This window comes from Sphaeramia orbicularis, chromosome 17, assembly GCF_902148855.1.
Source record: "Sphaeramia orbicularis chromosome 17, fSphaOr1.1, whole genome shotgun sequence".
In the NCBI taxonomy this organism is placed as follows: Eukaryota; Metazoa; Chordata; class Actinopteri; order Kurtiformes; family Apogonidae; genus Sphaeramia; species Sphaeramia orbicularis.
The window spans coordinates 41,921,788-42,065,966 of NC_043973.1; the positions used below are offsets into that span (position 1 = coordinate 41,921,788).

The 144,179-nt window shown below is 37.0% G+C and overlaps 8 protein-coding genes across 8 annotated transcripts; 3 read left to right on the forward strand and 5 right to left on the reverse strand.

Moving 5' to 3' along the window:
- Positions 1–1,805: 1,805 nt before the first annotated feature.
- LOC115437695 (uncharacterized) lies at positions 1,806–9,038 on the reverse strand. The gene is made up of 9 exons (XM_030161003.1): positions 8,968–9,038; positions 8,720–8,886; positions 8,536–8,639; positions 8,368–8,456; positions 4,372–4,552; positions 3,261–3,366; positions 3,089–3,174; positions 2,588–2,679; positions 1,806–1,870 (listed from the first exon to the last, which is right to left on the reverse strand). Exons 1-9 carry the CDS (start codon positions 9,032–9,034, stop codon positions 1,806–1,808), a joined length of 957 nt encoding a protein of 318 aa, XP_030016863.1. The 5' UTR covers positions 9,035–9,038.
- Positions 9,039–11,046: 2,008 nt separating this feature from the next.
- Positions 11,047–15,435, reverse strand: zp3f.2 (zona pellucida glycoprotein 3f, tandem duplicate 2). Its single transcript, XM_030160639.1, has 9 exons — positions 15,369–15,435; positions 15,070–15,254; positions 14,880–14,983; positions 14,468–14,559; positions 13,973–14,153; positions 12,278–12,383; positions 12,123–12,211; positions 11,253–11,344; positions 11,047–11,168 (listed from the first exon to the last, which is right to left on the reverse strand). The coding sequence occupies exons 1-9, from the start codon at positions 15,433–15,435 to the stop codon at positions 11,047–11,049; spliced, it is 1,038 nt and encodes a 345-aa protein (XP_030016499.1).
- Positions 15,436–16,370: 935 nt separating this feature from the next.
- nedd8l (NEDD8 ubiquitin like modifier, like) lies at positions 16,371–19,196 on the forward strand. Its single transcript, XM_030160270.1, has 4 exons — positions 16,371–16,507; positions 18,471–18,518; positions 18,616–18,698; positions 18,792–19,196. The coding sequence occupies exons 1-4, from the start codon at positions 16,490–16,492 to the stop codon at positions 18,916–18,918; spliced, it is 276 nt and encodes a 91-aa protein (XP_030016130.1). The 5' UTR covers positions 16,371–16,489; the 3' UTR covers positions 18,919–19,196.
- A 1,368-nt stretch (positions 19,197–20,564) lies between these two features.
- ap1g2 (adaptor related protein complex 1 subunit gamma 2) lies at positions 20,565–50,684 on the reverse strand. The gene is made up of 22 exons (XM_030160268.1): positions 50,552–50,684; positions 48,551–48,753; positions 46,708–46,832; positions 45,704–45,845; positions 43,988–44,084; positions 43,825–43,901; positions 43,646–43,741; positions 42,147–42,227; positions 40,529–40,627; positions 40,363–40,418; positions 39,540–39,653; positions 35,774–35,914; positions 35,350–35,404; positions 32,328–32,450; positions 30,545–30,634; positions 28,869–28,996; positions 27,358–27,462; positions 27,130–27,277; positions 23,826–23,988; positions 23,588–23,739; positions 23,342–23,440; positions 20,565–21,449 (listed from the first exon to the last, which is right to left on the reverse strand). Exons 2-22 carry the CDS (start codon positions 48,749–48,751, stop codon positions 21,354–21,356), a joined length of 2,388 nt encoding a protein of 795 aa, XP_030016128.1. The 5' UTR covers positions 48,752–48,753; positions 50,552–50,684; the 3' UTR covers positions 20,565–21,353.
- Positions 50,685–54,750: 4,066 nt separating this feature from the next.
- Positions 54,751–80,067, reverse strand: slc7a8b (solute carrier family 7 member 8b). Its single transcript, XM_030160269.1, has 12 exons — positions 80,005–80,067; positions 79,381–79,583; positions 73,265–73,469; positions 70,456–70,607; positions 67,591–67,716; positions 63,617–63,770; positions 61,190–61,313; positions 60,473–60,576; positions 58,152–58,248; positions 57,907–58,056; positions 57,577–57,754; positions 54,751–55,603 (listed from the first exon to the last, which is right to left on the reverse strand). The coding sequence occupies exons 2-12, from the start codon at positions 79,526–79,528 to the stop codon at positions 55,479–55,481; spliced, it is 1,563 nt and encodes a 520-aa protein (XP_030016129.1). The 5' UTR covers positions 79,529–79,583; positions 80,005–80,067; the 3' UTR covers positions 54,751–55,478.
- Positions 80,068–82,074: 2,007 nt separating this feature from the next.
- On the reverse strand, positions 82,075–93,919 carry prmt5 (protein arginine methyltransferase 5). The gene is made up of 16 exons (XM_030160468.1): positions 93,799–93,919; positions 93,392–93,510; positions 92,542–92,627; positions 92,208–92,342; positions 90,901–91,013; positions 90,731–90,780; positions 90,464–90,627; positions 90,221–90,382; positions 89,862–89,939; positions 89,098–89,156; positions 88,864–88,986; positions 87,426–87,601; positions 86,989–87,192; positions 86,792–86,902; positions 86,044–86,108; positions 82,075–82,807 (listed from the first exon to the last, which is right to left on the reverse strand). Exons 1-16 carry the CDS (start codon positions 93,894–93,896, stop codon positions 82,655–82,657), a joined length of 1,896 nt encoding a protein of 631 aa, XP_030016328.1. The 5' UTR covers positions 93,897–93,919; the 3' UTR covers positions 82,075–82,654.
- Positions 93,920–94,672: 753 nt separating this feature from the next.
- psmb11a (proteasome 20S subunit beta 11a) lies at positions 94,673–95,886 on the forward strand. The gene is made up of 2 exons (XM_030160640.1): positions 94,673–94,683; positions 95,034–95,886. Exons 1-2 carry the CDS (start codon positions 94,673–94,675, stop codon positions 95,884–95,886), a joined length of 864 nt encoding a protein of 287 aa, XP_030016500.1.
- Positions 95,887–96,761: 875 nt separating this feature from the next.
- On the forward strand, positions 96,762–104,088 carry psmb5 (proteasome 20S subunit beta 5). The gene is made up of 3 exons (XM_030160469.1): positions 96,762–97,015; positions 98,478–98,784; positions 103,366–104,088. The coding sequence occupies exons 1-3, from the start codon at positions 96,791–96,793 to the stop codon at positions 103,647–103,649; spliced, it is 816 nt and encodes a 271-aa protein (XP_030016329.1). The 5' UTR covers positions 96,762–96,790; the 3' UTR covers positions 103,650–104,088.
- The last annotated feature ends 40,091 nt before the right edge of the window (positions 104,089–144,179 follow it).

Genomic DNA, 144,179 nt, shown 5'->3' on the forward strand with positions numbered 1-144,179 from the left:
TAAGGATTTTAATAAAGAAAATGCATAAAAAAAAAACATGAAACTAGACTACTAGTACTTGCCTTTCTGTTGCAAATGCTGACACATTACTAAAGGTGAACAAAGGAATTTTACATTTTATACAAATATACATCTATCCACTCCTGTCAAACATTCCAAAAATAAATGAGGCTAGTAATAATTATTTCTTTGAATACTGTGATTTTAATCCACTGATGACTGCTAACTTGTTCATTGTTAAGCTAGAAGGTGTTCGCTAACTGCTAGCTAAACAATGAAAGTCAGGCTGAGTAAGAAATAAACTTTTATGTAATTAAAAACTATATCATAAACTATATGTGCCCTGCTAATTATATTAAACGGTATCCCACCTGTCGATCTGTTTAACATGAAATGGTATTTTATCAGAACAGTGAAGTTTCACTCTTCAGATTAGCGCCATCGTCTCTGCACGTCCTGTTGTCTGATTGGCGGATCTGAGTCAAGACCCGCCTTTTCTTGTAATATGATTCGCTGCCTCAACTGACCGTCACAAGAGCATCTAAAGGTCTAAAAGTCTGACCAGTGTTGAAAACAAACATTACATGGCAGAAAAAAAAAAATCCTGTTCAATAATACAAAAAAAAAAAAAAAAAAAAAAAAATCACTACACAAGACATAGTTCAGTTGTTAATATTTTAGTCAATATTTTAATTGAAACAACCATTTATGAATTTTTAAAGGCAATTTCAACTGTATATCCTCGGTAAAGAAACACATCAACCACTTCGGATGTTTCACACAAGATAAGTGAACATGGATGGATGTGAAAGTGGGAAATAAAAACATTTGCTGTCTCCATGACCTTGACCTTTTTGTTCCAGTAAATGTTTATTTGTCCATGTGAATCCTCTCGAAGGCCTTTCACTGTTTGAAGTACAAAAAAACAAACTGCAAAACACCCCACAACTTGCTGGGTCTTCATTTTCTAGATTAGTCATCCACTGCCCTTTTGACCTTTTTATTCAGTTATAAGTGGTATCAGTGCATTTAGATATGGCAAAGAATAGACTACATAATCAGCTAGCAAGCACAGGTGCTATAGATTACTACAGGACTAGATGCAGATTAATATAATTCATCGGCTATATTGTATGCAATATGCAGACAGTGGCATTTTTGTAAATGTGTGCATGCACACCAATTGCACTATTCATCCTAGAAGAGGGATCCCTCCTCTGTGGGTCTTGCTACAGACTTGTTTGCTTGCCAAAGTTTTTTTTTTGTTTCTTTTTTAAAGGATTTTTCCTGACTCATACTGGGTGTTGAATGGCAGACATTACTGTACACATACAGGTGCAAGAACTCCAACCTGATTTGTGGTTTTCCCAATTGAGTTAAAGATAAAATGCAGGTTACAAGACACTGAGACCCACAGAAGTCACCAAACTCAACCTAGAGGGATACGAGTTGAGTTGTTGAGCTTCATGACAAATACATTTAATATGGTTGCCCATTCCACAGGAGTCCCGGACAGTTACTCAATATCCATCCAGACAGACAAGTGTAATAACTTGAGCTTTCTTAAAGTCTTTTGGATACATCTTTAATGCCTACATGACATCTCTAATGCAAGCAACTGAGCAAGCGCTGAGCTCCAGAGTTATTTCAACTTCAATATAAAACCACTGTAGACTGAAATGGTGAGGTCCAAAGATGAATCCATATCTGTTGGGAGAATAAAAGAGGTTAAGTATAAAGCCAACAACTGAGGATACATTTATATTATATTAGAAATTATGATTTATACAACCTTAAAAGGCGTTTCAGGAATTTTCATCAGTAATGGTAAGGGGACCAAGAACTGCCTTGTGTGCTATTCTATGTTCATCTGTCGAAAACACTTTAAGACAGCAAAAGGAGGAGAAAACTTTAGTGATTCATTCTTTTACTCCTGCCTTTACTACTGAGCAACAACACTATACCTCTGTTTAATTTACTTAGTCTGATAATATGCTGTTCAACATACTAAAACAGTATCTGCCTCCTTCACACCATCCTGAGCTGATTTTTCTGGCATTAATTGCAATAATATTTAGTTCAGAATTGATTGTTATGATACCAACATATTTCATTGATAATTCACTCTCCCCCATCAGTGCAAAGAAAGCCAAAACAGAACAGAATTAACAATCAGTCTAAGATGCCCTAGATTCTGATGCTAGAAAGCATAAAGGATCTAACATTCATGATGTTTAATTTGAGAAACCACAGTGAGCTGTTTCAGGATTTCATATCCACTTTAGGTGTGAATGGAGTGAGAGAACCAACAGCCACTTTAGCTTGGCAGAAACATTTACCTGAAGGCAAGAATGAACAGAAAAGATTTGAGGCTCAAGGTCGATGTCAACTACTTGAAACTGAAAGTGCATGAACTCATGGAGCAATAGTTGAACCATATGAAGTTCTACAGGGTTTAGGGATGTTTTTCAGTCTGAATTAAAGACTGAAAAACAACTTAACAGCCTACTTTCAGAGTTCTGACAGTTTTTCTAACAATGCATTCAGAGGCAAGTCTTGGATTTTGTTTGACATTGACTGTAAATACCTGGCACCGCGCTCCTCGTCTTCCTTGATAAGCAGCTGGAGTCACAGCAGTAACATAAATGACTAAATGCAGGGTTGTCCAGCAGTTCCCAACTGAGAATAGAATCCAGAATGATGTGTGGATCACATTTCACCATATGAGTGGGAGTAGTTTGATATTGTCCCAAGTCCACCATAAAAATGCTGTTACTAATGATGGCATCCTGACAGTATAATTAAATTCTAAATGATTAATGTAGATTTAAGTATAATCTTTGAACATTTGTTTTTTCTGCACACAGTTAAATTTACTACATATTTCACACATTGCAGCTACTGTTCTAGTTTCCAATTCAGTTGTTTTACAGTTTAGACTTTTTAAAAATTACATTTATTGCCATTATTTACCCATTTTTCTCCCTTTTATGGCTCTTCTCACTGTTCGTTTACATCAATATATTCTGAGACTAAACGAAAGTTTAAAAATTGCTGTATAACTTCAGAACCTCATTAAATACAGTACCCTTGCTCTTTGTTATAGTTGCAGGCCTTCTTCGTGTTGTCAAGACCGTTCAGATCCCAAGCTACAAGTTTGCAGTGAAGGAATACCTACGAAGTAAGATGAAAAGTGAAAACATTCTATGGATTACAGATAAATAAGCATGGGCTACTCATGTGAAACATTGTAAAATTACCTCTTCTCCTTGAGCAAACCTAAAAGCTTGAAGGGACATCTGGATTTCTGATGACTTTTGCCTTGGTTCAAACTTTGAACGAGAAATTTTCCCATCGACAAAACACCTGCAAGTTACACAAGTTTGTGATTATAGATTGTCACTGTCAAACCTGTGCACTGAAGCAAATTTTAACCCTACAACGTCAAATGTATCATATTTGATACATGAGTTTTGAAGCCCTCTATATGATCAGTGTGATATTTTTTTCTTAAAATCTGATGTATACAATTAGATACATGCAATACACAGATAATCCACCGGGTGGACAAATTTGTTCAGAGGCCTTTCCAGTGACACTACAAGACTGTCATTAATGAGGAAGGAGGTAGAACTTTGCCAATTTTGAAAAGAAATTATCAATTAGTTAGACAAGTTTGTGTTATATTTTTGTTTGTTCAAAAATAATATCTGAGCATTGAGACCTGATGTATCAAATATGATACAAAATTTAAACTCATACATGAAAATTGATATTTGAAATTTTTTTTTGGGTTGTTCAGAAGGACCAATAAAGGCTCCAGTTTCAAAGCACTGGAATTTTCTGTCTGATTTAATGGTTCAGGCTTTACAGGGTTAAAGCTGCGTATGACTTTCGTCACCAATTTTTCATCAAAACTGTAAAAACCCGAGTGAAAGCCGAAGTATCACGAATCAATCTTTCTGAGATTATGCACCTGAATCACTTCCTTCATGGTGAACAACTTTGAAGTGTACTCCATCACAAACAGTCCATTTGTTTACATACCAAACCGAAAGTCACTTGGGTTTTTCCGGAATTCCACACAGCCGCAGTCAGGCCGTAGATGCAACAAACACAGAAATGGCTTCATTGTTTCTTACTACTGCGGCTGCGTGGAATTCCAAAAAAACCCAAGTGACAGTTTCATTTAAGTTTGGTATGTAAACAAATGGAGTGTTTGTGGTGGAGTACATTGAAGTTGTTCACTGTGAGGGAAGTGATTCAGGTGCCTAATCACGGACAGACTAACAGATTCATGATTCTTAGGCTATCACTCAGGTTTTTACAGTTTTGAGAAAAAAAAATTGGCGATGAAGTGTAACATCCTACCCTTTATTGGTGATTATTGTGTGTACGCTGCTTTCAGGTGACAGCTCTGGTGTGTTTGTAGCATCACATTCCTCCAGAAGCAGAAGCAGTGGCTGATGGGATCTCTGCTCCACACTGGCCATGATTGGAATAATGGAGCCCAGAGGAAAAGCTGTCGATTCAGCCGGACCCGAGAAATCCTCTAGAGCAACAAAGATGACCAGGGTTATAGTGGTCAGTGACAGACTACAAGAGCAGGATGTTCTCTACTATTATACATTTGATTAGTACGAATCAAATCCATATGAAGATCATCAAAACCTGACGAAACCTTTTTTTTTTTTTTTCAAATCCAGTTTACAGCAAATAATTTTTTATTTTTTTTTTAAAGATAATTGGGGCTTGTCATCGTCATCACTTGCAGAGGTATAATGAAGATGGTCCAAAGTAATCTGAAATTCCATATTTGTTTGAAAAACTTTATAACACTATGAGCTCTAACATGTTGTCCTGTGTGGCCATGTTTTCCCACAAATGCTTATATTCTTCAGTATCTTCCCCCCTTTCTTTCCTATGGATGATATGGAATAAATAACATGAAACAAATAACTTCTTATGATAAATGCAAGAGTTAGACAGAACCTAAGACCTTTGAAAATCTAGGGAAAAAGTTTTGTGTCTGTATTAATGAACCTTTACTGATGTGACCATTAAACTATAAATAATAAATTAAATAGACCTACTTTATTTTATTTTGGCAGCAAGTGCCAAATGGATTTCCATGTTGGGATAAATGAAGTGCATCTTTACTCCCATCACAGCCTTAATTTATTCCAACTGCTCTAAATTTCAGTCCATTCTAATGCCAGACTAGAGCAATGTAATCACAATGCCATTCATTTACTTATTGAAATATTTTTAATTGCCTCGCGTACCTTGTGCTCTCTGAACTTTAACATTTTGATCTTCTGTTTATATGTTTTCTTTATGTTCAGTAGATAGAATTGCTTTCAGTTATCAAATTAGCCATCTAATTTTTAAAGAAATTAAACTTGTTATAAAATTTGGCTTGGAGTAATATAATGCAAATACATACATAAAGAGTGAAACAACCTTTGAAATGAGTACACTTATTTTACACATTCAAACCTACTCTATTATATTCAGATTCTTTACTAAACCTAGTTAAAGTTTAATTAATATACATGATTTTAGCCAACGTCAGCATATAATATCATAATAATGTCGCTTTTATTTAATCACTTTGTGTCAGTTTATTAAGCGTCTCAGATGAACAGCAGTACAAAAATTATGATATTTTGACAATTTAACCCTTTCATGCATACTGGTCACTACAGTGGACAGCTATTCTCTTGTACATTCATGGATTTTGTTGTTCTTTTCGTTTGTTTTTTTTTCACACATATCTTTATTAAAGTTTTAAGACACTACATGTCTTTTCTGACATGAATTGGTAACAATTTGTAGATCTCTCCTGAGCATAAACCGCCAGAATCACAAGCCCTCCCCATAGTTTTCACACAATTTATCACTAAATTCATGTTTCTGTGCATCAAAAATTAAACGTGTGGTATCCAGCTGAGTGGACATTTTTGCAGCTTAATGAAAAATAGGTTCATAAAAATTTTTGTTTTTCATTATTTTTTTTATGCATTTTTAAATTTTTTTAAATTATTTTTTATTTTATTTTATTATTTTTATTTATTTTCAGAAGAAATTTTTCAACGCCATTGTTTTTTTCATACATAAAGAGGAATAAAACACTCAGGAAAAAAATTTGATTAAGGTTCTCATAATTCGTGCATGAAAGGGTTAAGGTTCACACTTTTGGCTTCTAGCTTTTGGTTTTGCTGCTTCTATTTTATGTTTTAAACCTTTTTACTGAATTGTATTTTATTTTTTCCATCATTTGTGAGATTATTTTGTGTCAGATGTTGGTGCTAATCATTCATTTCCAGTTATGTTGCAAATGAGTTCAATTTCTGCTCAGTCTAAATAAACAAACTTGCTGATTTATTTCATCATCACGGTACATAAAACTAACAGTGATACTTTTATTATAAGTAATATTTATGTCATGCTCATTCTACCTCCTTTGGGATGTGTAAATCAAGACTTTTCAGAATATCAGAACTAAACATAATGTGCAGCGCACTTTTAAACCCCCTCGGCCAAATATAAGGCAAGATTCTGCTGAAAGCTACTCCCCTATAATTTACATTAGATTGTCTTTGTGTAAATTTGGTGCGCAAATCTCAATGCATTCTTCAGATAATGCCATTAGGTCGTTGAAGGGACATGTCACCATTTGACCTTGAAAAAGTAGGTCAAGGTCATTTATTTTCAATAGGCTTCTGCTCCATGCCAAGATGCATTCACAGCATAAAATTGGTGCAAATGTGTCAATGCATTCTTCAGATAATGTGATTACGTTGTTGAATGGACAGACAGATGACAAAATCATTACAATTCTCACTGATTTTAACAGACAGCATCACATCATCCCTATTTTGGCTTCACTTCACTGGCTTCCTGTACATTTTAGAATTGATTTTAAGATTTTACTGATCACTTTTAAAGCCCGAATGGACCTGGCCACTAGCTATATAACTGACATGCTAGTCAATTATGAGCCAGTACGCAGCCTTAGATCCTCGGGCAGAGGGCTCCTGGCTGTTTCAAGGTCGAGGTTTAAATTGAAAGGTGACCACACCTTCTCCATCAGGGCCCCTCGACTTTGAAACTGCCTGCCCGAGGAGAAATGGCTTGCGGAATCGGTAATATCTTTTAAATCACTTCTTAAAAACCCATTTTTATAGACTTGCCTTTATGTGATGTCTCTTTTTAATGTTTGAATATTTAACCCTCCGGGATCCTGTCCAGCAAAACCCTTACTAAGCACCAAGTGTGCCTTTTTCGCACACTTGTGGAATAATGTCAAAAATTTTTTTGTAAAGTTTGTTTTTAATTCTTTTATACTTTTTTCTATTTCATCAACTTGAGCCGTAAATAAAAATACCAAATACTCAATAATTGTCAGATGTTTTAACCCTTTAAATGCCGTGTTTGTAATGTAAACAAATCATTTTTTTTGGATGCAATAAACAAAAAAAATATTTTTTTTCAATATACTACATAAAAAGTGGATCACATTATTTGATTTTTGCAGCCTGGCATATGTCAATGTTAACTCCGACAATGGTTTATGTGCATTATTATTTTTGGCGCTAGATCAAATGTTCAAAAATACTACCATCTGTCACCAAGTGTGCATAAAATACACACGTATAAATCAAACTATTAAATACTATATATTGATTTATTTTTCTGCTCTGATTTTATTTTATTTTAGTAAATCAAGGTCAGCCCTAATCATACATATCAAATGGGAGAAATAGTGCGTTTTAGGCACACTTGGGAGACAGATGCTCGTCTTGTAATTTTCTTTTGTTTACAATGTGCAAATTTTAGTTGGTGGCCAGAATTTTAAAGATCATGCAAAAATGAACAACTTTTGAATTCTAACCTTATTTAAATTGAGAAAAATAATATGAAGTTTTTTAAAACGAAGTGTAAAATGTGCTTAAAAGGCACACCCGGATACCGGAGGGTTGATCATGTTATGTCATCATATTATGTTATTTCTGCCCTCCCCACTACAATACATTCAAATTTAGTCATGTTTTCATGTTTGCTGTACATGTTTATTGTGTTGTTTATGATGTTTTTAATTCTGCTGTTGTGCCCTTCTGCTTTGTCTGTCAAAGCACTTTGTGAGCTCAGTTTTGAAAGGTGCTATATAAATGAAGTTGTTGTCATTATTTCTACAATACCCTTTCAGCCCCAAGTTAAGTGAGGGGTAAAAACCCAGTCAGTCATTCAAAACTACATCAAATTAAAAAAAAAAAAAAAAAAAAAAAAAAAAAAACAGACTAGACAAACTATAATAACTCTGTCGTTTTCCATTGAAACTTTTTCTGAAACCTGAACACTCACCGTTCATTAGTCCAATGTGGAAGACCAGTTCTCCCAGACCATGTGTGTTAAAGACAGGATCATACATCTGACGATACCAGTCTTTAGGCCTGGAAAAGTAGAACAGAATAAGAACAGTCCAAGTCTTATTAAATTCACCTGTTTCATAAAAGGAAAAACACCACCCACCTCTCATACTCACAAACCACCGGGATGGTGAAGCCTTGTATGTGAGAATCAGGAGAAGAGACGTAGGTGAGATTATTACTGTACACAATCTGACCTCCAGAAACCTGTAAAAAAGAGAAGTATCACTCAACTGAAGGATGTGAGAGGAAAAAACATCACCATTCCCATGAAGCAGACAACTCACCGCTCTCACAGAATTACAGTCATTGAGCTGCACTTTGAAAACAGCTTCTGTAGCCGATAAACTGGTGGGGAAACAGTTACCGAGACGAAAGAGGGAGGTATCGACCTGATATCTGCGGTCTGTCCACACCAGAGATATGAAGTCACGCTGGCAGTCCAGTTTCATGTCTGTAATGGAAACAACACCAGATAATCAGGCGTGATACTGACAAATACATGACTGATCCCCAGAGTCTGAGTTAATGTTACCTGCATGTACTGAAAAGGCAGCAGTGAGGGTGAAAAGCAGAGCACGAAGCACAAAGAAAGCCATCATGACTGAAAACACACTGCTCACACTCTTCCTACTGATACTGCTGCTACCTGCTTTACTTCATCCTGTTTGGAAGAAACCAATTAAAGACAAACGCTTTCACCTGTTGTGAGTAAAGCACCTCAGCTGCGTTCATTAACCCATGACGTCACATCCACCATGTAGCACTAGAATCATTCAGTTTGTTTAATTTTCTATTCATTAAAATTCTCAGATAACACATTTAGGTAAACTGTCATATTCAATGGTGCTGAGACACAGAAAATAAAAATAAATGGACAGAATTTGAGCCCCTGAGGAGGAGAAATATGAATCAGAATCTCTTTATTGCCATTGTACCAAGCACAACGAAATTGAGGTAGAGCTCTCCGGTTTAGTGCAAGAATTACAAGGCTGCAACAATTAACAGTAAAAAGGCACACTTATTTACATGAAAAAAAAAATTAAAAATATTGCAACCAGAAAAATGAGAAACAAGACATGGCACTAAGAAAGTAAAGGCAAACAGCTCCTGGTGATCAAAAGTATAATGATTGAAAATGTTTAATAACTTTTGAAACACCGATCCTATCAGTACATGTAAATCAGGGGTCTCAAACTCCGGTCCTTGAGGGCCACTATCCTGCATGTTTTAGATGTATCCCTCTTCCAACACACCTGATTCAAATGATAAGTCTACCATCAAGCTCTGCAGAAGCCTGATAACGACTGTCAGGTGTGCTGGAAGGGGGAAACAACTAAAACATGCAGGATACCGGCCCTCGAGGATCTGAGTTTGAGACCCCTGATGTAAATAGTTGGTGTAAAATGCAGTTTGTCATTTTTTCATGGTCATCAGATATGACCCATTTGGATGTTCAGAGCCTCCGTAGTTACCTTGGAAACACCATCATCTATCTTCTGCAACATTGAATCACCAGTAAAAACCATAGTTTGACACTTACAGCGGTTGTAGATGATGTTTTTTTTTTTTTTTTTTCAGTTAATATATTTTGCTTAAGAGGTAACTTTTCCCTCAGTTTTCTCTGTTTTTATATAATTATCCTTGACATTTTTCTAAGCTTTTATGAATATCTCCATGGTAAGTGAATTTAATATTGGAAAATACCTGATATTTAGTAATGAAAGGATGCACTTTGGAATGACCACAAGAGTTCTGGGTCTTCAAGGGTTAAAAAAAAATTGACAGAAGCACAAAAAAAAACAAAAAAAAAAAAACAAAAAAACCAAACCATTCACATGTAAATGTAACTGTTCTGTGAAAAATAATTTTATTCTTTCTGGAACAAATCTATCAATTTTATCTGGAATTGAATTCCATTTTAGTTTATGCTGAATTGTTTTGTTTTTGAAAGATTATGTTCCAATTCTAAGTTTGGTTTAGATCTTAGTTTTAGTTCATTATAACACCATCCACTTTTACATTATTTTCCTCTACATCAGAAACTCTTTACATCCTCTTTTCTACTCCTGATAATTTCAGTTGAGGTGTTCTTAAGGGTCAAGATGCTGTGTAAATAATTAACCTTTACTTGGGTCTACACCTAACTTTAAGGGAAAAGTCTTAACACCCATAATCCATCCATTCAGTTTCTTTAGGGGTATGTCTTTAAGAAAGCAATTCCTGAAACATTCAACTTCTTTATTTTTACTCAGAATGAGAAATAAAAAAATAAATAAAAATAAAGTGTGATGGCACAAGTGTTGTTTTCAAAGTCAAAACCACCAAGATATACATGACTTTAATTGACAACTATACAGCCTGCATGATGTAAATTCAACAGTTTGTGCAAGTCAGACAGCCAAACATAGGCTCACACTGGGTTTATTGTACAGAATGTGTAAGAATGGTGTAAAGACTAGTATAAATGACCAGTGCAGGTTAAGTCTAGATGACGTCCTTGGATATGTCGACTTAAAACCACCTGCTGCTGCCATCCTTGGGCTTTTCCAGTTAAAAATCATGATATGATCTGAAGTCCAGTGTTTCTGAAAAACCTTCCATGACCTCTGACTTATTCCATCTGGGGACCAGCTGCAGGGACAGACCCCACCCATTTGTTCTTTGTCTTCAGGTCAGACCGATCCACTATGAACAGGGGTCCAACAACAGAGTTGTAGCTTAGGCTGTGGGATTCTGACACAGGACAGAAAATAAATGAGTTCAGTGAAGGAAAAAAAAGTTTGAAATATCTGATCTAAAGAGAAAAAAAAAAAGTACCATTTTCAACTTCTCTCCTCTTTCGTCTGTCGCAGGTATTGTCACAGTTACAACAAAGGGAGCTCTGAAGTGGGTCGTCCAGTAGTTCCCAACTAGAAGAAAAACAAGTTTAGTTTTTAGATGCATGAACAGTATCTATTAGAAGGTGCGTTCAGTTCAATGATGCCCGTTACTTTTAAAATGCAACATCAGCAGTTTCACAGAAAGACAACATTTGGAACAAATGTTCACTTGGACAAAAGAAGAAACTGAAAAAAGAAGATTTTGGTGGCCACAGGTCAAAGGTCAAGGCTGTGACCTTATGTGTTTGTTGTAAATCTATTGTCTTAACCTTTTTCGGACACAAACATTTGCTTTGTTCAAGAATGAACTGATTAGCTTTAACCAAAGGTCAACATTACTGTGACACTTTTTTGGCCATAACTGCTTGTAATTTAGAAAATTGAATGAACTGATTATGATAAATGAACAGCAGAGGCATCCAAGTCAAAGAATGAAAGATTTTTTTTAACATTCTAATTTTCTGTGATTACAGTCAAATGTAGAGTGCAAATATCACACGACCTACAAACTGTCAGATACATTTAATAAAGTCATGTCTGTCCAACATTGCATGAAAGTATATTTTTTATTTCAATAAAGTCTTTAATTTTATGAAGTCAGGTAACCATTTCATAAACACATTTGCATTACAGAATGAGAGCCTATAAAAGGCTATTTATGGGAAAGTAGCCACAAAAAACATCAGTAAACTCAGAGTAGATAATGTTTCATGTCAACAGTATATTGCAGATGTACATTTCTAATCACATCTCAATATTATGTTTGTTGTTTAATAAAAAGCATTGCACAGGATAACACATACATCACCTTTCACTTTCCTTCGAATAATGGCAGGCCTTTCTACTGTCACTTAGAGAATTAGGATCCCATGCAACCAGTTTGCAGTGGATGTAGACCTGAGGATCAGAGTAGAGGTTAAGCTGAATTATTTACTCTAATGACATTAAAGTTTCTTCTCTTACCACATCCCCATCGTTCAGTTTGAAGGACTGCAGGTAGACGATGAGTGCAGACGAGTGGTATCGAGGCAGGAACATGGCGTTTCCCTTCACACTTTCCTGAAGACATCTAAAGAAATGCAACACCGCTAGTTCGAGGCCAGAGCGTCTATGGGACACTTCAGTTCAATACATTTAGACTGTTGAGATCATTTTAACCCATAAAGACCTAAACATCCATCACTGACCAAAACCATCTACTGATCTAAACTGTTTACCTGTTGATCCACTAATCCTATCAATACATGTAAATAATTGGTGTAAAATGCAGTTTGTCATCTTTTCACGGTCATCAGATATGACCCATTTGGATGTTCAGAGACTGTAGATACCGTAGAAACAGTCATCTTCTACAACACTGATTCACCAGTAAAACCCATGGAGTTTGATCAATGACAGTGGATGAAAATGCTTGGTTTATGTTCAGTTAATGATAGATTTTATTGAAAGTCACTTTTTCTGCAGGTTTCTCTGTTTTTGATATAATGACCCTCAACTTCAGTCTGAGCTTTTATGAACATCTACATGATCAGTGGATTAGATATAGGAAAATACCTGATTTATACTGACAAAATGCAAAATGCAGAAGACAATATTATAATAAATGGTGATAAATCACTTAAGATTAGATTTAGAGAAAATTTCATTGGGAACTGACACAAAAAACAGCACTTTGGTCCACTGCAGTTGTTTTAAAGTGCTTTACAAATAAAGTTGGATTGGATAAAAGTAGCACTGGGTCTTTATGGGTTAACCATATTCAAGACTGATGCTTTGAATAAGTTTTATTCAAAGAACTGCAAGTAATATAAAATTATGAGAAAAATTATAAGACATCACATTAATCTAGATTGGCCATCACTTTAAGTACAAAAAAGTAAAAAGACTAGAGGTGTTGGTTCAGCTGTTTAGGGCACTTTTACACCCAAGTCATTACATCAGGACTGGGGGGGTGGGGGGGTATAAAACCTGCTAAGAATACTGTTGAGAAAACATGCAAAAAAGAAAACATTATGGAAAAATGGAAGATTTACAAAATTAGTACATTTATAACATGCTGACATCATGCACACTTCCATCTGTAAAGAAAGATTCACACAACAGACACAACACAGTAGTCCGTAACTAAAATTACAATGCGAAAAAAGAAGTGGACCAAAGACACAATGTGACAAAAACATGAACCGTGCAGCAAATTTTTAGGTGTAAAAATATCTTTAAAACTTGCACCATCACAAAAAAAGAGAAAATAAAAGACAGATAAATGAAATTTGATAAAGTGTGCTCAGAAATAAGACTGAGTCAAGGAGTCTTTAATCCAAGAATAATTTAGTGGCGACTTCTAAATACATTTAACTTTTCATAGTAATTTATCATCATTTATTATATTATCAGTCCAGAATAAGGCTTCTTAGTCTAAGGCTATGTTCACACTGCAGAGAGAAAAGGTACAACTCTGGTTTTCTTGTGCAGATCAGACCTGACTTGGATCAGTTTTTATAACACTGAACGGCACAAATCATTTCAGGCTTGGTCCATCGACAATGTTCTTAGTGATGAAAGCAGTCACTCATTATGTAACATTGGAAGCACAATATTAAAGATGTACAGTAGTAAAATACAACAGTGCAGTGTAAAGACTAACCATCTGCATCCTACCCTTGATTGCTGATGATAGGGTATCGTGGGGTGTTTGTGTGCAGCTCAAGGGTCGTAGTCGCCACACATTCTTCCATTAGGAGAAGCAGGGGTTGATGGGACTTCTGCTCCACTGCCGCCCATATCGCAATGAACGAGCCCAGAGGAACGACGTTGGTTTTTGCAATACCTGTTAGATCCTCTGCAGGACAAACACAAAACTTCAAACATGACTCACTAACATAAGTGTAGAAATGCTGAATGTTGTCTAGGTGTATATGATGATGTTTTATGCATTTTTTATACTTACAGTGACACTTTTCTATGCTGCTTTATGCCGTCGGGTTTTTCTTTTATATTTTCAGTTTTATACAGTTTTATATATGTTATTGATAGTTTTATGGCACCTAAAGAGGATTGCACTTTAAATTTTGTTGTACCTGTACAATGACAATAAAGACATTCTAATTCTAATTCTTTAGTAATTCACATTTTTCCTGTGGTGCGTTGACTCACCATTCAGGAGCGCCATGTTGAAAACTAAACTGCTGCGACCTTCAGATAACCCTGATCCAGGGTTCAGGAAGTGAGGAACCCAGGCATTGGATCTGAAATATCATTTTTTTCATATCATATGCATGTTTTTTTCTAACATTTCATAAAACTTAGGCCTTGCATCTAAACCAAAGAAAAATTGTTGGAATTTTTTTTAAGTAGGGGTCATCTAGTTTTAATGAAATTTTAACTTCAGATTTGTTTAGCATTTCTTTGAGCCATCACCTCAATATTGTAATAATACAGCCCCCAAATTAGGCAAAACCAAACAATAAGATAGCCACCATAGACCCAAAGCCCTCCACAGATTAAAAAAATTAAAACTTTGACAATTCATCAGTAAAAAAAAACATCATTGAAAAAGATACCCTACCTCCTGGTAACACACTGGATGGGGAACACATAGACAGGAGGGTTTGGCCTTGGCTTAGGCCTGAAGCTAAGTTCATTTTTGTAAATTAGGTATTTTCCTTTCACCTGTAGGAGAGAAAAAAGATGCAATTAAGATACCATCATATCTGAAGTGTATTAATTTAGATATATATATATTGCATTAACATGACCTGTTTCTTAAATCTGCAGTCAGAAAATGTGTAGTTGAAAACCACGTCTGCTTCTCCAGTGGACGCAACATTCAGATTAGAGGGATAACAGTTTCCGAGGAAGAGACGAGCTGCATCAGGGACTGCCTTCTCAGGGATCCTCCATGTGATCCTCAGTGAGTCTTTTGAACAGACCACTGTTATATCTAAGGACAAAATGTGATTGTTTCAGTGTCTGGAGTTAAAACTATAAAAAGTGGATTTCATGCTGGATTTTTTTTAAGTATGTGTAAAAAATATATATATATTAATAATAATACCTGGATCTGCAATGGCTGGTGAAAACACAGCCAAGAACACCACACCAAGGCATAGATGAAGCACCATGACTAAATGATCCAACCAGACTGGAGGGGTTGCACTTATAGAGTTCCTATCTAATTAGCTAAATGAACCACATGTGTGTGAGAACAAAACAACTGAACTGAAGTCCAACTTATGCTGCTGTGGATTTTTAATATTTTATAGCACATATGGAAAGTTAAAAATGTTCAGTTTGACAGGTTGATTTTAACCCTTACAGACCTAAACAGGCAACTGATTTAGAATATTTAATGACTGTTGTAAAACTAATCATAGTAATACATGTAAATAATTCAGGTAAAATGGAATTTCTCAGCATTTTGTTGTCATCAAAAAACAAAAAACTGACTAATCTGCAAAGTTATTGGTAATATTTTAATCTGTGTAAAATGACTAATTTTGACTTGATCAACTACATAAATTGAACTTAACATCCAAGTATTTTTTGTTGTTGTTGTTGTTGTTGTTTGTTTTATTTATGCATTTTTGTCTGTTTGTTTGCATAATTAAGAAAAAGAAAATCAAGAAAATCATAGCTCAGAATCCAATAAATTGTGTTGGTGAGATAGACAAAAAAAAACAACAAAAAAACAAACCAAACCAAACCAAACCAAAACAAAACAAACCAAAACAAAACAACAAGAAGACAATAGCCAGACAAGATAAGAAGTTACACAGGAGTAACAATGAAATATTAAAAAAAACAACAACAACATTTTGTGTTTTATTTTATTTTATTTTATTTTATTTCCAGCTCAGTTGTGAAGGCTGATATTGGCATTGTCAAATCAGGTTGTGAGGTTTCATATACATTTCACTGCCATTTCGTCACAAATCTAACTTAATAAAATCCATCGTTATTAGTACTATCAGTATTATTAAAATTGGGGATCTGAAATGATATCTGCCTGAGAGCGGAACCTTTATGCTTTGTCTTGTCGCGTCCGGATGGTTTATCGCGTTACCCAGGAAGTAAAGTCTAGTCAGACCGGACCACAGACAGGCAGTTCTCCACTGTTTTGTCTAGAAATCAGCTGAGCTCATTTAGTTTGTGACTGTAGTATATTCTTTTTTCAACATGCTGATTAAAGTGAAGGTAAGGATGTGTTTTATCGAGTTCTGTGTTTCTCCGGCGGCTCGTTCTATGCTGCTGGTGTTTGCTAATTTAGCTCGATGATTTAACTCACCGGTTCGTTCAGTATTTTTTGGGCCGTGGCTGCTTTTTTTTTTTTTTTTTTTTAAACCCTGAGCTATAAACTGTAAACTAGATTTTCGCTTTTGCCCCAGTATTAAATGAACAGACATGTACTAATAAACGTGCTTTACTGACAGGACTTGTAGTTGCTTAGTAACCTGATAGCATGCTTTCTCATACTGTATCCTGTAGTGTTAGCAAAGTGTTTGGCGGGTGTCACACTAACATATACTAAGATATAATACTGTGCACGCAGTTAGCCAAAAGATGTTATGGCAAGCTGTTTTTAACATTAGCTAAATTATAGGTGGTTATATATTGGAGATGTGTCACTGTAAACCTTTTTTTTTTAATATTTTAAAAATCTTCAATGACTTTAACTCACTTCAGTCTCAGATTTGCACAAGTACATATTTATAATCCAGTGGAATTCCTACAGGGAAAAAGTCCTTTATTATAACTATATATATATATTATATATAATTGCTACCGCAATTATTAGATCTTCGCCATTCCAGATAATGTCATTTGAATATCCACAGTACATAGAATTTAGTACAGATGTCATTACTTGCATCTACATGTGGGATTATAACTAGAAATATTATTTCTGATATCTAGAATTCCATTTATAACTAGAAAAAAACGCAAATGCATGTAGTTTGACAATTGCCATTTTTCTTTTATTCTAACCAAGGTAATTCTGTAGGTACTACAAATGGACTGATATGACAGTAATAAACAATAATTCAGAACAAGAAAAAGCAGATCCATGTTTATTAGACCTATGTCATCCCTGCCTGTTGCCCCAAATGTTTCGATACAGTAAATATATTTTTAATGTCTGAAATAAATCATCTTTTGCTTCATTAGAAACTTGATGACTGTGGAACCAAACATATCAGTCAAAGCAATAAATATCTAAATAAATGTATCAGTAAATAATCGTATCCAAATCACTGAATAGATGAACTGTAAATATCTAAGTGGATGTAATTTATTTATTTATTTTTTATCATTCCAGTTATTTTTGCCTTAAAAGGCAGAATTAGTGTCGACTTCTGCTAAAAAAAAACTGGACAAATAGAATATTTTATACTGTCAATCTCTGCTATTTATATCCATAGTTGGCTTCATGACTTATAAAAAGAAAGATTAAGGTATTTACAATTAGAATTATGACCAATAAAATGTAATTACAGATAGAGGACAATACTATAAAACTTAAAATTATTTTTTTCAGTGCTTTGGCTGATTCATTGTTTTAATTTGATTTTTTGGCTCCAGGAACTGGAGATGAAACATAATTCCAGGATACACATTCTTTATTACTACACACTTGGATTGTGTAAAGAGGTTTTTGGCATCAAGTTGCTGCACTAACATGAATGATTTTGTGTATATCTGCTGGATTGTACAAATCTGAAATAGTAAGAATTCTATTACAGATGTTCAGAATGCCCTTTCTACAGAGTAAACATGCAGTTTTGGACATCTGAAGTAGAAATGAAAGCCCAATAAACACGTGTTCTATGAAGAATGCCAATATTATGGAAATCTGAGATGTTCATGAGAAGGAAGAACTCAATTACAGGCTTCTGCAACACATATCCTGTCTGGCTTTTTAAAGATTTTGCAATAAAAGTTACAGATATTTAGAATCAATTCCTAGTGGTAAGGGTGTTATAGTGAATGAATAATTGCCTTTTTAAATAATACACTTTTAACAGGAGTCTTTAAGTGTCTTTATGCTACAGATACCAGTTTTTGGTATCATTGTACTCAAATTTATGTTGTTTGATGCAATAGTGTCACTTCTTTGTTATTTCTGGTTCTGTGCAATAAAATGCATCTTATGTTTCAGACTCTCACTGGAAAGGAAATAGAGATCGACATTGAGCCCACAGACAAGGTGATGGAATGCGATAAATTACTTTAATACCACAGTAAAGAAACACATTTTTCTCAATCTGAAGGCGTGGTTTTAATAAAAATGTCTTAATGTAAAGGTGGAGCGAATTAAAGAAAGGGTGGAGGAGAAGGAAGGAATCCCCCCTCAGCAGCAAAGACTCATCTACAGCGGAAAACAGATGTGAGCTCCTCAAACGGATCTATAGTAGATGGAAAGCATTTCTCCCCATCTATCATGGATTTGTTTTTATTTGCTGTGTCTCGTTTCCCTCAGGAACGATGAGAAGACAGCGGCAGATTATAAGATCCAAGGAGGCTCGGTGCTGCATCTTGTGTTGGCGTTAAGAGGAGGAGCGACGACCCACCGGCCCTGCATACACCCCGCCCCCTCCTCGTCCTGAGTCGCTGTCGTCACGGGCCCAGCCGAGTGCCAACGCTTTAGGTGTCCGTCACCGTCTAACTATGTCACAGCACAGAGATCTGAAAAATCCCAACGCTCCCGACCCGACGCAAAACAAAAATCAAACAACAAAAGGACGTTTTGATTCCTTTCTAGATGTTTTTTGTAACCCTCATTGGCTTTATGAATTCGATCTGTTCATGCAGGCACCCACGCAGTACAAGAGACAGTTTGAGAACACTGTGGTCTTTTTTGCTTGTGAATAAATGCTGAAGCTGATTCATGTGTCGTCGTCCCCCCCCTCCCCGATGCACACACAAAACAAGAACATTTCAGGATTCACAAAACTGATTTTATTAGAAAATGACATGAGACAGAAGATTCAGAGACACAACTGACAGAATACTCCTGGTCTTTTCTTTAGTGTAGCGTAAGTATTGATCTGAAACAGTCTAGTACAGATTGCACTGTCATCTTTAGAGCACCATAGCTGACATCCAGTAAGGGGTGAAAATGAGATGAGTTTTCCAGTTTCTAAGTCTGTATACTTCGGTACGGTACTGTGGAAAAGTCCAAGGCCGACAGGTTTGTTGGTTTAGTACAGTTCTAATGACCACACATATAGGGCTGGGCGATATGGAAAAATATATCATGATAGTTTTTTTCATAGATGATATCGATGTATCACGATATAAATGAAATCACTATTTTTTGTCAAGCTTAAATTTTCCGTTACTCATAAGTTAGTTGTGAAGACATCACAGAGAGAGAGAGAAAAAAATACATACATTGTGGTACTTATGGAGAAGTCTGTCCCTCTCTTAGAATTACCCCCCCCGGTTCTGTGTTATTCCCATGCTTTATTCATCTCCACCCAGCCCCCTCATCTTAAGATTTATTGACCCCATCTTATAAGTGTCTCAAGTTTCACTTATATGGTCATATGGCTTTCATGTATTAGTGTCGCGATACCCATGGACTGCACCCACCCCCAGTAACCCAGTTGCCCAAGTTCTCGGTCATATTTTCTCCTGAGGGAACCCTCATTACCTCCCGCTGTAGCCCAAATATTAGCATGTGTGCTGCGGCTGCTCTTACGCCTGTACTGTGTGCGTCAACCTAACTTGACGTGGCTCTAGTGTGATTGGTTCCGTGTGGCGCTACTTAATTACAATAGGCTGTACTCATGTCTGTCAAAACACAGAAATGAATTCTATCGTTATTGTATCAAGCATGTCTCATATTTCTATTGAGGAAAACTTATATCGCGACATATATCGTTATTGTTTTATCGCCCAGTCCTACACACATATGCATTTGTCAGTCTGTATTAAGATCCAATCTGGATATATATGAAGTATATACAGCAAGAAAAAAACAAATTTCAGTTAAAAACAGCTTCTATAAATGAAAGTGGTTGGATTTAGTGTGACCTTCCTTTATACTTAACATGTCATGGGGTCAGGAGTCACACTAAATAGTGACTTGAACTTTTACAGCCCATTTAGTTCAGTTTTTGTCCATTTTTACAACTGTTCTCATATTTCCTGGATTTTCTTTTTGTATCTGAACAAAAGAGAATGACAAATAAATACGTATGCTCCTTTCAACCCTGAAAAAAACAACAAGGCTAAAGGTGGCCTAAGATTTTTTTTGCACAGTACTGTATGTTTCAAGAAGTTCTCAACAAGCTTCAAATTTGTAGTTGTGCTTGTTTACGTATCTAAAATACACATCATTTACACAGTATGGTGTTCTATCTCTATACATAATCTTCAAAAAAACCCCAACAAAATAACTCCAATAGAGGCCTCTGTAAACAATAAAGGAGATAACCGAGAGGATAAGTAGGTGTCACTTGTATGGAAATGAACCAACTGGTATATATGACATCTGTTTACATGTAAAACAACTCATTGGCCTGTAAAACAGTGTAAAATTACATTTGTTTGACAAAAGGCACGGGGAAATCACAACTGACGGGGGAACGGTGAATGTAAGACAAGGTTGTGTTTAAAACTCATCAATAAAATCAAATGAACTGGATCAGAGCTTTTCATTCTAGTAGTAGTGGCTCATTTGGTAGTGTAATAAAGTGGAACACCACTTTGGAGGAGTGCTGTGAAGGGGCGTTGATCTGGAGGCTTATACTGACAGACAGCAGCCACATTAAACTCATGGACTGAAACATTCAATACAATCAAGCTGTAGTAAAAAACTGGATGGTGCTTAATGTAGAGTTATATTCCTAAAAAAATACTAATTCATTAGTATTTCCATATTGCGCTGGCATACGCTCATTAGATTTGTGAAAGAACAGTGCTCTTTAGTGGAAAAAAAAATTCAGTAAGATCCTGAAACAGCAGCTCGGACTGAAGTGTGAGGAGATTTGACATCAGAGAAATCCATCTGACGGTTTTAGTCCTGAGAGAACGACTACCTGCTGTCAGGGAAGGAGTCGACCTGGACCATGTCCTGAAAAGCAGAGCCTCGACTGGTGTAGGACACCCGGATCCTCATCTTCAGGTTCACCTGAGGGACGCAGTGGGAACATGAGAACAACTGGGTCTGACAGAAACATTCCATTTTATTTGACTATTTATTGATTCAGTCATGTTAATAATTATCTCTCAGCTTCAGTGTGTGATTACACCATATTGTAATTACTCATAATTTAGTCTAACTGTGGATTAATAGATGGCCAATTTAGCAAAGATAATAACATCCCATAATAAGTTTATACCTTCATAATCAAATTCATTCATGTAGAAGAAATGCTGCCATTTCACCATCAGACTCCATTCTTTTTATTTAGATCTGTGTCCGGTGGTGGAAGCAACAACAGCTTCTAGGTTTTTGTCACTTTCTTTGACTCTAAGTTGTTTCTTAATGGTTCTCATCCTATCTGGTCAGTTTCAGACACTTTGGTCAAAGGCCCTGTGGTGTTAGTTTTCCTCACCATGGGAGACCGACAGAGTGACTCACTACTCCTTCTAGTCACATAAATCCACCGGCCCATTGGTGTAAATAAATTCAGTTCATATCTTTATAATTCAGTCCAATTGCATCTTTGGCAGAATTTCACAGCTCTTTATTCTAAACATTACTGATAATTTTAGGTCGTTTTTACCCCACCCCCCGAAGGGGAAGCAAGGATATTGTTTTTGGTTCAGTTTGTTTGTTTGTTAACACTTTAGCAGCAAAACTATTGGTTGAATTCATACCAAATTGGGTTTATAGATTGCCAGTGACCCAGAATAGATGGTATTACATTTTGGGAAAAGCAGGTCAAAGTTCAAATTTTTTTAGGATTTAAAAAAAAAATCTTCCCATTTACTTACAATGGGCGAAATACATGCGAGGGACGGGGTTTGTTTTGCCTGGCACCACTTGTTTAATATTTGAAAGTCTAAATACTACATATAGCCCCTTCAGATACTTTTTCAGTCTTTACGTAACATATTTCTTATAAAACAACACCATACTTGCTGACATATACTCCTGTGTATTGTTTACTCCAAACAGAAGTCAAGATGCAGCACTTTGATAGAAACAGCCACAAACGGTTTTGTGTCTATGAGGTAAAACATAAATCTCCTCCCACCTCAAATAAAAACTATTCTACAATAAACTATATTTATTACTTTCCCTACTTGACTAATTGATTATTCATGGACATCTCAAATAAAATACTAGACTAAACACTGAACATTTGTGCGATTTGTTGTAATTTATAGCTGCAAATCCTGCTTTCTTCTTACTGATAAGGGCTCAATTATGCTCTACGTTACAAACGAAGACGGAGCATTCTGTCTGTCCTCTGGGTAGATTCCGTATGTAATTCTGTCTATTTTCCGGGAGCCTGCAGATGAATAATGGGTCAATAATGTAAAGCGCTTTGGGTGCCTAGAAAAGCGCTATAGAAATCTAATCCATTATTATTATTATTGTTATGAGTACCCAGAGGGAGAATACAAAGCAGTACCACCAGGAACCGTGGAGGTAGAGTTGAGATTTGAAGAGAATAACTTCCAGAAATAGAACTTTTCAAAGAGCGACTGTGTGAGCTGATGAAAAACCACCAACATATTTATGACAACTACCCTTATCAATATCAGCATTAGTATCCACATTGGTAATACCTCCTATTGTTGCCATGTTTTTAATTATTATTATTGACTTTCTTTTTTTTCTCCTCAAAAAACTTTACTCTTCTTCATGGTATTAGGCTAGCATGTTAATTTAGGCAGTGCCCTCTGGTGGACTGATTGAGAAACGCTCATTCTAACGCACTGGACACATGGAAGTATGAAGGCAGAGACACATGACGACGTTAGAAACGGATGTACCTATTTGCGTACATAAAGTGAGTACAAATGAGCCTTAAATGTGAGTGCCAGCTTTACATGCGTGTGCATTCCCACCTTGTTTGGGTTGTTGAGGACCACCGTCTGGGTGACCTTAGCTGTGCCGTGTGCAGGAAGCGAGTCCCCACTGGGGGCCTTCATGTGTAACTGGACACTCTGGAGAGGGATCACATGAGACTTTGGAGTTAAAAACATCAAAATACAAGCAGCGCAGACTGGTCAAATGGAAACAGGCGGTGGGTCTGACTTTACCCACTGACAGACTCGAGCAGCCAACCACAGCAGAAAAGTGCGGATACAAACCTTGGGCACGGCCGCCTGCAGGGTGAAGCTGCTGATGTCAGAGTCGGTGGAGTTGGAGGCTGTGAGTGTGACCGTCATGCTGGAGTCCGACTGTTTCTCACAACTTAGAGTCAAAGTCACGCCGTTCTTCTCGTACACCGTCACTGTGGGCGCTGTGAAAAAGACACACACCATAGAATTATTCCTTCCTGTTTGGAGCTGAATCCTGTGTGTTTCTGTTCATGTGTGAGTGTCTGACCTGGTGTGAAGGCCACGGGCTCTAACCCTCCCAGCAGATCCAGCAGGTCTCCTCCACTACTGTTGGATGTGTTTATGGGTTGGCCCGGAGCTGGACCACTTTGTGCTGAGGTGGGCTTTAGAGGCTCCTCAGATCCACCCAACAGGTCCAAGAGATCACACACCTGAGGAAAAGCATTTCATCAGATGAGCCTCAAATCTCTTAAAACAGTAAAAACTAAATACAACTGAAATGAATCTGTTCTGCACCATTAGAATTATTACACTTAAATATTTCTGCGCCATTTGCTACTGGTCTTGATTTGTGAGAAAATGGAAAGAAAAAGGAAAACAGGGTTCTACAGGTTTCTACAAGTTAAATTTAAGACTTTTTAAGACCTTTTTAAGATGACTTAGAACAGGATTTAATGTCCATTTCACAGACTATTTCATGGTCATACTAGCAAACATTCATGACTCCTAGAATTCAGGAAAATATATTTATTTACTCCAACGCCTTGATTCCCATCGTTCCGAGTTGAACTGAATTCTTGTACAAGTTGCAGCAAACTTCAAACATATTCCCTTCCACTCGTGCCAATAAATATGCACTTCCCCATGCTTACTTTCCGCTTGCGAGCTATCCCTTATATTTCCTGAAGTCTGCTTTCTTGGGCGACTAATGGCTGCACGTGTGTTGGGCTGAATGTTCTGCAAAATTAGTCATAATTGGTTCCTAATTTCAATATAAACTGTCGGGTTGGAACAGGTGGAACTGAGTCGACTAACGTTACTTTCTTTGTAGCTTAGACACATTTAAACACAACACAGTGAAACAAGTTTATGGCAGCATAACATAAGACCTACCATATCAAACTGAATACCTTTCAAAGACTTTTTTTAAAGTATTAAATGCAGATTTGAAAATTTAAGACTTTTAATGGGGTCATATTTGCTAAACCCACTTTTATTAGTCTTTGGTACATTTATTTGTGCATTTGGGGACCGTAATAATTTAAAAAAAAAGTTTGAATTTGAACCCTCCAGGTGCTGAAAAACTATCTTTATATTCATTCTGGCAAAAATCAAGTGGATTTCTACAACCCATTTTAATTCCTTAATTTGTTACGTTACAACATTTGCACATACCGGGCTTTGCAAAAGTTCTGTTACACTCAGTTTCATGATCTTTAGAGACGTTTACATGTCGGAGTGAAAAATTCCATTAAACAAACTGAAAGTTCTACCGTATAGGCAGGTGTCATTAATACAAATTTGTTCGCCGGTGAAGTTGTATCAAAATGGAAGTCAAAAGAGTTGAGATATCTGCTCTCCTTCGTGCTGGCCACAACAAGTCTGACATAGCCAAACAGCTGAACATTGGCCGGATGACCGTCCACAGAGTCGCGGAGAGGCTCAAGAATGGTGAAGACCTGAAAGATCGACCACGATCAGGCAGACCTCGAGTTGTCAAGCGTTCGGTGGTGAGAAAGGCCTTTGAAAGCAATCCGACGCTCAAAATGACTGAGTTTGCAAAGAAAAAGAAGATCTCGGTGGCCACCATGTCTGTCATGGGGCTGTCAAGGAGGAAGGTGGCAAGAGCTTAAGGCGTGTACCAAGGCCTCTGCTAACCAACCGTATGCAAGAACAATGCCAGGAGCGTAGTCGTCGCCATCTTAACGACTTAAAGAGCCATGGCAATCGAGTTCTGATTTTTTCTGATGAAAAGACCTTCACAGTCGATCCAGTCATCAATAAGCAGAACAATCGTGTGGTCAGCTTCGGCCAGGATGTCTCCACAGTCCGATACGTGTCTGTGACCAAGCGCCCAGCCTCTGTGATGATGCTCGGCGTTGTGGCTTCAAATGGTGAGAAAATGCCACCCATCTGGTTCAAGACTGGCTACAGGCTCAACGCAGCCAACTACAGGGACATCTTGGCCACAAAAGTCCTGCCGTGGGTGAAAAAGATCACAAAGAAGGGAGACTATGTCTTCCAGCAGGATGGTGCACCAGCCCACACTGCCAAGGTTGTGCAAGAGTGGTTAGGGTCCAACTTGAGTTTCTGGCCGAAGGACATGTGGCCACCTTGACTGCAGCGTGTGGGCGCACGTTGAGAGTAAGGCCTGCAAGGTCTGGCACAGTAGTGTCGAGGAGCTCAAGACTTCCGTCAACCGTGTGTGGGCAGGAATGAAGAAGGACTATGTCCGCAAGGTGTGCACAGCCTTCAGGTCTCGTCTGGAGCGTGTGATTGCAGCCGAGGGTGGCCACATTTCTGATTAATATTATCATTAACACATATATTGAAATATTTGGAAAATAAAAAATTATCTTATTGCACCAAAAAATCTTTGTGTTCATTTTCGTGAATGTCTCAACAAGTGTAACAGAACTTTTGCAAAGCCCGGGTATAAGGTCAAGACTTCCGAAGAACATTTCTCTGAGTACGACATAATTGTTTATCAACATGTTCAGTTGTTGGTTGTATTAATGAACACAAGTGGCTGAACAGGACAGAAAGTTTGGTCAGCAACATAGAGGGGGTGGGGCGTGAAGTGGCTCATTTACATTTAAAGGGCTGCTGCTCAAAACGACCTGTCTCATGTCATTACTCAGAAATAGGGTTGAAGATGGACCTGTGGAGTTGAATTAATGAAGAATTCAGATCCAAGCATAGCATTTACAGTTTATGTAGACCACTGGGAAATGTTTTAAAATGCATAACCATTTAAAAAAGCAAAATATCACTCCTTTAAGACTTTTTAAGACCCCACAGAAACCCTGGGAAAAGTACAGGTTGACCCATCATAGGTCTTTACAGACCAACATACCAACAATAGATTACAGCAGTGGAAAGCTGATAGCTGAATACTTGGCTCATTGTCAACACAGCTCAAGCCAAAAATGTTAACACTAATGTATTACTCATGTCTAAAATGAGCTTTTACATCATTAGAGCCAGAAAACTGTTGAACTGAACATCTCAGTCAAAGTGACACGTATCTCAATAAATCTATAAACAACAAAAACAAAAAAATTATTAATGAATGAACTGAACATTAAACTAACCATAAGTAACCTAAGTCTTTTTAGATATAATTTTCCCTCTGTTTAGAAGTATTAGACGTTATTTCTGAAAAACATATTCATCTGAATCTGTTAAAGTGTATTGTGACTTAATGACTGGAGAAAATGTGGGTCCCAAAGCGACACAAGCTGGGCACCACTAATTTAGACCGCTGCTATAACTGGATGAAATACAAGAAGTAAAAGCAAAATAATACGATAATCCTTAATAATGTAACAGCTTTTGTGAATAATGAGTACCTGGTTTGCAGGCTGTTGGGTTGGTGCTGCATCTCCCTCCTTTACTTTAACGGGCTGGACCTCCTTGACGAGTTCCCCTGATGACTCTCCATTAGTGTGACCCGGGGAGTTCCTCTCGATCACAGGCATCCTCTCCAGCACTGCCGCCCTGGTCAGAGAAGGAAATGCAACACACACATTACATGATAGCATATGAGGCAAGAAAATTCAGCTATGTCTTCAGCGCACCTCATGTGGTCGTATTTCTTGAACAGCGCGTTGTATTCAACTGCCCTCTGCTGGAGCTCCACATCTATACAGCTGCCGTAGATGCTGACGATGCTTCGGATTCGACTGGCAAGCATCAAGAGAGAAGCCATTAGAAGAACATCCAAGTAGTACAGGGTGTCCATAAAGCCTCTTTACAATTTAACAAATTTTTTGCGAATGCAAATGAATAGACAAATCTGTGGAAAAAGGAAAAGTAGATATTGAAGGGTTTTTTTGCCTCATTTAGCCATTTATCAGGCAAGCGACTATTTTTTGGTAATTTCCACATACATTACAAGACAGTGACAGCATTAGTTACAGTGAGATCAATGAGTCAACAATCTCAGGCCCAATGTGGTCTACAGGGTCTGTAAGGTCCACCTCTGCATGAACAGTGAGTGTACCTGCTTTGTTAGGTACCATGAAGTAATGGTACTAATGTAAGGAATGATGTTCAAAGGGATAATGTGGATGTGGACAGGGGTCTGGATCAGCACTTATGGTCTTCTAATGTTCTAAAATACACGTTTCTCTCCCATTACATGTGTTTTTCTTGCATTTTTATATACATTTCTTGGATTTTTCTTTGCCACTTACAGGCAAGGAACCAAATATGGTAACTTCATTGACTTTGATTTTCTACATGACAATGAAAAATTTTGGAAAATTTCACAAAAGTAGTAAAATCTTGTTAGGTCCTCCAATAACACACTAAGGTTGAAATTTTGAATTTCAGAGTATTTCTATGAGTGCCCTATAAATGGTTAATACACCTCTATATGGACACCATTAGTTGCACAAAGTACATCCAGACAATACTGGATTTCTAGCCATGTTGGCTGTATTATAGCCTCATCAGTTGTGTCAATGGCATCAGTGATCTTTGCTTCAGGTCGTTGATGTCCCGTATCTTTGTTTGGTACAAAATATCTTTAACATAATCCCATAGAAAGAAATCCTGAGAAGTGATATCTGGTGAACCAGGGAAATGGGCCATCTCTTCCAATTCAGCGGTTTGGAAATGTGTGATTTAGAAACCCACCAGCATGCTGCCCCCAATGTGGTGGTGCACCATCCACCTAGAAAATGATGGTTGGTTGAGGGTCATCCAGTTGTGGTGACATATATTCAGTCAAAAGGTCAAGGTCAACATTTGCACTAATTGATCTCTCCTTGAAGAAAAATGGGCCAATGATTCGATTGCACATGATCCCACAATGTGATTAAAACCTTTGATAACCGCTGAATACATAGAACAAATCTGATTAACATCTCATCACTTGCTTTTGTGACACACTTTTAAATTGTAAAAAGACTTTACGGACCCTGTACTTTTAGGAATAAAGTGTGACTAAAAGTTAATATCATTTAATGTGAGTAATGATGCAACATTTTTCATTTTTAATCTTGAGAATGAATCATTTATAGGAGGCGTGTTCTTGCTGCATGTGGTCATTGTGTGTGCTGTGGCTGATCCAAGTGTTTCTTACTCCACATTATCAGTGATACGTGTGCTCAGTTTCATGGTGGCCGTGAGAGCAAAGCCTCTAGTTGCCGGGGACGACATGTGTGACTGTAGCACCGTCTCCAAAGCATCCAGGACATCATTTTCAGTCACCTAATCAACAAAAAGTATCAGAAAAGCTGGTATTATAGAGGGCATGCATGAGACAAAATAAACACAAACTGTTGTTGAATTAGTTATGTGCTTTGTCTATTATTTATGCTGTTCAGTGTTTGCTCTACCACTATAATGTTTTGAAGCAGCACTCAACAACCCCACCTACAACAAATTAATGTAAAATCAATGCGGAGAGCATCCAAACTAAGTAAGTGACTTATTCAAGATCCAATGGTTGTGCTTTACTTCCAGTCTTTAAGCTTTTTGGGTGTTGTTTCGTGAACAGATGTGGTACTAATCATCCCAACTAATGAGAAATAATACAGTTTTATTGAAAAATATAAAATCTTCTTGCAGGAACACCACACACGCAAACACCTAAACCTCCAACTAACTGAGGTTAAATACTGCAAAGGCGTTAAGTCAGTGTTTTTCAACCGTGGGGTCACCTGGAATTCAAATGGGGTTGCCTGAAATTTCTAGTAATTGATTAAAAATATTAAAAATTACTAATAAAAAATATTTTGAATGATTCAATATATATTTCATTATAATTAAAACACCACACACTTTTCCTAATAAAAATCAAGTTCCAATAAAATGAAGGATATAATATCTGAGAGGGCATATCTTAATTGACCCGATCATGTGACCGCGTGTGTCTTTCAAATGCTCATTGTGGCCAGTTTCAGATGCTGCAGCTCTTTCATAATTCATAGTATGAGTTATTGTTTTTTCAGTATTAACTGTCAGCCTTGTAAATCCAAGCTGGACTGACTGTACATGTCCTGACCAAGGAAAATCAAATTCTCACTTTGTGCAGTAATCTACACCTGGCTTTTCTGCCTCGGTCCATAATAATATACAATAAATAGCGTAAATGTCGTCTAAAATTAACCTTTATTTGCAACATGATATAGCAAACTATTACATGATCAAAAACAAATTAATTTTAGCAAAAAAATGTTTCCATTTTGAATGTCTGGGGTCGCCAGAAATTTGTGATGTTAAAATGGGGTCACAAGCTAGAAAAGTTTGGGAACCACTGCATTAAGTGTTCCTGTTCTGTAGGGGAAAAATTACCACCAGGTTTGCCTTCAGGCTATGCTTTCTGCATTTCTATAGTGTTGAAACTGGGTGCATATAAATGTCAAGGAAACTCGACTCCTGATCACATGTCAATATTCATGGACCACCAATTCTTTGGTAACTTGGAAAGAATCCAACTGGGTTTGCATTAGTCTGATAATTGTTTTACTCCTCACACTTTCCTCTAAATGCTTGCATATTGCAACATATTTTGTTCTCTTAGTCCCAGGTGAAGGGTGTTTTCTGGTGGGGAAGTGATACCACTGCATACCAATGAGAATACATACCATAAATACACCTTCACATTAAAACAGTTTATTTAGCATGTTTTCTCATGGTGAATATTAGGAGTCATGCTAACTCCAGGCTCCTGTGATCTATTATTCAACGTTTCCAAGATGAAGCAATATGTTGACTCACTGCTTGTTTATTTATTCATTGTTGTGGTGTGTTTACCTGAACAGGCTCTGTCTCCTGACAGTCTCCTTTCAGCAGCAGGTCTCCATACTCCCCTATGCACCAGCAAGCCACCTGGACCAGGGATTGCTGCATAAAACCACAGAACAAATATTGTACTCATACTGTTGTGTAAAATATTTTAATGTTCTTCCTCTTGGCGCACTGGCTCACAAAGCAGCCTGACACATCAGAGCCCCTTTTCCCTCATTACATGGGAAGTTAATGTGCTGGAAGATGGGCAACTGTGCCATTCTGCAGATGAGTACATGGCTGCCCGTCTGACTAGCATCCAAAAATAAACCAGGTTGCCTTAGGGCTAATTCAAACTGATCATTTGACATTTGCTGTGAACGTCACAGCATTTCGAACAGCTTCGAATCGTGGTTAATGCAGAATCAAACCTTGATGGCTTTTAGGGTTGGTCACTATCACTTCACTTTTCACCCGGTGTCCCTTTTCCCCGCTCCCCTCTGGGGGAGTGGCCACTGTTTCAGATGTAGCTGCCTGGGGCCCAATGACGACAGGATCTGAGGTGACCCATCTGTGCTCTGTCCTGACCTGTGACCCTGGACCTCCTCCCTTACCCTCATCTGACTAGATGGACCCCGTCATGTGCACCCACCCTACTGCATCTTTACAGACTGGAACTACATCGGCAAATGGACGTCCATCAGTCCTGGTTTCATCTATAGCTGTCTGTCCATGGGAGTGGATCTCTCCTTCAGTGTGGTTCTCCCGAGGTTTTTCATTTCCCACTGGGTTTTTGGAGTTTTTCCTTGCTGAGAAGGAGCATCTAAGGACAGGGGATGCCCGGGACATTAACCCATTTCCTTCATCTACTGTTTATTTGACTGTTGTTTATTTTCATATTCAACTAATTCTGTAAAGCCCTGTGAGGTGACCTTGTTGTGATATAGGGCTCTACAAATAAAACTGAATTAAATTGGTGTATGTGATATTTAGTGACATCAAGTGGTGCAGTTGCAGATTGCAGCCAACTGTATAACCACTCTACATCGCCTACGGTGGCTGCAATAAAAGTTAAAAATTAGATGATGAGATGATAAAAATTAGAGCTAATAATTGTTTTATCATTCGTGGGATTTTTAATTAAGCGCATATTAATCTAGTCCACACTCAAACATAGTATTTGATGGTAATGCTCCTTAACACTTAATAATGGATGTCACCTGGTATAAAGTGAAAAAAGAAGAGGAAGTCTGTGTGGACGTACTGTAGTGGTGCAATATGGTGGACTAGGATGATAGAAACAACTCAATCTAAGGTAAATGATTCTACATTTGTGCAATTACATCCTCCTATATCCCCTTAAATAAAATTTACTGCGTCACTGAAGGTTGGAACTTGCATTGTGTATCTTTTACATCCTGCTGTGGTTTTACTTAGCTTTCTATTTATTTTGTTGTTTTACTGTAACCATTTTGTCTCTTAGCTGATGCAAATTATCAATCACTAAAAGCACTATGACGTGTATATCATTGGGGTATTTTCAGTTTATCTTCATGTACTGCATCTGTTCATGCTACTGTAAATAAACCTTACATACATACATCAACTCTGATCCTAGCTCTTCTCACTGTCATTGAACAAACCTCAGTTATTTCTGGTTCAATACTGTTGCTCACTTTTCTCTGAGATACAATGTTCAGATGACTGTGGCAAATTATCCTGTGATCCGAAATGACCTTCAGCTGAATTTAATAAGCTTTTCAACAAAACTCAATGGTTCCTTTGAGAGTGTGAAATGCCAGATACACACCTGGGAGATGTCAGTGAGCAAAGCCCTGTACAGCTTATGGACGGTGTAACAGTGCAGCTCTGAGGCGGTGGTGATGAGCTGGATCAGGTTGGGCACTGTTTCATCCCTCACATCGCCCCCTGCCTGGTGGAGTGAGACACGAAATCACACACAAGTACACACAAAACACACACACACAAAAAGCTGGACAGCTGGCCCCCGTATTTAGGATGCCCTACATTTCCTTCCAGACACAATGCCCTCACTTTCCATAACAGTTCACAGACATACAAAGGGTATTTGTTGTTATGGATTAAGATCTATACATTTTGAGAAAAAAAGACTTACAAGGGTCATATTTTGCTAAACCCACTTTTATTAGTCTTTGGTTCATTTATTTGTGTATTTGGACCCTAATAGTTCAAAAAGTTTGAATTTGAACCCTCCAGGTGCTGAAAAGCTATCTTTATATTCATTAGGGCAAAAATCGAGTGGATTTCTACAACCTGTTTCAATTCCTGCTTAATTTGTTACGTTTTATAAGTAGTTACATCACGACATTTACACACAAGGTCAAGACATCCGACGAACATTTCTCCGAGTACGACATAATTATTTGTCAGCAGCAGCGGCTGTAGTCCATACTGAAAATATGTCCAAACTTCAAGCCGATTACCTAAAATGTTCAGTTGTTGGTTGTATTAACAAACACAAGTGGCTGAACAGGTCAGAAAGCATGGTCAACAACCTGGAGGAGGTGTGGCACGAGGTGGCTCATTTGCATTTAAAGGGTCGTCGCTCACAACGACCTGTCTCGTGTCATTTGTCAGAAATAGGGTTGAAGATGGACCTGTGGAGCTGAATTAATGAAGAATTCAGACCCAAGCAGAGCATTTACAGTTCATGTAGACCACAGGGAAATGTTTTAAAATGCATAATTCCATTTACAAAAGCAAAATATCACCCCTTTAATATAAGCATTCATGTGTAAATGGATCATGTGGACTTCAAGTAAGGATGTATGAAAGTAAAGACATGCCTCACTTGATACTGAATATTTTCTTTATTTTACATCAGAAAGTGCAAACTAACATTTAACTTCAAATTTAAGAGGACTTGTACAACTTTAAGTGTAACCTAAACTCCATTCTGAAAATTTCTACAAATGGGCTGAGGTGATCAGTGTCTGAATATTGAGGTGTGGATGTGAGTCAGTCGTTTAGTTTCATCCATATTTACAGAGAATCACAAGATATTTATTCAGATTTTCATCCAGGTTTTGCTCCTTGAGAAAGGCCCACCTACAAACCAATATTCAATTAAATGTCTGCTATATTTAGAATATTTTCTCCTCTTTTTTTAGTCATCATAGATGCTTTTCTCCACAGGGAACTGAAGCCGTAAAGCCTCTTAAACCTACTAGAGTTCACCAGCAAAAAGAGTAATACTGCACTCTGTGTTGTCGTGTCACTGTGGTGTTTTAACATGTGATTTTAAACCAACAAATTACCCAATTGAGGCAGTGGTTTACAAGGCCAAACCTTCCAACAGTGATAAAAAGGCTTCAGGTTGACCTGACTGGAGGACAAATGGACTGAACACCTCTGATTAGAGGTGGCGACGCTGATAAAACATTTCATGACACGGAGTCATACTCATTAACACATTACAACTAATATATGAGTCATCCTCATCATCAGGAAGGCTGTAGGACAGCTCAAGATGGTTTTTAAAGAGGGAGAGGCAAGGTGAGCTGTTTTTATGAACAAAATGTTTTTTTGGGGGCCAAATTTATCTCTAACATTGATCAATTTCGTCACACATTTTAGTGTTTAGTATCACTTCAACAAAATAATTCACATACACCTACAATCATATGAACAATTTGCATTTATACAAGCAAAATACTTCTTGCAGTGTAATAATTTGAAAACAATGCTCCAGAGTTCATAGTAATACTGTCAGTTTTTATGAAGGTAGAAGGATTTTAGTAAATATCAAGACGAGGGAACCTGTTGGAATGGTTTGCATGAGCCACTTCCATTGCTGCAGTAAAGCTTGAGGTTTAACTGTAAATTTTTTACCTTTGGCAGACAAATTACAGAGGAATATAAGAGTTTAAGAAGAAAACTGAAAAAGGAAACAAGTGACGTGTTAACTTCAACTTTTCAGCAGCAACATGAGTAAATTAAGGCTTGATTAAAATAGTCTTCCAACGTGGAAGGATTACTTACAATTCTACTGTTGCTCAAAAACAGTTACTACAACTTCTAAAGCAGGGGTGTCAAAACCAACCTGCCAAAGGGTCCAATCCAGCCCGCGAGATGAATTTGTAAATTGCAAAAAGATATTAAACATCAGAATAATAACTCACATACAGTGACAACTCCAACTTTTCTTCATTTTTTAATATTTTTTTTAAAAAGTAAAATTACCCAAAGTTTATATTTGCAAACTATCCTTTCACAACACAATGTGAATAATCAGCACAAATATGAACAACCTGAAATGTCTTAAGAAAAATAAGTACAATTTTAACCATATTATACCTGTTACTAAACAGTTTGTGCATTTGTAGATCCACCTTAAGTTTTGTTAATAATAAGCGGAGACAAAATACTGTTGAAATTGCACTCATTTTTCTTGAGAAATTTCAGGTAGTACATGGTTGTTCAGGTTAGTCACATTTCCATAATGTGAAAATTTTGTGATGTAATGTAAAAAAATTTTTTTATAATTTATATATTATTATTCTATTGTTTTACTGGTCCGGCCCACTTGAGATCACATTGGGTTGTATGTGGCCCCTGAATTAAAACACGTTTGACAAAGTATTACTAGGAAAATACTGCCCTGGAGGAAGTAGTAGAATAGTACTGTTGTAATCATGAGTGAGACAGACCGTTATAACCTGCAAAAGAGGTGTACTAAAACTCTTGCTAATTGTATCTTTCATAAATACATAACTTGATCAGAATCTGAAGTCTGAAAAGGCTGTGAGCAGTGTAAGCAGCCTCCGGTTGGTGCCTCAGTGTGTATTTACCGTGGTGAGGACATGCAGGATGGTGTCAATGTGCCAGCGCTGCGAAGGTGCATACCTGACAGAGACAGAGACACACAACCAGCTGTGTTTGAGGGTGACTTTGAAACACACAAGACAACAGGACACTTCTTTCCCCTCTGTGCTTACACACAAACTCAGCGCAAAAAGTGGTAAATGCAGCAGAAACAGCGAGGCTATTCTTTCCCACAGCGCCACAGTATCAGTCAGGGATATCATAGAGAGTGGAGACAGACACAGAGTGAGACACATATTTCAAGCACAGAGACGTTTTCTGTTGCAGCTTTAAAACGCCTGCATTCCATCTCTGCCTACACACACAAGTGCCCAGTAAATAGACTCACATGCATGTGGATGTATGCTTACTCGCATGCATTTATTTACTGAACTCATCTTCTTTCGTTACCTTTCGGCAGCGTTAAAAATGCCACTGGCGGCCTGAGCCCTGAGTTCAAGGGGGCAGGAGGAGAGGAAGATGAGCAGTTCCTTCATCATGGAGCGAATGTTAGAGGCTGACACCAGGGCCAAGGAGAGCTCCAACGCCCGGCTGAAGGGGATGAAAAGGAAAGATTAATATTTACAGAGCTTCACATATCCTGTAGTTGACCTTTAGTATTACACTGACAACAGAAAGCTATTTGTCTTTAAAATGAACCTAAGCTATTAAAGGTGTTTCCTCGATCACAAAAAGGAAATCAGAAATAAGAAGCTATAAAGGCTGGTGAATTACCTTTTATTTATTATTGTTCCTACTGAGAAGAATGAGAATAAATGAAGAGATGAAAAGTGCTTTAGAAGCCGCTGCCTTTATTTACTTCACTTTTAATAGCAGTGCATTTTATAACCAATACAAAATTTGTTCTATGAAAATATTCTACTATCTGTTTCACCAATACAAGAAGAAAAAAACACAAGAACACGAAAGAAGGAAAGCCCTTTACAAATGAATTACTTGTGACAACGAAGGCCTTTTGTCTGTGGATTTTGAAAAGAAAATCAAATCAGACTTTAATCCGTTTCTGAAAACTTGATCAGAAATGACAGCTGCAATTATAAAGCACTTGATTTATCTTTTATTTATCATTATTCCTAGAATTAATAATAGGAATAATAGGAATATGACAAGAGACAAAACGTAGCTGCTGCTTTGCATCTGTCATCCCCAGAGAGTCACAGACAGAGACTGAGAGCGTTTATTTCAGTAAAAACAGGAGTACATGTTATTACTAGTGGATGGTGAGAGAGACTATTTTACTGAACTACAAGATCACATACACTCTAGTGTCATTTGAGTGAATTAGTGATGAATCCTCCTCATGCATAATCAAACATCAATATAGCCCAATTTTATGCATGATATGATGTTGGTGAACATATAAAAAGATCAATGTGTGCTGCTAAAATAACATATTGTCAATATAATTAAAGAAATTTCACAAACTCTGCTGTTAAGAGCGCTCATGTTTTGTTGAAAGAAGCCAAGTTCTTTCCAGTTTCCCTGTAGTTTTTTCACTGTCCTCATGTAAACAGTCTGGAGATGTCACCTCTTATGACAGCTCTGCTTGTGTATAAATCTCACCATGGTCTAGCACCAAAGTACATCTCTGACATGTTGGTCCCATATGAACCATCTCGGACCCTGAGAACCTCAGGGCCTGGTCTTTTCCTGGTGCCCAAAGTCAGGACTAAACATGGTGAAGCTGCGTTTCAGTTCTATGCAGCTAAACTCTGGATCAGTCTTCCTGATGATGTGAGACAGGCCTCTACTCTGACAATGTTTAAGTCCAGGCTGAAAATGGCTCTGTTCAACTGTGCGGATAACAACTGAAAGTGTTCTATCTGCACTCTTCTCTTTTACTTAATTTTAATTATTTAAGTTTTATTGAATATGTTTTGTGTGTTTTTAACTTGTCTCTTTTCCATTTTTGTAAAGCACTGTGAATTGCCCTGTGTATGAATTGTGCTACACAAATAAATTTGCCTTGCCTTGCCACCTCTTATGAAAAGGTTTGAGCAGTGTTTTTCCACCTTGGGGTTGGGACCCCAAGGTAGGTCACCTGGAATTCAAATGGGGTTGCCTGAAATGTCTAGTAATTGATAAAAATAAAAATTTGCTAATAAAAAATATATGGTGAGTTGAGAGACAATCACAATACATAAAAGACATGACAAACTGTGAAGCTGAAACTGAAGCACTGTGGTACTGTTTAACTTTCAAATGTTCATTGTGGTCGGTTTCAGATGCTGCACCTCTTTCATAATTCGTAGTTTGAGTTATTGTTTTTTTAGTATTAATTGTCAGCCTTGTAAATACAAGCTGGACTGACTGTACATATCCTGACCAAGGAAAATAAAATTCTCACTTTGTGCAGTAATCTACACCTGGCTTTTCTGCCTCCGTCCATAATAAGATACATTTTATAGCCTAAATGTCATCTAAAATTAATGTTTATTTTCAATGTAGTATAGCAAACTATTAAATGATCAAAAACAATTTAATTTTAGCAAAAAATAAGCATGTCTGTTTTGAATGTCTGGGGTCGCCAGAAATTTGTGATGTTAAAATGGGGTCACGAGCCAAAAAAGGTTGGGAACCACCAGTTTAGAGTGAGATTCTTCCATGCAACCATAAAACCTATCTTATGGTACGAGTGTGAGATACTGACTCTCTCCAAAGCATCTTGACTGCTACACAAACATGCTCTGAACTGTCCTTGACATTAGCTGGATTGCACACATGACCAACAAAGAGATTGATGGCGACCTTCCAAATGTGACGACAAACATCGAATGGAAGACGACTGCAATTCGCCAGATGGGTTATCATCTGGAAAGTCTCACCAAGCTGTGGATGACTGTGGTCACAACACTAACAGAAGACAGAGTGAACACACTAGAGGAGCTGCACGCATGGTTAAAAAACTTGCCTGACTTCATTTCCTAAAGCTGACCTAGCGCTAGTTTAATGCTAAGCAGAGGTCAGTATATCCTCAAGTTGCATCCCTGACTCTCCTGACTTTTCTGCTAATGAGGTGTGTACAAATAAACAATCCCCACAGGCGTCAGTGAAGTTATATCATCAGTTAAGTTATTATTATCATCATCTGCAGTCAGGCTTGAAATCACAATGTCAGCATGATGCTTCCACAATAACAGTCTCACAACAGGCAGACAAGACACGTATCATAAGGAGACAATTACTATAGTTTGATGCTTTTATTAGTTTTTATTTAGTTTTTCAGTTTGGTTTTAGTTAGTTTTACTTTTATATTGATGAAGCGACTATTTTAAAATAGATTTTACTAGTTTTAGTTGGTGAGGAACTACGAAAAAAATCAGCCTTTGATTCTGTATTTCTCAGGTGAACTTTCAAATAAGTGGCATGTGTTTGTTTTAACTGTTGTGACACATTTACATATGTCTGCTGTTGGGTCATAGTCAGAGTATTCACATACAGAAAGGAGCTGCTTGCAGTCTTGAACTGTAGTGCCAACCAACAGTCTGATACTAATTTCTGTTGTCTTTATTCTTCATCATTTTAATTAGGACAGAGTGCAGCTACTTTGTGTTGCATTGTTGATTGTACTTTTTACTTAATTAATTGTGTTTCTGATTTTTTTGTTTTCTACTGAATTCAGTAAATTTAATCATTTTTTCCACTTTTAGATTCACTGTTATTCCTAAGGAGCTTTTGCATCTGCTGCATTTAATCTGGACTCCAAAACTTCCTATTTGATTTTAACCAAATTCCCAGGTGTGAAACCTCCATCAGCCACTGTGCAGACTGATCAGCCCATGACTGGTATAACCAAATGAGGTGGTCTCAATCCAGATCAAACTGAACCACAGTTTAGTTTGTGTACAACATGGGAGCAGTTGTTGGGATAGTTATTTATATAGGAATTTATCATATGTCTGCCATTACAACATCGCAAGGAGAAAAGCAGACATATGATGGAAGAAAATATACATGAGATGAATTAACAATGTGCTACCATCAGATGAACAAAAGACATATAACCTGCTCCCAAAGTCGACATGTGAAAGTAAAACTAACTGCGCCGAATGTATAAAACATAAATGTTTAAAACAAAAACATGAGCCTTGGTTCACAGGTTCAGATGTGAAAACAGCCTTAATTCCTAAACTATAGGAGAGAAGGTGTCAGTTACCGTTTGACTGAAGCGTCAGGGTCCTTCAGGCAGTCCACTATGGTTCCTCTGTGACGCTGGACTGCGATGTGATCTGTCCCAACAATCTTTTGAAGAGACATCATGGCTATGTACCTGCACATGTGGAGAACAGCCAAAAATAAGCCTCTTATAAATGTTAATTCACCTGCCTGACAATGTAATACTCTAACAGATAAACCCAACCAATAGTTTTTATTGAATAACCTGAAGCCACCAATCAAAGACAATTCACAGAGCTAAAACCAACATTATCAACCCAGCTCATAGGATTATTTATCTTTCCACACAAAATGAGCTGATCAGCTATTTATATATGCACAGGGAGAGATCTCACAGGAATTACAGCAGTCCTATTACTGCCACACAGTAGCAGACAGCTAAAGACGGACCTGCAGGTAACACCAGACAAGTCTGCCCGGTCACAAGCCCCTATGGAGACAAACCCAAAAAATAGTCCACTATCAAAACCCTTAGGGAGCTCCACTCTGCTGTGTGAGAAATGACGTGGCCCAAAATGGAGAGATGAGCATTAAACGACAGACAGTGACCTTCTAGTGTGGCTTTAGAGGAAGTGTTCCAGGGAAGGTGATTAGTGAGCCCTGACTGATAATGGCCTGGCAGGAGGTTTCTCTTTCTGGCTCCAGTGCCAATGGCTTTGTGGAATGGAAAAAGGTAAAATGACCATGAGAGATAAGAGAGATAGAAGGGACGGATGGCAAGAGAGATGTAAACGGAAAGAGGAACAGGAAGGAAGAAGACGGGAAAAAAAACAAAAAACAGAAGAAATGGAAATGGCACTGACCGAATGTTCCTGTCGTTGTTCAAGAGAAATCTGCCCAAGATATTCACTGCCAAAACCTGTGGAAGTAAAATGTGTCTGCATTTACTACTCAAGCAACATCACTTACTGGACACTAAAGGAAATAAAACTGTTACAGACTGGGTTAAAAATCATCCTCAACCCTCACCCTGAGGCCACTTTCTGACTTGATGTCCAGCACGGTGAGGACAGTCTCATACAAAACAGCATTGCCCACAGTCTTAGTGCTGTCGGTGTTGGTTGCCACCTGTACAGCAGGTCAAAAAAAGACACACACAAGTCAAATCTGTGACATTTTAAAGAATAAACAAAAAGGCTGAACAATCACCTACACGAGGAAAGTTAAACTTTGGACTGAAAACAAAAAATAGAACAAACTGGATCTACTGCCTTATGGTTATTTGTCTTCACCATAATGCCATGTCGCAGTGACATCCCTGGCTACTTCAAGTAATAACATGTACTTAAAAATAATCAAATATAAGTTGTCATTGTAATTTCAAAAGGGAATCTTCAATTTGATATCTTCACTTAGAGGCTGGAAGGAAGGAATATTACATCAGGAGGAATTTTAGGAGTAGTATGATAAATAATGGCCTAAAAGTGCTTTAACGGAACATTATGAGCTTTTGGAAATTGGTGCCAGGTACAACAAACCCCACCCCTTGCACGTATTGTATCTTACTTATACTCCCTCCCACCATCCATTTGTAACAGTGACTCTCTCCCCACATTCAAATCCAGACTCAAAACTCACTTTTTCAGAGTAGCCTACCCACCATAAGTTTTACTCTCCATTTTACATCTTCATTTCTATACATCGTAATTATTCTTTTATTCATTTGTTTACTTCTTTGTATTTTATGCATTGTCTGATCTATCTTGTTGTAGTGTCCTTGGGTGCCCTGAAAGGTGCTTACAAATAACTTTCATTATTATTTTTATTATTTTGGCATGAATCCAGCTGATGTCATCATGTCTATACGTGTGGTTATGGCTTTATGTGCCAAGTAAACTGAAACAAAATTGATATTTTTATTGACATTTGAAATTCTGTCCATTATAAGTAAATGGGAAAAAAAAGATTTTAAAAATGCATAAAAAATGTGAACTTTGACCTTCTGTTCCCTAAATGTAATCACATTTATTCTGGGTCACTGGCAATCTGGTATGAATTCAACCACTAGTTTTGCTGCTAGAGTCTTAGCAATCAAAAAAACAAACAAACTGAATCCAAAACAATACCCCTTGCCTCCCTGTTGGGGGGTGGGGTGGGGGGGTGTTATTATCATTTTGTCCTTTTACATGATATCTCTGCGAATATTTGCAATAGTCTGATTTTCATATCACTAGGTGGAGAGGTGAAGCATGCATGGTTCAAGGATAAAACCATGAAACAGATGAAAAGGAGGAAAACAAACACCATAATTTGTAGAGCAAAAAAGGGTCGACTATTAGCCTCTGTGTATCGTCTGTGCTCTCCAAGTGCCCTTCTACTTAGCAAATTAATTCTTGAATTATGGCATTTTTGTGGAGTCAAACTGACCTCCACATTTGATGATTAAATTCTAATCTTAATTCTTGGGTGCCTAGTTTGCAGAAATTTGCTCGTGGTGTTCCTGAGATATCTCGAAAATGGGATGGAAGACTGACAAACCGAACACATAAAAGCTCCGGTCGTCACGAGTCGTTGATGTTGAGGCATAAAACAGAATGTTAACAAACACATTAAGAACACTTCACATCTGTGAGGGTGCACACTGAACCTGAGCTAGTAGGTCATTCATGGCGTCACTAGCTGCTTCATTGTTGTGCCCCAGGATTCTGAGCAACCTCAAGATGCGCACCTGGAGGCGAGAGAAAAATCACTGATCAGCAAAAACACGAGGAAGTTATTTGTGTTGTAGCTGGAGAAGTAAAGGAAAAACAGCACTGAAGAAATCCTCTGACTAATAACTGTGCAGTTTTGTGGTGCAATGATGTTTATGTTATTTATTGTTTATTCTAGTGTGCAATGTTTGTTTTCTTGTTGTTGGTAATTTAGTTCTCTTACCACTGCTTATTGTTACTATTACTATTATTATTATTACTTACATACTTATATTACTTGTTACTTATATATTGTTGTTATGACTACTATCACTGTTATCACTTTATTCTAACTTTTATCATGTGATTATTAAATGAGATATAAATACAGGGTTTCTGTGGGTCATTAAAAAGCATTAAAAGTCATTAAATAGATTTTGTGAAAATTAAGGCCTTAAATGGCATTAAAAACCCATTAAATTCGATGTTCACAGGCATTAAAAAATTTAATACACTTGACTGAAAAAAAGCATTGTTATTCACAATTTATTATGATTATATAAACATTTAATAATTTTGATCGGAAGTATAGTGAAATGATTGACAGGCAGAACCCTTTAATTGGCTACTGTTTACAGCCGATGAATGCAACGTGCTGTGAGCGTGCTCATGCTGTGGCAAAATAGAGCAGGGAATATTAGCAAATGTCGGAAAAATGGGAAAATGCAAGTTTCAGCAGAAATGGTTGGAGGAGGAACTCTTCAGAACCTGGTTAAAGCCCGTCGAAGGTAAACCATCATGTATATATAAAACTATACACAAAACTGTACCTGCAGTTGGACATGGGCATTAAATTTGTTTTAAAGTGGCATTAAAGAGGGCATTAAAAAGCATTAAATTAGATATGCTGATACCTGCAGAAACCCTGAAATATATATTACTACTTTGCCACTTGTTTCTACTTTCTTTCCCCATGTGAAATTGATGAGGTTTTTTTTAGAGATATTGTATTGCTATTTTCTTGTGTGTGTACATTCAGTGTTGTGCTGTTATTGGAACTTCAATTTCCTGAGGGCTCTACCCAAAGGATCAATAAAGTGCTATCTAATCTAATAAAGAAAAAAAAAAATCAGCCTACTAGGATTTTAGAAAGTAATTTCTAAGCCTCCTAATATGTGCCTGGCTCATTTTACAAAGAAATTAAACATGTTGACTTTAAACATAATTAGAAACACATGTAAAAATCCAGTCGATCAAACATTATTGAAGTGCTCTACTGGAAAGTCAAACAAGTTTTCACTAGAGATTTAAGCACCGTGAGAGTAAAGAATCCTGCAAACACAATTAACAAAGGTAATATGAGTAAGACGCAAAGACACTAAATAAAGGGTGAATAGAAGAAAGTAGAGGTGTGACTGTGGATTAAAAGTGGGTGTGGCTGTAGTATAGACCAGACCTGTAGGAAGGGATCGCTGATTCCTGCTACGTCGTGCTCTGGAGAATAACCTGAAATGACCAGACCCTTCATGATCTGAACCAGATCTGGCACCGTCTGGGATAAAAACAGCACAAATACATGAATCAACTGTGTAAAGACACTGAACTCATCAGAGCATGAGTGAATGTTTCCTGTACCTTCCTGAAGCGCTCCAGTGCTTCTGGATTGCGCTCACATAGTTCAGTGATGAGCACAACAGCACCGTGTAACACACCTGGATATAAGCCGTGACAAAATAGTCAGTAAGGGAACAGACTGTCCATAAGATCATGTACAGATGAACCATTTAGACCAACGGACCGTGGTTCTTCTCAGACAGGAGGGACCGGGCAGCGGGGGCAAAAAGTTCTCCCAGGTCATGGACTTTCCTCACAATGTGAACAGCACAGAGTGCAGCCTGGATGGACAGACGTGAAAGACTTTAGGACCAGAACATTTCTAGAACACTAGAACATTAACATAACGTAACGTAACATCGGAACATGAGTGTTATGAACTGATGCTGAGCAGGAGGACACAATCTAATTACACAATAAAACCATAAAGTAAACTATTTTACAGTACAATTATTTTGTATTTAACTTGTTCTTTTCATAATAACTCCATTATTATTGCTCAATAAAAGTTCAAAATAGAAGATTTTTGTGATCCATATATACACTGACTTAAATTAAATATTATTTCTGTAATTTACATTTTATTGGTTCAATATAGACATGTCTATTTTGCCATTAGTTTTTAGTAACTCCATTACAAAGCTAACATTGGTCACAGTTGCCTACACCCACAGTACCGCCATACAGTGATTTATACTATATGTTGAACTTATTGTTTTACATGACAGGCCTTACACTTGTCTCTGAGCTCTTCAATGCCTCTCTTGTGCTCTTCTACAGCTGTGACAGTGTGCAACACTAGCACCATGAGCTAAGAAATGTAATTGAAATATTATTGTGTGCTTCCATTTCCGGGTATCTGCAGATTTAAGGAAGCCAAATTCATGACTTTTGAAGACATTTTTGATCAAATTTAAGACCTTAGATTCACATAAGTAACAGTCCAACTGGCCTCACAGTTATTGGCTTGAACCAGTCTTAACCATGTTTGAATTATTACATTTCCATTTCTCCATGACTAATGTTTCTGATGCTAAAGTGGATACCTGAACCCCTCCCATCTCTGTTATGTTAAAATGATCAACACTGATCAACAAATGACAAATTCTTTCCAAAGATTTCCAAAGCAAATATAGCAAAATCTGTAGAATTTTTAAGATCTTCAAGATTAACGGATTAATGATCAATTCTGACCATAATTCAGGCCTTAATTTAGGACAATCAAGACTTTTTAAGAATCTGCAGACACCCTGTGTTCATATGGATACAAATACAGTCGCGGAAAAAATTATTAGACCATCAAAAGTCATCAAAAACAATGGTTATGCAATCAAGTACTAACTCCTGTGTGTATCATGTGACTAAAACAGACACAAAAGAAAACATGGAATGCATAAAAGCACTGTTTTTGGCAGTACAATGCCATAGCTATTGATGTAAGAACTGAAGTGATTTTGGTTATTATCAAGAAAACCATGGAAAATGGCTAGATAACAGCTCTGAAATTAAACTCTTATGAGCTATTTTTGTTGTTACCATTATATTTGTCCAAACAAATGTACCTTTAGTTGTACTAGGCATTAAAATGAACAAGAAATTGAAGAAAACAAGGGTGGTCTAACATTTTTTTTCCGTGACTGTATATAAATTGTGTATGTTAGAAAATAGAATTCTATTTAGTAAAAACATCTCACGAAAAGGACACTGATATTCGACACAGGTACAAGGTGTGGTCAGCACCTCTACTGAGTGCAGTCTAGTTTTATGCCTGTATGGATTACAGAACCGTCATGTATTATTTCACATTTCTATATCCTTGATTGACTCAACTAAACCCCTTCTAATTCTTCTAATTCATCACATGATCCCCTTGGTCCTCCTTACTCATCACTGCCCTAACCTTCTTCTTAATGTAGGAGTTGGAGGCTCGAAGCAGCCGGTCGATCTCTGGTGCCAGATCCCTGCACATCTCAGCTGAACCCATGCAGGCCAGTGTGCACAGAGCCAGAGACTGCACGTACTGGCTACTGTGAGAAAGATCACTGAGAAACACACACAGAGAAAGAACACACACAGATGACAGAGGAGATATTAATAATTGAATACAATCAAATCTGAGAATGTCTTCCAAACTGACTGCTGTCCTGATCTTTTTAACTGACGCTCCAGGACATTATTTTAACATGTGAAAACCTGCATACAGCTATGTTTTAATCATCACAGATGCATTTAATAAAACATACCCTTTCTCAACCTTTGGATAACTGTCATAACATTTCTACTTGCCTGTATAAAGAAAAATCTTAAAGAACAAATCCAGAACTCAATTTGCAGGCTTTTAACCCAAATAAAGAGACATGATCAATCCTGTTTTAGCCTCTTTACATGTCCTCCATGTATATTTCTGAATACATTTTACTGTATGCACTACACTGATTGCTTTGTCTGTGTTGCATCTCTGACATGTCAGTTCCGTACATACTGGTACAGGCTTAATTTTAGTTCCACAAGCCAGGCTGCAATAAAATAAGAGGACAGAATGTTTGCAGTCACGGTCCTGAGACTCTGGAATGATCTACCCGAGGAAATCAGGTCAGCTGAGTCAGTGATCTCCTTTTGAGACTCATCTTTAAATATACTTTTATCAGAGAACCTTTCCTGGTTTTATTTGAGGTTTAACTCTGTAGGACTTTAATAGGTTTTATACATCTAACTGTATTTTCTGTTTTATTTTGCTCCCATTGGGACGTAATGTAAGTAGGATTTTAAAAACTGTTTCCATAATGAAGTATATTCTTCTTCTTCTTCTTATTATTATTATTATATTACATAGTCAAGACTAGTAAACTGATGCTGCTCTGCAGATGCTTGATCAGCTGTTTGATCATTCTGTGCTGGTCATACTTCTTTATGGAGTTGGTGATGAGCAGGCTGGCGTCCTGCTTCTCATCCAGCAGCATCATGGCTCCCAGGTATCCCACTCGTTTCTCACTGTACCGAGGGCTGGCAATCATCCGAACACACTCCATCTAGACAGAGAAGCCACATCTCCTTTAAGTAGAGTTTCACAGAGATCATAGTGTTTGAGCAGAGTAGGACTGATATCACTGATGCCCTAAAGGCTCTTCTCTTGCTTTAAGTGGAGGTCATGCTGTGCCCAGTGGCCCAGTTCCAGTGTCCACTCTATTAAACACACTAAGTCGGACATGACTATACCACAATTCAGACGATGTTAAGGGATCAACAACAACTCCCAGTGTTGAAATGATTGTGAAGTTAGTTGTACTTTACTTCAGTATAGCTGTTTCATTCAATATTCTTTTATTTATTTGTACCTTTCTCTAACGGCTTTAGTAGCTTTTCAGATTAATCTTCTTTTAAAAACCACATAAATGTGTTGATAAAGGATGAAATATCATTAAGTCATACAAATACTGTTTTGACTGAGGATTTAATGTCTTTTCCAGTTCATTTTATGCCACAACTATAAAATCAGCCTAAGAATAGTTTATTTTTCTTATTAGAGTTTATCTAAAGAAGAAAAAGACTGAACATGAGAACACATACGTTACAATTATATTTCTGTTTGCCTTTTAGACTTTAACACAATCTGCACAAGATACATTTGATTTGACATGAATTAATTTTGAAATTCTGTTTTTTTTTTCAAGTGCTTTGTTATCTTTTAGGACAATTTGAAATGTTTTTAAAATTATGTTATAATACCTTTGTGTTTTGTAAAGCACTTTGAATAGTCTTTCTGTTGAAACAAATTTGCCATGCCTGATATACACATTCAGAATATATACCGATAATGACTTGCCAATAGTATTTAACAGGATGCAAGATTAAAAGAGTGTCTAAGCTCAAAGGGCAGAAAATAGAGAAGAAAACGAGATGACATGACATCTGTGTTCATACAGCTGTTTTTATACAGGTATACATACACAATTATGTAAAACAATGGCTTTTAGCTTAACTATTTACAATGAGGCCATTATGTAACAAACAGATTTACATTTAACCTTTTGACTCAGCGAAATACAGGTATTTTCCTACATTTAATTCATTTGCTGACCATGTAGATGTTCATGAAAGCAGTTAATTCAGAGGTTATTATCGACAGAGAAAACTGAAGAAAACGTGACTTTTTCAGCAACACAAATCATTAGTTGGACATAAAAACAAGCATTCACAAAACAGTGTCATTTGTCAAACTACTTGGGTTTTACTGAGTTCAATGTCACAGAAATTGATGGTGTTTCCAAGTTCACTATGAAGCCTCTAAACATTCAAATTGGCACAAATGTTGTCACTGAATAGCTGAGAAACTGCATTTTACCTGAATTATTTAACTATATTGATAGGATTAATGGTTCAAGACTTATTCAGTATTTTAGATCATTAGATGCTTTTGGTTACTGACAGCTGTTTAGGTCTTTGAGGGCTACTGACAAAAAGATAACTGCAAAATGAATATGGTTATTTGAAATGAATGTCTATCTGAAATGTCTCATAATGGAACTACATAAATAGTATAAAATACAGATGAGAGAAAAAACAAATATGTGTTAGGCTAATAAGTGAGTGTAGATAAAGTTCATGGAGTTCACTTTGTAGACCAAAACCGTTACCATACTTAGAATGCAAACACACTGTATATTCCATCCACATCTTTCTGTTATTTCTCACCCTGCTGCCCTATCACAAAGCCAACCCATGACATGCATTAACTAAATCCCCTCACCTGACCAAAGTGAGCGGGGTAGCCCAGCATGTGCACATAGAGCAGCTTGGCCAGGTTGTGCGACCGTCCACCATTGTCAGCTTGTCTGAACTGCGCCCGGATGGCTGCACACTCCCTCTGGATGACACCACGCTCCTCACACTGCGTCCGGGCCGACCTGATGGCCCGGATCATCTCCTGGAGGGGCACTGATGGAGACATGGCTGTGCAGATCCGCACATGTGTCAAGAAAGTGACAACAGAAACATTACTTTAGATCAGTCAGTAAGTAAAATTAGGCTGCATAATGAAAATGTTTACATCTGCAAAGCATCCTTCAAAACAATGTGAAATACATGAACAATGCAAAACTACATGAAATTTCTTGAGAGCAATTTTCACAGTATTACATTTCAGCTTAGCATTTACACAAGTGCATGAGAACTTAGAGATTACAGTGGCTATAAAAAGGCACAAAATATTTACTTACATGTCTAATATTGTTAAAATTGCACTTCTCCAAATTTCATGTACATATTTCTTCAGATTATTCACATTTTTTGTGAAAGGACAGTTTGTAAATGTAAACACTTTTATATAATTTTGCTTTTTTACACTAAAACAAAGGGATAAATTTAGAGTTGTCAGTATTTATAGGTTATTACTAGTGTGTTCACCCACGGGGATCCACAAGTGCTAGATGGGGTAGTCTGTATACTGTTGTGTATTCCTGCATGCTGTTACGCATTTGTTCAGCAGTCACCGCCAAACTGTTCTAGGCATAGCAACGTGAATGTAAGGCTATTGTATTCCAAAATTACTAATATCTCCCAAAATGTTGGTCCTATCAACTTGCTGTTTTCGCTAGTCTGTTCCTTGACCAAAAATACAGAAGTCAGCTCTTTCTGAATTTTGTGTAAATCCCCAGACACACATACAAACACACGCACACATAGACACCACTTGGCTTTTATAATAGATGATAGTATTTTACTGGTTCAACCCATTTGAGATCAAATTGGCCCTTAATGTGGCCCCTGAATTAAAATGAATTTGACACTCTTGACTGTCAATACCTCAGTTGACAATATTGCATTTCACAAATTCATCCTGCAGTTCCCAACTGGACAATTTGGCCCATGGACCACATGTTTGACATCCCTGCTGTACTGTAGATGAAACACTTAGAATCAAAGCACCAACAGATCTTAATCATAAAAGCTGTGACTTACTACTCTCACTGTCCATTAATTTGATTATTTTCTTGATTAATCGATTAGTTGCTTGGTTAATAACATGTCAGTCTGTGTTTCCTCAAACATCTTGGGCCAAAAGATTTTCAATTCATTGCAAAGGGGAGTAAAAAAAATTCATAAAATATTTAGACAATTTGACCTAAAACGAATCCCTCATGAAAATCAGTCAAAACAGTTGCCAATTATGTGACAACTAATCGACTAATCGTTGCAGCTTTAAAGAAAAGGATACTAAAGATGACAGATGGTGACAGAAACAATAACACAGCTCCTTTTGTAACTTACTTCCTGTATGTAAAACCCTCCAGGTGTGTGCACACTGTTCACCTTTCACTACATTGTTACACATATTTACAAAGGCTCTGCTGTCACTACAACACAACTTCACAATGTGCAACTGTGAAACAATTAAAGCCACTTCTGAAACTAACAGTCTGTAAAAGGTAAAGGGTTACTCTATTCACAGACAGTTGTTTCACTTCAAAGCTGGTTCAACGGAAAGTTACCGAAAATTACAACACCTGTATAACTTTGCGCCGCTATAAACATACCTTGAGTGAAATCTTTTAACTGTGAATTGTCATGAAAAGTCCCACAAACGGTGATGCGGGTGAAACAGCCGGTCAGAGGCTAGCCGACCGACCAGACCGAGCTAACCTTGTAGATGCTGTCACCGGAGGAGACGGAGAGTCAGGCTACAAGCTAAGCTAAGTTAGCATGACAGTCCGTTAACATGAACGGACCGTGCTTTAAAATGACCACGTACCTCTCGGCCGGACGCACACTCCCCAGGGTTAGACAGGTAAACCAGTTTAACCGAGTCCCCCCCCCCTCAGATACTCGGCAGCAGACTGTTGGCTGGATACCACGGTACTATCTGGTCAAACTCAACAAAATAACAGCACAACTTTCTGTACGTACTTTCAAAATAAAAGGCGGGTAGATGTGGCGCATTATTACGTAACATCCAAACACAGGAAGAAGAAGAAGAAGAAGAAGAAGAAGAAGAAGAAGAAGAAGAAGAAGAAGAAGAAGAAGAAGAAGAAGAAAATGTACTATTTTGTTTTTATAGGTACCCCAAAAAGGAAGAAAAACAATTTTTAAAAAATTAATTTATTTCTCTTACTTGCAGTTTTTTTTTCTTTCACAAATGTAAGTTCTGTAACAGAAAACCAAATATTATTATATTTTTTGACAGATGTTGAACTTTATTTAAAGCTTTTAGATAAATCTGGAAACCAGAAGGCTATAAAAAACATCCAAATTTGCTCTGATTTAGACATTGTACTATAATAATTATATAACCCTTCCCTCTGGCAAACATATTATTTTCTTGTTGTATACAGTGTTTGTATACTTTTCTTCACTGAATAAAGATAAAAAGAAGAATACACACACACACACACACACACACACACACACACACACACACACTTATTTATTTATTTATTTATTTATTTATTTATTTATTTATTTATATTTATATATATACATATATATATCTTAGGGCTTCTGTATTACTGAACAACTTTAAAATTCTTCTTGTAGTCACTAATCCAAATTTATCAGCCAATGAAAAATATATCCTTAATTTAATCATTATTTTAGCAAAATATTATCTACACCAAATGATTTGGTTAAAAAGAAAAAAAGAAAAGAAAAACAAAACAAAACACTCCTTTTACAACTTCAGAATAAAAGATCTGAAAACATTGGAACAGCATTGAAAATCTGAAAAAGAAAGACAATAAATTAATACAAACAATTAAGTTATTTCATGGTTTTGGCTGCTTAGCAGACTCCTGAGTGTTGTTGATTTATTGTATTGTTTTTGTTTGTCTTTTGTTCTTGTCTCCTTTTTTAAAAAAAGATCTGATCTATAAATTTGTCAGTTAATTGTGTCATTTTATTGTGTTTGTGTGGAGACTATATGTTTTTCTATTAAGAATTGTTAAAACTTTCTATTAAAAAAAAATTTAAAAATGAAGAAGAAGAAGAAGAAGAAGAAGAAAGCAACAATGAAAGAAGGAAAGTTTTGTTTTGTTTTGTTTTTTTGTTTTTTACAAATTTATTTCAATGAGAAATTCTTACAAAGAAAAAACATCAACATTATGACACAGTCATTGTCGTTATAATACAATAATGCTGAGCAAATCCACTTTGGAAATATACACCATAAAACACAACACTAACAGCTAGAAAGAAAATATAGGAACAAATTAAAGGGAAAAAAAGAAAGAAGGGAAAACATACAATTTGTCAGGGTCAAAGAAAACAGAGATTTTCAAGGATTTACAGAAATTGTCTGCTTTTTCAGATTTAACCAAGTTTAGAGACTTAAAAATAATGAGAGCTCATTAATAAATGAGAGAAGACTGGAACAGTATTTTGAAATCTGGATATGTGTACTTACCTAAGATGGGTATTTTATTAATCAAATTGTTATTTTTTGTCCTGCATAATAAGTCATGAAGTAAAAGAAGACAGACAGAAAGCATATAAAAGTATTTAAACATTATCAGCAAAATGTATTGACACATTAGGGTTAGGGTTACATCCAGAACATCCAGGGCATAATGAAAGCACAGTGTTTTTTTTAAAGTCTAAATAATGAAAAAATAGAATTAGAAGAGAGTACAGAATACATAAGACATAACAGAAAGGCATAACAATGATCAGAAGAAATATTGAAATACGCTGTATAATATTGTACTCATGGAGTACAAAATACTAGATTACTACATTTACCTCACAGATAAGTAAAGTTAGACCTGTAGAAGATTAGATTGGTCTTGTAAAACACCATGTCATGTGTATTTATGTAGGCTACACTACACAAACTGCTCAGTTACATTTCATCACTACAGCTCAGAAAAAAAATTCAATTTCTCAAATAAAGAGTATGTGAGTGAAGACTTGATTTTCTTTTGTTATATATATATGTTATGACCAGGGATGAGTGAAAAAATACTAATTTCACCTTTTGCAATTAGGTGCATAAATGCAAATAAAAACAATTATACCCATGTCTATAATAATCCAGCTGCTCCATGGATTTGGCTGAATGAACATTTTTGTATCAGAATGCAGCTTCCCAGCAGATACCTGATTTGTGTAGAAAATTCAGCAATGCACCTTTCCCACATTAGATTGTATTTTCTCATTGCTTCAAGTGATTCTCCATTCAAGGACTCTTATTTTGGTGAGAGAATACTCAGCCCTTTCATGTGTTTTCTGAATGAACTCATTGTTTCTGCTTCTAAATACAATATGACCAGCCTTTTAGCACAACATGGGTTTTGTGTAGTAACCTCGCAGACTATAAACTCCTCATGAGGTGATTAAAACCACAGAACAACACAAGTGCTGCATAAAAGACTAAGGACATGACCTTGATTTCTCTCCTGATACTTACAGCCCTGAACAGAGCCATTCATTTCAGTTATTTATTGCACCTGCGTGAGCATTGCCTGCTGTGAACTGCCTGCGGCGTGAGACTGTCTTTTATAAGCCTCCAGTCTGTGTGTGTGTGAGCCATCAGGAGCCAGTTAATTAAGAAGCTCTGACAAAATACTTTCAACCTGGGAAAACACGTCCAGAGACATAGCAGGTCTAGAAAATCTGAATTATATATTATAATAGGGATAATCAGTCTGAAAAGGCAGCCATTTTAGGATTTCTAAAGCAGCAGATTGACCATTTATTTGTGGCAAGAGGAATAGGAGTAGCCTATAATGTTTCAGCTATTTCTTCGAAGGAAGTTAAGCATCCCTCAAACTAGAATAATTCTGTACAGCACAACAGTGTAACCTGTGTAACCTCATGTGCATGTGCAATTCCACTCTGTTATATATATGAGCATTGCCTTTATAGTTTTTATCACTATTATTATTTTTTACTTTATATCCTCCTGAGACCCAGGAAAGTGAAAGTTTTGGCTTTTTTTTTTTTTTTTTTTTTTCTCCATTAAACACTTGTCTTGATTGGAAACTGCTTAATGGAATGTTTTTTTCAGATATGTTTTTAAAAAATTGTTTTTATTTATTTATCTATTCATTTTTCAAATGGAATGTCTTTTGCAATGGACAGCATTAAAAAAAAAAAAAAAGAAAAAAGTAAAACTGCAAAACTTGTGTCCCCTACAGAGGACAAAAATGGATTGCTGGGTCTCAGGAGGATATTGTTTGTTTTTTGGCACTATTTTGTTTTTTGCACTATATTTATGCATGCACACTTTTTCTTGCACTTTAATCTGTTGCTGCCTTGACCACTGAATTTCCCCTTTGTTATAAAGTCTGATCTAATCTAATCTAATCTAATCTAACCTAATCTAATCTAATCTAATCTAATCTAATCTAATCTAATCTAATCTAATCTAATCTAATCTAATACATTAATTTTCATTAAACTTGATGGAAGGAATAGCTAGTGACATTACTAAACCATGGCACCAGTTGACAAAGATTATTTATACAGAAGAGAAAGAAAGAACTTTTTTTTTGTGAAATCAAATGCAAATGTTTCTAAATTCATGCTGAAGTCATGTAATTACAATAAATTTTGATTTCAAAAATAGCTAAGAAGGGGTTAATGATATGCAAATAAGCAGCTGAAATAAATGCAGTATCTATCGGTTTATTCTCCAAATGTTAGCCCATACTTATCCAAAAATAGTTCTGGAAGCTTAGTTAATAAATGATTCTATATAAATAATAAATGATAATAAATGATACTTCTACTATTATTACTACTACTACTACTACTACTAATAATTTTAGTAATAATAATAACAAGATGAAGAAGATAATAATAATAATAATAATAATAATAATAATAATAATAATAATAATAATAATAATAATATTATTATTATTATTATTATTATTATTATTATTATTATTATAAAATTGCACTCTCCATATGTTGCTTCCACCATTTCTCAATGTCAGACATATGAGATGGAGCTTTTATTGTGAAGGTGGAATCGCACACTTTCCTTCTGTGTTTAGTGTAACGTGACCTGATTTTCCTGCTCGTCACGGCTGAGTGAAACTTCCGCAATTCGATCGTTCTCTGTGCGTGGACTCCACCTCCACGTACATCAGGTGCACCAACAGGTGGATGAAACATTGATGAGATGATCCGCAGGCAGTACCAACTCAAACCTCTACAGTACAACATACCCCTGGATATGGTGAATTTTTAATTATTTGGAAAAAGCTGCACAAACGGAAACATCCCTTTAAGTTTTAAATGATCGATTACTTTATTTCCCGAGTTATAAATTCTTTATAAACACCTTCACAGCCTATGCACGTGATCATCTGATGTCTACACAGAGCCATGAAAACATCTTATTTTTCTACATATATACACACACAAAAATGAAGGTTAATGCATCTGTCATTAAAACCATTTATTATTTCCAATGTTAGTATAATGAAGTGATCAATATATAATGATTTTTGAGCATTAGAATGTTTATACTGTTTTCCAACAATGAATTAGTACAGACAAAAGATCAAAATATTGTCCTAATTTGTAGACAGAAAAAACACTAAAGTGCAGCCAGGCCCGTCCAAAAAACACATATAGAGCTATAAAGTCCAGGGCTCAGGATTATTGTACTTGTTGTAATACTAACACTAGATAAATATGCATTTCACCATCTTCCAGGGAATCTTCCACATAGTTTATTTATGCACATGCTCAAACAGACCATCCTCTTCTTCATTGTTATTCCGAGCAGGTTCTGAGCTCTCCTTTGCCTCTGGATAGACCACCAAACATAACTTTTGGCACAGATGAGTAAATTTATCTGAAAAAAGAACAGGAAATCATGATATGTCACAGGATAGTCATGATAGTATGGGTGATGTACCTTTTAGAATCACTTTAAGTATATTTTGTTTCATTACATCTATCTATCTATCTATCTATCTATCTATCTATCTATCTATCTATCTATCTATCTATCTATCTATCTATCTATCTATCTATCTATCTATCTATCTATCTATCTATCTATCTATCTATCTATCCATAGTGACTGAAAAAATTATTACACCACCCTTGTTTTCTTCAATTTCATGTTCACTTTAATACCTGGTACAACTAAAGGTACATTTGTTTGGACAAATACAATGATAACAACAAAAACATCTGATATTAGTTTAATTTCAGAGCTGATATCTATCCATTTTCCATGGTTTTCTTGATAATAACCAAAATCACTTCAGTTCTTACATCAATATCTATGGCATTGTACTGACAAAAGCAGTGCTTTTAGGCATTCCATGTTTTCTTTTGTGTCTGTTTTAGTCACATGATACACACAGGAGTTAGTACTTGATTGAATAACCATTATTTCTGATGACTTTTGATGGTCTAATAATTTTTTCCGTGACTCTATCTATCTATCTATCTATCTATCTATCTATCTATCTATCTATCTATCTATCTATCTATCTATCTATCTATCTATCTATCTATCTATAGGCCTACTCATTATATTTTGACTGTATTTTGGTAAATTAAAAACACATTTTTGAGATTTTAATACTGTCTCTTTATTGCTTTACTGTTTGGTTCCTAAAACCACCATCATCAAGCACACAATTATATATACAGGGTGGGGAAGCAAAATTTACATTATTTTGAGGCAGGGATTGAAAGACAGTGTATGACCAATTCGTTTATTGAAAGTCATGAGAATTTATTTGCCACAAGAAAATTGACATAATAGAAAATGTTTTTATTCTATGTGTCCTCCTTCTTTCTCAATAACTGCCTTCACACGCTTCCTGAAACTTGCGCAAGTGTCCCTCAAGTATTCGGGTGACAACTTCTCCCATTCTTCTTTAATAGTATCTTCCAGACTTTCTCGTAATAATTTTGCTCATAGTCATTCTCTTCTTTACATTATAAACAGTCTTTATGGACACTCCAACTATTTTTGAAATCTCCTTTGGTGTGACGAGTGCATTCAGCAGATCACACACTCTTTGACGTTTGCTTTCCTGATTACTCATATGGGCAAAAGTTTCTGAAAAGGTATGGATAATAGTGTTAGGTATGATTATGACATCAATATATGTTTGGTTTCAAAACAACTGACGTAGTGCCTGCTGAGAAAAAACAACTAAATGTTCATTGTAAATTTTGCTTCCCCACCCTATTTATTTATTTATTTATTTATTTATTTATTTATTTATTTATTTATTTTTACACATTTACATTGTTTGGTGGTTTTATACATCTTTTCTAACATTTCCTTAGTTATACAGTTTTTTAAAAATGTTTTTTGTCATATATTTTTGGTATATTCTGCTTGTAAGAAGAGCTTCATTTTACATTTCACATTACAACTGTGATTTTAGTCTTAGCACGTGTCCTCAGTGTAGTTTCATTCCCTGTTTGGAATAAGAACAAGCACTTCAGTGACTTATCTATGATTTGATGAAGGATTTTTAATTATCAAGTCAAAGTCAGTCGTTAAATCCCATTTGTTATACAGGTTTCAGGGTTTAACTTGCCAAATTAAAAGTAATCAGTGTCACATTTAGGTCTGAGAAATGCAAATAAAACTGATGCCTCATTTTTAATGGAGAACCATGTTGCACTTCACCTCACGGAAGAGGACAGATACTTACAAGCACTTAGGAATAAAAAATGAATAAAGGCAGGAGTATTTTCCTAAAACCCCTTATGTGTAATTCAAATATTCTGAAATAAGCCATAAAAACTAAGCTGTTTATGTGTTCTGGACAAATAATAAGGATGTTGTCTTACCAACAGTAATATTAAAACATTGTGGCTTGCTTTCCCAGTAGACTCCCAGGAAATATATTGGGACACCAGTCAGCATAATGGCCAGACCAATACCACAGACCACAGGTTCTGAGTAAAGGGAAAAGACCAGGAGAAAGGCCCAGAACAGGAGGTAGATCACCGGCCAGATCAGGCTCACCTGGATAAGACATAAGGGATGTGAAATTGACAAAACCCTTCTGCATTTAAAGTGAGAGAAATCAATTACATACATTCATGAGTCATATGATCATTTTGGAGGTGTTTGGTTGGATGTACTTTGTGCTGAAGCTCCTCTCTTTCTGATTTTACCTTAATGGGTCGATACATGTCGGGCTTTTTAATACGCAGCACAATCTGCCCAGCAACAGTGACACCATAGAAGAGGTAGTTAATGAAACCCACGTAGTTTATGAGGGTGTAAATATCACTGGTACACAACATCAGCAGAGTGGTGATCAGCTGTATGTGGTAGGAGAGAGAATGAGAGGATGTCTTCACAGATGGTGTAAAAAAAGACAACAAATTCAAGTTGCGTAATGCTGGGTATGTCTCACTGTGAACAGCAGGGCCGGTATGGGAGTGCAGCGAGTGACGTGAATCATGGCGAAGAGGCGTGGAAGATGTCCTTCCCTTGCACCGGCAAAAAACAGCCTGAGAATGGAAACAAAGATGGTCAGTTGTGAGAACAGTCGGATAACGTTAGAGTTTAGAGGGAATAGTTGAGTAAGATTAACCCATAAAGACCCAAACAGCCACCGGTAACCTAAACCATCTACTAATCTAAACTATTCATCCACTAACCCTATCAATACATGTAAATAATTGGTGTAAAATGCAGTTTGTCATCTTTTCATGGTCATCAGATATGACCCATTTGGATGTTCAGAGGCTCTGTAGTTACTGTGGAAACACCATCATCTTCTACAACATTGATTTACCAGTAAAACCCATGGAGTTGGATCAATGACAGTGGATGGACACACTTGGATTGTGTTCAGTTAATGATTTTTTTTTTCTTACTGAAAAAGCAACTTTCTTTTTCAGTTTTCTGTGTTTTTTGATATAATAGCCCTCAACTTTTATCTGAGCTTTAATGAACATCTATATGATAAGTGAATTAACCCTTTCATGCATGAATTATGAGAGCCTTAATCAAGGTTTTTTTTTCCTGAGTGTTTTTATTCCTCTTTACGCACGAAAAAACTATATGATTGAAATTTTTTTATGAACCTGTTTTTCATGGAGTTCCAACAAAAGTCCACTCAGCTGGACACCATGCGTTGAATTTTTGAAACAAAGAAACATGCATTTACTGTCATACTGTGTGAAAACTATGAAATAAAAACATTTTTTTTAGTTCTGCTAATCTGATGTTCTCTCACATTTTAACATACTCTAATACTAGTTATTACTCACTCACTCAATCACTTAAGTTTTTGTTTAAAAAACTATGTTAATTACAGTCTATTAAAGCAATCGATTTACACTCAATCATGCTAGTGCAGATCAGGTTTATCAAAAACAGCAAAGTTACAGTAATGGTATGAATTACAGTCTATGGGATGATGCATAAGCATCCACTGTGTTGGCTGATATGAAATTAAAACAACAAAATCCATGAATATATAAGAGAACAGCTGTAGAATAACTGTCCACTGTAGTGACCACTATGCATGAAAGGGTTAAATATAGGAAGATACATGATGTTCATTTAAAATACTTAAAATACAGAGGATAATTTATAATAAATGCTGATAAATCACTTAAGAAAGGTTAAAAATAGAGAAAAATTCAGTCTTTATGGGTTAAAATCATATAAAAACAAATGCAGAAATGAATGATGAAAATGGACTAAGGTAGGAGGGTAATGCATTTAGTGCTTTTCATCAATGAGCCCATTCACATACACACTAATACGCCAATCATTATCTGATTTCTGGAGTTATCAGATTATTCAAGTGATCATGTAAAGAGCATAATCTGATATGTTTAATCAGATAACAGCGGTAATCTTATTATGAGAGTCAGATTAACACACCTGGATTTCTCAGCAATACTCTGAGGTCTTCACACATGAACATTTTAAATCTGATTTATTTTGTTGTTTTCGATCTGCCCAAGTTTTTTTTTTTACATTTCTTATTGTACATAGTCTTGATACACTTATTCTTTAGTGTTTTTATATTGATGTACATATTCTTGAATGTGTTTATATTTTCTCTTTTTTTATTTTTTGTATCCAGACGAGAACTACCTCTAAGAAAAACTTCGTTATGTGCACATAATGATAATAAACATTCTTGAATCTTGAATCTTGAAGTGTAAAAATAAAAAAGAAATCACAGAAAATGCAAGTGATGTAGTCAAATGTAACTGTTTGGGTCCCCTATCACAATATGTGTGCGTACTCTGAAAGAAATCTGATAAGGGACTGGAGTGTCTAAACGAGGATTTTTGATTATCACATCTTTTAAGTGCATGTAAACACGTCAGAACTGATTATTATAATTATCATATTACTCCCAGTTATTGCATTTTTATGATAATGTAAATGGGCTCACTGTTAGCGATGTTCTAATTATGTCAGGCTGCTGATTATCTATTAAAATGTTAAAAAAATAAGTTATAAGCGATGAACTGATCTAAATTTTGGGTAAAAAAGGTGTGATTTATATTACTTATGCACTCTACTCCTCCTTAGCTCCATATTTTCACCTTCTTTATCCTGTTTCTCACTGGCGTTTCTCTAGCAGTGCAACCCAACTATAGGCGTGGAAACAAAGAGATGACTAATAATACAGTACAACATCCAACGCAGCTTCAATGAGAAGAAAGGGAGGACAGATGTGGGGAGAAACAGGGAGGACAAACTGACCGCGACGACGTGAAGAGGGAGCCATTGACCCCCCCGAAGGTGGAGAGCGCCACAGAGATGGGCATGATCCATGACATTACTCCTAGCAATTTCTCTCCAAATGTCTGGGAGAAAACATTAGGAGTAGAGAGAGGAGACAAGGACCAGAGTTGAAACAGAAGCTATTTCAGACGTTTCATAAAGCAGTGCACAGGGATGACAGAATAAGCTTTAACTGACATCATACAACAATGAGAAGCATGCATCACACTAATGTTGATCCGTCACTTGGAGCTTTAATAGATGAGCTGCTAATTACAGTCGCGAAAAAAATTCTTAGACCATCAAAAGTCATCAAAAACAATGGTTATGCTATCAAGTACTAACTCATGTGTGCGTCATGTGACTAAAACAGACAGAAAAGAAAACATGGAATGCTTAAAAGCGCTGTTTTTGTCAGTGCAATGCCATAGATATTGATGTAAGAATTGAAGAGATTTTGGTTATTATCAAGAAAACCATGGAAAATGGATAGATATCAGCTCTGAAATGAAACTCATATGAGCTATTTTGGTTGTAATCATTATATTTGTGCAATCAAATGTACCTTTAGTCTTACCAGGCATTAAAATGAACAAGAAATTGAAGAAAACAAGGGTGGTCTCATAATTTTTTCCGTGACTGTAGATCCACTGTCCACATGCAGGAACACACAGTCAGTGTTTTCTGTTTCCTCACCACTGCTACAGCGTTTGAGGCCACCAGCTCCTGGGGAGTCATGGCTGTGACGTAGGCCACGTTGGCGAACACATAGACAAAGGTGACCACAGGGATGGAGATGAAGATTGCACGAGGCAGATTTCTGAGGGAAAGAGACCAGATTTAATCTTAAAGGGATTCTATGTAGTATTGATGTTCCAAACTCTCAACAAGAGGGGGAAGTCATGTACCAGAACACACTTATTACTACCAAAACCACCAAAGAATTAATGCTATGCCTGCCCTCACTGAATGAAGTATAAAGCTCATTTATTTATTTTTATTTAACCAGGAAGTCCCATTGAGATTAAGAATCTCTTTTGCAAGGAAAACCTGTCCAAGGTAGCAGCCATACAAAGTCCAAACAACATAAAACACATACATGATACACAATTAACAATAAAACACAATAACAACTATTCAACCATAATGGCATCAAGAAAAATAGGACCAATGGCCCTGTAGCTTACCGGCCAAATTAAAAGCTTTGGGAAATGTATCCAGATGCCATTTATTATCACCCAGCTATGTGTATTTATTATATTACAGAAATAGCCCATGTTTTGGTCATATTCCAATCAGATCTGTAAAAAATTCAAATTCCAACTTGATATCATTGATACTGATTTATTGGATTAATCCACTTCCTATTCGTTATAATGGGAAAATTTTTCAAAGTCGCACCAAATCCAGAATCAGATCCGGATGGACGTAATTTCAATACCTTGTGTTGACATCATCATAAAGAAGCTGTATACCAAGTCTGAAGTCAATCAGAACATACTTTCGGAAAAAAAGAAGATTGAAATTTTTTCCCCATAAAAGCCCATGTTAAATTTTCTGTAAGTTCCCGGATCCAGAAGAAGATCCTGATCAGCATGTGGACATTATGTTTTGGTCATCTCCCCATCAGGGCTGTACTGTAGAAATTTCCACTTGATATCATTTATATTTACTAAGTTATTGCATCGATCCACTTCCTATCTCTTATAATGGGGAAATTTTTCAAAGTCGCACCAAATCCAGAATCAGATCCGGATCCAAATAATTTCACTAACTTTTGTTGACATCATCATAAAGAAGCTGTAAACCAAGTTTGAAGTCAATCAGAATTGTAGTTTCGGAGAAGAAGACGATTGAAATTTTTGTAACGAACAGACGACGACGACAGACGACGACAGACGACGACAGACGACGACAGACGACGATAGATGCCGCATGACGTCAATAGCTTACAGCCAGTCGGCCGGTAAGCTAAAAACAGTGACATTCCTCCTTCACTTCATTCTCCATGATACTTTTAAAATCATTAACAGAAATGAGTGTATGTAGTTTTACAGTTTTTTGAAGATTATTCCATGACCATAGTGCATGGTAGGAAAAGGCTATTTTTCCAAAGTCTGTCTGAAGTCGGAGAACAGTCAAAAGCAACCACTTGGAGGTAAATGAAAACTACTAGAGCTAACAGAATTAGATTACTGAGGTATTTTGGGAGTTTACCCAGCAGAGCTTTATGGATGAACATAAACCAGTGTTTTTGTCTATGGCTGTCATTGTCTGCACAGTCTGTATTATGGTATCATCAAGTCATCAGCTGATAGTTTACATTATAGCTTTGTTAGCTTAGCTCTATTTTTAGACAGAAAACAGCCACAGTAAAACCAGAAATCACCTTCATTTTCTGTACCGTTTGTGTTGTTAACAGCTGCACTAAAGATCTGTTTGGAATCCAACAAACAAGGTCAGAACTGTCACTGTTTAGTCTGAACCGTGGATCAACAAATGACAACTTAGCAAAGATCTTAACATCCCATAATAATTTTATACCTTAAGCTTCATAATCAACCTCACCCATGGAGAAGAAACGCTTCCATTTCAGCATCAAACTCCATCCTTTTCATTTACAGCTGTGTCCAGTGGAGAAAACAACAACAGTGCTTCTAGATTTGATCAGTGAGTCACTTAGACCGACTACACAAGCTGTTTCTTAGTGTTTCTCATCCCATCTGGTCACTTTCTGATGCTTTGATCACAGGCCCTGCGGCGATAGTTTTCCTCACTATCGGAGACCAGCAGAGCAACTCACTACTCCCTCTAGTGGTCACAAAAATACCCAGGCCCATTGGTGTGAATAAATTCACTTCATAAATTCAAGACATTGGTGTCTTTGGGATAACTTCAGAGATCTTTATTCTACACTCTCTAGTGATGAGTTTCAGGCATTTATATTTGATTGTAGAAATACTACATGTAGTCCCTTTTAATTTTAACATAGAAAGTCAGTTTCACTTCCAGTCTTAGGTTACATTAATTATGGAAACATATGTAAATTCTTTGCCTATTTGACAGGATTTCATGGTGAGCAACATTGTTTGTATGAATGTTACCATACAAATATATTATTACCTGTATGGGTCGACCAACTCTTCTGTGACGTAGTTGAGGAAGTTCCAGCCTCCATAAGCAAAAGAGCCTTGTAAAAAGGACAGGGCCAGCAGACCGATGTCATAGTCATGGAAGGTCGTGAAGGCGTGCGCTGGTTCCAGCCAGTAATATTGACCTGTGAAGCAAAAAACACAAACAGATGTTCACTACCACAAAGGGAGCAGTAGAGGGCACCAAACACATTATTTAACAAAGGTCTTGTGTTAATTGAATGTCAGATGTATAATGATGTTAAACATCTTATTGATGCAATAAAGTCTGTTTACTTTACATTTCATCTAAAAATATGCAAATGTGAGCACCATCATCTAAAATGGTTTGTGTTGTATTTATTTGCATATAAATCTAGAAGAACTATATTTTATCAGCTAATGTATTTATATTTAAAGCATGTTAAGTTATTAATTCATTCTCAAACACTCTCTTTGATTGTTGCAACAATAAACACCACATTACATATGTACCTTAAAAAAAAAAAGTCAATATTTTGGCTGCTTTTCCACCTCCCATCCAACTCAGAGTAGGATATGACGGAGCTAAGCCACATGAATGAGTTTGTGGGCTGGTGGTGTAGGTCCAAGAGTGTGTCCAAGTATGTGTGTGAGTGTGTGAAAATGTGGTTGCGGATTATGTGTGGGATGAAGAGCCATGAAGGACTGTAATCCCTCTTTCACCGCTTCATGGTGGGATCACAAATCCCATGAGAGGCAAAAGGACCAGACGTTCCCACTTCAAGAGTCAGGTTTTCCCTGTTTGGCACCAACCTGGTGGAGCGTCAGGGTGATTATATGGAATTTATAATAAATATGCACATATTTTTGTACTTTAGTGACATCGTGTTGCTTTTTAGTGGAAAATATCACAGTTTTGCTTTTTGATGTAGACAAAATGCAGCGTTTTATAAGGGAATGACAACACCTAATCTGAGCTGAGTATCCCTTCCACTTGCCGTGTTATAAACTGAATCAGAGCAGAACAAGCTCGGCTTAGAGTATGTTACATATTTAACAGTTTTTCTGAATTGCTAAAACACTGAACCCATTCCTTTTTATATTCCTACTTATACACATCAGTAATCACCTTAGACCAGGTGCAATGTTTACATACTAAGTCCCAGATACACTTTATTCATAAAGAATAAATCACAGTGTCATAATTATTTCAAGAGAAGAGAGAAAAATCTTTTATTCCAGCTTCATGGGCAATAGTGTAAGTACAGTAAGTAAGAATTAAAACAATGTCCAAGCATGAAACAATTTAAAAGGAGGTACAAAGACACAATCTTTAAGAGGTATAGGGATGAGGGAGGTGTTGGGTATATGTATATGTGTATGTGTATGTATATGTATGTAGATATATAAAGTTGTGGAAAAAATTATTACACCACCCCTTGTTTTTTAAATTTCTTGTTCATTTTAATGCCTGGTACAACTAAAGGTACATTTGTTTGGACAAATATAATAATAACAACAAAAATAGCTCATACGAGTTTAATTTCAGAGCTGATATCTATCCATTTTCCATGGTTTTCTTGATAATAACCAAAATCACTTCAGTTCTTACATCAATAGCTACGGCATTGTACTGCCAAAAACAGTGCTTTTAGACATTCCGTGTTTTCTTTTCTGTCTGTTTAGTCACATGATACACACAGGAGTTACTACTTGATTGGATAACCATTGTTTTGATGACTTTTGATGGGCTACTAATTTTTTTCTGAGACTGTATGTGTTATTGTATTATGTGTTTATGTAAATTATATCATATTTGTTTGTAATAATATAAAGCCAGAAACAAAACTATTTAACAGTAAGTATCAGGCATTAGAGTATAGATATGTTTAAACTAGGAAGCTTATTATTGTTATTAATTATTTAAGGACAAGGGGTGGGAGTTTATAAGCTTTACTTCTTCTCAGTGGTTTTTGAATATGTATTATATGTCTTATGACTTATGTTTAAATGTTTTGTTTGTTTACTTATTTTTCTTCTTTTTTGACATTCATATTCAAAATAAATACATCAATCAATCCATCCAGACTAAGGTTCCTCCCAAAGAGTTACTGATTTGATAAGTGAGTTTTGACTTCTGAATAATGAGTTCAGAGAATTGTGTCTGAAAACATAATTATTTCAACTTTATGGACAACAGTGTAGTTAGACACACATTCTCACTCTAAAACACATTCGTCACTGTGATGCACATATAAACTGCAAATGGTGAAAACAGACTGCAAAAGTTAAACACAAATACAGCACTGTTATCAAAATTGAGCACACTTATAATATATTGAAATACAGCAGGGAGTTGTTTAAGATGATGTAAACTTTGAGGGGATCAACAGTGTAAGCCTCTCTATCCCTGACTGTGTCCTCCAACACAACAGGAGTCACATGAAGAGAATGTACAGAGGAGCTCTTAAACGAAACTCAGAGAATGTGCCTACTGTTATAGGAAACTGAGAGGGTTTGAACTTTTTTTTGCATACATTTTGCTTCCATGCATACATTTTCGCAGATGAGGCAAAGAGAAGAAAGAGGTGTGAGATGCATTGTCATAAATGTCCAAAGTTTTACAGTGGAAGTGGTTTGTCCAGACGCTGACATGATGCTGAGGCAGAATGAGTCTTTAATCAATTTGGTTTTGCAAATGTACAATATTTTTTTAACCCATAAGGACCCAGTGTGACTTTTGTGTCAGTTCCCAAATGAATTTCTCTCTATTTTTAAACTTTCCCAAGTGATTTTTCACCATTTATTATAATATTATCCTTAAATTTTTACATTTTTCCAGTGAAAATCATCTATTTTCCTATGTTTAACAGATTGATCATGTAGATTTTCATAAAAGCTTAGATAAAGTCAAAGGTTATTATATCAAAACAGAAAAAACTTAAGAAAAAGTGACTTTTACAGTAAAATATATCATTAACTGAACATCAACCAAGTGTGTCCATCCACTGTCATTGATCCAACTCCCAGTGATATTTTTGTGTCAGTTCCCAAATGAATTTCTCTCAATATTTACCCTTTCTTAAGTGATTTATTACCATTGACTGTAATCTGAATGTTATCGTCCTTATTTTGTGTTTTTTCAGTGTAAATTATATATTTTCCTGTAGTTGATTTACTGATCATGTAGATGTTTATTAAAGCTCAGAGAAAAGGGAAGGGTTATTTTATAAAAAAAACAAAACAAAACAAAAAACAAAAACAGAAAACTCAGGAAAAAGTGACTTTTTCAGCAAGGATATCAATAACTGAACATAAAAACAAGTGTCTCCATCCACTGTCGTTGATCCAACTCCATAAGTTTTATTGTTGAATCAATGTTGTAGAAGATGATGGTGTTTCCACGGTAACTACGAAGCCTCTGAATGCCCAAATGGGTCATATCTGATGACCATGAAAAGATGACAAACTGCATTTTACACCAATTATTGCCATGTAATGATAGGATTAGTGGATGAACAGTTTAGATTAGTAGATTCTTTTGGTTGACAGTAGATGTTTGGGTCTTTATGGGTTAATGTTTTACAGTAATGATCTTTAATTTACTGTTTTCTTTACTTCTTTGAAATGCTATATATATATTTACAATGTGCAGTAAACATTATGTTCTGCATTTGCTGGATGCAGTGTTTCCACTTTGCTGTGCAGTGTGTAATGACTACATGTCAACTGTCTGTGTCTGTGATCTGAGAGTATTGTCTGCTTCTGAGTGCAGGCAAAATGGCTTTGAGGCTCTTGTTTGATTTTGCCAGAAGAGAGAGAGGTTTTGTTTGAACTTTGGATTTTGTTTGTACAGTTTTGAGAAAAGGGATGGATCCTTTTAGCGATTGTGAAAAACTGTTATTATAGCTGTCGACTTTTTAAGATCAGACAGTAAGAGAAAGCAGTGTGATATTAAAAGACAAAGACAGCAAAAATAATTACCTTTACATATCTGGACGATTCCCATGACTATGATGAGGCCTAAAGCCAAAAGTTTACCGGCAGTGAAGACATCTTGAACATATGTGGCCCAGCGCACGTTGTAACAGTTAATCCATGTCAACAACACTGAGAAGAGAAGAGAAGAGAAGAGAAGAGAAGAGAAGAGAAGAGAAGAGAAAGAAGAGAAGAGAAGAGAAGAGAAGAGAGAAAAGAACAGAACAGAAGAGAAAAGAGGAGAGAAGAGAAAAGAAAGAGAAGAGAAAAGAAGAGAAGAGAGAAGAGAAAAGAGAAAAGAACAGAACAGAAGAGAAAAGAGGAGAGAAGAGAAGAGAAAAGAAGAGAAGGGAAGAAGAGAAGAGAAGAAAGAAAAGAAGAAAGAAGGAAAAGAGAAGAGAAGGGAAGAAGAGAACAGAAGAAGAGAAGAGAAAGAAGAAAGAAGGGAAAAGAGAAGAGAAGGGAAGAAGAGAACAGAAGAAGAGAAGAGAAGAGAGAAAAGAACAGAACAGAAGAGAAAAGAGGAGAAGAGAAAAGAAGAGAAGGGAAGAAGAGAAGAAAGAGAAGAGAAGAAAGAAGGGAAAAGAGAAGAGAAGGGAAGAAGAGAAGAGTGAAAAGAGAGAAGAGAAGAGAAGAGAAGAGAAGAGAAAAGAAAAGAAAAGAAGAGAAGAGAAGAGAAGAGAAGAGAGAGAAGAGAAAAGAAGAGGAGAGAGAAGGCAAAAAGAAGAGAGAAGAGAAGAGAAGAGAAGAGAAGAGAAGAGAAGAGAAGAGAAGAGAAGAGAAGAGAAGAGAAGAGAAGAGAAGAGAAGAGAAGAGAAGAGAAGAGAAGAGAAGAGAAGAGAATTAAGATCCTTTGGACTTCATCCAAATGTAACAACTGTCTGAATCGGCTCTAAAAGTGAAGCCCTGAAGACAAGCCTTTGAGCTTTATCTTCAGAATCTACAAAAGTAAGATCTGAACAGTTTCACAGGGAAGAGAAAACTGGGTCACCCCAGGTTTCTGGTTAAAATAAGGTGACATCAAAAGAAAATGGAAGTTACACTGAGACTGTAAACATTGCAAATGACTCTGAGATGGAAGGATAACATTTTACAGGTTCTATACGAGTTGAAACATTCGATCTACACTAATCATGGATAACAAACTTTTTGCTATTGGCTCCTGTCCAAATATTTGTGCAGAAACGCAAACATGAAAGCGTACATGTATGTTTTAAGATCAAAAGTCATACATTTTCCTTTTAAAGATGCTGCATGGCTTGGGCATTTTTGCAATATGATCCATTTGGCACAATGAAATCTCAAACATAGTTGAGGGCAGTTGAATTATTATTATTAGAAGTGGTTCTACGCAGTATTGATATTCCATACTGTAAACAACAGGGGAAGTTACGTACCAGAACGCACTTAGTTCCACCAAAACCACCATTGAATCAATACTATGTATCCATCACTCACTGAATAAAGTATAAAGATCATTGTTTACACGCATCTGTATTATGGTATCATCAAGTTTTCTTCTTCAAACTAAAACTCATAGATGCTTATTTTATTTATTTATTTATTTATCATTTGTTGGTACAGATTTAAGTTACGTTGAACATTTGAATATTCAGTTTCCGAGGCATTGAGCATGTCCCATTCTTAAATACATTCAGTTCATATCTCTACAATCCAGTCCATTGGTATCTTTGGCAGAACTTCAGAGCTCTTTATTCTAAAAAGACTCCAATAGTGATTTTAAGGTTTTTTTTATATATATATTTTAAAGTAGAAATACTGCATACACTCAAAAAAAATGATTCTTGGCTCTAATAAACATGAAGTAATATTTTAAAGTAAAATGTAACTGAAATATATGAAATTTAAAGTTTACTTATCCAAAAAAGTCAAACATAATGTGAATATGCTTAGTATAAAGTGAATCTAAACAAGTAAAGTAAACTTTATTTACTAGATCACATAAAAAGGCTGAGCGTCACAGTCAAACACAGTTCATGTAAAAGTTTGCATTAACTAAAGCAAATCTGACTGAAGGTATTTAATTTATTCATATTGACTCAATATGATAGAAAAAAACATTGGATTAAATGCAACTCTTTACATTAAACTTAAGTGATAAACTTACATGGAAAATTTACATGTAATTAAAATACATAAAGTCAACATTTTTGGCTTAATTATTTTTTTGAGTGTATGGAAGACTCTGGAACAGTCTTCCTGATGACGTGAGACAGACCTGTACTCTGATAATGTTTAAGTCCAGGCTGAAAACAGCTCTGTTCACCGGTGTATATAACAGCTGAAAGGGTTCTATCTGCACTCTTCTCTTTTACTTTGTTTTAACTGATTATTTTTTATGTTCTGTTGATTATGTTTTAATTGTAATTGTGTCTTTTTAACCTGTCTCTTTTCCATTTTTGTAAAGCACTGTGAATTGCCCTGTGTACGAATTGTGCTATATAAATAAATCTGCCTTGCCTTGCCTTGCCATATATCCCCTTTAAACATTGGTGATTTTGTGGTACAACTAATTTCAGCAATAAATTATTCCTACAAATGGTGATTTTCCCTCTCACTCTAGTGCCCCGCTATTTTCTGAAAATGACAAAAAAACACAATTGAACCTTGTTATTTCTTCACAAAATAGAAAAGAACATTCATTTCTAAGAAAATTGCTCTACAAAGAAGAGGCAGACAATGCAAAAATTGGTGGGAACATTTGGTGGAATTAGTCTTTTTCCACGGCATTTGTTCAGACACACAGAAAATCACGTAGTTATCCCTTTAAGTGAGGTGCCTCTTTGGTTCAGATCTGTAAATGTACTGACCAGAGTGCAACATAATCTTCCCTTTCATTTTAATACTCACGCAGGCAGACAGCAGCTAACAGGCTTAGACAGCTGTCCGGAGGGAGGCAGGAGGGAAAGAAGGGCTGCAGGATGTAGTTTGAGAAGGTGAGAGCCACCACAGCCTGGTTAGTGGGGTAAATAACCAACACTGCAATCCACAGACGCAGAAACCTGGAGGTAATCAGACATGACAACAAGCTTGTGTTACCCCACATCATGCACAAACAAAAGCACATTGTGTGAAAATACCAGCCCTCTTTATGACAAAATGTAGTGCATAATAATTGAAATATTCGAATTAGCATACCAACTGGACACATTATTGCAATGTATGGGAGCATTGTTGTTAAAGATGAGAGAAATGAGCAGAAGTGGGTCAGTGACAGTCAGAGTATATACAGTATGAGGCCAGGGTTTAATGACATTACTTTACTGTATAGAAATGCATATACAGTACCATAGGAATCTGTTACGGTTTTAACAAGATTATAGCATCAATCAAATTGTTCTGAAGCCAAATAGATACTTAGAGTAGTTCTTTATTCTCTCTAGCAGCCAGAGCTGTGGAACAGTTATGAATAGTGAGTCTATTCACTAATGCTGTAATACTGGAAATCAGTCATCTGAAGGCACTTTTATTCTGTCTTGTCTTGATCTCAGACAAAGAGGGTATTATTTCAAAATCAGTCGAGACCACAGCTCTACATTACATTTTCTGCAGATTAAATAGTCCTAATAGATAGTATAAGGTAAGGTAAGGTAAGGTAAGGTAAGGTAAGGTAAGATAATTAATTAATAAACTTTATTACAGACACAGGTCCATAAACCATAAGCACTCAACATACAGAATAAATAAAATAAAAAGGATAAAAAAGGAGATGTATAAAAAAAAAAAAAAAAGCATATTATAAAATATACAAAGATAAGATAAGATAAGATAAGATAAAATAAAATCAAATAATTTAATATAAGATAAGGTGAGGTAAGGTAAGGTAAAATAAGATAAGATAAAATAAAATAAAATAAAATAAAATAAAATAAGATAATTTAATGTAAGATAAGGTGAGGTAAGGTAAGGTAAGGTAAAATAAGATAAGATAAGATAAGATAAAATAAGATAAGATAATTTAAGGTAAGATAAGATAAGATAAGATAAGATAAGATAAGATAAGATAAGATAAGATAAGATAAGATGAGATAAGATAAGATAAGATAAGATAAGATAGCAGGGTTACAGCAGTATGGGATGGTAATATTAAAAGAAAGGGTTAAAGTAAGAAAGTAAATATAACAAATACTTCCAGAAATGTAAAAAAACCCCATACATAGTAACTCTCAATAAAATCAGTAATAATAAATAAGTGGAAAAAATTCTTAGGTTAAATGGGTCTCTCTATCCAACAGGCATGATAGACACTGGATTTTATTTGTTTTTAAAGCCCTCACTGGCCTTTTACCATCTTATATTAATTCTTTAGTATCTTTTAATGTAAGTCAATATCACACTCACTGAAAGGACTGGCTCACACTTCAGGTTCCTTCAGTTCCTACTGAACTGGGAAAGTCCAGTTTTTCTGACCGTGCACCTGAAACCTGGAACACTCTCTAAAACCTTCTGAAACTTACCACACTTGTATCATTAGGACAATTTAAATCCATAATCATTTCTTATTTTACCTCCAGCTGCTCCTGTTTCTAAGTAGATGTCCTAGTTTTTCATTCATCTTTTATCACTTTTACTTTTTGCTACTTCTGATATGGCATCATATATTTCAAATATTTTGTGTTTTAAATCCATAATTCCATCTAATTTTACCTCCAGCTGCTCCTGTTTTTAAGTAGATGTCCTTGTTTTTAGTTCATCTTTATCACTTTTACTTTTTGGTACTTGTGATATGTGCATTGTATGTTTCAATATTTTGTGTTTTAAATCCATAATTCCATCTAATTTTACCTCCAGCTGCTCCTGCTTTTAAGTAGATGTCCTTGTTTTTAGTTCATCTGTATCACTTTTACTTTTTGGTACTTGTGATATGTGCATTTTATGTTTCAATATTTTGTGTTTTAAATCCATAATTCCATCTAATTTTTCCTCCAGCTGCTCTGTTTTTAAGTAGACTTCTCTGTTTTTAATTCATGTTTGTCACTTTTAGTTTTTGGTATTTCTGATATGTCCATTGTATATTTCAAATGTTTAGTTTTGTCTCGGCTGTATTGTAAGTGAGGTTGCTTCCTTAATATATCTCCGAGTTTAAAAAAAGGTTTTGAATGAATGAATGAATGAATGAAAAACATGTGTAAAATGGTAAAATTTGAAAACCTTTATAATTAAACTTCCATTTCAGTGTTATGGAAATAAACTGGTTCCATCATATCACACCATATCTATCTGTGTAACTATCTGAAAAATGAAGATACTCTTGCTGTGTATCTCATCTGGTCTTTGTCTCAAATCCTTAAAGTCCTGATCTCAATATAAAATTTGTTGGACTTATACAAAACTTGGTATAGCATTCTCTCTATTATTATTATTTATTTATTTATTTATTTATTTATTTTTAAATCTTCAGAATATACTACACCTTAAGGATGTTGTCTCCTTGGGTGAGTTTAAAACCATCAAAAGAGTGTAATTTGCTATTCCTAAACTGGATTCTCATGTGCATTTTCTCCACTCATCTGTGTTTTTTTTTTTACCTGTTTTTTTTTTTATTTTTTTTATTTTTGTTATATTTTGTAGGTTGTTTGGTGTTTAAGGGTTAATCATTTGTTTTCTCCTTGTGACATTTGCAAAAATTGCGACTAAATATTATGATGTTTCTTCTCACCCAGCCAGTCCTCCGAAAATGTCTTTGACGTAGGAGTAGTCTCCTCCAGACTTGGGAATCGTCACACCTAACTCTGCATAACAGAGGGCACCAATCGCTGTAATAACTCCTGTACTGGCCCACACAATGATGGCCACTCCCACTGAGCTCGCGTTCTCCAGGACCCCCTTTGGACTCACAAAAATACCCGATCCAATGATATTTCCTGAGTAAAAAAAAGACACAAAACAATACGGAGATATACAGCTTTATCTTGATTTTCCTTTTGAATCCAGATAAAAAGTGGATTTAAGTATTTGATGAGTTATGCTTTGTATGGCTCTAAGTAATTTCACAGATATTATATTAATAAATTGGACCGAAACACATAAAAGCAGACAAGGACACTGAGATAGAACAGAAGCTATAAAAAGAAAACCTGTCACATGACCACTCTTTCCTGAAAGCCTCCTGTTGTGAAATCTGATAACAAGCCTTTCCATTAGAGCCGTTAAAACATTTGAGACTAATCCACAAAGATAACCTCTACTTAGGGCTTAATTATGTGGAACAAAAACTCCTATCTTGACAGATTTTGGACAGCACATATTTTTATTTATGACATAGAAAAGTGCAACAACAAAAACACTGGCAGCAAAAGGGATCACACAGGTTTGTTGATTATTTTTAGTGCTGACAAACTCTAAAGAATCCCTATAACTGAATTAAATACACTCACTAGCCTAAGCACATTAATGCTGCAAACAACCACTGATGTAGTGATTCTCAGTAACAGTATCTATATTGGTATTTGGAATTTTAAAAAAGAATACATGGATCTGAGAGGGAACAGGTCGTAGGAAAGAGCAATTAACCCCACGTTAATGTCTTTAAAAAGTACGAGATTATTAAATTCTTGGCTTAAGAGTTTGGTTTAGACCAGCTCTAAATGTAAAGTGTCATGAGATAACTTTTGTTTTGAGGTGACACTACACAAATAAATGTGATTGACTGATATATTCTATATTCAGGATACAGTCTATTACTATCATATCTTGCTAAGACCCTGCACTACATTTTTTTGTCTGTAAGGAACAAGAGTTTCGCAGCTTTCTTTACCCTTTAACCCCTGACGTGTCTGTGGTGAGCATTCTAAATGTGTAATTTATTTTAAACATTTATATAAAAGACTCTGATCAACTCTGGCCTCCTACAGGCCAGGAGGATGGTTACTCTATCTTGGAGAGAGACTGAAGAATCCTCTGCACCAGGGGTGTCCAATCCTGGTCCCTGAGGGCCGGTATCCTGCATGTTTTAGATGTTTCCCTCTTCCAGCACACCTGACGGTCGTTATCAGGCTTCTGCAGAGCTTGAAGATGGGCTTATCGTTTGAATCAGGTGTGTTGGAAGAGGGACACATCTAAAACATGCAGGATACCGGCCCTTGAGGACCAAGATTGGACACCCCTGCTCTACACAGTCCTGGATTAGAGAGATGGCAATGTATGTCACTTTGGAAAAGTTAACCTATGTAATTAGGGGTAAAGCGCAAGAATTTGAAGAGGTGTGGACACCGTTAATGGTATAGCCTACTCCTACCTTTTAGCACGGCAACTCATTCTTTTAAATTGGAAGAATGACAGACCCCCCTCTTTTGGCAGATGGATATGTGATGTCATGTTTTTTCCTTAAAATTGAAAGATTAGATATACATTGAATGGATCAATGGGAAAGTTTAATGTGGTATGGCATCCTTTTATTTCTTATGTAGAACAGCTGACAATGTACCTTGACTCTGGATAATGTGTGCTCTGTACAAAGTGATTGGGTAACTACATAGTGGAACCCTTTAAATTTTTTGTTTTGTTTTGTTTTGTGGTGTCTTATACCTCCGCTATATGTCTCAGTGTTTGTCTTACTTTTTTTGTGTTTGAAAGACTTAATAAAAATACATTGATTAAAAAAAATATATATATATATATATATAGACAATTTGCATTCTCCCTGTCATTTTTACTATTGTTTGCACTGATGTTGTGATTTTCTCTTGTGTTTTTTTTTTTTTTTTTTTTTTTTTTTTTTTAACTGTGCTTTTACCAAATTTTGACTCAGTAAAAACACAAACTGCTTTTTGAAGTTCAACCAGGTGCCAAAAAGGGCTGGACTGATTTAGAAAAATAAGAGCCCCCCCCCCCCCTAAAAAAACTATTGGGCCAAAATTGAAACACTTGTTGTTCAGTGTGTTCCAGTTCACAGTTCATGTTAAACATCCTAAAACTCTCATTGATGCACATTCTGAGTACTCAAGACAATTATATAATGCAATAAACAAGAGAAACTTTTTCATTCCTGGGTCTTAGGAGGACATTGCACAGCCTACTTCTGTAGAACATTATCATTTTCCAATTAAATATAGAAGACATATAATGCAGAGATGCATAGTACTGTGAAATCCTTTGAGTTTTCTTTAGTCTAACTGGACAACTGAGGGTTTGTCAAAGCATATCTTCAGCAAGCTGTATTTTATTAAACTTTTATCAACTCTCTGAACCTTTAATGTTCAGAGAAAAATGCTGTAGCTATTATCTATTCTGCTTGGTCCTTTTTAATGAGAGAATGAGGCCCTTTAGTCTAGTTCCTCTTAACATCAGCAATGTAACCATCAAAGACTGTTTTAAGTGAAGTTTATTTAATGTGTTTCTCATAATTAAATTTTTATAAAGTCAGTTAAAATGGATACAAATGCCCCAAATAGCATCATAAAATCAGTACAACTGGTAAAGAATTGGTTAAAAACTTATCAATAAAACAATGTTGGGTATATTTTATGAGTGGATCACATGACCAGAGTAGACATGGGGGCCACAAAGGCATTATGGGTTAAAACCATAGTGGGTACAGTCACAGACACAACAGCTCCAAGATGATATTAACTCTACAAATGGTTCAAGTGGTGCAAAATGTTTTCATGTTATCTTTCAGTTGTGACATTTTTATTTAGGAAAGCTTTTGGTTGATGGATTTATCCTTTTTATTTATTTTATGAAATTATTCTTATGTTGTTTTATTGCACCCATTTTATGTACAGCACTTTGTGACTTTTATCTGTGAAAAATGCTTTATAAATAAACTTACTTACTTACTTACTTACTTACTTACTTACTTACTTACTTACTTGTGTCTATATTGGTGATTGGAGAGAGAAATATAAGTTGAAAATAAAGTATAAATCATGATAAATTGTGGTCTTTCTTCTGTTGGACCAGTAGCTCACAATAAAATCCCATTAACCTATAAAGACCCAAACATCCACCATTTACCAAAGTCATCTACTGATATAAACTGTTTAATCCCTGTTCATCCACTAATCCATATAGATAATGGGTGTAAAATGCAGTTTGTCATCTTTTCATGGTCATCAGATTTGACCCATTTGGACGTTCAGAGGCTCTGTAGTTACCGTGGAAACACCGTCATCTTCTATAACACTGATTCACCAGTAAAACCCATGGAGGTTGATCAATGACAGTGGATGGAGGCACTGGGTTTATGTTCAGTTAATGACACATTTTGCTGAAAAAGTCACTTTTTCCTCAGTTTTCTCTAATATTGGTATAATAATCCTCAACTATACTCGGAGCTTTTATAAACATCTACATGATTAAGAAATTAAATGTTGGGAAATACCAGATTTTTACTGAAAAAACACAAAATACAGAACATAATATCACAATAAATGGTGAAAAGTCACTTTTTCTTCAGTTTTCTCTAATATTGATATAATAATCCTCAACTTTACTCTGAGCTTTTATGAACATCTACATGATTAGTAAATTAAATAATGGATAATATCTGATTTTAACTGAAAAAACACAAAATACAGAACATAATATCACAATAAATGGTGATAAACAACTTAAGCACAGTTAAATATAGAGAAAAAAATCATTTTGGAACTGCCATAAATGTCACACTGGGTCCTTATGGATTAAAAAGCAAATAGAGAATGTTTTTCCAATGACACATATAGAAAAAACGATAAACATGACATAATATAATGTAAAGATTTCACAACACCTCAAAAAAATCTAAGTCATGGAAAAAGACTGACAAAAATATGTCAATACAGTAAGATGTGTAAAATCCTTACAGTACTAGTGTGAAAAATTGAAGAGCATTTCCAAGGTTTGGATAGTATTAGATGGCCTCACATTCCTTCATCCATTATAATCAATACATACTGAGGAGAACATAGAAAATGGGTTACATCTGCCTGCAGTGGTGATGGAAAATGCCGTCTCAACATAGAGGAACATGCATTAGCGGGATTACTTTTTTATTGACGTTCTTTTTTCTGTGCATGTGTGGGTGGAAGTGACAGAGAATAATCCTGTGCAGTGTTTATCTGTGATGCTGAGAGTGGACCGCAATCACGCAGAGATAAGAAAATAAGGCATGAAAAGAAAACTCAATGAGCCACTTAGGGTAGAATGTAAGTGTGCGCTTTATAAAAACAGCTGCATCTTGATTCAACAGCATTTTCTGTTTTTTGAGGAAGTGTGTTTATTGAATTCATGGGAAAACATAAATAAGAGTTTTGAAATTGGAAAATATTAAGCTTTCATGATAAGTAGAGGGTCATACCAACAAGGTCTTTCTGAACAGACATTAAATACTAAACATTATAGAGTATAAAAAGCGGAATTTTACTTTTTCTCGACATGTGGGACCCAAACCCTCAAAAGCTGTAACTGAATTTATTTGACTGTAAAATAACTCTTGGGCCTCATCATATCACTGTGCTTTGCAAAGTCAGAAGTGGAGTTTATCTACATTATGTCTCATTTGGATCTTCAGAAGCTACACAGCGAATGTGTATAAATTATGAAAAAAAAAAAACAACAACAACTTTTGTGTTACTGTTTACATTTGTTCAATTAATAATAAATAAAATACCTTGAAAAAGACCCATGATAATATTACAATAAAGGGTTTTAAGTTGCTTTTGTGGATGAAAACTCATTTGGAAGGTGAGAAAATTTACTTTCTGTAATTATTGTTGTTATTCTGTAGTTAATATTATTATTATTTAGTTTTTTTTTCCTTTTTCTTCTAATTTTTCTTATACCTGTATAATAATAGTGTCCTGTACATAAGATGGTGCTGTGCTACTGCTGGAACCTAAAATTCCCAGAAGTCCCTCCCGAAGTTTAATGTAATGTAATGTAATGTAATGTAATGTAATGTAATCTAATCTAATCTAATCTAATCTAATCTAATCTAATCTAACAAAAAATACAAACTTCCTGAGGTTCTGTTAGATTTCATCATAAACAGACCTTTTTTCTTCTGGAATATCATTAAAAAATCCAATCTCTGGCAAAAAAAAGGGTAAAATAAGGATTTTACAAGAACCCGATAAAACTTCACAACTGACGCAAACCGATGCAAAATTGCAGAAAAAACAGATTAAATAAAGGAGAGGCTCTGGTGCTTTTGATGGTTAACCCCAAAATAAAATAAAATAAAATAAAATAAATAGATTATGTAAATGTTATGAACATTTACACTCAATTACATACAGGAAAATAAGAGATTTTCACTGAAAAATGTAGGAGATAATGTTATAATAAAAACTGATCAATGACTTATATGGAAGATGTGATAAAAATAGCTGAAGTTCTTTGAGGTACAGTCAATAGTTCATTATATTCACTATAAATACAGTCACAAAAAAAAACTATTAGACCATCAAAAGTCATCAAAAACAATGGTTATGCAATCAAGTTCTAACTCCTGTGTGTATCATGTGACTAAAACAGACAGAAAAAAAAACATGGAATGCCTAAAAGCACTGTTTTTTGTCAGTACAATGCCTTAGCTATTGATGTAAGTAGAAGTTAAGTGATTTTGGTTATTATCAAGAAAACCATGGAAAATGGATAGATATCAGCTTCTAAATTAAACTTTTCTGAGCTATTTTTGTTATCATTATATTTGTCCATACAAATGTACCTTTAGTTGTACCAGGCATTAAAATGAACAAGAAATTGAAGAAAACAAGGGCGGTCTAATAATTTTTTCACATTTGGCAGCGAAGTGGGTGGGTGAGAGGTGGAAAAAGCCCACAGACTTACCCACTATGATGCCACAGGCGCTGACCAGGCCTATCTGCTTTTTCAGAGCCACTCCAGAGCCCCCTTTAGACTCAGACTGTCCATCCCCGGTGCTGCTGCTGGTCCTGATGCTGATGCTGCTGCTCCTCTTCCTGGGACTCCCACTCATCCTGAATCCTCCACTTTTTTAATGGGAGCAGCACCTCCCTTCTTAAAAACTGCTCCTATAGTGATTCATATAAATGGGGACAAGGCTTATTCTTCTTTCCGGGAATACTGCTGAGTAATTTAAACCCCCCCCCCCCCCCTTCTTCTTCCCTCAGCCCTATAATATGTGGGAAAATGCTGATGGCGAGGGTTTCTATCTTTTCATATGGCTACACTAGTGCTAAAATTAGACAGCACATCACAACATAAATAATTCAGAGTGGTACAAGACCTCCAGGCCACTGTACACAGATGATTTTTACACGCAAACACACTTTGAATTGAGTGGTTCGTAAAGAAAAGTGAGGCATCAATACTTGACTTTAAGATCCTGGTAGAAGATGACATATTCCAGTTCACCTTTGTAGTTCATTCAGAAATTCATTTATCTTGCATGTAATAAAATGAAATAAATTGTTCCTCAAAGGAGACACTCACCTTGGTAAAACCCAGAGAGCTTCCAGTTAAGTGATGGGCTTCATGGTTGACGTTATTCAGTGGTCACAAATAACAAAAGACTTCCAGCTGAAAGCCTCGATAAAATGAAAGGCTGGGTATTTATAGCCAATCAGCAGAGCCCACACTGTCACCATGACTTAGGCTCCTCCCACTAGCTCAGTCCAGCTCATCCATACATTGTAGATAATAGACTTCTTTCCCAGCAGAGAAATACAATGTTCCTAGTGTAATCAATATGTCACTGTCCCACTGAACATGGAAATGATGAATACACTGAGTGAAAATGTTGTGAATAAGATCTATTATAAACTACAAAATATGACAAAATAACACGTTAAGTTTATTTAGGTTTAACCATTGATGCATACAAATGTAGTATTAACAGGAGGCTGATTTCCAGGATTTATTCAACTTTACATTTAAACAGATTTTTCTAGATGGGAGAAAAAAGCAAACATGGGTTTGCCTGGTTGTGGATTTGAATTGTTTGCCCCATGGAAGTGTTTACAAAGACAAAATTCTGTTTTTACTTGGAACAGACAATGAAGTTTCTATTCCGAGTTTCTAAACAAACAACTAAGTCAGCCGTGTCCAGTTCTGTTTTCAGGAGGGATTTTAAAAGGAAAAAAAAAAAAAAAGTAAAATTCCATGTGAAATTCAGACTTTAACAGTCCACACAGTGGAGGTCTGGCATCAAAACATGGTTCAACCAAACTCAAAATAAAGACAGTAGAATATCAAGGGGAGCCTCATATACTTTATGAAGTTTCCCCCGGCAAAGCATTATTGTTCAGCACAAAAAGACAGCCAGACCAATATTCTGCTGTTATGATGCTGGACAAGTTAAAAAGAAAAAAGAAACAAAAAGCAGTCTACACAGTATACAGTTGGAGACTTTGCACATTTTTTTGCCTTTTGCACTGGTCAATGATGAGCTTCGAGCTGGATTTTAGTTCAACTTTATTTTTTTTTAGGAAATGTAGCATTAAGGCTGAAAAAAAACAAGACAGGTACTTATTTCAAGTTCCTGCTCCTTTTTGAATATTTTCCTTTCTTTTTAAATCTTTTTGTTTTTAATGTTATGTTTGAAAGAAATAAAAAATTACGTATTAGGAAACGATTGAGTAAAGACTAAAGCGACTCTATTGCGGAAAAGTTGTTTTTTTTCTCCGAGATGAAACTAAAAACTATGAAAAATACTGGAAATCTTATTTAACACGATATGATCAGATGTTATGTACCTCTACATACGAAAAATCCACTATTCGACATCCCTGTTTGTTTTGTCTATTTTGATTCAATAAAAAAATGCATCTAAAAAAAAGCATACATCTTATTTTCTTTTGGTTTATACATTCATGTACTATGATTCCTTTGCAGCAAATTCTATCAACAATTAGCATTTGGTTACAGCTGTGCAGGTGCAAAAAACTTGCTTAATTCCATGTGAAACAACTGCAAAACAACAACTTGTGTGTTTCTATCTGTAACAGCTGCAGCTTGCAGAGCTAACAGGTGCATGTTGCATGATAAGAGCAGACAGGGTGTGTTTGAGGACCTGCACAGAAGAGCATAACAAATGCTATGGTAATAGTTTGTGACTGGCAGGATAAGGTCCCAGTAAATCAGCCTGTACATTTAAATTAGGACGCTAACTCGACGCTTGCAGCCAATCAGACTGAGCAGGATGGGTGACAACTTTGATTGAGGATAGTGGATGTTTTACAAGATTAAACAGGTTTTATACGATGATATTTCTCTTCAGTGCACAAGTTAATGATAGTATGTGCAAGACATAAATACAGATAAAATACCATCTTCTGACACTTAGGGGGCTTCAGTGACATCAAACTATTTTGCTTTTTGTTATTCTAGTCTTTTCTGTCCCCTAAAGGGTGACATCTACTGGAATAAACATCTATGACATCAATGAATTTACTGTTTCTTCTAATATGAGGTCATCGTACATACAATAATAGCTATGGTTTGACTTTGAAAAGACAAGATTCCCCAAAATTTCAGTAAAAACAAACAGGAGAATGTACAAAGGACAATACAGTGTAGTCTTTATTGACATGGATCAAACATACATAAACAAAATAACTAAGGTATGAAGAGACAGCCCCCAGACATGTTTATGTGACCTGAATAGAACCCTTCCTCCGACACTTTTGTTTTCAGTACAGATCAGTACCTGTGCATCGGTGTGGAATGTGTTTGATAAGGCATAGGTCCTGTTACATTGAGTGTGTACGTCTAAAATACATGGCGACGACAGGAGAGGAAGGACAGCTTCGGAAAAACAAAGCGTGAGGAACCAGTGGTGAGGTGTTTGACCTACTCTGAAGGTGCTGTAGTCTGTGCAGTTCTGCTGAACCAGACTCTGACAATAAACTCCCAGTAACACAGACTGAAATATCGGCTTTATTCTCTACGTCGATTCAGAAGCGCCTACCACTAATGGTTCTCAAACCCAGACTGCACTGACATTAGGGGTTCACACCACAAGTCCGGGTTCTGACTGTGTATATAAAAAGAGCCGGGCTGCCCACACTTCCAGTGACACCGTGTCTTACAGAAACATGTGTCGGGCTTTGCCTCGTGTCGGGGGGGTGCCGGTGTGTCGTCTTCACAGGCCGATGGTGTAGGAGCGTCCTGCTGGGTTGTGGATGGCGGAGCAGGAGGGTTCGGTCACGGCCCATTCGTACCACACTTTCTTCCCGTTGTTGCAGCGCCAGAATCGAACCGTCACTTTGTCGTCCCGAGATATAGAGATGGGTTGCTGTGGATGAGGAAATGGAAAACACAACGATTAAGGGGAAAGAAGAAGATCTGTCAGTGCAGAGCTGAGCATTTATGTTTGTTTAAAAAGGTCCAGTGTGTGAGATTTAAAGGGGTCATGTTTTGCTAAACCTACTTTTATTAGTCTTTGGTTCATTTATTTGTGCATTTGGACCCTAATAGTTCATAAAGTTTGAATTTAAACCCTCCAGGTGCTGCAAAGCTATCTTTATATTCACTTTGTCAAAAATAGAGTGAATTTCTACAACCCATTTTAATTCCTGCTTTATTTATTACATCATGACATTTGCACATACAAGGTCCAGACCTCCAATGAACATTTCTCCAAATATGCCATAATTGTTAGTCAGCAGTGGTTGTAGTAAAAACTGAAAATATGTCCAAACTTTAAGCTGACAACCTAAAATGTTCCGTTGTTGGTTGAACAGGACAGAGCAGCACAGCCAATAACCTGGAGGGGGCGGGACATGAAGTGGCTTATGTGCATTTAAAGGGCCTTTCTGGTGTCATTACTCAGAAATAGGGTTGAAGATGGACCTGTGGAGTTGAATTAATGAAGAATGAAGAATTCAGGCCCAAGCATAGCATTTACAGTTTATGTAGACCACAGGGAAATGTTTTAAAATGCAAAATTCCACTTAAACAAGCAAAATATCACTCCTTTAAGAGGAGCTACTTGCAGAAACGGAATAGGACATGTAACATTCTAATTATAAATTGTATATTGTCAATACTTTTCAGTACAATTTTGTTTGATATTTTTATATTGTCTCTTTGCAGTAAGTGTTTTTGCTGCTAAGTAAGAAGAAAAGCTGCTAAATTGATTTTCATTGTTCCTGTAACAGTGACAATAAAGACCTATTCTATTCTATTCTATTCTATTCTATTCTATTCTATTCTATTCTATTCAATTCAGTGTTAATAGGGCTGCACAATTTGGTGAAAAAGTCATAATGTGACAACCTCAGGCAATATTATGAGTCAGCTTGTTTGTTTAGTCAAAAACACAAACCTGAAACTAAAAAAAAAAAAAAACAAAAAAACAAAAACATGTGAGTGAATGGTTGATTGTCTCTGTAAGTCAGCCATGAAATGAACTGGCATCAAGGGGTCTAGGGGTGTACGCCACCTTTGGTTGCGCTCCGATGACCCCTGCCACCCTCTCAATGACTAAGTGGTTCACTTACAGAGATGGATGGATGTTTTACACAGTCCCCATCTCTGCTCAGAGTCTCTATATCCAGATCATCACTATGCAGCAGAGGTTGAGTTCATTTATTTTTTATTCATTTCTGCAATTATGCTGCTTTTCTGCTGATGGCATCTGCTCAGCTTGGCGTCTAGTAAGCTTCATTTCCACTCTGGGTATAATCTTCTCTCAGTGGGGCCGGTTGTCATAGTGACACAGTGTAAACAATTGTGAAGTGATCCTTAGTGTGACGGCAGCTCTGAGCGAGGCAACAATGTAGGACGGCAAAACTTAAAATTATAATTTTAAGTCATTATTTTCAAAATTAGACAAGGTGTGAATATAGTTGTTCACACTTCACACAAATCTGTGGCTAATACATCAAGATAGAGCCAGAGAAAATTTGCTTTAATATTTTTGGAGATTTCCCACTTGCTTGAGTTGATGTCCCACCTCACAAAATGACACACATGTATTAAAGGGGTGATATTTTGCTTTTTTAGACGGAATTATGCATTTTCAAACATTTCCCTGTGGTCTACATAAACTGTAAATGCTATGCTTGGGCCTGAATTCTTCATTCTTCATTAATTCAACTCCACAGGTCCATCTTCAACCCCTATTTCTGAGTATTGACACCAGAAAGGTCATTTTGAGCGCTGGCCCTTTAAATGCAAATGAGCCACTTCATGCCCCACCCCCTCCAGGTTGTTTGCTGTGCTGCTCTGTCCTGTTCAACCAACAACTGAACATTTTTAGATAATCAGGTTGAAGTATGTACATATTTTCAGTATGGACTACAACCGCTGCTACTCACAAACATTTAAGGCATACTCGGAGAAATGTTTGTTGGAAGTCTTGACCTTATATGTGCAAATGTCGTGATGTAACTAGTAATAGACATAACAAATTAAACAGGAATTAAAACATGTTGTAGAAATCCACTATTTTTGCCAAAATGAATATAAAGATAGCTTTGCAGCACCTGGAGGGTTCAAATTCAAACTTTTTGAACTATTCGGGTCCCCAAATATACAAATAAATGTACCAAAGACTAATAAAATGGGTTTAGTAAAATAGGACCTCTTTAAGGCAGCAACGATTTCAGGCCGACCAGTCTGTGATCTGCATAACAGTGTACCTTGTATAGAACCAGATCACTTGAAACCCTGGCAAAGGTAATTCTACAAATAGTAACAGACTATACTATAGATAAAATGCCAAAAAACATGCAGTTGAGGTGAGTAGAGCTGAAAAGCAGTATTAAATCACCCTAACTCTTCCTTAATCTGCAACTTTAAATGTCAACATGTTGTGCTTATTTAATTGCAGTAGCTGATTATGACTCAATCATTAGTCCTCATGTATAATCACCTAAATTAGAACTGCTGCCTTTTATTTTTAAGTTTCTATCTACAGAGGGAGTCGGCCGCCTCCACAGCATCCACAGCGTTTCTATAATAGCTCAAAATGACTTCCTTCCCTTCTCCTATTATGCTTTTTTAATGGGTGGCATTTATGCACAATACAGTCACCAATCAAATTTAAGTGTAGACCAGAGTTATTAGCCCCTCACCAACTATTTTTTGACTGAATTCTAAAAAATCTGTATGATGCATGTAAAACAACCCATAGAGATATAACACTGGCATTTTTTTGAGAAGATCTTGATGTTGTAGGTGAATTCAAGTATTATGGGGTATGTTAGACTTCACATTATTGTTTCATGTGTGTAAAAAAGGGCAAACAAGGTAACATAACATTATACATAATGCAAGATTGCTTTTGCTCTATAATTTTCACATATTGAGTAGTGCTTTACAACAGTTGTAAATTAACAACCTCTGCAATAATCCATTGTGTTTAAAACTTTTATTAATCTAATACAGAAGCACATCAACATGCACCGTCTCCATTTAATAAAGTAAATCAAACAGCTCTAACTATAATCTGCAATAAATACGACACACAGCACCTTTAAATAACCAATACTTAATTAAATATATAACCAGCATTCTATGACTTACTTTTAGGGGGAACAAGATGGGGAACCAGGAGAACATCCCAGGGGAATGTGTATCTGGCTTTATACCTTGAAGAAAGACAATGACATATACATTAATATTCAGATGTGTCAGATGAGTCTTCATTGCCCCTCCGGTGCTACTGAATTACAACATTAATTAAATAAGAATTACTTGTTAATGCTAATAAAACCAAATTGATACAACTACCCTACAGCTAAAGTATGTTTATGATAATACTGTGATCTCTACGTGCAAAATTTAGAATCTAGGTGAATGACAATTTAACATATAAATAGCATTTGAATGAGCAAACAAAGACAGAGATTTGATTCATTTTACAGGAATAAATTAAGTTTACTTCCTCACTCTAGAAACATGGTTACTGAGGTAACTTTCCAACACCAGGTTTAGAATATGTTGACATTCTATACATGTCTCTGCCACAACTCAGCACTCTAAGCCTAATTCAAACAGAGGAATGCTCTTTTTGCTTCACCTCATCTTAGATGCTGTGTTTTGACAGTGGAGGAGTCAGTAAAAATAGACGTAGATGGCAGTTTGAGTTCCTGTGGGACACCATTTTTTTTCTTTTGGGTTTAGAGCTGAAAAATCCTGGAACCTCTGAAATTAGTCTTTGCTGAATTCCCGTTTTATCGTTTAATCATTAATGCTTGCTGTCATTTTCAGCTACTGTGCAATGTAATTGGAGACTGAATGAAAACGACTTTTGCTTTGAAAGTCGACTTACTGAGTGTGACATCTTTGTACAGCGTTGTCTCAAAGTAGCCAGCAAAGCCATGCAGCACTGAGTTACAATCCACTGAGAATCTGAGGCACTGATACCGGTTATTATTCATATCTGTGAGAAAAAGAAAAAGGGAGGGTCACCATAATCATAACACATATTAAATTGTGTGCTCTTTCATTCATGCAGAGCTTCACTACCTGTTGTTGGGTGTGTGAAGGTGAAGCAAGCTTTGGGGTCAGCCAACTGGTGGAAGTTGTGAAGCCTCACGACGTATGGCGTCTCAAAGTGGCACTCGGGGTCTTTATCACGTTCCCGGCAGCCTCGCACCTCATTGTAAAGCTTAGAGGAAGACAGAGGAGCCAGGTAGGACGTGTAGGAACAGGGAATGCTCACTCCATCATCTGAGATTGGCGTGAAAAGATGAAAGAAACCGAAAAGAAAAAGAGATTTGAGATGCAAGGATGCATGGAAGGTGATGGAGGATAACAAATGCTTTTCACTTTGGTTATTCTGGCACAAAGCAGAAGCTGAACTGCACTCAGTGGCTCTGCATCTTCAACACCTACATGTAGTCATTTAGTGCTAATTTGGGTTCATTATGAAGGAGTTCACTGAATAAACATCACTTAAGTACCTTTGAGAAAGTGCTGTGCCCCGTCTAAGCACTCAGGGGAGAGTTCATTGTCACCAAATGACCCGAGTAGCTCACTGACGATGATGTCAGCTTTTTCAGGCGCTGCCCATTCACGCATGTCACATGACACAACCGTTACCTGATCACCCCATTCCTCAAAGCGCCAATTCTCCAGCCTGCATTTAAAAACAAAAGCAAAAGAACAACTTTCATGTCAACTCTGCACATATTTATACAATTATATCCAAGTAAACTAGTCAGAATGGTAAGGATGGTTATATTGTCAATATTATGAATACAGTGTTTCAGGATCTCTGGATATTTTTTTGATGATTGGATTTTCTTTTCAGACACAGATATTTAAAAAAAGTAACTGGTTACTGATATGTTTCATAATACAAAAACTTAAGTTGAAATGCCAGACATTTTTCTTTTTCATTCTCAAAAATAAACTGAATAGAAAATGGTTTGATTTTCTTTTTCTCTTCCACAGAAAATAATATCCAATCATATTGTGAGAACAGATTGGTCATTTGCAAGACAAGGCTGCCAGTGATGACAGCTGTGGTTCTGAAAAGAAAATCCAATAACCCAGACATATGCTGACCCTTTAGAGACTGGAGCCAGTTTTATGAAGTCAGTTCCGGACTTGTATGTCTATAGCCCCTATTACACAGCACTTCTGTTCCGGGAATATTTCACCTTTATTCCGGAACGACGTCTGTGTAAATGAAATGGTGGGATCATTTGGTCCCACCTCTGTCACAGCTCTGTAATAGCTTTGGAGGTAGTAACAGAGCCGTGATTAAGGTGGAATCAAGATTCCGGAACGCTATGTAAAAGGAACACCTCTCGTTCTGCAACCAAGGTGTGACGTATTGCATGTGCGACCCCCGCGACAGGGGGGATTTAACAATGTGCACTTGTTGGGTACAGTAACAAACATATATCAACGCAACCAGAGAGATGTCAAACTGGGGAGACGCCAAGATCCGCGAGCTGTTGTCACTTCAGACGGAGGACTCTATCCATGCTAACATTTGTGGAAGTTGTGTGAAAGATGGGCCAACTCTGGAGAGGTTAGCTAAGAAGCTATGCTCGGGGTATTTCCGACGCACAAGTTATACGTCACGCTATACACTGTGTCACCGCCCCTTTGATTTCGGAACACAGGTCCGCTGTGTAAAAGTCCAGCCTGTCTCACCTCTGTTACTCCTTTGGCTTGGCTGTGAAAATGGGATCTCTGTGTAAAAGTGGCTTATATCCCTGAACTGAGTTCAATGTACTGCATCCCATTTGTATGTCCTGTACGCATCGCAATTCAATCAAACAGGTCACGTCGTGGCATATATAGTCAATAACTTTTGATGGCTAGATTAATCTATGACACTCTACATGCTAGACGTGTGTTTGCATTGAAGTGTGGTTTTCAACTCACGTGACTACAGCGTTGGGATTTTTCTCCACAGCGTACACCCTCAGCTTCCTGTCAGCCTGTCTGGCAGCCCGTAAGGACGCATTGACCAGAGGACCCCGACCTGCCCCCAACACCATTAAAACCCTGTATCAAAAACACAGGAGAAGATTACATTTCACATCCACTGCTCTACAAATCTGAATGGATTTCAGTAATAAAGCAAAATTTAAACATATTCTTTTGTCAGCTACTCACTGAACATTGGTATCCTTCTGCTCCTCAGGCACTCTGTCAAGTAGACATTTATATACAGCCTGTGAAGAGATTTAGAGAGATTTAACAACATATTGCATGTCAAGTAGTCATTCTGAATTAATGCCAAGTGAAAAACATATTTAATGGTTCTGAAAGGGCAACACAGGCAATGCAAGTAAGATTTACCAACTCCCACATTAAACGCTGACTGTATAAAAAAAAAAAAAAAAAAAAAAAAAGCAGCCGTGTTTTTAGAGAAATCCCATTGCTTAAGTCTAGCCTTATCACTTAATTTTAGTCTTGATTTATTTGAGCTTTCCATGCAGTTCCATTGCACTCTATAGCTGTAAAGGACTGTGATTTCATGAATACAAACTGTCCATCTTGATCACATGTGCATGTATGCAACCATTTATGTCAAAGCGTGAATGACACGCTTTATGCAGAGCATCAATGAGTCCCAAAGAAATAACAAATGCAACCTCAAGATGTGGAAATCTGTCATTTAATCCGTTGCTTGTAGGTCCCAGAGTTGGCATCTACCGAGTTTGTTGAAATGGTGTAGTGTCTGTTTCATATAACACAACTAAAATGGCATCAGCATAAAACTACAGACAGGTTAGTATTAGTTCTGGCTCTTTCTGAGTTCTGTTTAATTTCAACAATAGCATAATTTAACTTGCATTGAGGAGCATATCCACAAATAAACTGCCCTGTACTAACTCCACAACTTAGAAATGTTGTCATAAGCTTGATTGTGTTACCTGTTGATACTGTGAATACTTAATAGGATCCTTCTCAAACACTTCATATGTCTGAGACTCCAGATTGTCCATGAGGGGCTGAAAAAGAGAGGAAAATAATTTCAGAAGCCATAATCTTAATCATTCTTATGAATTTTACTGCCTTACAAGTATCACTTTCAACTGCTTACAATAACACTTCTGAACCTGCGTTTTTGTTTTAATTACTTGAGTTCATTTTGAAGCTTTACTATTTTTTTTTATAATTGTCTGTTTTATTACTTTTAACCACCATAGTTTCTTGGCTTTTTAAGCTATTAAATTCAGACTGAATAATTAAAAACTGAACTAATCTCTCATGTGCCACATAACTTTCCTACCTGGAGGGGAGACTGCAGGTAGTCTTCATAGCCCTTGGCAAAGAGCTCATACGCATTGGGTGCTGGCCGGTTCTGGTTGAGGTACTCCAGGTACTGCAGGTAGGATCGGAAGTCTTTCTCAGTGTGGCGGCTGGTGCCTGTGAAGATAAACTGGGCCTCCAACTGAGAACAGAAACAGACTTCCATTAGGACAACACTCCAGCAGGTTGTTGATTATCATCTCTTGCAACTCTCACAGTCTACCTTGAAGAGACGGAAGATAATTCGCTGATGGGCTTTTGACAAAACAGGGAAGCCCTTCTTATTTGTTAGGAAGATGCTGGTAGGAAGTATGGCTGCTTTGATGGGCTCCCCGAGCCACTTATCAATCACAGCATCTGATGGCATATCTGCTCCAACTTCAATAGCTTCAGGAATATAAAGTAGTACATTTTCAGAGGCAGACACAAACATAATTATTTTGTAATTCACTGACTTTGCCAGAGGCTGCTTCATAGTGCACTCGCTCACCCAGACAGATCCGCTTGTTGTAATCACAAAGGGTTCTTAAAGAGTGCCACCTAAAAGAGCAAAGGCAAGTAAACAAAATGAGTCTTGACTTTAAAGGAAATCAATGAAAACGGTTTTAGTATGCAGACAGCACTCAGTCTGTTCAGGAAGTGGACTGGTGTGAAACTAACCAGCTCCAGGTCTTCTCATCAACACTCATGTCATCGACGCAAGTGGTTGGTTCGTTCTCTATCAGATCCTCCCTCATGTCCTCTGGAGCCATTAGTGGAACACGGATCCAAAACTAAACCAGAGACAACAGCAGTTTACTAATGACTTCAGCTCTGTGCTTGACTTTTCTCATATTTACTACATATATTACAAGTAAGTTTGGAAATTTATAAAGATGTGCCAAAAAAAAAAAAAAAAAAAAAAAAAAGAAATCAACATTAGATTTGTTATTTTAACAAAATTACAATGGTCATGAATCAAGACACAAACAACCAGAATACAAAGGAAATAAGTAAACAGCATTAAAAAGTAAAAAGTCTGAAAGAACTATGAATATTATAGATGCTGTTCGGGATCATGTTGACAGAGAAAAAAAATAAAAGACAGGACAAGTGTTAAGAAAAACTATTGCACTGAGGGAAGCTTCCTGTAACATACCACAAGACTATTTTAGAAAACTTCCAGACTGTTGACCCAAGAGAGTTTAAGACGTCTAAACAGAGGTCACACTTAATTCTGACTTTAACCTGTAAAGACATTTCCTTAATTTTTTTTTTTCCTTTGGGGGGGGGGGGGGGGGGGGGGGGGGGGGGTTAGCACAGTGCTAATATTTCCTGCATTTTCTTGCCATATCTTAACACTAATATTCAGAAAGAAATGTGTAAACTCATTACAATCCCACAAAAAGAAGAAAGCTAAAAGTGGCTTAAGACTTTTGCAAATTACTGTATATACATCTTAAACATTCACTTTGTCAATTCAGTGAAGATTAACTACATTACTTTGATCACACAGATTTTTAGAGTAGGGGCCATTATGCCTTACAGTTGGCCCTACAGATTTTCTTCCGATTTTCCATCATGACCTGAGAAACCACAGTGAGGGGAGAAGAGAGGCCCTATAATGAAGCCACAGATTGAATTTCTCCCTTTCTCCCAATTGATTATCTATAAGGATAATTAGCCAGTCTGATGCATCTTAAGTCATGATTTCAAGTTCAGGAAACATCCCAGGCTGTTTGAAGACACACTGAATTTGGGCTGTGTAAACTTTTGACCCTTTAATAAAATAAGTCAGATAGTAAATGTATAATTCTCTCTTTCTCTGATTTATCTCATCATTAATAAAATAGTACGATTAACTGAAAAGGGGGAATTATACACAGAATAAATTTAAATTAAATGTTCCCATTGTGAAAAACTGAGTGTGAATATATTTGGTAAAGGTGTATATACATTAACATCAACATTAACCGCAATTTTCTTACATTTGAGGTGTGGTGTCCAGTGTGGATGTGATTTAGCAGCAGACGGGCAAGATTGGCATTTTGAGGGCCCTTCAGAGGGACCATGAAGACAGGCAGACCCAGGTAGGCTGAGAAGTTTAACTCCTGCACCAAAGCCTGGAGGGAAATATGAGAAATAAATTATGAGAGCACAGATGGTTGAATGAGGATGGAGCAAAATGAATTTACTTTAGCAACAGCATAATACATGAAATAACTAAAACTGCCATGAAAACCACTTAAACGTTACTTATTGATACCTCGACACAGAGGACAGGTTCAAACAAAAAAATGCAACAGCACAAAAAGCACTTACTGCCTCTGAATTTCTGCGTTCCGTTTCAATTTCTGAATCTGCGTCGATCCATGAAGAAAGTTTCCCAACAATAAGAGTATTCCAATCTAGGCAAAGTAAAGGGATGATTAAGAAAACTGAAGAGTCAATATGAAAATCAAAACAAAATCAAAATGAACATCAAATGATGCGTCAATGGGTTATGAACACTCTGCAGGTCTTATTGTGGATCCAGTTTTGCAAGGAGGTGTGCGTGGATGCAGAGTTAAAGCAGAAAGATGCAATCACAATGGAATTTCACATCACATTGTAATATTGTTCTTATATTATTGCAATTATATACTTGTATAACTTTTTTTTTCTTACTTTATCTACATTATCAAATGATTCATAAATATCTAAATGCTTTGTGCTTTTACTGGCATGATTAGATGTTGAACACATACTACATCATTTGAATTGTTCTGGCTGTTCCACTTTCTTTCTTTAATGTTCCAGCCATAAAATGTGTGGTGAGTGCTCCTTACATGTTACATGGATTACATGTTAAAACAAATCCAGAAAAAGGTGTGGGAGCTAATTTTTTTTCCCACTTTTTTACAACATTGGAAAATGGGCAGCTTGAGTGCCAGTCAGTAGCATCAACTGACAAAAACATCAGTTATAATTTGTAGTTGAACAATCCTGTGAAAATATCAGACATGTGGAGTGTGGGTCTTGGTATGTACCCCTCCTAGTGCCATTACAGTGAACTTTCATCTATTTACTTTAACATTCTGGAGCGCAGTTTCTCATTTTCACATGGATTGATGAGTGAATCGCAGGAATTCAGTCACTTATATGATGAGGATGAAAGACTAGAAGGACCAACCTCTTCCACACAGCAGCAGATCTGACCGGGTCTGGGCTCCAGGTCTGGATTTAGCGGGCTCTAACTCATACTCCCTCCTGAACCTCGGATGGAACAGGGGCATGCACAGGAAATCAAACCTGAACAGACACAGAAACACAGAATTTAAACACTGTTGTAGTACATAATATAAGGCAGAGCAACTACACAGGCATGTTTACTTAAGCCTCCCTTATCCAGATAATAACATTTTATCAAACAGTCAATTAAAGATAAAATATACACATCGGTGATCATCTTTGTGCCTGGGCACGTGCTGTCATTTCACCGGCTAGCTTAGCAAGCATCACGCACTGACTGAAAGCTAGCAAGAAGACCGTCTCTTGCCAGAGCTCACTTCTGCCTTAAAACAACAACACTCTCCTCACCCAAGTTTGGCAACCGCAGCTAACGTGTCGGCTACCTCTGGCACACAATTCAAATCTCTCCCGCAGGACACCCTGCTCCCCGTACTGACGGACGCCATGATTTAGCCGACTGAATGGATCGATGGGACTAGACAGTCAGATAACTACGGCTTGAGTGGAAACTGACGCCATCTTGGATCTGCAAGGACGTTAGTAGGTATTAGCTGTAAAGGCAAATTAGAGCCGTAATGATTTCTCATGTACTTCAGTTTCACATCTCATATATTATCGCGATATGCAGTGCCTAATTGTTTCTGTGTCATGAGTAGTGGACAGTACATAACTTTAACAGTGATGTAAAACAAATAGGTTTACGTACTTTTATTTTACTTAGAACTAAGTAAAAAACTTATTTCCAACTCCTTCCATTTTCCCCTTTCCTCTACATATTACGGAGAAATGTTTAACTACTTTTGAGTCCACTTCATTTTTCTAACAGCTTTAGTTACTTTTTGGGTAGTCCTACTTTTCAGAATTGATGATTTTGGATGTTTGCGAAAAACCAAATGCTCAAAAATAAAAATGAATCCCTTATGGATTGAGAAAGTTTCTTATATATAATTTGATCCGTTCTCTGCTGACCTGTACCCGCAGTTGATTGGACTGCAAATTGAAAATGACAAGTTTTGTATTAGTTTGTATAAACTTGTACTGCTGGCAAAATGACTTTGTCAGGCAGCAGAACATATGAGGTTTGCAGAGAGAAGCTTCTTGGGGTGTAGGTTTCATAGCAGAAGGATTAAATATCATTTATATCATCTGAGATGCTCCAAGTGATAGGTCCACGTTTATTAGTGGGCAAGTGCCCATATTTGGGAGGGCTATAAAAGGGAAAATGGTGAAAGAGTGAGAGGCTTCTGACTGTTATGTGAGCTTTCATTGTGGGCTCAGATTTACGGCCTTTGAAGAGAACTTTTTACTTTCTGGTCACTATAAAAGACATTTTGATCTTGCGATCAAGGGATCTCTATTTTTTACTTCTTCATTTGCACTGCTATGGCTTTGGAAGACATTTGTAACCTGAGAAATAGTTGTTTGCATCAAAACTGGCTACCTGCTTCACCAGCTACATCATTTCTTATGACTGATTGTTACAACCTTGGACTAAAGGGGCCAAAGAAGTCTCAAAGAAATAATGAGGTCCCACTGCAGTTTTTCATACCACCTTTGCTAAACTCTACCTCTTTTTTGAACAGATCACCATCATCGTATTTCCAAGGTAACCCTCCAGTGACGGTCCGCAGGCCTTTCCCTCTGTCTCACGGGACAACGACCCTGGGCTTTGTCTTCCAAGGTGGGGTCATTGCAGCTGCAGACACTCGTGCCAGTGCTGGGGGGCTTGTTGCTTGCCCAGAAGTGGAAAAGATTAACCCTATTCACTCCCACTTAGTGGTCACCTCTTCTGGGAGTGGTGCAGACTGCATGTTGTGGGAACGAATACTGACAAGAGAGATCAGACTCTACCAGCTGAGACACAAACGCTGTCTGTCCATAAGCGGCACTGCCAAGCTCCTTTCATTTATGCTGCATCCATTTAAAGGGACTGATGTGTGTGTGGCCCTTACACTTTGTGGTTGGGATAAAGAAGCAGGAAACATCGACTCTGTAAGAGAATACTCTTCTTTTATGACAGATGATAGCTCCACAAGTATTAACAGTAACCAGCTTGTTACTACCACAGCCTGCTCCCCATCCCCTAATAGTGGCCCAAAGCTGATATATGTGTGCAGTGATGGTGCCCGGCTGCAGGGAAACATCTTCTCTGTTGGCTCAGGTTCCCCCTATGCCTACGGAGTCCTAGACAGAGAACTGAGTTGGAGCCTGAGTAATGAAGAGGCCATTTCCTTAGCAAGAGAAGCTGTGTTTAGAGCCACTCACAGAGATGCCTACTCTGGAAACAATGTGGACCTCTTTCATATCACAGCCCAAGGATGGCACCAAAGGAAGAGGGAGAACTTGAAGGAGGAATATTACAGAGACATGAAGAAGAGGGCAAAGAAAGTTGAGGAAAGAAAAAGAATGGCAAATGAATTAGATACTCACAACTAAAAGGAACCCATTGTGTGTGGGTGGTGGTTACATTAATCTGACTGGGTTGCACCAACAGGGATTAGTTTTAAGACTCAACTTTAAATTATAGCTTAAAAGTTAAAAAACCGATAAGAAATGTTATGCAATTTTGCCTATAAACTTACATTTGAAATGGTTTAGTTTTAAAGATGGATTGAGAAACATAACAAAGTGCCTTGAGGGATATTTAAGGCAATATGTGTAAGATACGGCTTCAGCAAGTAAACTGATATGGAGCTGAACACTGTTGAATATTGCAGTGAAAGAAATTGAGCTTTGCTGCCAATGCTCTAGTTTCTGCTGGCCCTGATTTTATGCCAGTAGATGCTTCCAGTGGGTGGGTAAATACTAGGGTTTATTTTAATTTGTGTAAGCAAGCCTAGTCATATTTGTTAAACTATGTAATTTAGATTTATAGCCTAATAGATATTTGCTTTTAATTGTGCAACAAGTAACCCCACATTTAGGAATTTCTAATCCAGTTTAAAATGATTATAACCATTCTGACATTAAATGAATCCTTGTTGGTACAACACAACCTCAGAGTAAAATATTGTAGTTTGACACTGTTGATTCATCTTTTTGATGGCTAAAATAAATCTCTATGGCACAATTAATATGCTATATCATGTAGATAAAATAAAAACTATATATCCTTAAAATCTGGTTTTTTATTATTATTATTTTTTTTATCATATTGTTTACTTGTGTCAGTTACAATTTCTTCAACTTCTTATTGATCATTCTACACGTTGCTGCGCTGTAGCTGTAGTCTTCCACAAACACAGGGGGCGCTGTGTAATTTTCTTTTACCATTATGGCTTAATACAATTTTCTTAGCTCCAAACAGCGGAAGTTGCTTGCTCATTTGATAGTGTCAAAGATGGCTCTTGCTAGTGTGTTGAAGAGTGATTGTGCGGATTTTTCGTTTGATAAATGTCAGCCGTCAGAATTTGGTTGTGGGCTCAGGGAGACCGATGTGGGATTTGATGCTACACAGGCGGATGGATTGACTTTTTCAGTTAGAAATCCGCTCTCTGCCGTGGACGATGATGGCGTCGAGAGGAAAATAGAGTTTCTGCATGGAACCACCACTTTAGCATTCAAGGTAAGCAGGCTAACGCATCAAAGACTTTAAAAGAATTATGATGTTGAATTACTTGTTATCAAATGTACATTAAAAAGAGCACATTCTATTTAATCATTCAGAGGTGTACTCGTTCACATCATTTAGAAAATTGTAATCCGGCTAATGCAACAACTTTAGCATGCTAGCATAGCTATAAACCGCTTTCTCATCGCTGATACTCTCCTCTCGACCTTTGTTAAAGCTACAGTTATTGTTGACATTTTACTTCCTGAGCATCCCACTGAACCCAAGCTTGTTATGTCGAAGTTTTACGTCTTTGTAGTTGGTATTTCATTTGACCATATATGTCAGAACTTGATTCGGAAACGAGGTACCATACCATGATTGTGCACTGCTTTAAAGCTAATTGCGCATATATTCAAAGCTAGCTTAGTTTCCGTGATGATATGTCTTTTAATGTTATTCCTGTCTATTTACCATGTTTTAGATAAAAGTATTCATGTAAAACAAGGGTCATAGTATCAAAAACAGCTTGACATACTTTCTGCTTTAACTGGGACTTCAAAATAAAACAACAACCTGTAAGACTTTATTTATTTGGGCTTGAAACTTTATTGTATGTTTGTATTTATGCTAACGATTATTTCCCATCAATCATGAAAATGTAATACATTATGATGGAGATGTTGTACAAGGTTTTCTCCAAAGTTGGTTAACTTTATTTCAGTATGCTAAAGAAATGTTAATTTAACTTTAAACAGCAGATGTGACATAACTAGTACACAATTAAACTATGAACTTAATTCAGTTTTTTGTTCAAGTCTCACTGAATACCTAAAACCTCATTTGCTACTGTTATGAATTGTCAAGGCATCCATGGTCTGGTTTAGCTCATCTCTCTTTTCTCTGCATCTCTGTTCCAAACTGTTAAAAGTCAAACAACAAGTGCAGCTGTCCTCTCAAATATTGCAGTTTAGAACACAGTAAACACTCAATGGAAAACACATAGTTAGGTTTGTCCTCTTCAGGGGATTTGTTGATAGATATAAAAGACTAAAACAATGCTACCTTTATCCCTGAAGCTCAGTGAAGCGGGGTACCTAGTTGATAAAAATCACTCCAGCAGAGACCTCCCTTTGGCTGGCTTTCATTTTAAAACTTTACTGCTGTTGTGAGTCACTGATTGAAGCTTTTGGAAGGATGAGCTTCTTATCCAGCAGCTTTGTGTCAGAGTTGCACTATATTTCCCTGTGTTGTTGAGTCAAGACAAAACTAAGTGAAAATTGGTGGTGTCTGTTGTGGGAACTAGTATAGGTTCCACTTTATCATATATCTGTCCATTTAGATTCAACATATAGTAATACGCTACTTGTGGTACTTGAATTGTGGATAACCTTATATGTGAGTGGCTGTTGCTGTGCTTCCTCCTGCAGTGATGTTTCACACTAATGTGTTCCTGTCACGTTGTTGCCTCTTCCAGTTCCAGCATGGTGTAATTGTTGCAGTGGACTCTCGGGCCACAGCAGGGTCCTACATTGCCTCACAGACAGTGAAGAAGGTTATAGAGATCAATCCTTACTTGCTGGGTACCATGGCAGGAGGAGCTGCAGACTGTAGTTTCTGGGAGCGCCTGCTGGCCCGTCAGTGCCGCATCTACGAGCTTCGGAACAAGGAACGCATCTCTGTGGCAGCGGCCTCCAAGCTGCTTGCGAACATGGTGTACCAGTACAAGGGCATGGGACTCAGCATGGGAACCATGGTTTGTGGCTGGGACAAGAGAGGCCCAGGTAAATATATCAGCTGTATATAGCATGCACTGTATGTCTGACCAATGTAAAGGATCACGAAAAATGAGAAGAGAAATTTTTAACATTAATAAAAGTAGTTGGTAACAAAAGTTATAATGACTGTCCTGACCAACAGTTAGTTACCTTATGCACGAGAGACAGTGTTTTATCATTGAATGAGGTTTCTGTTTCATGAAAATATACAAGACCGTTCACAGTAAGATGACGTTCATATTAAAAACATAACCTGTGTGTTGGTATGACGACTTACACCTTCTGATATGGCTATGGCTGGGCTGTGCATACTCCCCAATGATCTCAGGTAAAAACCCTGAGATCTCTCAAGCACCATGCACCATTAGACAGTCAGTACATGTGTCTTCATAGAGTTCACCCATCACACTACCATTCTGTTACCTTTGGTAACCCTGATAAAGTATACTTAAAAAGTGGTATAAATACATACATGGTGATCTCAAGACAATTGTTAACTTAATATTGACTTAAACACAATGTTTGCTTGAAGTAAATAAATCAAAGTTTTGCTTTTGTAACATTGTGGATTGCAAAATAAAGATAATTCCTCTGAAGATTTCTTGCTCACCAAAAATCTGAAATGACACCTGTTTTTTATTGCAACATATCAGTTGTGAATGTGTTTCTCTAATCATATACAGCATATAGTTTTAGTAAGGCAACAGTATTTTTGAAATGTTATATCTTCAGTTCATGTCGCCAGAAAATAATTGACTGAAATTGTAAATCATCCACTACATTGGAAAAAACTGATATTAAATTTTTTTGGCCATATTGCCCAGCTCATAGTTGATTAATCAATAACTCAACAAAAACATACCAAGTGATAACAAAAATTTGTTCTTGTCTTACAACTTATCTTACACATTCATATTGGTGATTGACAGTCTAATAATGAAATAATCATAGATTAATTAACAATAAGAATATTATTAGAGGCATGCCTTAGCTGAGAAAATTCTAAACATTACAGCACATGGAGTTATAGCCAAATATGTCTCTTGGTTATGAAATATACTCTAATGGCTTAGAAATATAATTGAGGAAAAAAAAAATCTATTTTTGTAAAATTTTCTGCATGTTTCTATAATTTCATGTCCCGTTAGGATGTTTTCTCTTAGTAAAATGCTTACATTAGATGAATTCTATGATAAAGTTTTAATGTAAAGATGTGAGATAAGTTGTAGTTACCACATTAGCCACTAGGTGGTACTGCTTCCTCTCTTTTGGTCTTGGCCCCCTTGCAATCCGAGTGGTGGCTTTTGGATACCACGCAGTGTGAGGCCGTACATCACAGAAGGTGTGCTTAAAGAGGCCGCCACAGTGACACAGTAATGGGAAATCGATGAGGCTGGGACTGCGGGCCAGCGAAAGCGCAGCAGGATGATGGACGTTGGGTCTCAGCCCTGGACAATTGGGTCGCATGCATAATGCCCGTACACACACTGAGATCGATGCCGGCTTTGTCTGGAAAGCAGAGAGGCCTGTTTGAACACTGACAGCATGCTGGTATGCCAACAAACGTAAATGACACGTGTTAAATCCTGGACAGTCAATTGGGGAAATAATGATTCCTTTATTAGTCAATAGGTGTGGAAGCTTTCTTGGGGCCTCACATTGCCCATGATTGAATGGAGTGGTAAATGTCATGTAAATTAAATCAATTACGATTAGGTGGGAAGCTCATTAGCTGGCTACAATCATGTCAAGAGCACTTACTCCCTTGATGGAGTGTCTTAAGCTCCCTGCAAAGTAAATTGAATAAAAGCCATGTTGAAGAATCTGACAAATATGTCTCTGTGTAATAGTATTAAATATTACGACACCGTTAATCAGGCTGTTGTTAATGAAACCTGGTTTTGACTTGGGTTTGACAGCAGAAAGAGTCTTGGTGTTCCTGCACTGCTGCTCACAAGGACATAACAGGTTCATAATAAGGTGATATGTGATTAAATGTGATAAAATGGTGACAGATAGGAAATCTTGTCTGAGAAGACCCATGTGGCAGTCAGTTTTACAGCCGCTCCCACGAGAGTGATGTAATAGTTCTTTCCCTCCCTCTGTTCAGCTGCTGCTCCCCTTTCCCCCCCGATTCAATGGTGAATTCAAGTGGGAAGGACAGATGACGGACAGACACTGACCCATTTGATGTTAGCCACCCATCCATCGCACTGTGCTCCTCACCTACGTCTAAAAGCTGTCAGTTCAGCCAGCTGCACAGCCTGCTGTTTCTGAAAAAAAAGAAAAAAAGAGGGAAAAAAAGCCTCCTTAAGCACCTGTCAGTTGACTGATGGAGTGAAAGGAGACTCTCTTGGCTGCCACTGCCGCAATGCTCCAAAATCCAGGCAGCTTGCCCCCTACTTCTGGTTTAATGCGGGCCTCATGAATTTTACCCTCTTATGATGTTGCCTGAGCTTTCATCGCCGTTTCTTGTTTTTTCTTTTTCTTTTTCCCCCCAGTACAGTTATGAGGTGCAAACACCATTTAGCAATACGACAAAGACCACAGGTGTGTTTGGAAAGGAATGGATGTGGGAAGTGTTTTTTTTTTCCTTTCTTTTTTTTTTTTTTTTTTTTGGTGCCTCTCTGCTTCTATACTTGGACCTCCTAAAAGAGTCCTCATCCACCTCCGTTCACTGTGCTACTCAACACAAGAGGCTGTCTTTACAACTCTCTCTCCCTGCCTATTATGTTTTTAACGAGTCCCTTACAGTTTTCAAGAGGAACAGGCAGGTCTCAGAATGGCAAATTACCCCTGTGCATAGGCAGGCAGCACTGGATGATTATCATGGCAAGCTAACGACAGGCTGAGGAAGCTGCAATTTGCCAGTTGAAAGCTATGGTAAGCTCCTTTTTTTCAGAGTAGCAAGTGGTTCTCAATCCCTAATAGACTGTCACTAGTTTAGCCGAGGTACTGTGCAAGCGAGAGTTGGCAATCTGAGGGCATTTTCAAGTGTTTTTTAATGTGCTCGATGAGCGATGGCTGTGGGTATTAATCAGTTCTCAATGCATGCGTCCCTGTGTTTTTCTCTGCGAGTATGATTTTCACAGGTTTTATGGTGAGGCGCTATGAAAAACATGCCTTTTTTCACAGCAATCGTTTTTACCATCTGCAGGCCGGCTGTGGGCGAGCTCCCAGTCCGGCACTAGTCACCCCTTCCCCGTCACTCTGGGATCACGCCTAGCATGTGTGTCATGGCGTGGAACAAAATGTCTTGCATGTGTCCACAAAGCACTGTGCGCAGCAAACTGTCCCTCACAGGGCCATCGGAGCATTGTGGGCCTCCAGTGCACTTGGGAGCTTGTTCAAATGTGGAGGGGCAGGAAATATCCAGATTTGAGAATGTGTGTGTGAAAGGATATGAATGTACAGTCTGTGCTATTCTGATGGCCACAGGATGTAAGCTTGCTGGATTGTTTTTTTGTTCTCCCCCTTGAGGTGTAAGGTGCAGTTACCTGTGCAGCTCGAGTTGCAGGTCGATAGTTAATTTTTGGCGTGTTTGCAAGGATCAATAAGGCCGAGAGCAGGGCCCCTGGGCAGACAGCGATGTGGCCTGCGCCTTGTCAGCAGGTTCTGCGGCCGGCTTCATTTTACTCGAGGATGCAGCTGTTCATATCTGCCAGCGTTACTTCACTTGGAGAGGTTGCAGCTGTTCACATTCTCTCTCTAGAGGACATGGAGCGTGTGCACTTGCATGTTGGTTTGTGTTTGTTGTTGTTGTTTTTTTTTTTTTTTTTCTAAAAGTAGTGATGTTAGATGTGTTCCATCTCAGTTTTCTTAACAAATCTCAACACCTGAGTCAGGAGAATATAGGATGTCTTGGCATCAAACGCCACAGTCTTTACACATCCCTGCTGCCTTTTCTCACCTTTTTGAGCTCACCTTTTTGAAGATAAAATCAATAGGAAGGATAAAATTAAAATAATATAACAACAGCAATCATATCTACAAGGGTACGGAATTTATAAATGCAAAGAGATTGGCGGGTAAAAAGGAGTAGGGCAGAGCTAGGTTGTCCTATACAGATATTGCTATAGGCACATGAGGATAAGCAATTTGCCTTCAGCCAAATACCTTAAAAATAGGATCTACAATTGAGCCAAAAGCACATGCTTCAAATAAAAATGAACTCATCCTTATTCTGAGCAAGAGCCGTTAGTCTAGAAATCAGTGTAAGATTTGTGTCTCAGAGCTGAGCTGGCGGCCTCAAATGGGATAATACAAATTGTTGCCACTGGATTAAGAGTGGCTGCCAAAGACAAAAAGTACATTTTTGGGTACATGTGTACCTAATAAGTCTCAAGGTAAAACATCGTTGAGACCTAACATGCAAATCTTAGCCCTTATATTAAAAGTCCATTTGTTTCTCCATCTCCTTAATGACTTTCAACTAGAATTTCTGTATGCGTAGTCAGTCCCACCGGAGTGACTGAAGTATCTGACTAATGTATGACTTCTATGATAAAGACAAAACAGAGCCAGTCTATTACTTTGAATTGCTTTCCCCACTTTCTAATGGCTCTGCTTTTTGTCCCACCTCCTCAGGGCTGTACTATGTCGACTCGGAGGGGAACAGGGTGTGCGGTGACCTCTTTGCTGTGGGCTCAGGTTCCATGTACGCCTATGGTGTGATGGACAGCGGCCTGCGGCAGGACCTGACCATCGAGGAGGCCTGCGAGCTTGGACGGCGTGCCATCTACCAAGCAACATACCGCGACGCTTACAGCGGTGGGCAGGTTAACCTATACCACGTCCACAGCAAGGGCTGGACCAGGATCTCCCAGGAAGATGTTCTTGTGCTGCACCAGCAGTACAAGGGTCAGGCATAGTCATGTAAAGCAAGAGCATAGGGGAGACGAGGAAGTGGTGTTAATACGGGGGGGTGGGGGGTTTGGAGGTTGGAGTATGTGAGTTTTTTTTTTCTGGAAACAGATGTTTAATATGTTCCAAAATGTCAGTAGGGTCAAAACATGAATAAACAAGACTCATCTGCCTATTGATTTTTCACTTGCATTACTTCTCTGACCCGTTTTGACTTGTTGCTAGCTTAAAGATTTATATTGTACATTTTTTAAAATGCCTGTAAGCTCCACTTAGCCTGCACCGAGAATGATTTGAGGGGTGGCATAGAGGGGGCCGATGACTCAAACATGGTTTAACACGGTGTGGGAGTAGTGCAGTGCTTGCCCTACATACATTTCATTTGGATCATACCCTGGGAATCTACGTCTCCTTTCTCAATAAAACCTCTGATGTTCTTTTTTGTAAGTGGGCTTTTCTTGTCATTTCGCACTAGCACTGTTTACTTGCTTAGGTCACGGGACTATATTCTTGGTCATAATCCACTTAAATGAATGTATAGTCCCATCAGCTCAGCTTCCTTCTATTTTCCTACCATTTGTGTTTACACTTTCATCATCTGTTCACGCAGATGTTGGGATTCAGAGGTACATCTAAAGCCTATTTTGTCTATATGTTCTGCGTTTATTAGTGGGGAGTAGCACTGTCTAAATAGTACTATTTAATTGCATACCACCAGCCTCAGTAATTGTGCCTCCTGAGTTGTAACAGTGTGTTTTCTTCCCCTCATTGATAATGTTGCCTTCCTCTGCTCACGTTGCACAAATGCATCTTTTAATTGGAAGAGGAAATTTATTCTTTAATTCGTCCCCGACACACTTAGCTTCTCTATGCGCAATGTTGCGTGCCACCCTGCCACTGTGTTTTACAATGTAACGACCTGCGCTGGCAGTGCGTGCCCCTTCAGCGGTTTTTATGGGTGGGAATAAACACTAATAAAGGGAATGGGGGAGACATGTGAGAACCACTGCACTTTCCAACCATGGTTAAAAACTAGTTTCACAGGTGACTAGTTAGCAGATGGAATAGAAATGGGATTTCGATAAATGGAAATGAGCGGGTCTCGTCTGTGGTGCAGCCTCTAGGTAAATGAAGTGATGGAATTGCTCTGCCAATAGATTTGGATGCTGACATTGATAGTGATTACGCATACGTATATGGAAATCTGGTAAAAGAAGCAACAATTGAGAACACAACTTCCAACTCCTTCACCAAACTCTTACGTGACTGTGTTGAGGATGTGATTTCCCTCAGAGGGACTAGATACATAGATATCCTCAAATTAGACCATAATGACTAGGTCCTTAAGCACATTACATTTCTAACATACATAGCGAGGGCATTATTAATGAAGTATAGAGTAAGAAGACAAGGCCTGAGAGAAAAATTGCCAATTTATAGAGGCCAAGTAATTGCTTCTTGAAATACTAGTCAAGCAAAAAAATAGCATGAACAGGGAGCGACCAGTTGAACCGGCAAATTAGTCAAGAACAGAACACCCTGACTATACAACTTCTATATATAGAACAAAATCAATGGATGGTTTCTATGGTGGAGAACATGGTTAACACACGTTTGATCGAAACCAACCTGTGCACAGAAGCAAGACTTGAATTTCTGGTGGCGTTTTACAAATAGGGTCGAAATGATACACTCAAGTTTAACTAATGCTTGACTCATGAGGATTTAATGCATGAGTTAAAGTGGTATCTTGAATTACTGTTCCTAATGATCAGCTCACTGTGATTGCTTCCCACTTACTTATATAACCATTAATTGATATGACAACAAATTAGCGGGATTGTGCAAGCATTTGATCAGCCTCATTGCAAGAAAAACAGTGCTGCTTATAGTAAAAAAAAAAAATATATATATATATATATATATATATATATATATATATATAAATAAAACTGGTCATTAGAGAAGATATACAAGATTTACATCCATGTCCCAACGGTCAGAAGAAGCACCATAGGACCATCAAACAAAATGAAAAGTATAAATAACACACATTAATTGTTAATCATTACTGGACCATAAAACCACAAATGTTTGCCTTGGAATCCAGCTAATTAGATGGCCTATCAATTAATGCAAGAACTAACTGTGAATTAACGTCCCTTAATTGATGATCAAGTAGGCATAAAGAAATCCCACAAAGCCACAGTGACTTGATCATTAGTTCATTGTGAGTGACAGGACTTTATGATTCATCTTGCTTTAATTCATGCATTAAATTATCACGTGTCATGTGTTAGTTTGCAGTTTTTAACCCTTATTATAAAGTGGTGTTTTCTTCTTCAAAGCAGCCTCTCACAGCAATTGCTAGAGGGTGCAGAAGTGAGACATGGTACTTTTTTTAGTCTAATATGTGCACATCAGTCTAAAAGGGTCAATTATCAGCCAAGTATGAGGATGCAATTAATCAGAAACATGCACTAAGCACTCGCTATCTGCATGTGAGCATTTGATTTATCATATAAGCTTTTAAATATAAGGTAAAGATATATTTTACTCTGCTGAAGGGTATCCGCAGGTTTGAGGAAATCAAAATTATGACTATTTAAGATACCTTTCAAGACATATTTGATCAAATTTAAGACCTTACATTCACATAAATAACAGTAAAACAGGCCTCATAGTTATTTTCTTGAACCAGTTTTAACCATGTTTCAGTTTAGCTAATGTTCCATTTCCATTTCTCCGCTACATGAATGATTGCTGGAGGCTCCACTCATTCCCATCTCCGTTAGGATGAAATGATCAACAGTAATTACAAATTAGACAAATTCCCTAGAGAGACTTCCAAAGCAAATATACATATATCATTTATTAGGTCTACAGAATTTTTGAAGATTTTTGAGTGTCAGATTTAAGGATTAATCATGAATTTTAAATTATTTTTTCCCCCTTTTTAATCTTCCTATTTTGTCTAATCATTTTACATCAATTTGGTGTATAAATGTGCTCCATAATAAACTTATCTTACTCAGTATTAGGTAAAGCCCCAGGCAAATGTCACCCACCTGCATATTAACTGGTGTCAAACTGATACAGAGTGTAGTTTATTGTCATTCTGACCATGTAAAAATACATGAAAGCATAATACAGGACTCAAGTGTTGATGAGTAGCGTGCTCAGTCTGTCGTAAATATGTATAAAAGAAAAAAAGAATAGCTATAGAGTAAATACATCATCGAGGCACTTAAAAGTAATAAATAAATAGAAGCATATGGGAGCAGTGGCAGATTGTTTAAATAATATATACAGTGTGTGACAGTAGTATGTAGTATATTCTGAAGGAATTGCTAATTTTAATGGAGGTTTTCCTTAAGTTCAGAGCTAGATTTAATGGTTTACGTATTATGAAGAAACTTTTGTTCTGTATACTACAAAACCATTTAACCCATAAAGACCCAATCATCCACTGGCAACCAAAACCATCTACTGATTTAAATGTTTAATAACTTCTGAATCACTAAACCTATCAATACTTTGAAATAATTGGTGTAAAATGCAGTTTGTCATCTTTTCATGGTCATCAGATATGACCCATATGGATGTTCAGAGGCTCTGTAGAGAACATGGAAACACTGTCATCTTCTACAACATTGATTAAAATCCATGGAGTTGGATCAACGACAGTGAATGGAGACGCTTGTTTTTACATTCAGTTGTTGATATCTTTGCTTAAAAATTCACTTTTTCTTCAGTTTTTTCTGTTTCTGATAGAACAACCCTCAACTTTAATCTGAACTTTTATGAACATCCACATTATCATCAAATTAAATATAGGAAAATACCTAATTTTCATGGAAAAAATGCAAAATACAGAAGATAGTATTATAATAAATGGTGATAAATCACTTAAAAAAGGTTAAATATAGAGAAAAATTAATTTGGGAAGTGACATAAAAGTAGCACTGGGTCTTTATGGGTTAATATTTATATATAATATAATGAGGGAAATTAAAAACAAGCTGATTTTTATTTATTAATTTATTTTTTACATTGTTTGAGTTTATGTTGGATTGTTAATTGTAGTTTTTATTTAGTTGTGTTAGTTTCATTTAACTTTTTTTTCCACTACTAATTTTATTTTCATGGCTAGTTTTTTAATTTTCTTATTTTTTTTGTTATAGACACTAATTCACCTTCAAAGTCCTCCTCTCTGGCAGTTTTTCTTTTAGTAACTTTTATTTTTGTTAGGATGTACTTTTAACTTTATACAGAAATTCTTAGACTACACCCCAAGGTACAGTCTCAGTTTTCCTCTCTAGGATCAACCTTTTCCACCTGGAGTCTCCATGAATATGTCCCCTGATGTGTACGAGGAAATTAGGTCTCACACATCCTGGGTCATTTGAAGCAAACTCAGCTCATAATTGGTTATTTTAGTAACTGTTTGTAGTCAATGATGCTGCGATTTCATGAATGGATGTTCCTGTCTGCCCTTTTGGCCTGGCTAGTCATGTGCAGCGGAAACACTTCTCACCCATGGTTTTCCACCGCGTTTGGACTCACTCACCCTGTCTGAGTGCTTTGACCTTGGCATCGGACCAGCAGTCTGTATGTTGCGCGCTGGCACAGTAGATGGTCGTCAATGTCTGGCATGAAGATTGCTGGTTGTCAACAGGTATTTCCAGAATAGCTGCTATTATCAGTAGCAGCTTTCAGAATATTTTCACAAAGCTTTACACTCAGGGCAAGATGGTGACTCTCCGGGGAGGCATGACAAAATGAAGAAAATAGCTTTCTTTTTTTGCCTAAATTACACGGAATGCTATGAAAAAGACCAGCTGGCGATATTGAAAGGTGCCAGCACGATGATTTTCACAGTCAGAAAATAACCCCTGTGCCCACATTATGCCATCTGTCAGGTGGTCATATGTGATTTCGCTTCCAGACACCAGATCATAACTGAACATAGACCTTTTGTGTTTTCCAAAAAACCTCAGTCGAATTTACATACACCTCAGATATGAGGTGTTATTTCTCATGATTCAATGCTTGGACTTTGTAATTGGATCTTCAAAAGGAAAAACACCCACATCAATGGTGCAGCCCTTTAGTGATTGAATATCTAGGAGTCATTGTTTATTCCTGCTGATGTTTTACCCCAACGGAAAAAACAAATGAGAAGTCTATTTGGCTTGGGTAATGACTCCCGGCTGGCTGCCTCTTGTCCACCCCGAAGGCTCTTCGGGTGTCATATAATCAGTAAACCCAAGTCCTTAAATGCGTGCCAGTTCTGACAAACAACAAAGCTGGCATGAAGATAATTGCATTTGTGGTCCCTGCGCATCCCCTTCCTCGCTGGCGCAAGAGGCAGCGGCTGCCTCGCCTCGTTTGAGAGGTGCTGTTTTCATCCCTCGTGATGACAGCCACACTCTTGTCATTCCTGCCGCGTATGCCACGGTCGCCTCTCTCTACTTCAGACTGTTCTTTTTTCCTTCGCCCCTCTCTTTCCCAGCAATGTTTTTGGCAATTGGTTTTTTCTTTTTTTTTTGACTCGATTAATTCACTGACACGAATGAATACAGCCCGGCAAAGTAAACAGTGCAGCTCTTGAATTCTGTCCAATCTGAGTCAGTACTCGTCCGTTTCCCAGCAGGCACTTAGGAGCCACTGCCAACACTGCTATTGCTACTCTTGATGATGATCATGAGGGTGATGGTGAGGATGAGGATGATGATAGCCCCCACTATTAGCGCAGGCTGTGCCTCAAGAGGCCTGAAGCGGTCGGCTGTTTATCCCTTGTCATGACACCTGACTGTATAAATGGGGCCTGTCTGTTTGTTTTATCGTCAACAGCACCAGGCCTTGCCTCCCAGGCAAACACAGACAGGGTCAGGGAGACTACAGCTAAAGACGTGGCAGTAAGACCGATGGTGGCTGCCACGGTCACTCCACTTACTCCCATGTGGCTCCTGGCTTCTTTTATATAGCACCACATCCTGTAATATGTGGTGACTAAGTCCCTTGGGGCTCAGAAAAGTAAATCGCAGATTCTGTTGTTTCACAGTATCAATGGGCTTTTCCGCCCTTTTGCTATTTTAGTGCGAGTCGCAGTTGTGGTCATAAGAGCACTTAACATTTGTTTTGGTGATGCACCATTACAGGCTCCTGTTTTTCCTTTTCACTGACCTTGCAAACTCGTTAAGACTCTACATGTGGGTTCTTTTCTACAATGTAGAAATGTGGGGTCTATGGAGTGTCATTATTTGTAAATTATTGACAGCCACCGCTACATACAGCATCTACGGAATTCAGCTTTGCGTTCTGCATTATTTTCCCTCTGGGTGCTACTGCTCTGCAATTCTGATAGAAGAGTACAGATATACAGTGTTTTTTTTATTGGTTTGAAGTGTCACTCAGAGCTGCAGGCTTTTTGACAGAGTAGCCAGCCCCAACGGAAGTCCCATCTCAAGACAAACAGCTCTGCCAAGCTTTAAGCCCTTGTCCCTTTTTCTTCTCCTCCTTTTCTTTCACCTCTCCATCCATCTATTCCTATTTTTGTTTCACAATTTGACTTTTGTCTCCCTGTGGTTTCCTCCGCCTGTCACCCACTTCCCCTCTGGTCTGATCCTGCTCTGATCAGTGCCATGTCCCCTCCTGACAGAACCAATGGGGGAAATGAAGGCATTAATTAACCACCCCAGAGCTCGTTACCCAGGCTCAGCCCTTTCAGCTTCCTGGCTCTTCACTGACTCTGCAATTGTAATTCAGCAGGGACCCAGGACGTGAGGATAATAACAGAGGGTGCCCGTCCAAACGGGCGATCACCCACTGATAGATGATCCACTGGGCCGGACGTGACGGAACTGACGCGAGAGGGCCGGGAGTGACTCCTGAAGTGATTGACACACAGCTTTGGCAACAGGATTATGTGTGAGAGAAATAATTTATGAGTTTCTCTTCCGGAGCCGAGACGAGTGCCAGAAATGAGTAATGACCTCTTGGAAGTTCAGCTTCTATGATCACAAACAATAGCCCAAGTTGTCACTGCTGTGGAAATGACAGAATTGATGGCGTTGAATGAGATGAGAAGCTAATGGACTAAATCATGAAAATGGCAGTTTAATTAAATAACAGAACCCTGCTATGAACAACATTTTAACATTACAGAAGTCCTAAATGATCAATACCGTCCTCTGTTACTCTACAAGGTAAATTGCTCCCTCTTTTTCTTGCGGTCTGTTGTAATCCATTCGTCTCCATGCCCTTTTGCTTCATTTTTTTCCCGATGCTCATGAGTGCCCAGCAGTTGGCCTCTTTTTTGTGTGTTTTTTGTGTATTCTCCCACCTCTGATATTTCCATGTAAGCACTGTGGTGAAAATAAATGTTTATTTGCCGAGCCACTGTCTCTCCTCAAGCCATTTCTCATTTTTTTCCTGCTACAGCCCTCAGTCCTTTTACCATCTTTCCCCCATCAGCAAGTTTTCCTTATCCTCTCATGCCATATTCTATATCTGCTCCTCTCCCATTTTGTCTTTTTCTCTGCCCCTCTGCTTTTCACCATCCTCCTGGTCCTCCCTCCCTAGCTCTCCATTTCCCCCCCATTATCCACCTTCCCTCCATCTTCCCTTATCCTGCCTTTCTTTGCTCCGGACCGATCTGCTCTCATTACACTGATGGCCCTGATGATTCAGTTGAATGGTGCACTCTCTCCCCAGTGCCTCTCCAAGGCCTTACTCTGCAGCCCACTCATGCTGCAGTAGTGACAGCAGCCTCAATTCGTTCTATGTGGGCAAAATGACAGCGTGTCACCTGCTACTCAGCGCCCATAACCTCTTGATATTATCATTTAGGTCACAGGAAGATTTGTGAACTGTTGTGCTTTATCTACCAAAGGCTGCACAGGTGCAAATACGGAAATGCAAACCCAGTGCAAACCAGACATGCAGGAGCTGTTAGGTATCTGTTGTGGGAGAGTGTGTGGGTGTAAATTGAAGTAGAAGAGTAGGAGAGTATTTAATGAGGTAGATGTGAATTTTCAGTCAACCTGTTTTTTGCTATTCACATCAGACAGGTCTAATTCACTTCTCATGTGCAATAGCTCCCCCTTTGATCTTGACACCAGCTATTGAGAGCCAGCATGCTACCTGAACCACAACCACCTTCTATTATTCATCCCTAATGGTGCATGTTTCACACGATCAGATGCACCAACACCGCGGTTGACTCGCATTCACCCTCCCCTTTCAACTGGCTCCAGCTACCACCGCTGCATTTTGCTGAAATGCTAATGGTGCAGGCTTATTCTAACACCATGTCCCATTTCTTGCCACTATTCACACCCTCCACACTTCCCCATCTGGCTGTACATTTCTGTGAGATGTAATGCCATTCCAGTTCAGAACTTAATGTTGTGAGGTAACTGTTAGCTCTCCTCCTCTCCCATTAGAAATGTAAAGTATTTTCACAGCCTTGCTTGCTGAAGCGGTACTACAAAAACTGGATGTGATCTGCCATTAAAAGGTTAGTTTTTTCTTCTTTTTACCTCCCTCAACAACTGTTCAGAATAGGGTCATTTGACAAATCCAGAAGCTTTATTGACTCCATCAAAGAAGTTATGTTTTACTACTGGTTGTGTGGCTTGCCTGTTAACAGTTTAGTGCAGCGTTTTTCAACCTTGAGGGTGGGACCCCATGTAGGGTCGCCTGGAATTCAAATGGGGTCACCTGAAATTTCTTGTAATTGATAAAAATAAAAATAAAAACTTACTAATGAAAATATATGGTGAGTTGAGTGAGACAACCATAATACATAAAAGACATGACAAACTCTGAAGCTGAAACTGAAGCACTGTGGTACTGCTTATCTTTCAAATGTTCATTGTGGTCGGTTTCAGATGCTGCAGCTCTTTCATAATTCATAGTTTGAGTTCTTGTTTGTTCAGTATTCATTTGCAGCCTTGTAAATACAAGCTGGACTGACTGTACATATTCTGACCAAGGAAAATAAAATCCTCACTTTGCGCAGTAATCTACGCTTGGCTTTTCTGCCTCCGTCCATATTAATATACATTATATAGACTAAATGTTGTCTAAAATTAACGTTTATTTGCAACATATAATAGCAAACTATTACATGATCAAAAACAAATTAGTTTTAGCAAAAAAAAAAAAGTCCTCATTTTGAATATCTGGGTTTGTCAGAAATTTGTGATGTTAAAATGGGGTCACGAGCCAAAAAAGTTTGGGAACCACTGGTTTAGTGGCAAAAGTTTTGGTCAAATCCTCCTATTTTTTAACAGTTCCTGAAGACAAGGAGTACAGATGATTACAGTTGTGCAATTATTTGCTGTAGAGAAAAAATCCCTGCTGATTCCAAATCTAAAATCTGAATTTTTCTGGCAAGTCAGGGTTTTAAATTATGCATAAATCAATATATAGCAGTAGGCAGTAAGCAGTATTTCAGATGAGCATTTCTAGTTCGATAAATTCTAAATTATTAAAATTCAGGGCAGTAAAATGTTTTAGTGGTTATCCCTATCACAACAAGAAGGTCCTGGATTTGATTCCAGCCTTTCTGTGTGGAGTCTAAAGACATGGACCTTAAAGGGTTAATTTGTAAATCTAAAAAGCCAGTTGGTATGAATATGAAAGTGAACAGGTGACACGTCCAGGATGAACATTGCCATAGCATGTTGGTAACAGGTACTGACTTTATGAGGACTAAGTGTTTCAGAAAATGAATGAATAATCAAAGTTCAGATGGTCTTCAATACCTGAGAGAAAAAATTGGTGCAAAGCTGGAGCTTTCATTCAAGCCCAAATCGAAGAACCCACTGGTGATACTGGATTCCCCTTAAGGCTCAGGTCTAGAATTAATAGCTTAAAAATCATTTATGCAAATGGTTTCGAAAAATGTTTTGGACAACCACAGGGCTCCAAATGATGATGAACTTGTTGAGGACATGATAAAAGCATGTGAATGTCGTTAAAAATTAATTTCCTCCACTCACTGATTTTCTTTCACTCAGTTTGAGCGATGTAAATGATGAGCAGGTAAAAGACTTCATCAAGTTATTTCTGAAATGGAAGCCCGGTATCAAGGGGCTTCAACCCAAACATGATGGTGATTAATGTTGGTTCTACAGCAGGAAACAGTCAGAAACATTAAAAAACAAACTGAGTCAGGCTGATTGGATATAGTGGGGGCGGCCATTACTCAGAAGGTAGAGTGGTCGTCCAATAACCGAAGGGTTGGCGATTCGAATCCTCTGCTCCAGTTGTGTCCTTGGGCAAGACACTTCACCCATCTTACCTCCAGTGTCACTCACACTGTTGTATGAATGCATGTGAATGTTTGGTGGTGGTCGGAGGGGCCGTTTGCCGTGAATTGGCAGCCACGCTTCCATCAGTGGCTACAAATGGCTACAGAGTGTGAATGTGAGAGTGAATGAATAATAGATCAATAATGTAAAGCACTGTGGGTGCCTCGCAAAGCGCTATAGAAATCTAATCCATTACTATTAATACTAAGGTTTATTCTTCTGTGGACTTAATATTCATATCTGTAAGTAAATTTGTTCAATTTAATACATATTCTTATGAATTGTGAATACGCAATAAAAAATTGTGTATAAGGCTAACATTAAGAATCAGTCTAATTTAGTCAAATCAGAGGGTTTTCATTCAGTTGTTTTCCTATGTTGTGTTGTAGTATAATTTTTAAATATCTTATCTTGGTCAAAACACCCCTGATCTGAATTTAATTTACCACATGCAAAGTCTGTTCCACAAAAACTCTGACCTTGTGAGGCTTAAGATAATAATTTACAAACAGATTTCTATTTAGCTAAAATATCTTTAGACCAGTGGGACTCATACAACAACCACTTGTACCAACATATATGTTTTGAAATGCCACATATGAGTGAATTAGGAGAGCATACTGCATTCATGTTCTTAGTACATCCAATTTTCTTTCAGGGACAAGCACAATTTATGAGACTGGTTGCAGGAATTATGTGTAATTAGCCTGCTACAACTTATTCACTAAATGACTGCATTATGAGATTGAAAAGTCTAGATACTTAATATATGGTTGACATTCTGCAGCAGTCCTGAATCATGTTTCTACAGGACATTTACACAGTTTTCTGACATCACACGTGTTTTCTGAATATGACGCACAGACCCATTGCACTAAAAAAAACGTACAGAAAATTCATATGTGGGTATGAGAATCTTTCATGAGGCATTGTCTTCCAGAATGCAAAATAATCCTCCCGTGAATTTACATGATTGATGTTGTCTCCGTGGAGCTAATGTCATCACTGGGGATGGTATTCTGTTGTGACGAATTTAGCTGCCTCTGCAGAGGTTTGCACTCTCTGAGCACTTTCAGGTTATTTATAAGATTGTTAGTTTTTGTTGTACTTTTAACCATAAGGTTTGTAGCTCTGTAATGCAACACATATAGGTATTTATGACTCTAGACAGACTGTTTTATTTAACAGATACCATAGAATAATTTTCATTTTCAGTATTTTTTGTAAATTTATTTATTTATTTATTTTTTGATAAATATATGTGGAATAGGATGGTTTGCAGTGAGATGGTCATTATGGTAATACAGCCCTTCAGGGTGAACAAGTCCTGAGTCATCCTCTAGGGGTTTATTTCGCAGTAATGACTGGCTTGCTATACGCTATCTCTTAACACCCTTTTCTACTACAAGGCGCAGCCTGAAGCACTTACATCCAGTGGATATTTAATTCTTTACTGACTGTGAAAAGGGATTAAACACTGAAAATGTACTAGTAAGTTACAATGGTGTATCATTTAGTCCTCAAGTACATCATTTACACATAATTTTGAGGTCTTCTTTAAATTCCTTTTTGCTTTTAATCTGCAGTAGTTCAATGTCTGACATTATCAGATGCAGATTTGACATTCAATACATAGTTTTATACAATATGGGTGGTCACTCATTAAATTTACAGTTGGCTTCATTTCAACCAGTAGAGATAAATGGGAAATTGTATGTAGATACAGCACTAATGTACCTTGAAGGATCAATACTTGATTGTTTCTTTGGCATCAATGAGAGAAAAAAAAAAAAAAAAATCCATAATAAACTTTCAGCATATTGGAAATTCAAGTGCTTGGAAAGGAAACATGATTTCTATCTGATCTATAAGAGCCAAATTGTCATAATGCAAGTATAGATGTAATGTAAAAAGATACAGATAAATATTTTATAATAAAGGGAAATGATGCAGACATCACCAAAATTTGCCTGTGCACCAACATGGAAACATGGAGTCAAAACATTCTGCACTGAAAGGAAACTAATATTTGGATTTATTACAGGTTTTACCCTTCACACCTTCTCTGGCTCTGTTTTTCATCTGTAGAACACAGCTGTAATTACCATTTGCTACTAAAGTTCTGAGACTGAGAAGAGAAATCTGCAGAGGGGAGGCATGTTTTTTTTTTTCTCTAATTTGAGCATTTTTCCCCTGATTTTGACTCCTGCAGCATTAATCTTGTAGTGTGTTACATTCATCCATCCATGCACACAATCTTACACACACATACACACCAGTGACTTAGTAATTCACCCAGAGATACTCTGACATGTGGACGAGAGCCGGAAATCAAACCACAAAACTTCTTGTTTATGGGCAACTTTCTCTACCTCCTGATGCAACAAAGTGAATATATGTTTTCACAGAGCATTTAGCATTATTTAAATAAAAGGTGTGGGTCACTATTTACCCTCTTAAAAATGCAGTATGTTTTATAATTATCTTGATTACTTTATCAAATTAGTACAAATTGTCATTTCTTTTCAAACCACTATTTTGAACTGAATAATTTTGCTGAAAGGTCCTAAAACCTAAATGTAGAGTAAACCTGAAAGCACTGCTCAAGGCTGATTAGTATCAAACCTTTGTTAAATATTTTTCAGTATAAGGTGAATAAAGTCCCATACTCTAATATTTCCTTCAGCTTTGATTGTGGTACACATTTATGTGATTCTATAAGCTGTATAGATGTAAAAACATTTATTCAATCATTCATTTTCCAAGCCACTTTGTCCTGGAGAGAGGGTGACAGAACATCATTTGCACATTCACATCTACAGGCGATTTAGATTGACCAGTTAAGCTGTTAAGCGTATGACTTTCATCACCAATTTTTCATCAGATCTGTAAAACCCCAGTCATAGCCTAAGTATCACGAATCCGTAAGTCTTTCCATGATTACGCACCTGAATCTCTTCCCTCACGGTGAACAATTTCGAAGTGTACTCCACCATAAACAATCCATTTGTTTACAAACCAAGCCGGTAGGCCACTCGGGCATAATCATGGAAAGACTTATGGATTCGTGATACTTAGGCTATGACTTGGGTTTTACTGATTTGATGAAAAATTGGTGATGAAACTCATACACAGCTTTAAGGTGCATGACTGTGGATGGTGGGAGGAAGCCAGAGAAAACTCATGCGGATCAATCAATCAATCAAATTTTATTTATATAGCACTAAATCATAGCAAAAGTTATCTCATGACACTTTACAAATTGAGTTGGTTCAAACCATGACTCTCAAGCCAATTTACAGAAACCCCAGGAGCAAACACTGGTGACTGGTGACAGTGGTGAGGAAAAACTACCTTTTAACAGCAGAAACCTGGAGCAGACGCAGACTCCTGGAGGATGGACGACTGCCTTGACCAGTTGGGGTAAAAGAGAGAGAGTAAAGGAGGAGAAAAAAGAGAGAGACTGGGGGAGAGGGGGAGAAGGATGCACACGGATGCAAATGATGCACAGATAACTGAAGTAGAACTGTCAAAAGTAGATCAGCTGGTGTTAGTAAAATTACTAAAAACCACAACAAATGTCCATGGCTGTTAATACTGTAACATTTAATTTGAATATTATTTTATTTCCAAATCATTAATTTTTGTTCATTATTTTGAAATTTGTTTATGTTGTAATTTACATATTATTTCATTAATTATTTAGTCAGTTTATATTATATATTCTTTCATTATGTTTCTTCTTGTCTTTTCTTAATATTTTGGTTCCTGACTATTGTTTGTGGTACGACCTGTTTTGGCGTGACACAAGAGTTGTCTGTGATGGAGCGCGAGCAGTGTATGTTGTCCTGAGCCGCTGGCAATAAAGCATGCTGAAACTGTCCTGCCGTTTGGTGATTATTAGCACAGAAGATAGAAAACATATGACCACCAAGAATACCATTGTAACCTGCTTTACCCACAGCCCCGGTGAGACAAGCAATATTTCAGGGTTACAATACTACTACTGCAAATACAAGTATTAACAGTGGATGTACTGCAACTACAACAGTTAGTATAAATAATGGAAACCTCTACCATCTATGGAACTACGTGATAAACACTATCACAACTATATGGATAAGTGAGCGATGACGATGAAGGCAGGAGAGGGGCAGGAGTACAGCAGCAGGTCTAGAGTTGGTCCATGAAAAACCTGTGATCATCTTGGGAAAACCTGTGAGGCGATAAAGCACAGAGACTCAAGTATTCGCTGGGGCGTAAATAGAGGAGAAAATTGGGAGAGAAAAGGTCAGAGAAGAGGAGAAGCAGAGAGGAGGAGGAGCAGAGAATATGGAAAGAACATGTGAAGTCCACACGGAAAGGGGTTAAACCCAGGACTTTCTTGCTGTGAGGTGACAGCGCTAACCACTGCACCACCACATTTATTTATATAGTTTTTTGGACACATAACATTGCTGAACCTAGACCTGAGCAACTGAACAATAATAATAATAGTAATAATGATAATAATAATAATAATAATAATAATAATAATAATAATAATAATAACTTTATTTATATAGCACCTTTAAAAATGAAGTTTACAAAGTGCTTTGACAGACAAAGCAGAAGGGCACAACAGCAGGATATAACATGCAAGCAAAAATACTAAAACAGAAGCAACACAATAAAAGACAAATGTACAGCAAATGTGAAAACATGACACTTTGAATAAATTGAGTGAATCGGAGTAAAGAGGGCAGAGATAACGTAACATGATGCTGTCAAATCAATGCAAAAATGAAGGAGTGAAATAAAAAACATCATGTATGAGAATATAAATTAATAACCAAACAGGGTAAAATTAAATATTCAACATTAAAAAGGAACATCACATAAAGGCAAGTCTATAAAAATGTGTTTTAAGAAGTGAAAGATGTCACTGATTCAGCAAACCTTATCTCCTCGTGCAGGCTGTTCCAAAGTGAACAAACCCCATATCATAACACTGCCCCCACAGGGTTACACTGTAGGCACTAGGCATGATGGGTAATCACTTCATCTGCCTCTCTTCTCACCCTGATGCTCCCATCTCTGTAACAGGGTTAATCTGGACTCTTCACACGTGACCTTTTCCATTTGAAAACTTTATGCGCTCTACAAAATGATTATCATGTAAGAAATGAGAAGCCAATCACTGCATCAGTTAAAGGATTAAAAAACTTGTTGCAACTGAAACAAATTAATCACTGCAGTAATTATCCAATGGAAGAATCTGGAGTATTTGCATAGTTAAATCCAGGTGCTGGCTTTTTTTTTCTCTTCGGGTTGTGTATGCTGCATATATATTTGCTGATACCCTGGGCGGGTGGTAGCTAGAGTTTTGAAGTATTAGACCTAACGTATACACTGTATTTGTTTTTATCTGCTGGTGCTGTCAGATATGCACTGTTAAAACTTTTGCTGCCAACCTGATACAGCAGAGGTGAACAGGGGATGAACTGCCCACAGGGACAGCATTTTTTCGACGCCAAGCTCGCTCCAGTGCACTGGACGTTCAGCTGAGCAAATCCCCTCTGACTGGACGTGACAGCACTGCCTCTCTACTTTTCTACATTTCCTATAGACCTTATTCACAGTGTGGTAACAATGATAGAGGCCCACAGAGCTGCTGCTGCTGCTGCTGCTGTGAGGGGGAAAAAAAACCCAATTCTCACAGTGCTATATTACAGTGTGAATGCTGTTCTTACTCAACTAGTGGAGCTTCATATCAAAACAAGACTTTATTAGAAGACTTTATCCACAGTTGTTAAGAGACTTTGGGCTCAGAGACTCCACTACAGGCTTAAAGTTCGTCAGATGAAAATGATGAAAGAACAACATGTCCCTTAAGGGATAATGTGATGCCTTGAATGGATCTTTGGTGAACTAACGTGCATAGAAGAATCTCTATATAATAATGCGGCAGAAATAATGAAATCCCACATAATGTCCTAACCAGTAGAATTCACAGTGTGTTTTACTGATCCTGATCCATCAACTCACTGTGGCTTTACATGATTAGTTTATACTTAATTAATCCTCAATTAGGCATTAATTCAATGTAGATGAACCTGATGTGATTTCATGTCATTATAGAAAAGTGAAGCCTCTTTTACAAGACACAGAATAGTGCAGTGGATTCATGTCCAAGTCACATCTGACGGAATCTGATCAGAGATTCATAATACCACCTGTCAATTACATTGTTAACCCACCCTTCTTATCTGAAAACATCTATGAGTAGACAGAATCACAGTGTCACAGTGTAACTTTTCCACAGAGAAGCTGGAGATGCAAAAGTCTTGGTTTTCAGACCACTTGAATTACAATATGCGGAAAGGATTATTACATTTTTCTCCAGTGATGTTAAAAAACTTTCCAGCACTGCAGCTTTAATTATATGATTTGTACCCTTTTTAAAATAATGTGCTACTTCTTTATTTAATTCTCATTTATGCAAGGAAATTTCCATTAAAGAGTCACACTGCACCTTCACAGCCTTTGCTGCTCTTTTGGGCTGCTGCTCCAGCCAAGGTGACTTTGATAAGAGGGAAAATGTTGTCACAAGTCCCACTACATACTGACACTCGACAATGATCTGTAATAATGCAGCAGTGGCAGCCCATATGCCATGGGAGAGCCAAAAGTCTGCAGGTTTTTGTTCCAACAGATCACCTCAGCAGGTGACTGTGCTGTGAGTTCTCCCCCACTACTTGAAGGTTTGCTAATCACTTTTTCGTTGGAATGAAAACCTGCAGTCTGTTGGCTCTCCATGACATATGGTTGGCCACCCCTGCAGCACAGATTTCTGCTTTTGCAGTTACCAGGAAACAACAACACACGTCAGTCAAACTGTGGCTTGTTTACTCACTGCAAGTTTAAATTCACAAAGACGGCTAAATGCTTGTCAGTGTTTAGTTTATGATGAGTCTCCTGGTGTTACTATCTTTGGCTATTCCTGCAAAACTAAACACATTAACCACATTACCTCACATCAAACTGTCAAAACATTATGCATTGCAAATGGAAGTAATCATTGTCTTGTCTGCAAACAGACATCTATGCACAGTAAACACCTCATAACGGCAAAAACCCAATGCAAGGAACAGCCCTTCTTAATGATGTTTTCTCATAAATATAGTAACATTCATATACATCCAAACATGTAATGTATGGATGTGTACTGAAAACATAACATAATACTATTACAGGGGAAAGTTTTTATTTTTTCCTCAAAATGTTCTAACACTCCTCAACTGCAGTAGAAGCAAATCCTACAAACAAATGCAAAACACAGAGGATAATATTATGATAAATGGGGATAAACCACTTAGGAAATGTTAACTGTAGAGAGAAATTCATTTGGAAATCAGACAAGAAATGGTTCAAGGACTTTGCAGTCCTTGAAGCATTGGATTATTTATTTATTATTATTTGGCTTTTACCTCCATATGTCTCTATATACTATCTTTTGATATGCACACCATAAAAGACATGTTGCAAGTGCAACCTGTTTTTACCGAAAATCTGCAATATAGAACAGCATCAGAAAAAACACAACAATGCCTCATTTATATCAATAGGGGAACTGAAATATTTAATTCCACCATATTTAACTGATAATTGCTCTTGTTTTTAGGTCTTTAAATGATTGGTATTAGTTGTTTTACTGAATATTGATTTGTTTTACTTTATCACCATGTCTGAGTGTAATGAGGCTTACATAAGGCATAATATGTTTGTTTGTTTGTTCATTCATTTATTTATTTATTTCGAATATAATATTAAAACCAAACCACAAAAAGATTTGTTGTTAAACTAAGTGTAAACCACACAATGTATGATCAGGGTTTGTTTGTTTGTTTATTTATTTTGAATACAACATTAAACGAAACAACAAAGAGATTTATATAAAAGAAAGGAACAGACTCAAAAAAGAGCATGATGAAGTTTAATTTATAATCTCCCGCCCCCTTACCCCATCCTTCTACCTACCCTAAATTCCCATGTCAGATCCCATAAGTAACTCAAAAATCCTACTCATATCAGACTAAATTCTGACTAAGCACAAAACACAAAAATGCATATATACATCTCAAGGATAGACTCTGTCCATTTTGCAACAGCATTTCACATCAAAATAAACTCTGTCCATTTCATAGCAGTAATATACATATCAAAACAAACATAGGGTTGAATACTTAATACATATAAGGTTAACTTGTTTTGTTTTTTTTAATCCCTGTAGGGAAATTCATTCTCTGCATTTTACCCACCCTAATACACATATAATACAAATTAGGAGCAATGAGCTGCCATTGAAAGTGTTCGAGGACCAACTACAGATATTCAACAGCACAGGAGAATGAACTTATATGTACCTGTTTTAATGCATTAAATGTGAAGGCTACAAATGTTAATGTTTCAGAAAAGGTCATTTTTCCAACTGTGAGAATTAATTCTAAACATCCTTGGCTCTTTTTATTGCTTAACTATTCTGACCATTAACACTACTGGATGTTACTGACTGTACTGACTCAAATGGTAAAATCATCCACTAGATATTTCATCCACAGCTACCTGCCTCAGTGTTAGGTAGAGGATCACCACAGTGTTTTGACTTGGATGGATCCTGCAGGAAGTGATTCCAATTAATGGCCTGCATTCAGAGAAGGTAGCTTTTATCAGTACAATGTAATGGTTAATATTTCACTCATTTCGGCCAAATTCTTTATTTTTAAGGCTACATTTATATTGATTTAGCCATCCTCTGTTGTTTTTCTATGAATTTCACCTGTACAGTCTGAGTAAGTACCTAAAATTAATGACATTCAAGTGTAACCTTTATATATTATTAAAAACAATCTCCCCAGCAATATATATTAATGCATTTTTTTCATGCATTTGTTTTAATTATTATTTTATGTTTACCCTATTCAATTTATATTAATGCATTTTACAGGCTATAATCTACTGTTTTCTATTGTCTCATTGTAAATGTTTTATGTCTCATAGTGTGTTTTGGAACCACCATTATTTTGTACTGTCTTACAGGATGTACAACTGCATGTTATTGTTAAGAATATAGGTAATATTCCTCAGCACAGGGAATAACAACTGTATATACACTACATTAACTTAATTAAATCCGATTTAAGCACCTGTAGCACATTATCAAACACTGAAACATCCCACAGGATATGGGAATAGAACAACATTTTAAGGGTGCTCTATTTAAAAATCTACAATGTATAATGCAGTGGAGCTGAAAATGCATATAAAAAGTTGGGGAAAAAAGGAAGAAATTGGATTCTGTTTAGCTGGTGCAGGAAAAGTTGAGCTAATGTTATTTAACAAGGACTGCACACCAACTAGCAGCTCATTACAGTCGCCAGGCACTGGCAGAGTTTCTCTAGTCCTGGTCTTGTTTTTTTCAGTCTATGGTTCTGGAAAATATGCTTATAGTGGATCATCCAGTGCTGGTGTCTGTCTAACACAGGTCTGCAGAGTATTGGTGTGTTCGCTGCTGTACTGTGATGCGTCATGTTAACACGACTGAAAAATATTTGGAAAACACACTAGAACAGGACAGGCTGATAATAAGCATCCGTGACAAAAAATAGATAAGTTGAACCAAAAACTACAGGGAGCCAGACAACCTGTAGCCAAGCAAACATAGAATTTTCAGCTTTTTCTGAACACTAACAGTGACTGTGTTTACATGGACCCTGACATCCCAGTGGTAATCACAATAACCGGTCAATCCCATTAAAAATGCCTCATGCATAAAGAAGAATCGGACACAATCTGGAACCATGCTAAAAAAATCTTGGTGTGAAACCATGCAAGGCATTTGCAATTCAAAATTCTGTATCGTGTGCAAATCTCTCCTAATAAAAGACACCAGACAAATCACCAACTTTCACCTCTGTGTTGAAGTGCAGGACTACTATAGGAACCTATACACACTGTAGTCACTTTTCCATTGACCCTCAAATTGTCCAAATATAACTTGTGCATAAAAATTTACCTAATGAAGAAACGACAATTTTGCCAAAGTCTCATTTTTTGATTAAAGTTTTTGTGCTGGCAAGAGGTGGTTTCTCGGGCGTAACGCAAATGGTATATCACACAAAACTGCAATGGAAAGACCTTTTTTCACAACTAGAGTCAGGTGAATTAAAAAACTGGATGTTGACGGATGTTACAAGCGAAGAGGAAGAAGAAACATATCGCAGTATGTGTGGATACACCAGGAAACCCAATCATTTTTTAAATTTAGTATGAGGTGGAGGGGTAATATGTAATCATAATGAATATATCTGTAAATCAACACCATATTTACGTCCGTCGCCATGTTTATGGAATGACTTCTTGTGTCATCTCACGATAATAAATAAACCATTCATGGCATTTGTGATTTAATGGAAAAACTGACATTACACACGTCTGGTTTTTCGACATTTAGTAAATATCGGGAAAGTTTGTGGAGATGTCCAGTGGAAAAGCGACTGTGTCTGGTCATGTCTAAAAATTCAATCCTATTGGGTACAGGACATGGAAAAGATTCTTGGAGTGTCTTTGAAACTGGACCCTTTATCTCTACTCTTGGGACATCCAAGTCGGGGACATTATCGACACCAGCTTGGAAAGACTTTATGATATCCTTGCACATGCTGCAAGGAAAATGTTTTCATGTCTTGGATAAATTACAAACCTCCCACTAAAACAATTGGCATAAAATCCTTATGGAATGCTTTCCTATGGAATATTTGACCTCTTTATTTAATTCCTCAAAGGGATAGTTTATGAGATTTGGACTCCATACCTTTGTTTCACTAACTCATCAGTCACTTCTATGCTGTAAGAACTCATCAATGACTGAAAATCTTTGGTGCCTGTTCACAGTAAGATCACTGTTGATCTCACCTGTCACTGCTTGAATGTCTGATCTTTGTTTTATCCTCACTATAAGTCCATACTGTGTACTATTTGCCTTATCTTGGATCAGTCTACTCTTTTTTTCTTACTCTGCTTAACTTCCAACAGCTTCATATTTTTTATTTTCATACAGACCAGGTGTTGTGCTGAGCTATTTGTTGTTGTAGAAATGTACGAAAATCTAATAAAGATAATTGGGAGAAAAAAAGCCTCATATAACTGCTTCAATCGGAGCAGACTGGTTTGATTAGAATGACTTTCAACTGGACAGAGATAAGTGACTTAAACCCTTTATAATGTCATCAATATGTGAGGTAAACACGTGTTTCTCTCTTTCTGTGACTCATGTCAGGGTAAATTTGGTTCAAACAAGGGCCTTTATGGACAGAAACAGAGGCAGAAATCTAAATGACATCATGGATGATAGAACTTCTTTGTTGGAGACACAGGCAGATTTAAGAATAAAAGAAAAAGAAACAGAAATTAAAGTAGATATTTATTTAAAAAAAAAACAGACTTAGAAAATCTAAATTAATATGCATAAATATGCACACGGTGCTGTGCAAAAGCCTTTGGCCACCTTTTCCATGATCAGAATGCAAATTTTCAGAGTTTTCACTGCATTTGTAGAGGGAGGTGTTCTCATGACTTCTCTCTGTTATTTGGCTAAAAACTTCATTTTTACACCTACATGAGCGATCAAAAGTTTTAGAACACCCCAGTTTTTCCAGTTTTGTGTTGAAATTCAAGCAGTTCAAGTCCAATGGTCCAATGAACAGCTTGAAATGGTAATAAAAAAAAAGGTAAGGTTAAACAAAACTGAAAAATAATGTACATTTCAGAATTATACAAAAAGGCCTTTTTCAGCAAACAAGAAATGGGTTAACAACTTAAAGCAGTTCTGCAGCAATGGAGGTTGATCAAGCCTCGAAAGTTGCTGCTACCGATTCCTACAGGTGTCCCAACATTTCTTAATTCCTTCCAACTCCCTCTGTCTGCATAGAAGTAGTGTTGGAGCACACTTTGGTAGCATACTGTTGTGAGCATTATTTGAACAGTATTGCAGAAAGTAGTGTGTTGCTATAAAAATGGTGAGGAAAAGGCAATTAACGATAGAAGAGAGACAGACCATCATAACACTTAAAAATGTAGGTCTTTCCTACAGAGAAATGTCCAAGAAAGTCAAGGTGGCAGTAAGTCCAGTTTCCTTCACCATCCAAAGGCACTCAGAAACTGGGGGAAATGCTGACAGAAGAGGTCTGGCAGACCCAAAAGACACAACAGAATCAGAAGACAAGTTTCTGACAGTCAACAGCTTGAGTGATAGGGACTCACAGGAAAACAGCTTCAAGCACAGCTCAATAATGGTCGTAGTAAGCAAGTCTCAGTTTCATCTGGAAGAGAAGACTTCCAGTTGCAGGTTTGATGGGTCGAGTTGCAGCAAGAAGCCATTGCTGAGATTTCAGAATAAGAAAAAGAGGCTTGCCTGGGCCATGAAACACTGCCAGTGGACTACTGAAGACTGGAAGAAGGTGTTATGGACTGATGAATCCAAATTTGAAATCCTTCGGTTCATCCTGCAGGACTTATGTACGCTGTCGAGTAGGTGAAAGGATCGTTCCTCAGTGTGTGACATCAACTGTCAAACATGGAGGAGGAAGTGTGATGGTCTGGGGCTGTTTTGCTGGATCCAGGGTTGGTGACTGTACAGAGTGAAAGGCACCCTGAACCCAAACGGCTACCACAGCATTCTGCAGCTATGCATGCAGTACCCTCTAGGATGTGCCTAGTTGGTCAGGGGTTCATCCTACAGCAAGATAATGACCCAAAACATAAGTCCAAGTTATGGCCAGAACTACCTAAGAAAAAAGAACAAGATGGTACGCTTGAAAACATGGAGTGGCCAGCACAGTCTCCAGAGTTTAAACCACATCGAGCTGGATTGGGATGAACTGGACAGAAGAGTGAAAGCAAAGCAACCTACAAGTGCTACACATTTAAGGGAACTTCTGCAACAGAGTTGGGAAGAATTTTCTGAAGAATATTTGATTTCCATTGTAGAAACAATGAATGAATGAATGAATGAATGTTTATTTCAGTTAAATACAAAATACAAAACACATACATATTAAAAAAACAACAAAACAAAACACATACATATTAAAAACAAACAAACAAACAAACATAAATTAACACATTTTGTAACTGAAAAAGTAAGAAGGTGAAGCTGGAGGCTTATTTCTGCTTCTCCTATTCACATCCTTAGTCCACACCTGAAGTTGCAGCAGATAAATACTTAAACACAAATTATACTACATTCAGTGTTATAAGTCATTTTGTAATCATATTACTTTCATAGCCCTTCATAATTTGACAAATTAAATTCTTTTTGAAACTCAACAGTGAGCTACACAGTTTCACTTCATCCTTCAATTCGTTCCATAGCTTGACATCAATAACTGAAACACTGTGATATTTAACGTTTGTTCTTACTTTACATTTTCAAACACAAACATCCCTCTTAAATTATAGTGTCCTTCTGCTTAATTTAAAATTTTTCTGAATACAAAAAGGAATGTTTTTACTTTTAACCGCGAAACATAAATTCCATTGTTTTTAAATATACAATATCAAAAAATTTTAGTAAACCAGATTCTACAAAAAGTGGATTACTTGATTGGAGATAACCAGCTTTGTTTATGACTCTAATAGCTTTTTTTGGAGTTTAATTATTGGGTCTAAATTAGTTTTATACACATTGCCCCATATTTCCACACAGTATGACATATATGGCATTACAAGTGAACAGTACAACATATGCAAACATTTTTTGCTTAACAAGTCCCGAGTCGCAACAGCCTTGGACATTTTGCGTTTGATATATTCTATTTGTGGTTTCCAACAGAGTTTAGGGTCAATAATCACTCCCAAAAATTTTGTTTCATACACCCTTTCAATTTCAATTTCATTAATTTTCAGTTTTATATCATAATTTCCCCTAGCACCACCAAAAACCATAAATTTTGTTTTATCTTCATTAAGTGACAACTTATTTACATCAAACCAGAATGCCACGAGTGTATTCAACTGGTCTATCTGCCAAAGGTGGCTACTTTGATGAGTCAAAAGTTTAGAATACATTTTGATTTCTAAATTGATTCCATCATGTCTTTTTTAACCTCATTTGTTTATTTGTTCTATGCTTTAATTTCAGAGTGCACTGACATTAAACTGCATCATTTTCAATGAAATTCTGGAAAAATTGGGGTGTTCTAAAACTTTTGACCGCTAGTGTATAGCATTACAATATTTTGAAAATGACTCTTAAAAAATAGATCTCAACACACACAACTTCCACTTCTTCCACCGTCTCTTTAAACTACCACAGTATCTTTTCTCTTCATATTTACAGAGAAATGCACCTGGATGTTCAAAAGGGTTCTGATAATCAAGAAATAGCAAACTTTCTCCCCAGTATGAGACTTCGGGTTATGGCAGCCATGCAAGAAGACATCTTTTGGTCCAGTTCTGTCCAATTTTATGTAATTTGTCCAATCAGTTTTTGTTCACGATATTATCTGTTCACTGCTTACTTCATAATATTAGGGTTATCACATTATAAGGGATGGGGTGGATGTGGGTCAGTTGGGATTAATCACTATTTGTAAATAATTTAAATTCAAAATAAAATTGTCCTCCAATGAGGGGAAGTAGTGGCGGCTGGCCAAATTTTGCAGATTTTTTTGCTTGAATTAAGCAAAATAAAATCTTGAATCAAGCAAAAACTCTGTCAGTGGAACAAGTAAAATTATCTTGGCAAGATTTTCAAGATCTATTATCTAAATATATTTTCTTATATCTCACTGAAAAGTTACTCTTTAGGTGATATGTTTAATTTGATGAGATATTTTGACTAGAAATGAGAAAAATACACTTGGTAAGATTTCAATTTTTTCCAGTGCCTGTAGAAATGGAAACATAAGGAAAAACAGAGTGGAATTTGTGCAGCTCTCTTCTCAGTCCAAATAAAAATGGTTAAATATAATGCACATGATCCTGTCAAATGTTGTCATGGAAAAGTAAAATCACTTTTCCCTAATTTCGATGTGGAGACATGCAGTAGAACAGTAAAATTTACATGCAAATCATGTCTGACAGAATCTGCTCAGCATTTGGAAATTACAGCTTTCCATCCTAATTTCACTCCCCTGCCTGTCTGAAATACCACGTGATTAGCCAAACACCTGAGTCACAAGTAGATTTTACACGGGAAGGTAATAGATGCACTAGTCTGGGGTTCATTCAGACCATTTAAAGGACACTGAAAGACAATTATGGCATTTTTTGCTCTGTGATGCAAAAATTTACGTAGTACTGCAGCTTTAATAATATAGTAAATGGAGGAAACAGCATATTCTTCTGTTATTTGTGGCTGAAATTACATGTGACTCAAAACAGATTTAATTTATTCAATGTCCACACTAAATTGATTTTCATTTATAGATAGTATGTTCCTTCTTTAAAAAAAAGAAAAAAGAAAAAAAAAACAACACATAAACTCTGCTTACACTAGGATGCAAAAACAACTGCAAACCAGCATAAAGGTTTAATAGAATAAACCATGTTTCTGTTTGTATTTAGTGTATTTAGTATTTAGTCCTAAAAGATGCCAGAGACCAAAATCATCTACTGATCTAAAATAGTTACTAACTTTTGAACAAGTAATCCTATCAGTACAAGTAAATAATTCAGACTAAAATGCAGTTTCCCAGCTTTTCAGTGCGTGTCAGCTGTGTCTTATTTGGAAACATCATTTTCTGTATATTGCACATATTATTGCATTCTTATTCAGCAATAAAATCTGTGATGATGATGATTTTGTGGAAAAAGTAGCTTTTTTCTTCTCTATTCTGTGCTTTCAGATAATAACATTTGAATCTACTCGGAGGTGTAACAAAACATCTTCAAAAATTAAAAGTAGGGAAATAGCTGACTTCACTGAAAAACAAAAAATGCAGAGGATATTATTAAAATAAATGGTGATAAATCACTTAGGAACAGTTCAATGTGAAGACATTTTGAAGTTACCACAAGTTTTAGTTCTTTAAGCGTTAACCTGTGGACACCACAGACATCAGGAGCTAATATTGGAATGAAGTAGATGCAGAGGCTTTTGTCTGTTATTAAGTTGAGCAGCAACAACAAGCTAATTTACATGTTGGTTTAGGTTTTTGGACAGTTTTCCCACTGCATTGGTACATGTAAACATCTCCAAATGAGACTGTGGTGACTGTGATCTCCAGCTGGTAATATATACTGACATACATGACCTACACTGTAAAAAATGACCGTAGAATTAGCACCAAAAAGTTGTAAAATTTCAACATAAAAAAACTGTAAGTGAAGATACAGTGCAAAGTTGTTTATTTGAAATGATTTTTGTCTTAACAATTAAATCAAATAGAGCTGTAGTTTTTACAGGAAGAGTATGTTAACAAAAATAAATTTGTATGCAGAAATTATATATTTCTATTGTTCTGAGAAAATAAAACTATAAATTGAAAATCAATTTGGTGATGTTTTAATGGCAAGACCATAATGTTCAAATAACAGCCTATTCTCATTTTGTTTTTTAATACAAAAAGTAACAAAAAAGTAAATTTAACATTTTAAACATGTAAATATCACTGAAATCCAATGTTAAATATATATGTTTGAAATGTTAAATCTACATGTTACTCCATAAATATGTTGTTTGATGTATTTTTTTTTACAGTATTGTGCAGTATCAGCTGCCGTTTTTTTCCCCCGTTAAAACAACAGGCTTTTTTTTTTTTTACAATGTATATTTGATGTTTCATTTGCATGTTCATGAAATGAAGCTACACACATGTGCAAATTGGCATCTAATGCCACTGATTTCTAATCATTTCATCCACACAGATACACACAAATCTGCAATTTGAAGTGTGTTTGTAAAAGATTCCAATTTCAATGATATCAAAATCCCATTTATGAATGATCAAAAGGCCAAAACATAGAAAAATATTTGTTTGCAAAATACCTGTATGTGTTAGTGTGGTCAGGGTATAAATTCTTATTAGAATCTATGTAAAAACAAAGTATAGAATATAATACTTACCTTAAATAACACAATACCTTAACAGAGACTTGTTCAATAATAAGCTTTCTGAATCATCCCCTTTGACCCTCTGTCACTGTGTAGTGGTATATTCACCTGCAGATACCCTATCCTCTACGTGTATTTTCTATTTTGCTCTTGTTCTGCTGTGTTCTGAATGTCCACAGGGGCATGGACCTTTACCAAGGTGTTTGTGTCTCCAGCCAATACCAGCATCATGCAGAGGGTGGAAAAAATAAAGACGAACCGACTGACTCCTGTATTTTGTCCATGGACCATTTCCATAGAGTTTTACAAGAGTATGGGTATGTTTATTTGTGTCTTCACAATGTAACCGTCTGTCTGTCTATCCGTCCGTCTTCATCTGCCTTTCCGGGTCCAGGTCTCGAGGGCAGCAGCCTCAGCACAGAAGCCCACACAGCCACTTCCACCAGCTCTTCCGGGGGAATCCTGCGGCGTTCCCAGGCCAGCCCAGAGATATAATCCCTCCAGTGTGTCCTGGGTTGGCCCCAAGGTTTCCTCCCAGATGGACATGCCTGAAACACCTCCCCAGGGAGGCGTCCAGGAGGCATCCTCACTAGATGCCCGAACCACCTCAACTGGCTCCTCTCGATGTGGAGGAGCTCTACTCCGAGTCCCTCCCAGATGTCCAAGCTCCTCATCGTATCTCTGAGGCTGAGCCCGGCCACCCCACAGTGTGACCATAATGATAAATTCAAGATATGATGTTTTATTTATGCATAGCATGACTTTTTTTCTTGCATCAACACTTACTCTCTTAATACAGTCTCATACTCAGTAACTCATCTAATACCAATAATTCACCTGTTTAACGTCACTGTTGCAGCTCTATTGTCTATTTATTGTTTCCTCAACCCCTTGCTGTTTATAGTTATATTCTGTTTATAGGTATATTGTATTCTATGTTTTTTTCTACTATGTTCATTTTGCACTGTGAGGCCTTAGAGTTTTGTAATTTCAGTTTTCTGTATGCGACGTACATGTGGCAAAACTGACAATAACGCTGACATTGCCTTTGACTCATACTCACCTTGACCACCAGTCTCTCCCTCCTTGCTGAGTGGAAGTGGCCAAATTTGTAGAGCTCTGTGTGTTGTGTCCACAAACACAAGCCAGAAATGTGGCAGACTCCACCTTTTAAGTCAGAATGACTTCAGTCTGACTGGAGGAACGTCGCCCATGTAACGGCAGCCAGTGATTCTTGAGGCGCTATCTCTGAAACCATTTACACTTGGAACCAATGCATTTCCAAGTGTGCCAAGTTGAATGCACATTTCTGCTTTACACTCAGTTTCTAATTTTGTACCACTTTTTTTTCCCGGCAAAACAGTAAGTGGAAAGTCACAGCCTCACCACTCGGTTTGAGGTTTTCAGTTCACTTACCAATTAGAGCTTGAGCTCTATTATTAGGCCACAGGTATGTTACTGTATTTGGTTTGGGCTGAAAGAGATACAGTACTGTAGGTGATAGTTTTTATGCTGCCTTGCTCAGGACAAAATTGCATGTGGTGTGGATGATATCTACTGTCAGATCCCACAATGGAGGCAGATTCAGCCAAATTTGTCTGTTATTTTTTTGCTGTCGTCTATTGTGTTATTACCCGCCCCCCCAAAGGAGAGGCAAGGGTATGGTTTTTGGTTTGTTTATTTGTTGTTAACACTCTAGCAACAAAACTATTGGTTGAATTCATACAAAATTTGGTTCATAGATTGCCAGTGACCCAGAATAGATCTCATTACATTTTGGGAACAGCAGGTCAAAGTTAAAATTTGTATGAATTTTTCAAGTCTTTTTTTTCTTCCATTTACTTATAATGGGCAAAAATTTCAAATGTCTGTAGCAGCAAAACTATTGCCTTGAATTCGTATCAAATTGGGTTTATAGATCGCCAGTGACCCAAAACAGGTGTGGTTGTATTTTGGGAACAGTAGGTCAAAGTTCAAATTTTGTATGACATTTTCAAATCTTTTTTTTCCCCCATTTACTTATAATGGGTGAAAATTTCATATGTCTGTAGCTGCAAAACTGTTGCTTGAATTCACACCAAATTGGGTTTATAGATTCCCAGTGACCCAGAATAGATGTGATTAAATTTTGGGATAAGTAGGTCAAAGTTCAAATTTTTCAGGAGTTTTTTTACATCTTTGTTTTTTCTCCTCCCATTTACTTATAATGGGTAAGATTTCACATGCCTATAAAAACATCAGTTTTGTTTCAATTTACTTCAAACTTATATAGAGGCAACTGATATGCTGACATCAGCACACGCATAGACATGATGACATCAGCTGGATGGACGCCTAAATAAGCTATAATATGTACGAGGGGCAGGATTTGTTGTGCCTGACACCACTTGTTTGTATTGATAGTGTGTCATGTTACAGATTCACATCCACACTTTACACATTTGGATACCTGTGTTTGTTTACTACATGTATAGCATTACTTCAGACTGTTTTATGCACAGAAATCAAAAGCTGCTAGAGTTTTTCATTTATACCGTCAGTGTCTAGTTATGCTACATGCTTATTCTAAACTAGTTTGTGTGTACTTTATTACCACAAAAACGCCAAATCCTCTAGGCTTTTAAATAATTTTTTAAGACTATTTGCTTTTGCAAAGGATATTAAATGTTTTTCTATTATGGTGTGAGATTTTGTGGTTAGTGTGTTGATTTTAGTTTCAAAGGACTGTGTCAAAGCAATCAGAAAATGTCTTTATGCAACCAGCCAAAAAAAAAAAAAAAAAAAATAGGAGCTGTCTTGTCAGTGTGCGCTATCCTGTTGTGATTATGCTTGCACATTATCATGTATTTGTTACTATTGGACCAAATTCAGTCACTGTTGGTTTGTGATGTACTTATGCATGTTGCATCCGTTAGCAGTGCCTTCAGCAGTATTGGTCATTTTTTTTTAGGCCTGATGTGGGTGTTGTGCTCTTTTTAATTGATTCTCAAGAGGCTCGACAGTTTTTTTTGCATATTTACTTACTTATAGTATTTGGTTGCACAGGAAACATTATATTTTGAAGTATTTTTTTGTTTGGGCAGAGGGCTCAGTCCTGTGGGCCCAGACTGTTCCACTTCTGTACATTATGAAGTGCTCTAACACAGGGATTAAGTGAATTATTTTCTATTAATGTTGGGATTAGTATGTTTGGACCATATTTTTTTTCTGTTATATAGTTGAATTGACATTTTATCTTAAGTTTTCAACCAGTGCTGTGTTCAGTTTTAACTGGAGCTTGATTATCTGATGATGGGCTCAGTCCTAAATTTCACCCTGAGGTATAAATAGTAAACCCTCATACAGTAAACACGTTACCAGTATGAGCTCTGGAGGCCTTGAAATTGAATGAAAATGGTGGTGGGGGCTGGGAGCAGCATTAAAATAACAAATAGCCTTTAAAAACAGTTTACCCATAAAGGACCCAGAGCTACTTTTGTGGCAGTTCAAGTGAATTTTTCCTCTTTATTAACCATTCTTAAGTGATTTATCACATTATTATAGATTATCCTCTGTAGTTTGCTTTTTTTGTGGAAATCAGGTATTTTCCTATATTTAATTCACAGATCATGTAGATGTTCATAAAAACTCAGATTGAAGTTGATAGTTTTATATCAGAAACTGAAAAAACTGGCAAATATTTCATTAACATGAACAAAAAAACCAAGTGCTCTCCACCACTATCATTTATCAAATTCCATGGGTTTTACTGGTGAATCAGTGCTGTAGAAGATGATGGTGTTTCCATGGTAACTATGGAGCCTCTGAACTCCAAATGGGTCAAATCTGATGAACATGAAAAGATGATAAACTGTTTATGTTTACATGTATTGAAAGGTTTAGTAGATCAACAGGTATTCAACCATTTTATTTTATTCTTTTGCTTTTATGAGTATTCCTTGATTTTATTGGGTATTTTTGAATTTCATAGTTTATATTTTTGCACTTTGTATTCTTTCTATTCTTCTTTGTATTCTTTTTGTGTGTTGCTGTCTTATGTCTTTTAATCTGTAAAGCATTTTGTATTTTTGTCTGTTGCTGTCTTGTATCTTTTTAATATGTAAAGCACTTTGTGAGGTTTTCTCTGTGATAAGTGAGTGCTATATAAATAAATTTTACTTACTTACTTTACTTTAGATCAGTAGATACTTCTGGTCTCCAGTGGTTGTTTGGGTCTTTATGGGTTAAAAAGAGCCATACCTTCTGTGTTTTTTTGACAGTCACTGCGACAGAACTTTTTAAAAAAAATTTATGTCAAGACGATCAAGGTGACTTTTTTAGCAAACTGCCAAACGTCAATACCTTAAGCCGTAGCTTACTGATAAACTTCCTTCTGAATTTCTCCCCTTCACATCCACACCTGACTGGACCACATTTGAGGGGCAGGACACCTACATTTTTGTTCACTAATTTCACTTTGCTCTCTGCAAAATCTGCAGACACATGAAATCACTGAAAGGGTACAGAGTGAGGTCAAAAGTCTGCAGGAGGGCCAGTCTACACCGTGGGTTTCTGGACCACATGCAAAGGCGGCTGATCCCAGGCCCGTGTGGTTGTTCCTGCTATAAGGTGAGGATATTCCCAAGTGACTGTATTATTCAGTGTTGGCAACTGTTTGTGGTGGATGTTGATGAAAACTGGAGCCTGGGGTCTGTATCACAAAGGAAGTAGAACATACCCGCAACTCGCTCCATTACCTGGTTTGACAAAGCTTGACAATCAACTCATTCTGTCAACCCACAGATTCCAACTCCTGTATGTTGACATGGAAGAGACACTGACCATTCACAAACGTGGGGAATTTTAGACTACAACGTATTTCTTGTGATCACAACAATATGTAATTTATAAACAGAGTTGAGGAATTTATAGTATTGACTAAAGCAACACAGATGCTGCAGCCAAAGCCGTCTGACTAATTATTTCTATAAATGTATCATTTTTAGGTGCATTCTTCTTAAAGGTTAAAAAAGGTTAATTCACTTTATTATCCTTATGCATTTTCAACATCCTAATACACACAGTACCTAGCATTAGCATTAGCACACTTAAAGGCACGATGTGAGTAATATATGTGTTAGATAATACAACACACTATAAGAATTCTCAGAAATGTTATTTTGATTCAGTGCTTTTTTAAATTCATCACTTAAACTTGTAGTTATGAGTTTAATAAACGCCATGTAAAACAGAATACATCAAAGGAAGGAATCTTTGTACGAAACTGACAACATTCTCAGTCTGCAACAGCACTAGTATTTTCAATAAAATAAAGACTAAACAGCTGCAAGATAGAATTAAGTACTTCCATATTTCTGACAGATTTTTGGGAGTTTAATTTACCAACTGGCCAGTGTCTCAAATATGATTGCTCTGACTGATTGTAGGTCTGTCCAGCTACATCAAGAGGCATTTGAGCTGCACCTGTTTAATAATTTCCCTTGGAAATAGAAAGAAAAGTGAACCAAAAGGTCCCAGACTAATTCTCATTTGAGAAATTGGTCTGGCTTTGCCAAGAAGCCCTCAGAAACTGACTATCTCTCGTTTAAAATGAGGTCAAAACTTGTTGAAAAATGCTGAGTGATACTTCTGCATTAATCTAGAATGTTAACTAGCATTAACTAAATTGGCTGTGATCAGCCAGTGAGCCCAGTCCTGGATCATGCATGCAGCACATTCTCATGCTCATGCCAAATGGCAGGCAGCCGGGATTTTGTCCCAGTATGCCTGATGTTCTCTACAACCAAAAAACCACGGAAAATGTTATTTAAGCATCAGTTTCAGCGCCAAGGCATGATTTAAAGTATAGATTTTGAATTAATTCATCTGTATAAATATGACAATTCGCTTTGGGATGCTGTGGTAAACCATTGAAGGGATTTCCCAGTCTTCAGGATAATCATTGGTTCTTGAGTTGAATTACCCACAGTTTCAGTTCCTGAGCTGTTCGTAAATCCGACACAGCTGGGACAGGTCATCTGGAAAAATGACACAGGCATGAAAAGATGTTTAATGTGAAAGCAGACACAGCCATTTATCTCCTCACTGCAAATGTCACATGAGTCAGAGCTATTAAAATGAATAAATTAAGGTGCAAGATTAAAAAAAAATGTTTTTACTGGTGAGTTCAAGCATAAAAGCACAAACAACAGAAATGGTAAACACAAAACAAGATAAGAAGTGAATTAGATAAAGGATGAAATGGCAGTGGAGGGAGGTCCATCCAAATAGTCTTCAGGTTCCTACTGATGTGAAAAGACCCCAGAAATATCCGGTCAGCCTTAAATAAATCACTAAGACTATGCTCACACAGCAGGTCTTAATGCACAATTCAGATTTTTTGGTGAAATCCGATTTTTTTTGTTGTGCTCGTTTATATTACACATTAAATGCGACTTCTATCAGTTTTGAGTATGAACAAAATGCCACCCTAAAGTGACACGCATGCGCAAAAGACGTTCTGACATAATACGTGACCACGCAGGCACACATACACAGTGTCTACGGAAGTAACACTCCTGGGACCTGGGGTGCCAATAAGAGGGGGTTAACATGACAAATTCATGGGGCCCAGCATTCGTGGGGGGCCCATAGAGCAGAGGAGAGGGTCCAGTGGATACAGGCTAGAAGTTGTGAAAATTTTGTGTAAGATCCATTGTATAAGAGAGGGACAGAAGTCGGGAATCGGACGTTGAAAGCATGTTAAGTTTCAGTTTCGTTTTCACGTTAGCACAAGTCACGTTATATATGCCCCACCCCCCACCCTGCTCCGACAGATCGACAAGATTCAGAATTTTCTGAAAGGGCCCATAACATTTAGCTTTTATGGGGTCCACAATTGGTACCGATGCCTGTGCCTGGGATGCAGAATTGTGATGTTTGTTGCATTTCAATGATGTGAAGGTCAGATAAATGAGACCTGGCCGTTCAGACTGAAGTCTCACTGCAAAATATCAGATGCGTGTCAGATTTAGGACCACATATGAAAGTTGCCTGGGTCAGATTTGAAAAAGCTGGATTTGGGCTGTTCAATTGTCTTAACAGCTCTGATATAGGTCACATATGGGCAAAAAAACTGGATTTGGGGCCACATTTGGCTAAAGATGTTCATTTTGTCTTCTGTTAATTTAATTATACTTTTCTTTTTTCTTTTGTTCACACAAGGTATAGTTGGATGACGCTTCTTAGGAAGACCGGAGTCACAGTCGAAACTGTAAAGCAAAACTAAACCTTATCTGAACAAAAGAAAAAAGAATAGTATAATTGGGCCATGTTTGCCTGCAGTCTGATCGTAGCCTAAATACAAAGGAAAGAAGCCTCAGTGCTTCCTAAAACATATCCTTTAGCAGAGTACACTGGACCATCCTTTACCAAATTAGAGGACCGTCCGAATGCCATCCCACAATTCACTGCAGCAGTAACTGTTTACAAAAACAATCACCAGACAGACAGGATAAATCTCTTTAATATGATGATGTGTTTTATGCTTTAAACAGTTGTTGGTGTAAACTGTGAGGTTAATGCAGCAGAACCTAGGCTTAGTTTACATGAGTTAGAGCGTCACAGCCCGTAGGTGTATCATTGATTAATTTTCAGCTCTTTCAGTCACAGACACCTCAATAAAATGAAACTATTTGGGAGATAAATGCAGACAAATCAGGGTATAGAATAAAAGGTTATGGCGAATATAGGCAGAAGATATTTTGAATTCACAGAGTAAAGGATGACCATGTGTTTGCTGGTAGAGTTATAGACATAATTTATAGCTTTATGTTTATTTTGCATACAATTAGTATTTTGATGCAATCATTTTAGTCAGGATTTATAATGACAAATGCAAATACACAGGAGGATGATTTTTAGCCATAAATTAGGCCTTCTTCTGTTTCAGTCTTGATAATCACATCAAATTTTTCCACAGTGTCCATGTCTATATCCTGCATTAACCCTGTAACCCCTGAGAATTATTTCAGCATGTGTTTAGTGTCATAAAAGCTGCTGTGAATATGTGCTTGTGTTCATTTTCTTTCGATTTTGCTTTACTTCATGTTTCAGGGTCAAAACAGGGTGGAATAACAGAAAAAGACAAAGAGAGGGATTGAAAATTTACAGGTTTTTACTCAATAAGGCACTCACAATGTACATCAGTAAGAGATTTAAGATGTTGAACATGAACTGTGAACTGGAACACACTGAACAATAACAAGTATTTGAATTTTGGCTCAGTTGATTTTGTTTTGGGGCTCTTCTTTTTTTCTAAACCAGTCCAGCTGCTTTTTGATACCTGGTTGAATTCCAAAAAGCAGTTACACAGACAAAAATTGGTAAAAATACAGCAAAAAAATTAAAATCAAATTATATCATATCAACATTGCAAACAGTAAAAACAAAAAATGACAAGGAAAACAGTGTTTAAAAAAAAAACTGTCTATTTTTATAGCGAGTTGGTCTCACTCACTGTTCTGTGTTTTACCCCCCATTCCACAGGTGGGGGTGCATTGAGCATGCTCAGATATCTATGGAAAGAGCAAGATCTATTCTATCAAGACGTTCGGAAATTTTTCCTATTGAGCAAACGGTTGAATTTTGATGAATATTTAAAATAAATCATACATTCAGAACACTCACCACAGACACTTCAGGGGTTAAAGGGTTAAAGATAAGGCAAAGAACACACCAGGAGAAGAACTGAAGAAGCATTTTTGTTGTCCATTTTTGGTATATTGTAGTTTCACCACAGCTTGCCTATGTAACATCTGTCGTATAGGGAAAGGCAGATTCTCTCAGCATTGCAGTGTCTTTTTTAAGTCCTGATGAATTAACCTTTCCATCTCTTCTTAACCCCATGATGTTTTCCACTGAGATCAATGAAAACCGGTCAGAAAAAGCAGATCAGAGGAAATTCTTTTGGACTTTTCAGATGCACTCTATATCTCAGTTTGTCAGTTTTTGCAAAATCGGTAAGTTCTGTGGAAAAATCCCCTCCCATTCTTCTTCTTCTTCTCTCATTTAATTGGCGTATTACAACCAATATTAAAATGCTGCTGTAGCGGAGTGTGCAAATCATGCTTTATTACTTCAGGTACAATGTAGATAATAATAATAATAATAATAATAATAATAATAATAAATAATAATAAATAATAAATAAATATAGAGGTAGAGCTACAAATAACATCAGTATCAACATAATACTATATACATTAGAATTTATATCTTATCTATTATTCCTGTTTTCCTCAGAAAAATGCAAAGAGCGTTATAGCAGTCTCCCATTTTTATAATTCTGCCTAATATTCCTTTTAAACTCCATCTTTGCTCTAAATTATTCATCCTGCCATGTAAATCCTCCCTCACTGCATTTACATTTCATGATGACATGCTCTACATGTTCTACTTCATTACAAACATCACAACACCTCCAGCCTTCATCGTCATCACTCACTCATCCATATAGCTGTGATAGTGCTTATCATAAAGTTCCACTGATGGTAGAGGTTTCTGTTATTTGTACTAACTCCCCCTGTCAACACATCCCTGGAATTCTCATCCACAGCAGTAGTTGAGTGTAAGACTGAACCTCAGAGTGGGCTAACTACAGGGCGTATAAAAAAAAAAAAACTATACATTTTGAAAAATTACCCCCAGTTAAATAATTTTTGGAATTTTCTTTTATGGACATTGGTAGGTAGGGTCCAAGTTAAACCTAACCCTAACCCTAACCCTAACCCTAACCCTAACCCTAACTTGGCCTGTCCTCAGTGACATTTTCAGGCCTAAACAAGTTGAATTAACTTTGAAAGGCAGGAACAGCTGCCATGGGTAAAGAAATGAAATTGACATGGTGGCCAAAGTGTAAGTGCTGTAACCTGGCAATTTTGTTTAAAACAAGATGGATGCCATTGTCCCCTCCCATGACCTTTTTTCGAATTTAAATCCCACCGCTACTTCATGCAAACCAGTTTTAACTTGGATTGTGCAATTTGCCCCTGCTCACTCATGCATGAAAAACCTGGGTCTGTAAATTTGGACAAATATCCACAAATCCCTTACCTACCAATGTCCATAAAAGAAAATTCCAAAAATTAACAAATGCGGAACTGGGGTAATTTTTCAAAATGGATAGTTTTTTTTTTTTGATACACCCTGTAGAACAAACCTGAGGTCCAGCGACTTGGTCTAAGTATTGTGTCATGGACATTTGTTCTGGTTGTTGGTGGTTGTATCAGCACCAGCTGATCTACTTTTTGATAGTTCTGATTCAGTCATCTGAGCATCAACTGCATCCATGTGTCTCCCCCCCCTCTCCCCTCTTCCCCAGTCTCTCTCTCTCTCTCTCTCTCTCTCTCTCTCTCTCTCTCTCTCTCACTCCTACTTTATCCTGTATCTCTAACCCCAACCAGTCAAGGCAGAAAGCCATCCTCCAGGAGTCAGGGTCTGAACAGAACACTGATGTCACTGCAATATTTATTATTTATATATTTATTTGCAAATCATAAAACAGCAAGAGAAAATAAAAAAAACAACAACATTCAAACAAGTAACATCATTGTGCAGGAGAGGTTAGAAGCCAAAAAAGGCTTATGTGAATACCTCTCTGGAAATAAACAATAAACAGGAAAAAAAAAAAGACAAAAAAGAATTAAATATACAATATAACTGAAATAATAAACTAAAGTAAAAACAATTGAAATGCAAATCAAATTACAAATCATCAAATACAAATCAAATGATATACAGCCTTATATTTTTTCATGAATTTGAGTCCTTTTCAGAAGCGTTTTAAATAATGATAAAGAAGATGTTAATAATAACCTCACCATACTCAATAATATGTGCAATATCTGTCTATGTTTACAGTCTTCAATATTATTTTATCCTTTCACGATATTTATCCTACAATATTTATTTTCTCATGTCATTTGCACTATTTCTACTACCATTTGCACTACTCTCTTACTATTTGCACTACTTAATTATATATATATATACATATATATATATATATATATATATATATAATATATATGTATACACATCTATACATATATATATATATATATATATATATATATATATATATATATATATATATATGTGTGTGTGTGTGTGTGTGTGTGTGTATTTTTTTTTTTTTTTTTTTACAAATATTCCTAGTTGTACTTCTATTTTTTTTTCCTAATGTAAATAAGTGTGCCTTCTCACTGTCATTCGTTATGCCTTGTAATTTCTTGCACTAAACTGGAGAGCTCTACCTCAATTTTGTTGTACTTGTACAATGACAGTAAAGAGATTCTGATTCTGATTCTGCTCCAGGTTTCTGCCTGTTCAAAGGAAGTTTTTTCTCGCTGCTGTCACCTGTCACAAGTGTTTGCTCCTTTAGGATTCTGTTGGGTTTCTGTAAATTGGCTCGAGCATCTGGTTCCTACCGGCTCTGTATGTAAAGTGTCATGAGATGAGTTTTGTTATGATTTAGCGCTATATAAATAAAAATTGATTTGATGTTTATGGTAAATGGACTGCACTTTAAATAGTGCATTTTCATGGTGCCACAAGCATAAGTGGGCGACTGCTGCCACACAAGGCACCACCAGACCCTACTTAGAGCAAGGTAGGGTTCAGTGTCTTGCCCAAGGACACTTGACAATCAGAGCCAGGATTTGAACCACCAACCCTTCAGTCATTGGACAACCCACTCTACCAACTGAGCCACAATGCACTTGTCCATTAGAAACATTGTTGCTCTTAGTCTCGTATGTCCCAACCTAAGTCTTGCCACTGCCATTTCTTCTTTTCTGTTCTTGGCTTGAAAACCTTTTATATCAGCTGATTTTTGGATATCATAATAGTGCCTGCCTCTTTTATCTGTGTCCCATTGTTTCTGCCATACATCCCCAACTGCTTTTTTAATTAAAGATTTGGCTTCACCTTTGCCAAGTATAAAAAAATCCCCTCCTATTTCCTCATTCCTTTCTTTACCTGACCCACTTCTTCCAGCTCCGCCCACACAATCTATAAAGGAAGTCAATCATTGTGGCATCCATTTTTAAACAGAGGGATGTGGCTGACAGGATGGTCCGTGGCCTCTCTTTTGTTTGGAATGATGAATGACACTGTGAGTGACTTTGTTTGATTTAATAATGAAGAACTTTGTATATTATGTGGATATTTCCGCAATGGTACAGTTGTTGCTTCAGTAGAAAATGCTGTCAATATTTGGGTTAGTATTTGGTTTCTTAGTTTAGACATCTGAAGATTAGATTGTGTTTGCTTGTGTGATAAGCCCTAATTATGAGTTTCTCATTTTTTTGTGTTAGAAACCAATCCAACCACTCCAGACCTCCCTAACCATAAATAATCTAAATGCATTTGCTGTAAATCTGCACTTTTGTGCTAATAGACAGACCATTGAGTTGAATTTGCCTAGAATCAGAGACAGTTTAGCTACTTAGACATTCATCCGCAGATTCTGCATGGTCTTTAGGCTATAGGCTGTGTTTCCAGGTCACAATAAACCCTGCAAAAACCCATAAAGTCACACTCCGATCAGCAGCAACACCACAGAAATTAGTTTTATTTCACCATAAAACAATTCAACAGATCTCAGGAGATGAATCAATGTATCCTACTTTACAAGGAATGCAGGATAAAAACAACACAGTTATTGCAGCCACGACCAGGAAGGAAACAGAAAACAAACTGTCCAGTGTTTCAATGTGTATGTTATTCTGATCAATATCACATCATTATGGTCCGACCACATCTGACTATAATTACTATTGTTTATTTTGTTGAATCAGTGCATTCCTATAGTGTGTGAGCAATAACTCTGAGAGTAAGTAAGGAAAAAATATAAGAAAGGAACTCAAAACAGAGAGTAGATTCAGTGTCAAATATATTGACACTGCTACTTTAATGAGTCTGTTGAAGATAATATGCAGGGCTGTGTCTCAGAGGTAAAGTTGCAGGGTGTAGATTGTTTCCATAACTTTTTCCTTCCTCAGAGACCTCCCAAGTTTTGTGTTTTACTTACGTTTCCTTTTTTTTTTTTTATCCACACCTAGATGCACAAGGACTGT

Bases quoted from the DNA above. Each gene is read 5' to 3' on its own strand.
- LOC115437695 (XM_030161003.1), bottom strand. From the start codon at position 9,034: ATGATGGCTTTCTTTGTGCTTCGTGCTCTGCTTTTCACCCTCACTGCT. The intron at 8,457-8,535 runs GTGGGTGGTGTT...CTACTTTTCCAG, and splicing joins GTGGTTTGTGAGTATGAGAG to GCCTAAAGACTGGTATCGTC. The intron at 1,871-2,587 runs GTATTTACAGTC...TGTTTTCGACAG, and splicing joins GACGAGGAGCGCGGTGCCAG to ATGAACATAGAATAGCACAC.
- zp3f.2 (XM_030160639.1), bottom strand. From the start codon at position 15,435: ATGGTGCTTCATCTATGCCTTGGTGTGGTGTTCTTGGCTGTGTTTTCA. The intron at 15,255-15,368 runs GTATTATTATTA...TTTTGTCCTTAG, and splicing joins ACCAGCCATTGCAGATCCAG to ATATAACAGTGGTCTGTTCA. The intron at 14,984-15,069 runs GTCATGTTAATG...TCTCTCCTACAG, and splicing joins ACTGCAGATTTAAGAAACAG to GTGAAAGGAAAATACCTAAT.
- nedd8l (XM_030160270.1), top strand. The intron at 18,519-18,615 runs GTGATGGAATGC...CTTAATGTAAAG, and splicing joins ACATTGAGCCCACAGACAAG to GTGGAGCGAATTAAAGAAAG. The intron at 18,699-18,791 runs GTGAGCTCCTCA...CGTTTCCCTCAG, and splicing joins ATCTACAGCGGAAAACAGAT to GAACGATGAGAAGACAGCGG.
- ap1g2 (XM_030160268.1), bottom strand. From the start codon at position 48,751: ATGTCTCCATCAGTGCCCCTCCAGGAGATGATCCGGGCCATCAGGTCG. The intron at 44,085-45,703 runs GTTAGGGCAGTG...CTGTCCATCCAG, and splicing joins ACTCCTACATTAAGAAGAAG to GCTGCACTCTGTGCTGTTCA. The intron at 27,278-27,357 runs GTGCGCTGAAGA...TTCTCTGACCAG, and splicing joins AAGAAATACGACCACATGAG to GGCGGCAGTGCTGGAGAGGA.
- slc7a8b (XM_030160269.1), bottom strand. From the start codon at position 79,528: ATGAGTGGGAGTCCCAGGAAGAGGAGCAGCAGCATCAGCATCAGGACC. The intron at 63,771-67,590 runs GTAATTATTTTT...TTTGCTTCACAG, and splicing joins AATCGTCCAGATATGTAAAG to GTCAATATTACTGGCTGGAA. The intron at 57,755-57,906 runs GTAAAATCAGAA...TGTCTTATCCAG, and splicing joins ACATGTATCGACCCATTAAG to GTGAGCCTGATCTGGCCGGT.
- prmt5 (XM_030160468.1), bottom strand. From the start codon at position 93,896: ATGGCGTCCGTCAGTACGGGGAGCAGGGTGTCCTGCGGGAGAGATTTG. The intron at 90,781-90,900 runs GTTAGTTTCACA...TTGCTCTTTTAG, and splicing joins GATGAGAAGACCTGGAGCTG to GTGGCACTCTTTAAGAACCC. The intron at 82,808-86,043 runs GTAAGTCATAGA...CCTCATCCACAG, and splicing joins CCATCTTGTTCCCCCTAAAA to CAACCCATCTCTATATCTCG.
- psmb5 (XM_030160469.1), top strand. From the start codon at position 96,791: ATGGCTCTTGCTAGTGTGTTGAAGAGTGATTGTGCGGATTTTTCGTTT. The intron at 97,016-98,477 runs GTAAGCAGGCTA...TGCCTCTTCCAG, and splicing joins CCACCACTTTAGCATTCAAG to TTCCAGCATGGTGTAATTGT. The intron at 98,785-103,365 runs GTAAATATATCA...CCACCTCCTCAG, and splicing joins CTGGGACAAGAGAGGCCCAG to GGCTGTACTATGTCGACTCG.